This window comes from Lytechinus pictus, chromosome 9 (genome assembly GCF_037042905.1).
Source record: "Lytechinus pictus isolate F3 Inbred chromosome 9, Lp3.0, whole genome shotgun sequence".
Lineage (NCBI taxonomy): Eukaryota > Metazoa > Echinodermata > Echinoidea > Temnopleuroida > Toxopneustidae > Lytechinus > Lytechinus pictus.
The window spans coordinates 11949198-12051252 of NC_087253.1; the positions used below are offsets into that span (position 1 = coordinate 11949198).

The 102055-nt window shown below is 37.2% G+C and overlaps 6 protein-coding genes and 1 long non-coding RNA gene across 8 annotated transcripts; 3 read left to right on the top strand and 4 right to left on the bottom strand.

The window, feature by feature from the left end:
* Positions 1-16380: 16380 nt before the first annotated feature.
* On the bottom strand, positions 16381-26644 carry LOC129268792 (UDP-glucuronosyltransferase 2C1-like). The gene is made up of 5 exons (XM_054906290.2): positions 25538-26644; positions 21594-21650; positions 20490-20655; positions 18732-18951; positions 16381-18107 (listed from the first exon to the last, which is right to left on the bottom strand). Exons 1-5 carry the CDS (start codon positions 26414-26416, stop codon positions 17828-17830), a joined length of 1602 nt encoding a protein of 533 aa, XP_054762265.2. The 5' UTR covers positions 26417-26644; the 3' UTR covers positions 16381-17827.
* A 6565-nt stretch (positions 26645-33209) lies between these two features.
* Positions 33210-40309, bottom strand: LOC135155500 (uncharacterized). The gene is made up of 3 exons (XR_010294643.1): positions 40163-40309; positions 37141-37260; positions 33210-36782 (listed from the first exon to the last, which is right to left on the bottom strand). It is a non-coding gene; the product is annotated as an uncharacterized LOC135155500 (long non-coding RNA).
* A 4133-nt stretch (positions 40310-44442) lies between these two features.
* Positions 44443-57349, top strand: LOC129268279 (NEDD8-conjugating enzyme Ubc12-like). Its single transcript, XM_064104700.1, has 6 exons — positions 44443-44749; positions 46553-46647; positions 49501-49539; positions 50258-50361; positions 51712-51775; positions 52615-57349. Exons 1-6 carry the CDS (start codon positions 44647-44649, stop codon positions 52753-52755), a joined length of 546 nt encoding a protein of 181 aa, XP_063960770.1. The 5' UTR covers positions 44443-44646; the 3' UTR covers positions 52756-57349.
* Positions 57350-65166: 7817 nt separating this feature from the next.
* Positions 65167-73883, bottom strand: LOC129268277 (delta-like protein C). 2 transcript variants are annotated; one of them, XM_054905850.2, is made up of 6 exons: positions 73736-73883; positions 71151-71255; positions 70293-70412; positions 68375-68512; positions 67149-67277; positions 65167-66062 (listed from the first exon to the last, which is right to left on the bottom strand). In XM_054905850.2, exons 1-6 carry the CDS (start codon positions 73881-73883, stop codon positions 65542-65544), a joined length of 1161 nt encoding a protein of 386 aa, XP_054761825.2. In that variant the 3' UTR covers positions 65167-65541. The 2 variants fall into 2 exon arrangements, with proteins under 2 accessions (XP_054761825.2, XP_054761824.2); XM_054905849.2 differs by having other exon boundaries at positions 71151-71258; positions 73736-73882.
* Positions 73884-74897: 1014 nt separating this feature from the next.
* Positions 74898-77360, bottom strand: LOC129268791 (uncharacterized). The gene is made up of 2 exons (XM_054906289.2): positions 76751-77360; positions 74898-75758 (listed from the first exon to the last, which is right to left on the bottom strand). Exons 1-2 carry the CDS (start codon positions 77029-77031, stop codon positions 75134-75136), a joined length of 906 nt encoding a protein of 301 aa, XP_054762264.2. The 5' UTR covers positions 77032-77360; the 3' UTR covers positions 74898-75133.
* A 766-nt stretch (positions 77361-78126) lies between these two features.
* Positions 78127-94658, top strand: LOC129267756 (serine--tRNA ligase, mitochondrial-like). Its single transcript, XM_064104702.1, has 16 exons — positions 78127-78586; positions 79693-79794; positions 80425-80499; positions 81230-81304; positions 81955-82046; positions 82588-82735; positions 83454-83489; positions 84338-84404; positions 86416-86461; positions 87925-87962; positions 89151-89197; positions 89735-89844; positions 91473-91566; positions 92936-93049; positions 93440-93876; positions 94296-94658. Exons 1-15 carry the CDS (start codon positions 78227-78229, stop codon positions 93524-93526), a joined length of 1491 nt encoding a protein of 496 aa, XP_063960772.1. The 5' UTR covers positions 78127-78226; the 3' UTR covers positions 93527-93876; positions 94296-94658.
* A 2492-nt stretch (positions 94659-97150) lies between these two features.
* LOC135155575 (putative proline-rich protein 21) lies at positions 97151-99145 on the top strand. The gene is made up of 2 exons (XM_064105070.1): positions 97151-97178; positions 98613-99145. The coding sequence occupies exons 1-2, from the start codon at positions 97151-97153 to the stop codon at positions 99143-99145; spliced, it is 561 nt and encodes a 186-aa protein (XP_063961140.1).
* The last annotated feature ends 2910 nt before the right edge of the window (positions 99146-102055 follow it).

The window sequence follows — 102055 nt, forward strand, 5'->3', positions numbered from 1 at the left end:
ATTTCAGGTGGTGTGCAATTATCGCACCACGGGCAAGCTATAAGTATATATAGTGTAAATGTGGATATTATACATCTTTCAGTTAAAGGCCTATCAATCGTATACCATCTTTCAGTTAAAGGCCTATCAATCATATACTACCATCTTTCTGTTAAATGCCTTTCAATCATATACCATCTTTCTGTTAAGGGCCTATCAATGGCTTTATTGCAATGGATTTGTTGGGATAGAAAGTAGTGAATTACAGTTAGTATCAATATGCGATCGAGCGAGCAAATTTTTAATAGTTTGAAGGTAGAATGATGACTCATCTTTCAAGGCATGCAAGGGGTGTGTAATTGTGGGAGAAATGCAGCGTGTGGTAGGCTAGCTAAGAAAAGTTGAATCAGTCGTTTAAAATGATGTGCATATCATTACAGAGGATGATGAAGGTAAATTATCAATAAATTAAACTTTAGAAGAAAATGAGAAAGAAATATAAAGAGCAAATAAGTACTAAGCAGTTCATATTTTGTAAAATGAAAACTTTGCTCACTGGTTAAATGTGAGATGGGAATGAAGGGAACGGATCATGAATCGGGAATAAGGTTGTTTTATGAAATGACTATAATAATTATAATAATAATATTCTGCATTTATATAGCGCTTAACACATCGGAACGACGTCTCTAAGCGCTTTACAGATATATTATTACCCCGGTCATCGGATCCTTGCATGCCCGCATATACATATACTATAGGCATCACAGGCCATGATATAAACTTCCAAAAAGATGGAAATAGCACAATGATGCAAATAAAAAAAATATTGCAGAAAGGAAATATTCGAAAAGTATTAAATTGGGAGATGATGCAACATTCAAAATTTGGAACAAAATTGATATTTGACATATTTATTAAAGATTGTTATGGAATGAATGTAATCTTAAGTCTCCTACAAACGGATGAAAATAAAAAGTGTGAGAAATATTGCTGTCCTAACTATATGGCACTGATTTGGTCAGTCAATCAGTAATTCATCTTACACTTAACTTGAAGTGTAGAATATGCCTATATTTTTTGGTAGAAATTTCCCCCGCTTCCATAAAGATGCTAGGATACTATGACCCCCCATGCATTCACGCCAGTGTTATGTTTGATTGGTTTATAATCAAAATTATAACCATATTTAAAAGTCATTTGTATCATACAATTCATACAGGGACATATTATAACTCTCATGATACAGTGGATATAATATTTGCAATATGATTAACGCAGGGATTTGTCATCATGATGGCCAAAATCTTGAAATATTAGATTGAGCGAGGGAACGGAGCGACCGCGCGAGAAATTGTTAGAATGCAAATTGTGCAAATTTAAGTACTTAAAGATAAATTCAGCATTAACAGTAGTATTGATAATTTGATTATTTAAAAAAAAACTCGTTTCTGTCTTGAAAAGTGAGGGGATGATTATAAATGCCATCCCCTCTCTCCGGAAAGTGGAAGGATATATTCCCCAACCCCTCCCCAGGATTTACGCCCAAGCAGTTATCTATTTTTATTTATAACCGTCTACCTATATATTATCTTCTTATTTTTATAGTTTCCCAATAGTTCACTTTTCACTGATCTGGAAATGGCGCATGCCTGTATTTAGATAAAACAGCAATGTCACAAATGGTAACGGTTTTCTATATCATTTACCTCCCTTACTTGAAAAGACTGCGAAAAATTAACGCATATCAATTTTCTTCGTCCTTGCTTTCCTTCATGACCGTCACTGTTAAATGTAAAAAGGGGATTTTCGCAGAGACTGCCTTGATATTAGAATGCTGTGAAAGTAAAAAGCATAGAGGAACCCGTCGAGGACATATTCGATTTAGAAAGTGACCGCTTTCTGTGTCCCGAACGACGCGAAACATTTTCACCTTTTCATTTCATTTTTCATTTCATTTATTTCATTTTCAACAAAATATAAATAAAATAAATACAATCAATAAATGAATAAATACAATCAACCTTTAATTCACCCATGGACAAGATATTTTTGTAGGTAGTCATTTTTTTTCACAAAATATCCATTGGTTCTTTATTATTCCCACAAAAGAAAAAAATGAAGCTCCTCGTTTGTTTGGACAGCAGGTTTAAAATTGTTATGAAATTGGTTGATTTCCTAGCATGGGATCGCCCTCAAGGTATTCGCTGATACAAACCAACAATGATTATGCATGGTTGGTTTTAACTTTCACGCATGCGTAGTATCATCACGACTTGCCTATTTGATTTAGCGATTCGAGCAATTGATCTCCTGAGGACAGACAGTACATCTCGTCGTGTATATTCAAACGTGATTTACTTTCTCGCATCGTCGCACTTTCGATTCGAGATACATTTGCTCTGCACTTGACCTTGCTACTTGTGTTTTCAATTTCTCAAACTGAATACATAAATATAAAACTTTCTCAAAAAATTGGATTGCCTTGCATCTGCTTTTTCTGTTATAAAGAATCTGGAACTGTATGATAAACGGTATGAGAATGATGACGGCATTTGTCCACTAAAGTCTCATCGATGAGGTATACCTGCACCTCGTTATATTTGATGTCATAAGACTGTTCCTTCCTATTCCAGAATTTATTTGTTTTCTGTCGTTTGCAAATTTTTCATCATGGAAAATACAACATTATTGTTCACTCTACAAACAGACCTGTCGCCAGTGAACACGCAAAGAGGACACGATGTCGCATTAGTATCTGCATTCATTCTCAATATTGTTTTATCGTTATTGTTCAATCCGATTGTTTTGGTGATTCTTAGAAGTCAGCAAGATATCAACGATACTTCTCGATTGCTTCTTTCTGTTTTAACTTGGCTCGATATTGCGATGGGCCTATGCTGGAATAGTTGGTCGATCGTGTGGTTTATGTTCAATGACCCACAGACTTGTAACATCATTAACAGATTCTTACCGTACCTCCACCGCGTCATCGCGCTTTGCATTCTCGGTAACGTGGTATTCATCAGCGGTGACCGCTACGTACTGATCACGCGACCGCTTCGTTACCCGATGGTGGTCACGCGTTACCGCGTTATAACCGCTCTCGTGGTTTCCTCCTGCGTTTTCTCAATCGCGTGTATCTTCTACATCCCTTTTCCAGGATTGGAGCGTTTTGCCAACATCCTCATCTCGAATTGCATCCACCACACCTGGCCCTTCACAACGCGGTCATGGGAGGACATGTTCCTGTCTCTCTTCCTGGTCATACCCATATGTATCACACTAGTGTTTATAACGTTTACGAACCTCGCTCTGCTCCGCGTTGCTTACCGCCAGTCACGCGCGATCGCTGCGGTTGCAAAGTCGTCAAACCTAGGAAACAATGACCACGTGCCAACCGCTCGCCGGTCATACAATAAAGGCGTATCAACCGTCGTTCTTTTGACGCTACCTTTCTACGTCTGCTGGTTACCATGGATTCTATTCCTCACATTTCAAGACGTTTTCGGTTCGCTCGATTTTCTTGACGCTTTTGGTCCCGCAGCAAGTTGGATTCGTCCGGTCATTTACATTGTCACAACGAAGGAGGCTAGAATGATAATTCACAGGAAGTTAAATAAGCGCGCAAATTCTCGCGAGCAGTTTACCTAATGCACTTGACTTTATAAACAGATGAACGAAGAACAATCAGGAACAATATGCCTACATTTTGCAGATCATTTTAGTTCGCATAAATTGCCTGTGCAATATTAGAGCGTATTTCACGACCAAATCTTATGAATTTTCTATTGGCTTATGTCGAAAATTGATGTCCAATATTGTGCTGTAATGCACAGTCTAAAGAATAATGGGCATTAAAGAAATAGGTGATTATATTGGATAGATTTCCAAAATTTTATTCCATGAACATTCCACTCATAAGGACCGAAATTGCACTCATATTCGATTCGTGAAATAATGCTCCTAACTCATATGGAATATTTCTTTTATTAAGTATCGCATTCTAAACCATGCAGTAGATATACATGATGTAAATTATGTTTAATTTAAGAAAGTGCAATATCTAATGTTTACCATGTTAAGTGTAAGATCTGAATCTAAGCCTATAGTTGTTTTTTACGCATGTATATAGGAATATATCAGAACTTCAAGGCCTATATTTGTCTATGATATTTCTATTCATAAACCATAATCTTTGGAAACGAATATTTAAGTTTATATCGCTCGCATTTATCTTACTTTCGAAATGGGGAATGTCTGCAAGCAAGTTGGAAAAATACAATATTACATTTTGTACAGTTTGAGGAAACCCGTTAGCAACGTAAAATCGGACATCATGATTTTATTAATCTACCCGGTGAAATTAACCAAAAGGTTGATAAGTTCGGAATTTGTGTGTTACTTTCATTTTCTCTTTATATCTTTATATACCAGAAAAGCTTTGAAGAAAAGCTCATATCTTGAAAGGACAAGTCCACCCCAGCATAAAGTTGATTTGAATTAAAACAGGAACTTCCAACAAGCATAACACTGAAAATTTCATCTAAATCGGTTGTAAAATAAGAAAGTCAGGACATGTTTTAAATTTTACTTAATTTAAAAAAACCCAGTTAATATGCATATTTTGGTGGGTATGCAAATGAGGGGACTGATGATGTCACCCACTCACTATTTCTTTTGTATTTTGTTATATATAAAAAATACTTGAATATGCTAATTTTCTCTTCATTGTTCCCCCTGAACATGTGGTATAACCATTGTTTTAACATTATGGTTTAGTAATGTTGGTCCTTAATGTCAAATCTGTAAAAGTTGAAAAACGATAAAAACAAAAGGAATAGTGAGTGGGTGACAGTCAGACCGCAGGTCCCTAGGCTAATGAGCAAAAAGGCCAGATTCATCCAAATCATCTCGTGGCTGAATCCTCCTCCTTGCAAAATCTCGTGATTCGTGAGATTTTCTTTCACTAAGAATTTACCTGTTTTAACCTCAAGGTAAATGAAACATTATTGCACCATCAGATAGGGTAAATGGTACTCTTTTATATTGGTCATTTATTTTGTATACAATATTTTGTTAAATAAGTAAATTTCTGGCCTGAAAATGTGCCTCAAAACTGAATTTTCTTCCTCTGTTTTCTTTTGCAAATTGTGCAAAACTTTTTATTTTGAGCCTCAATGATACCTATATCACCATAAAGCTGAACTTCTGTACTTTCTCACAATGCCACTCTTGATATGCGGCACCTTTTAATCGGGTCAAGATCACACTTTTCCCACCGAGGTACAAGACGAGATTTCTGAAATTTTGTACTTGCATGAAATCCAGAGTTCTGATTGGCTGGATAAGGTTCACAGAACAACAGGCGCGGGGTATTTGAGGAGATTACCACATGGGAAGTGTGACCTTCCCATGAACCCAGGCACTGGAACCGTTGGAATTTGCCAGTGTGTGGTCTCTTTGACCAATCAGAGTGCAGTATTCTTGTTTTCAAGCTGCTTTATGTACTTGGCAAATGAAAAGTGTGATCTTGACCCGATTAAACCAATTCTTATTTGAAACCTATATCATTTTAAAGCATACATATTAAGCTTTATCATGATATAAAAATCATTTGGGCTCAAACAAACGTAAAGTGTGAAAATAGCAGCTTTTGTCAGGTGATAATAATTATTTTGTAGCATATTTTAGATCAAAATTTTGACCTATATTACAAAATCTTTGAATAAATTCAAACACATGACCTAAAAGAATTATTCCTCTTCTTTACAATGATACCAAATTCATGAAATTCGATGCACAATTAGAGCAGCAATGACCGAATGAAAAGAGGTGTTTTGGTCCGCATCAAGCTCATTAAATATGCAAAACATCTCAAGTCATGAATATCACTTGGATGAAAGAAGCCACTTTCTTGGGACCTGCCGTCTGACTAGTGACATCATCGACTCTTTCGAAAGTCACTGATTTGTGCATATATAACTGTTTTCTGACAAATAAGCGACATTTTGAAATGTCACAACTTTGTTATTCTTCATCCGATTTGATGAAATTTTCAGCGTAATGCTTGATTGATTTTTCTCTATTCATTCAAAATTAGCATTTTTTTGGTGCGGACTTGACCTTTAATTTCTGCCTGCATTTTTAACAAATTATTATCATTATTTCGTTTTGACGAAATTTTTGCGTTACGATACCAGCATTTGAGTGGAATCAGGTTCACAAATACTGTAAAAAAAAAGTTGAGTCTCGGAAAAGTTATGATCCGATCATGTGTCTTCATTGAATTCTATACACTCTAAAATCACTGAGTAAAATTTTACCCAATATTGGGTAAAAAGGGAACATGCATGTTTACTGGGTATTTTTTTTACCCCATTTTGGGATATTTTAACGCAACATTGCGTAATTTTTTTTTAATCTGTTTACCCAACCAACATGCATGTTCATATTTTACCAAATATTGGGTAAACCTTTTTTAGAGTATATATATAGTCACTGGTATGTTGTGAGTTTTGCAGTGTGTGTATAATATGCATCACGTCACGGAAAGAAAATTTAACACAATGAGCTGATTGAAATTCACAAGACAGTAATGTCGAAGAAGGTTCAATTATTTCACTATATGACGAGGTTTACTTCTTCCGATTGTGAATAAAATGATGCACAACAAAATCATACAAAACTTACAGCCTGGGCCATATTTGCTGCTCACTAGATTCGATGCGTTGAAACAGAATCATTATGTTATCATCATTACCATGATTACGGCATTTTTATTTGATTATTATTAACATATTTATACTTCTTAAAGAAGAAAAGAGTAATTTTCAATTCACTTTGTAATGAAATAGGGAATTCATGTTAAGGTCTAATTCAACTCTGGCAGAAATATGTCAAAGAAAAGTTTTTTTCTCTATTTAAAGTTCGATTTCATTTTCTGATTTTGTTAAATGTTACATGAAATTCTTGACTTATTCCTTTCGCACACATTTATATTTCGCACGTTTTTAAATATAAGCCTACATGCTTACGTACACATCAGAATTCTGACCGTATAAATGGTTACTTGTAGCATAAACATGAGTTAGCTGCCTTTTCATCGAATCAACAGAATCGGTATATACATGTAGGCCCGTACACTATGATATGACGAAATGCATGTGTGTTTTTTAAAGCGGTAAAATACACTCTAAAAACACTGAGTAGAATTTTACCCAATACTGGGTAGAAATTAGGGAACATGCATGTTTGCTGGGTATTTTTTTCAAACCCCATATTGGCCTATTCCAGCGCAACAATAAGTAAAATTTACACTATTCTTTTTACCCAACCAACTTACATGTTCACATTTTACCCAATATTGGGTAAATTGGATTACACCTGAGTGAATAATTTCAGGATATTTACCGCGCAGTTTGCCATGCAGGTCCCTGGGAACGCAATCTCTCCTCAAAGGTGGGGGCACAATTGAGTTTTCCAATGTAATATATATACGTATTTATATATATATATATGACAGTCACTCCTTATAAAGGAATATAGATATATTATTAGATAAGGGCGAGCGCGAAGCGAGAGCTTAATTTTTTGAAATTTCATGTATTTTGTTTTGAGAATTGAGCATTTAAAGCAATATTTGTTGTTCTGAACAATATGCGTATGTAACAATTAATTACTGCGTTGCATTATTTCGGTGGAAGAGTTTTAGACATGTCTATTCAATGAGCAAACTTATGATGACATATCCCCACTTTTTCTTTTCTATTTTATTATATCAAATAAGGTTCATTCAATATTTTCCCTTCAAGAACCAAAAACATTGAATCGACAACGTATTTAGTGCATTAGGTATTCTTTGCTGCAACTTATTTCATTACAAGGGAGACATATCATTCACACTTACATGAAAAAAAATTAAACAATTTCGATTCCATGTAATAGCACAAGAAAAAGGATAGTGGGGACGTGATATCATCAACCCACCTATTAAATATTCATGACGACGTGCATATCCCTGATTTCACAAAATATTGCTTAACTTTCAAATGAAATAACTAAACTATTTGTTATCAGATATTGATAAAATTTGTTTATTTTGATAAAATTTATTTTGATATAGATATTTTCAGTCCGGAGTTCCCCTTTAAATAAAATTTTAAAAAACAAGCTCCATGCGTATCAGAATAAACATGCGTGTGCGTGTTTAGATTTAGATCTAAATACATTTTTATTTTGAAAATCAATAATGCGAGCGCGAAGTACGAGCAGAAAATATGTGATATTCCGATCTGAAAAAGGGAGAATTTAAACACTATTTCGTAGGAAAATTCTGAAGTGGGGGGGGGGGGGGGTTCTACAAAACAAATACCAGATTTCCAAGGGGTGCTGCCTATGGAAAATAACACACGCAGCAAAATTTTAGGGGTGCTTCAGCACCCTGAACACCCCCGCTTCCCAGGGCTATGTTGCCATGCTTGATTAAATGTATGATATCATAGAAAAATCATCGCTTCAGCCCATCGCTAATTCTCCATCAAATACCAACCATATTCAAGCGGAAACGAAAAGCCGACACACCATTGACTTAAAACGACTAACAAGAAAAATAAATATGACCATCGATCTTACTGGCATTACGCAGTCTGCACCCGTCCGAGACTATACAAACACACCTACATATTTTATGAACACATAGTTCAGGTACATAGAGTGTGATATCTAAGTCTGTAAGGCTTTAGAAGCAAGGCAGATTGAATCCATTTTTGTCGATCTTAGATATCTGCGAATGATTTTCTTTTTGTTGTTGTTCTTGCATTTTTGCAATAATAAACATTAAAATAAATAATTTACGTATGTGGTATGAGACAGTGTAAAAATGAATTATTTGATACAATGTTTGATCGAATGAAGGCGACGCTGTCCATATTTTATTACCCTAGCTTCATCCGGACTTTTTGCATTTACTACGGGTAAACTCTCTACAACGCGCCAATTCCTTCAAATTGCAAGTCAAATCACAATGGAGAGCTGAGAGGCTTTTGTCGTAAGTAAGTGGACAGGGACAGCATCGGAATCTCTTGACTCTATACATGTAATAGGTCCATGCTCTGGACAACGATATATTTGCAATTTTCGGATGATCTGCTGTCCAAGTCCACCAGCTTTCGATAAAAGCCTCTCAGCTCTCCATTGTGATCTTAATTGCATTTTCAAAGGAATCGATGCGTTGAAGAGAGTTTCCCCGTAGTAAATGCGAAAACTACATATTTGAGGACAGGGCTGCGCCACTAAGGAGGAGGAGGGAGGGGGGCCACCCCTATGATCTCCTGGCTTCATCACTCCCACCTTTATTTCTACTTCCATGCTCAGAGCAAGGCATTACCATGATTAACTCTGGCGTCTTTCGGGTAGTAACGACATATAGGTCGATCTCGGACATAAATAGCCAAGAGTGATTGATACGCGTCTTTAATCACAAACACACTCTGCAGTTAGGCTTACCATCTCTATTTTTAGTGACAATTGACATCGTCGCTTTTAGAGTGTAAATACATCATCGGTTATGGTCATTCATCCGTTCTGTGACTCGAATGGCATTATGGTAGTGGCATTTTCGGGATAGCCATGTAGTATGTAAATTTATATATAAGAAAAAATATACGAAATAATCCATTTTAGCTCTAATGAAAAACATGTTTGCGTTTAATTTTCGTTGGAGCTAAAATGCAATACTTCGTCTACTTTTTTATCATATGTTCTTTGTATTTGTAAAATCGATAAACAGTATGATTTAATTAAGAAGGACTTTGGCAAATTGCATGAAAAAAAAATCATTACTTGAAATTTTTCCAAAAATTCTGAGCTGTTTTGTGAATAAACTGTTTCAAATATTGACAGTTGTCTCAGATCTATGGAACATTTCATGACGAGTTTTTTCAGTGAGTTCTCCCAGACAATCAGATTCAAGGATTTCTAGTAGCTTGTAACAACTGTCGGTGATCTCTGACAAAGCTATCCATGAAACACTGCTCCCATGATAATGTAGCACCAACTATGCTTGTATATACTTCCTCATCCGTCACGGTGTAATGTGAATATAAACTCGAGAGCTGTAAAAACGCCATCATTTGTCACATTTACTCCCATTAACGATGTTTGCAGCAGTTATGAAAATGGTTGGAAAAACAGGACTTGTCTTTTTTTTTTTGTCTCGTTCAACATTCTAATCTGTTATGTAGTGTCCAACGTAGAGCTTCTAAATTGATCCCAGGTATTAAGCACCTATCATACTCTGAACGTCTTCGCCTCCTGAAATTGCCATCGCTCAGTCACAGACGTAAAAGAGGTGACATGATCGATGCATACAAATATCTGCATGGTTACTATGATACAAGTTCTGAGCTTTTCTGTCTGAGAAATGGTGGTAAAACACGTGGTCATTCCTTAAAGCTAGAGAAAAGATATTCGCGTCTTGTGCGTGAGTTTTTCTTTGCTAACCGAGTGATAGATGTGTGGAACAGTCTCCCAGAAGATGTAGTAACTGCTTGTTCAGTGATTGCATTTAAGAATAGACTGGATAAGCATTGATAGATTAATTGTCTATGATTTTAAGTAATTTTCCATTCTCGTGTGTTTTCATGGAATTTTTTGCTGTCTACGATACCCCTGCCACCCCTCCCTGCCAACATAAGTAGCGCATCTACTTTTGTCTGAAGGAGAACAGCAATAGACATTCTACTTTGATCGATGAACAGGCTTAGTCCTACAACATCGTTGGAGTAAACTAAGAGCTTAGCGACCCGGCTCAGGATTTAGGGGCAGGAGGTTTACCTGTTCATCTTAAGGACTATAAACCAATGGCAGTGCCACCCCCTCCACACACACACACACACACACACACACACACACACACACACACACACCCTATCAGGGGCTCGTCTTACAAAGAGTTGCGATTGATACGATCAATCGCAACTATGGACGGCCAGCAACATCAGCATCTATTATGCATGCTTGTTCAAAATAATTTCTACATATGATTTGTGTTCATGCATTCCATGTTTTCTTGAAAATTCACTGTGCTTCTTTTTGTTTACCAAGGACATTGTGCAAATTTCCTGTAGAAAAAAATTATGACACTGATGGATTTCCATAGAGTTATGATTGATTGGATCAATCGTAACTCTTTGTAAGACGGGGCCCAGAAGTTATGAAGACTGAAAACAATGTATAATGAATAGTTAGATTTTCATATTATATTCCCATATACCGCAAAAAACCTTACAAAATGCTTAAAGGTAGGTTTGGTTGACGATAAGGTACCATTTCCTATATATCAACGAAATTTCCGAAAATATATCTAAAAATAATCAAGAGAATTTTCGAGATTCATCCACATTTTTAACATGTTTAAAGAGTTCTACTTAAACCATTCTATTTATAAGTATTGGAAAGATTTTTGGGGAAAAAGGCATTCATAAATGGACCTAGGTCCATGATTTAAGTGTCAAGCGTCCATTAGGCCTACTGTATATTTGACGAGTTCGCATGATTCCTGGGTGGTGTTTCATAAAGCTGTTCGTAAAGTTACGCACAACTTTACGAACGACTGGAACATGTTCTTATACATGAGTCAGCTACATAGGGATATATCATATAGCACAAGAAAGGGTCACCAGTCGTGCGTAAAGTCATTCGTAACTTACGAGCAGCTTTATAAAACGGGCCCCTGGTTCACAAAACTAGGGTACCTTAGCAATCACTTCGTAGACGCTTTCTATAACGCTGACAACGCCTTTGTCAAAAAACATTCATAACAAAGCAGCCTTTGTCGAAAATCGGTAAAACAAAATAGCAGTGTCGTCCTTGATTCTGGACAACGACATATTTGCAATATTTTGTCTGGTCCGAATCATAAAACGATGTGCTTTCCCGGTCCACCATTTTTCGACAATAACCTCTAATCTGTCCATTGTGATTTGAAGGGCATTTTCAATATATTGTCAACGTTCCAAAAAGCGTCTGCGTTGTTCATGCTAAAATTCGAGTAATTGCTATTAATTTGATGAAGAAAAATCAATTCAACCTAAACCAAATAAGCAAATCTTTCACTACATATTTTATTTCTGCAAAGATGAATTGTAGACCTAATCTTTCATTAATTTGTGTTTATTTATATACAGTTGTACAGAAATGTGTGATTTAGTATGAATACTGATTAATTAACAAAAATAAAATATGATTTTTATATCTGATGAATTGTATATTATTCTGCTGCTGTTGTACAATATTGGCTTTCACTCAGAGTTAATCTATAAACTTTAAATTGTTAGCTAATATAGATATTATAGAGTGTGTAACATCAGCATTTTAACTTGGGAAAACCTTTACATGACAAAGCATATAAGCAATATAATTTCGAGTTTTAGCTGTACGCATACAAGGATATGGATCTTTATTACAAGGGCTGGACTAGTTTCATTCCAATTTAACACTATAAAGTTCAATTTATCATTCATACAGATGTCTTTAATACAATCGTTGTGGAGTGATCGATATGGGAATTTTACATCATTATAGTGTATGTATGCCACAGTCACAAGGCGAAACCAACTTCAAAACGACCAAATTTTATTTATTATTTCCAATGACTACACATCGGTAGATTTGGAATCGTTTTCGTTGGTGTAACTATAGCCATAAACCTGTTTACTAAAGTTCTTTTCAAATAATATCATGATCGGATTATGTGGAGAGATGCGACCTTTTCAAAAATTACACAAAGCACCTGAATAAATAATGGATGGGTTTATATATATGTCGTTTTAAAGTGAAACCGATTGCCCCAAAAGCCCATGTATTAGAAGTCTATTATTGTCCGATTTAGACGTTTCCGATCGAAATGGGGTTGTTATATTATAGTGTTTAAATGACAATGGCTAAATATAAAAAAGTTGGCTAAGTTTGATCAGCTTGGCGTTGTTGTGTGCGCCTGTAAGTAAAGCTACATGCGGAGGGTACGAATTGATGCAGAGGTTCGAGGTTCGGGTCCCGGGCACGTCTTTCAGATGGTGACAGGTTGGTCTCAGACGTACCTGATAGATATAACTGTCTGTTAAAACCCATTTACACCAACACGCATCCAAACACTCCCATCACGCACACCTAACACACCCACCACGCACACACAGCTAACACACCCACCACGCGCAAACAGCTAACACACCCACCACGCACACACAGCTAACACACCCACCACACACACACAGCTAACACGCACTCACAGCTAACACTCCCACCACGCACACACAGCTAACACGCCCACCACGCACACACAGCTAACACACCCACCACGCACACACAGCTAACACACCCACCACGCACACACAGCTAACACACCCACATTCGCACACACAGCTAACACACCCACCATGCACACACAGCTAACACACACACACAGCCAACACACCCTCTCACACACAGCTAACACACCCACCACGCACAAACATTATTTTTGTATGTTGTTGTTATTACCAATTTGCAAGTACTTTTTATGATTGATTTTTATTGATTTTGTATTTATGTTTTTTTTTCTGATTTGTATGTTGGAAATATGGATATAGAAATTGAATAAATGAAATAAATTCAAATTCAAATTCAATTATTCTATTATAAGTTCAACAACTTATTGAATATTCACGTCGAATGATTGAATTTTTGATGGTTTTACTGATCGTTGCGGTGGCAGAGTGACCCTTGAACGAATTTATGATAGTATATTTAATAAACTCATCGATAAATATAAAGATGAATAAAATATAGGTGTTATATGATTTAGACGCAGATTCTAAAATAATGACTGAAAATGATTTTTAACAGTCAAAGTAGTAAAATATTGACATTGGCAACCAACTGAAATCATGTTTATGAATATTCCACTTCAAGTTGTAACAGCTGTATAAAAATCAATATCGCTTGCTCCATCCACAGATAATATTTGATTATCCGTATGCACTTTGTATTACACTCACAGTCAGATCGGTGGAACCGAATCCGAACCGATCAATTCTATTACGCTATTACCAATGACATATCATCGATCGGTTTGAGTCGGTTTCGTAGGTGTGACTGTTACATTATTAGGTCTAGGTTGCGGTGATGACATGGGGCCCGTAACACAAAACTTAGCAATGATCGTAGAACATTTTTCTACGATTGATTCCATTGACTACGATGTACAATCAATCGTATAAATCAAGCCGATCAATCGCTAACCTTTGTGTTACGGGACCCTGGTGTATAGGTGATTGCTATTGATAGCTATTCTGAGATGCCAATAGAATGATATACCCCATTTTTTTCTCTCCTTTTCTGTCCAGGGGCCTGTTGCAGAAAGAGTTTCGTTTAAACGCAAGTAAAAAAATCAATCGCAAGTCAAAAATGCGCGCTGTTGATTGGTTGAAAATCAAGATGCGTGTGATTTTTAGAGTTGCAATTGATTGCAACTCTTTCTGCAACGGGCCCCTGCTCTCTTTTATGCCTCAATTTACCAGTAATCACCCTTTTCCCCTGCTTCGCCTTCTTCTTCTTCCCCTTTCTCTTCTTCCTTTTCTCCTTAAGTTCTTTCTCTTCATCATCATAACCTCCCTCTACATTTCGTTTTCTCCTTCTTCTTCATCATCGTCTTCTCTCTCTCTCGCTTTCTCTCTCCCTCCCACTTCCTCTATAGTCCACTCATTCTCTACAATTCATAACTTTAAGAAGTATGCTTGGTGTTTGATGTGGATGATAAAGGCGTTCTCATCACAATTATAGCTAGTTTCAGAGGCAGTTGTGGATGCTCTCCATTCAAAGTTTCCTCTTTAGAAGAAGGGTAATATTATCTTTGTTTTGTTTGTTTTATTTTCATTTCTGCGTTCACAATACATTATCACAAATATTTACATTGTTTGTAATAAACAAAGTAATTCATAATGCATACAATATAAACATAATACATAATTTGAAGGAAAAAAATGGTGTGGGCATATACTTCACATTTTGATAATAAAAAAGGAACATTAACAAAATTTAATGAACGCAGGAGACCGCCATCGTGATTTTTCGTGACTATGATTGGTAATTACTGAACAATCTATGAGTAGTGAAATACATTAGCACACTAGGGGGCGGTTGAGTGTACTTCTTAAAGCATGTCACCTGAAAATAATCTATTGCGAGAGTACGCACATTTTTCCCAACTTGTTGTTTTAAAACATCTATATAAATAACATTTCAACAAGGGACGAAATAAGGTTCACTTTACTTTATTCGTATAGAATAAACCATACACATTCATGCATTCCAACTTGGACAAATATAAATGTATAATATGCCAATATAGAATGTGCAGTTTGAAAAAGTGAATTAATATCAAGATATTTTCATTTTCTATTTAGGACAAACGGATAATTGATATTCTTTTTATGAAATGTGCATGTATTAATGACGTCATTATATTCCGGACATAAGAGGAACAATCAATGTAACAGTATGCCTATCTTCACAATAGTTGCAGGCAAATTTCGGTTTATAACAATGTTATACATGTATATGATTCATTTATAACCTTTTAACGACATGACAAGATATCTAATTAAGCGACATCCGAAATGATATGTTTAAGGAAAATATCAGCCACTGGCACACGGCGTATATATGGGGGGAACACTGGACCCCACCCCTCCTCAAAGTTATATTAACAAGAAAAAAAAAGGAGAAAATGAAACTGAAGGAGATAAAATATTGTACTTTTGATCACAAAACCGGAATTTCATTTTAAAAAGGTCAACAATCTATTTTCGTTAGCAAGTGACTTTAACGAAAAGTTTTCGCCATACTGTATGTTGTGCCCCTTCTATACACATTTCGCTCAATACATCATTAGTGATTAGCAATTTTCGCAAAGGTTACAATGCTAGTTACATTTCGTTATCCCGAAAATTCAATATTCCGAAAGTTCGATTTCAGAATCAATTAATCCCAAATTTTGCTAATCCGAATATTTGTTATTCGGAAATAAGGTGCAACATTCCGAATGCCAGTTAATTCGAAACCGAAATAAAGTAAGTTATTCTGAAGGATCGTTTAAAAAATATTTGTAATTACTCCAAGAGGCTCTACTGTGCAAAAATGAAATAACGTTTTCGTGCAAACAAGGGTCGTCACGAATAAGTTACGATAATACACTGAAGTTAGTGCGAAGAATTTTGCAATAATTACGAACCCAATGGCTTTCTTTAAGAATTTCAATTCCATTTTCGGAATAACGGTACTGTGGAATACATTTTCGAACTAACGACAATCTTATATGCGACATTCGGAAAATCGAAACCTTCAGCATTTTTGTTTTGTTTTACTGTCTAATAGCTGTCCTTCGGATTAATTTTGAAATATCGAAACTTCGGAATAGCTGTCTGTGAATATCCTTAAATGTAATGATATTGTTTGTCTCGTGTAGGCCTATGTTTTTAAAGGCTTAGCTGTTGAGTGTAGATGTATCCTTATTATACCCGGGTAGTTTTTGTGATTTTCGAAGTCGATGTATCGAAAAGATTCTTAAAACCACACGACGACTCAAAGCTACAGCCAACAGTTTTATGGCCGTGTTTGTGTGGGAGTGTTTGAGGGTGTTTTGTATGGGCGTGTGGGTGTGTGTGTAGTATATAAGGCATGTGTGTACCCGCGCACTGTGTGTGTTTATGATTTTCGATGAAATGAAGTGTTTTTATCTTTGAATCTTAAAGTCAGAATAAGCGTTATCCACATCTCGAGACTTTCCTCTGCATCTAAACATCTTGGATAAAGGTTTCTTGTGCTGTGTACTTTCTTCGACAAAAGTGTATCAAATTTAAGTAATTGGATCTAGTGGGTGCATCATAAAGCTGTTCGTAAGTTAAGAGCGACTTTAAGAACGACTGGTGAACCTTTCTTACGCGCGTAACCATCGCCAATGAATATGCCATTTACCACAATAAAGGATCACCAGTCGTTCTTAAAGTCACTCTTAACTTACGAACAGCTTTATGAAACGGCCCCCTGGGTAATATACGTTGAGCATGATGAAAGCAGGTCTATTGCCTCGAAATGAGCAGTTGGACTTTTATGTAATTGGTATAATACTTGGGGCCCGTAACACAAAATTTATCAATGATTGTAGAACATTTTTCTACGGTTGATTCCATTGACTACAATGCACAATCCATCGTGAAAATCAAGCTTATGATCAATCGCTAACCTTTGTGTTACGGGACCCTGGTGGTCTAATTGCCACTTGGTCTAATTTAGTCTGCTGTACAGATGGTCGAATTTCCATTTCGTCTACTTACCTTCTCACACTTTCTCACTTGATCTGGTTCATGCACAGTTCCTCTCATCACACACTGGTCACATGATTAGACCAGGGCTCCGTAACACAAAGGCTTGCAATCAATCACTTAATACCAATGACCAATCAAGATCGTCGTTGCACGCGCACTCTGTTTAAAATACCGACCGAGAACAAATCGGTGCGGTTCTTTCATACTTGAAATTCATCGCAAACCTTTGTGTTACGGAGCCCAGGTGAATATTAGATGTAATATAGCCTAATTGCACCTAATACAAAATGGTGAATAGACCAAATAGTTAGTAGACGAACTGTTCGAACTAGGATCAAACCACTAGGCCTGAAACCAAAGGGACGTGAAGTAAAGTGTACCAAGTACCAATTTACCCATATACAGTTGCTCGTATAGATATTGCCTTCGATCATTAAGATAATTTAGGAAGTAAAACTGTGTTCATAGGTCTACATCCTGAATTCTTAGTCTTTCTTCGATTTTGTGTTTCTTCTTGCGCACAACCGGCAACAGCAGCTGCACACGACCCACCTCACGGTGAAGATCACTGTCAAGAACACCAACAATAAAAAGACTACAACGTCGATAGATTCTCGCTGGAGAAAGTTAAGTTCTAAAGCTCTGGATCGGAGATGGCCACCGCCGAATTTCAAGACGTGTTCGACCCAGTAGACTACCGTCTCTTGAGGCGCGGCAAGTTGATCTTTCATGATTGCGGATGCACGTGCTGCGTTGGTCCGATATCTGAAAAGAAAATAAGATGAGGCTGAAAGTGATTATAGGAGTTTTCGAGTTAGGCGATTCAAACATCCTAGCTCACTCATGGTCTGCTCTTGCTGATGTGTAAACTGCGCTGAATGGTTTCGGTTCTGGATTTAAAAAAATATATAATGGAGATGACCCAATCACAAAAATGCGTATATATGCAGCTTAAGATATAATCGAAGATATGCAAACACAATCCCAACACCTAGACATTTTTGTTCCTGTGCCAACTACCCTCATTCCCAACCCTAGCGGCCAATATGCCGTCGACGTTTAGGCTTCGGCCCATTTATATTTCCTTTCTCATTTTTATCATAGCCTCTGAAAAGAACTTTTTAAACATATGCTGAATGCTGCATGTGGACTGCCAATTGAGATTGCCAAGTGTCTATTCACGCGCGAAGCGCGCCGTGAAAAAATCCATCCTCTACCAAAATCTACTTACTATTTATTGGGGCGAAGATGCGTTTGACCATCCAAAAGGGAGCTGTCCCCTGCCCCCGGTCTTTTATGGCACCCTCAGCTGTTATTGCTAAATGCCACAGTCATTGAACTTGCGTCGGAAGAAACAAATAGGCTCTAATTAAAGGAATTCATAATTACTTAGGGTTGGTGAGGATATCGTTGACAGCCTCCCTGAATTCCTCTTCGGTTAAAGTATTCTTATCAACGGCCCGTCCGAATCCCTTGGTTTCTACTCTGGCTGCATTTCCCATCTGGTCAGCTGCCAGCGGCATGAGGAGGAGAGGGACGCCGTGGGTTGTGGCTTCATAAACACCCGCCGCTCCGCCGTGGTAGATCATCATCCTCGCTTTAGGGTGCCCTGTTTTATAAGTTTAATTGTTCGGAGTTGTTATTTCCCCGGCTTGAGAAGTTATAGTACGCACAGTCTATAACAGTCAAAGCTATCTAAAGAAGATGTTGACGTAGGTCTATAAAAAGGTCTGTAACTCTTTAAGACAAAGCTAATGTGCCCTACCATGAGGTTTATTTTATTATTTTTCAAATTATCATTATTATTTATACACCACAGGCCCAACGCATATTTTTTTCTTGGGGGCGAGAGGGGTAAACATCTTTTAAAAAAATGAAAGTGAAGAAGCGAAGCGAGTACCAACTTGTCATGGGAGCGTTTTGCATTTTCTAAACTGAAATTGAAAGATTTTGTGAACACTTTTAGTGAATCGTTTATTTTGGTGAATCTTTTGAAAATTTTCAGTAAAGATGATGTAATTTTTTTCACAATTTCGGGGGATCTACCCCCCCCCCCCCGCTGCGTAGGCCTACGGCCATGCCACAGTAGTGAAACAGTATAATCATTTAAATTAGGGAGAATGAGGATGACAAAATATATTGGAATCAGCTATGTCTTTTGTCCGATTCCATTCAATTACAAAGTAAAAAAAAAAAAAAAAGTATAATGAATAGTCAACTTTGTCAATCTAATAGCCGATTTTTCCCCCTTCAAGAAATAATATCTATTTCCAATATATCTTTAATATAATCAATGATTTATGACGGTGTTAATTTAACACCAGCCTGGTATCTATATCGGTCCACACCAGAGAGGTGCTGAAGCAACTCCAGTTAAGAATCAAACTGATAATGGTTTAACACTAATTGATGTTGCTTAAAGGTCAAGTCCACCCCAGAAAAAAGTTGATTTAAATAAATAGAGAAAAATCAAACATGAATAACGCTGAAAACTTCATCAAAATCGGATGTAAAATAAGAAAGTTATGACATTTTAAAGTTCCGCTTATTTTTCACAAAATAGTTATATGCTCAACTCAGTGAATGCAAATGAGAGAGTCGATGATGTCACTCACTCACTATTTTTTTTTTTTTTTTATTGTTTGAATTATACAATATTTCAATTTTTACAAATTTGACAATTAGGACCCCCTTGCTTGAACCACAAAATGTTAAAATAATGGAATTCCATGTGTTCAGGGAGGAATTAAACTTTGTTTCACATGACAGTGACGAGAAAATCAAAATATTTCATATTTCATATAATAAAATACAAAAGAAATAGTGAGTGGGTGATGTCATCAGTTCCCTCATTTGCATACTGAACAGGGTGTGCATATAACTGTTTTGTGAAATTAAGCGAAACTTTAAAATGTCATAACTTTCTTATTTTACATCCGATTTTGATGAAATTTTCAGTGTTATGCTTGTTTGATTTTTCTCTTTCTATTCAAATCAGTTTTTTGTTGGGGTGGACTTGTCCTTTAATGCCATATTGGTGTTAGCCTAACGCCAAACCGCTGGGTTTTTTTTTCAATACCTCTCTGTTGTGGACCGATACAGATTTCAAGCTGGTGTTAATTTAACACCGGCGTTTTTGCAGTGTACCTAGCAAATCATTCTGTGGTAGCCAATCAGATATGAGTGTATTATTTCCCACGTTGTCAGGTCTTCTTCCTTTATATCGCCACAGCACCCTCTGCGGTAGCTCGCTGAAAACCTTCGCGATCGATTCGGCCAACCCCTCGTTCTGGAGTGACGTCACAGCCGAACCCTGTAAGGAAGTCAAGTTGAAATTGAACTATTCAAATGGCAAAAAAAATTATTTGATATCAATAACAATTTCTTTATATATTGGAGTAAAAAAAAAGAAGAAAACAAAACGATTTGATTTACTTACGTGTTATGGTTTGGGCCTATACTGTCAACTGATCGGGTATGCCACGTCCACCGACAAAAGTTTCTTGGTAAATGAGGCAAATGTGTCGTTTTTACGGTGGAAATATATAAAGCTATGCTTTTGAAACGACTATAAATCAGGGGCTTGAGAGCTATGTGACTCCATTCCATTAGCATCATGTAGAGCATGCAGAAAACATCCCAAATCAAGAAAAATATCAATTTTATTTGTTTATTTTATTTATTTATTTATTCATTGATTTACTTATATGTTTGTTTATTTATTTACCCAGGGTGGGCTCCTTAGAACAAGTGCTTTTGAAAATAATTAGTGTTGATTCCTTTTGTCGGTGAATTGCAGAATTGTTTATTATTATTTTAAACATAATTAAAAAAAAAAGTATACAACAATATCTAATGTCTATTAGGAACATGCCTCTCTCATACTAACCATGCTAATCATTAGATACTTAGCGATAGTGTCTATAGAGTACCGAATCGATGACGTCAGTTGTCATGGTGTCATGGCGGCCTGATTCTAAACAAATGAACCCGCCGAATGAAAGCGTGTGTTTCTCATAGGAAAAAATGGCTGATATCGGAATTTGATCGCTTGCAACCTATTTCACGGACGAACAAAAGTCATTTGCAAATACAAATGTGTATAGACGATCGTCAGATGCGACTCTGTTTAGAACCCGCCCGTCATGACACCATGGCAACTGACGTAACACTTCAGTACTCTATTCTACATTCTGAAGAGTTTGATTAATTTAGAATTATGTAGTGTGTATCAAAACAAGCATTACTAACCAGCGTGAAAATAATGAATCCATGTTCTCCAGAACCTTCCACGAATTCTTCCAAATTCTGAAACATTAAACAAAACCAGAAGAATCCCTTAGATGTGTTGCCAGATGATTGTAATAATTCGATTATTGATGATTTTTTTTAAAGGTCCTATCATTAATAAAAAAAATTAAGAAGGCATTCACAGTACGACAATTTGCACAATCGCACTGGAAGCTATTCTGGTAGGGTCGTAAACAACCCATTACATGGGTTCATCGTTTGGGAAGTGGGTGCTCATGTCATACATTTTCAACTGCGCGAAGCGCCTTTTTTATGTTAGAATTTCTGGGATACTCGAAAGCGAGGAACAAAGAGATCGAGTTTATCATGATAGCACTTTTGATATTTTCAATTATGAAAATTAAGTCATAGGTACAAAATTTAGGTAATTTGGTATAATTTTTTACCAAAAAGTGTAGATCCCAAAGCATCACCACCTTCCCCTCTGCCCACTGCCGGCTCTAGTTTCATACGAAGTGTAACTTTTGTAGGGGAGGGGCGCGATCGAACGAAATTCTGGGCGATGTGCAATATTCCATCGGAGATGGTGCTATTTCGTGCATCAACAAAATGTAAAATTTAGTGAAATACATGACGTTGCCCTGAAGACACGGAAAGGCGAATAGACGGGATTTAATTCACATTAATTACAAATATGTATTACTTCAATGTCAAAGTTATACAGCAATCATTATGAAGTTCAACGTACGTGGCAATTGAAAAAAAAATACCTTGGATAATCCGGGCTATGCTGGTTTTGCGGTTATACCCGGCCCAATACGTATCCAGTTTGGAGCAGTGGGTTGGGCGAAATCCAGTACGAAATTCGAGTAAATTAATGAGAGCTAATTCTACTTGGCCACACACTTGGCATAAAGGCAAATCTGGACGTATATTAAGCTTTTTAATTTTGATCGATTTTATATGGCGGGTTATGGCGTATTCAAGGAGGCTGTTCACACCGCAAGGGGGGACCGTGGGCGGACCGTGGATCGCGCTATCGTAGCGCGATCCACGGTCCGCCCATTGGCATTCGCCGGATTCACACCGCAGTGAGATAGCGCGGTCTATCGTAGCACCCCCTTTTTTGAGAGGTCCTGTTGCCATGACGCATTACTTACTATATTTCTATTTTCACGATGTTCCGACGCGTTTTACCCCATAAAATTAGGAGTGTTGAGTTGTACCGATTCAGATTCAGATCGCACCAAAATAGAATGAGTATAAAATTCCCCGCGTGTAGATGACTTCCGGCGTGCTATCGTAGCTCGGGTTCACACCGGCAGAGATAGCGCGATCTAGCGCGCGCTAGACCGCGCTATCTCTCGTGGACCACCCCCAAGAGGTGCTCCAGTGGCACGCCGTTTTGGCTCGCCGTGGCTCGCTGTTGGGCGGACCGAAACGACGTTGTACCTTCCACACCGCAGAGATCTCTGCCGGTCTGAACAGGCTCAAGAAGAGAATGTGATGAAACGTAGGAAATTGTTTTGAAGTTAGTCTTTCCGGAAATGACATCATGTCAGTGGAGGTTGTAAACAGACTGAAGAGAACTTACGAGGACGGGATGGGTATTCCAAAGTGATCTTCTGTTACGACGAAAGACCTACGGGATGGGCTGACAACATTGAACGGAACGCCAAATTATTCTGCAAGAAGACAGTCACAACCCATAACAGGCAATGTCAAGATCAAGTCAAAGTTTTCCCTCTTTAAGTAATCCAATCATGGGCGGAAATCCCAGGGGGGACAGGGGGGACGTGTCCCCCCTACTCAAAATAGTAGGGGGGACACAATATCAAATGTCCCCCCTACTATTTCTGGTCTTTTATGATGGTAAGAAATTCATCATTCAAAATCGAAATAAAACATGTATTTTAGGACGAGATGACCTTAATTTTTGGATGATAATTAACCTCCTTTTTTTTTTTTTTTTTTTTTGCTTGTCAAATTTATTTTCGTCGAAATGACCTGAAATTTGGGGTGATAACCTTTTCTTTTTTTTTTGCTTGTCAAATTTTCCAGCCCCTTGTCCCCCCTACCTTTTGGGAGAGATTTCCGCCCATGAATCCAATGTTTCCTGGTCTTTAAACCGTGAGGTAATACAGCCTTCGGATCAAAACTGTAGCCTTTCAGATACCTTATGGACTTTCTCAAGGACTGTTAGTCTTTTGTCATTCATGAGAAGGGTAACGACTCCGTTTTCGACTTCTAGATCCTCTCTGGGACGTGAGCTCTGGAAGAAGATGCGATACGTTACTGCTTCTGATGATATCCCTTTGATGATCTTGTTCTCAGGTGCAAGGAGGACGACCTGGGGAGCGTTTCATGAAAGGACTTGTCGGACGTTTTATCCGACAAGTCCCACTTTATCCGACAGTTACCAAAGTAACAGTGCTTCTTAGCCAATCAGAATCAAGGAAAGATGTCAGATCTGACAACTTGTCGGACGGAAATGTTGATGAAACACTCCCCTGGTGTCGTTTTGCTACGAGAGGTTCAGCCACAGAAGACATCATCACATGTCTGTTCGTAGGGGTGTAGAATGTGGTCATGGCGAGCAAGATCTTTGCTCCACCGACTTGCCATCAGAGGGAACACCAAAACTACAAGCACGACAAGCGGTGTTAATGATTTTCCCAACCGGGCCATCACTCCGATATGGCAGCAATGTAGTCGCGTTATTTTAACCAAAACATAGGCCTACTGTATGGGATTTCGCCGGGCCATATAAATATAAGATATTTATACATGACTCTGATTAGGATTATCAGGGACGATAAATAAATAGATATACTTAGACCAATTATTATTATTGGAGCGTTGTGGCACAATGGATTAGTCTTCTGACTTTGAAACAGGGGGCCGTGGGTTCGAATCCCAGCCAAGGCGTAATTTCATTCAGCCAGAATTTGTCCACATTGTGCTGCACTCAATCCAGGTTAGGTGAATGGGTACCCGGCAGGATTAATTCCTTGAAGGTACTGAGCGCTGAAAGGCAGCTCGAGCTAAAGCCGGGGTAATAAGATAATGATAAACAATGCGCCTCGGAATAGATTATTTCTAGATAGATGGCGCTATATAAATGCCTATTATCATTATATCATTATTATTATTATGTAAACACACAAGTAATGATTGTTGACCCACAACATTTAAAGAGAGCAATGAGCACAAACGGGCGCGCTACAGCGAGTGGTGGGGGGTCAGGGGTGACTGCCCACGAGTCTGTATCAAGAAGTGGGAAAAAAAGAATTAGAATAGATGAAGCAAAAGAGGAAGAAAATTGAAGAAAGAAATAGGAAGAGCATTTAATAAGAGAGGTATAATTTGTGTTAACTCTATCCTGTTATCGAAATTAGAAAAAAAAAAACAGATCGCCCCTACCCCTTCCATGAAAATACACTGGCATGAGAGCAATGGAAAGATTTCAAAGTTCATTTCCCGTGTTAATGGTCTTACGGAAGGCGGATTTGGATCGTTGCTAATGCTGATCTAAGTTACGAACGACTTTACATACGCCATGTACGTGACTGGCTCTTTGGTGCCACCTGAGAATCTCAGTCATCATTTAAATTCCCTACAGTTAATTTTAATTTCGATCTTTGCCTATTAAAAGTAGTGTTTTAAAATTTGACGAGGGCAATAATGGTAATATAAGTAGCTACTTCGTCATACCACTACATTAAAACAAGAAAGTTTTGCGCATATCAAACATAGCATTTCCCAGTCGTTAGTATGCGTTAGGTTGTGCTTAATGATCCCCATCCTGATTGTGAAACTATTAAGTATATCGTTACTTTCGAAAATAAGAAAGAAAGGGAAGATTAATCAAACTTAATACTCTCATTATGGCATTGCCACATAACTCCCCTACCAAGATGCATGACACGCCCCACGTTGCTTACATTAGTGAGTGGCTGAGAAGGCTTAGCCGTGATGCCACCAATGGGTATCCAGTTGGGTGCCAGGGGCTGAGGGTAGTCCAAGGCGAAACTTAAATAAACGAACGCCAACTCTGCCCGACCCATAAGCTGACGCAGGGTAAGATCTGGACGGATGTTCATTTGTTTCTTGATTTCCCTTAATCGGTAAGTAGTGATGAACTCTATCAGGGGCTGGGCGACGAAGCGGATGAGAATGTTCTGAAGGCGGTCTTTGAAGGGCATTCTATCGGATTGTGTGAAGGAGGAGATGATGCTGAATGGAACGTAGGACGAAGGGACTGGAATTCCAAAGTGATCTTCAGTGACGACCAACGATCTTCTTGCTGGGCTAATCAAAATGAAAGGGATTTTAAGGTATTCCGCCAGAAGGGCATCACAACCCACAATAGGCATGGTGAGAATCAGATCAAAGTTCGCCTTCTTGAGGCTGTCCAAGGTTGCATGGTCTTCGAAGAGGTTGGAACATCCTTCTCCAAGCAGATGTAAATGCTGCCTGAAGAGCTGGAAGACTGCGATGGGATTGCTCTGGCTGAGTCGATGTTGCACTCCTGTGAGATTGTTCATGAACTCCTCGTGTTCTGCCTTGGTCCTGGAGCTTTCGAAGAAGATCTTGTCGGTAACAGCTCCAGAGGACAAGCCTTTTGTTATTTTGTTTTTAGGGGCGAGCAGAACTACCTGGTGACCTGCTTCAACCAGAGGTTCTGTGACAGCGGACATGACGATGTGTTGACTTGGAGTATTGATAACAGAAGACATTGCACATAGAATTTTTGCTCCCAAAGAAGGTGACATGGAAGCAACCAAGCTAACCATCAACATTAAACCTCGTTGGATATTCATGGTTTCACGTGTATATGTTTTCAGCAGTTATCATAAGCATTCCATCTTCACCCGATCATTGGGTTCCCGATATAGGATTAATAGGCGAGATAGAGGACCCTAAAGGGCAGACTCCTGATGTAGACTTAATAAACCCTCATTTTTTTTCTGAACACGAGAAATAGCACGTAGCCTATTTAGTTTCCAGGCGGAGATGGTGATGATGTACAAATCACAGAAAGAATATACGATTAAAAAATGTATAAGTACAAAGTTCAAGTCGGTGTAAACGTCAACATTTTGCTTAGCACGAGGGCAAATCTGTTCGATATCATGTTTCCGTAGCCGTAGGCCTATGATCTGATATGGCAAGGTCCGATCTGTTTTTTTTTAGCGAACTTTGACTCGAATCAATATAAGGATGTGTGTTTACACTATACAGTTTCCTGTAAGCGATGCAGATGACCTAAATCTGAACAGCGAGTTTCAATCTGATGATAAACACAATAGCAGATCAAGGGCAGTGGCGTACCGTGGGTCACGGCATTGGGGGCACCAACAAAAAGTTTGAATCACTTAGTGAGCGCGCGAAGTGCGCTCAGTTGCCATGTATACTGACCTAATAGAGACATTTTAAGGACAGTGCCATTAAACCATGTAAACGGATAGGTATCTTACTGAGCAAATAATGCGAGCGCGAAGTGCGGGCTGAAATTTTTGTATATACTAACCCCAAACAGGGACATTTTAAGGACTATAATTTAGGAATCCATTAAGAGTATACATATCTTACCATAGTCATCTAATGCAAGTGCCAAGCGCTTGCTGATTTTGTTAAAATTACATCTAAACACAAGAAGCACTTTTTGCAGTCATTGTAATCATGATTATCATACGCATCTCACTAAATAAATATTGCGAGCGCGAAGCGCGAGCTGAAAATTTTAAGGCTTGTTTGTAGGAATTATTTTAAGACCATACGTATTTCACTAACCAAATGATGCGAGCGCGAAGCGCGAGCTGAAAATTTTTGATATTCAGATCAGAAAAAGGGAAATTTTAAGGACTGATTTTAGGAATTCATGAAGAGCAGATTATCTCACCAATTGCGAACGTAAGCACGGACAGGAAATATTTTATTTTAAGACCTTAAAATGGGGCAATCTCTTTAAGTAGTCAAGAGGTTTTAAGAGGTTTTTAAGAGGTTTTAATACAACAGGATTATATATCTTGTTTAACAGACAATGCGAGCACTCGAATGAAGACATAGGCCCTGAGCAAATTATGTTTCAGAAAGTTATGAAAAAATGTTTATGTAATTTAACATACATCATTATAATATAATATAACATTATAATGAACAATAATTTTTCCTTTCCCACTACGTTTCTCTTCCTTTCTCCATCTTTTTCTCCTTTGCCCCGTTTATTTTTGCCAGCCGATTGGGGGCACGTGCCCCCATGACCCCCCCCCCCCCCGTAGTTACGCCACTTATCAAGGGAGTGGGTGCACATCCGGACCAAGCCCCCCCCCCCCCTCCCCTTGAGCTTGAGGGTCATGTCATGAATAGGTAAGTGAAGACCTCTTTCTTTTGTCTTTTTCTGTTTTAATTGTCAAATTTTTCGTGACAAAGTCACCTCTATATTCGGGAGTGATCGAAACCTTTTTTTATTTTCATTTGTCTTTATTTATTTATCTATTTTTTTTTGCTGGTCAGATTTTTCTGAAATAATTGCTCCCCTTTTGAAAAATCCTATATCCCCCCCCCCCCTCTCGGGTAAACCTATAAATTTACTCATTTCGTGTTATTTTGGGTTCAAATACATTAATGGTTCGTGATGACTAAACATTTTATTCTCTCAGGAATGGGTGTGAAATTACTTGTATATTGTTTATAAACTAAAGGTACAATATAACCCATCTTCAAATTTTCGAGAAAATGACTATTCATTGATTTCTTTCATTCTTGATACATGTGAAGCTGCTCGGATGTGACGTCACAAATAAAAAAGAATGAAATTCTAACTTATAAAATCTTTGATGGATTTTCCTCAAACCTTCACCAATATTTTTTGTATTTTTCTGCTATTTTTACCATAAACTTTTTGTCAGGGTGAACTTCCCCTTCAAGCGCCTACGGATTATTGTGCCTGGTGGGAGGTGGATGGATGCAAAACTCATGTTATACCGAGGTATAACTCGGAGGGGGAGGGCTCATAGCCACATGTGTCCCAATAATTGAAATTCTTATTTATTTAATTAGCGACCGAGATAAGTATTCCGTTCTATAAACTGATAAGAATTAATGGTCAAGAACACTTAAGCATCAAGTTAAGAGTGTCCTACTTACAATCTACACTACAATTTTAGTTTTCCTAATTTCTGGGGGCAATTGCAGTTTGGGAGGGGGCAAATGATCTCATCTGCAAGCACTAGCGTACCTACGGGGGCAGTATGCCCCCCCTGACGAGCCACAACCCATGCAAAGGACGTATCCCTGCCCCCCTGACGAGCTTGAAAGACCTTTTTTGCCCCCCCCCCCCTGACGAGCTTGAAGACCTTATTGCCCCCCCCCCCCCCCTGACGAGCTTGAAGCTCTTTTTTTTTTTTTTTTTTTTTTTGCTTGTTAATTTTTTTCGGGTACGAAAACCTTAATTTGTGATTGAAGACCTTTTTTTTTTTTTTTGCTTGTCAAATTTTTTGGCGGACGGTTTTTCCCCCCCTGTGAAAAATCCTAGGTACGCCACTGTCTGCAGGGGCATCCCCCGGCCATGCCCCATTGGTCATTTTGGTGCCACGATTGGTTGGTTGGTGTTGGAGTTAAGTTGGCGCTCTTCAATCTGGTAGATTATCTGCGCCAGGTCGTTTCCGAGTTAGTTGCTTAATTCCCGCATCAATGTCCTCGACGTTAGACTAGTCTGACCTGTTATATAGCGAGGTGCAATATAATTATGATTAGTTACCACCACCATTAAATTGTGCGTTTTTGTACTTCATAGTATGCAAACTTATATAAGAAGCTAGGTCGAAGCTCGATCAATTTTAGTAGTCTAAGAATTATCACTAATCATCAGAACAAAAGGAAGAGAGAGAGAGAAAGAGATGGAGAGAGATCAGTGGAATATTCTTATTCGAATCTCTTTGTTTTTTCACATAATTCAGGATGACTTTATAATCTGCATTTCTTCCCAATAATGTTGCTAGATCTGATATTGGCTTGTTTAATTTCAGGCTTCTTTGCATAATTCTTCTTTCTCTTTCATATTTCTTACATTGTAGTAAAAAATGTTCTATTGTCTCAGGAACCTGACAATGGGAACATAGACCATTTTCATGTTGATTACATTTATACAGATAATAATTCAATTTACATTTTCCGAGTCTTAAACGGTGTATCATAGTCTCTTCAAACCGAATGAGACCTTGATAACTAATTGTATCTGCCACGTTGGGTTGGATGCTAAATAAATGTCTTCCTTTAGATGAGGTTACCCATTGAGCCTGCCAGATTTCTTTATAAATCAAAGACATGTGGGTTTTCCATTCCTCTTTGATATATGGAATGTTTAATTCAACTTGTTCTTTTGATGCTCCTTTTTTTTGCTAAAAGGTCTGCCACATCGTTCCCGTGAATACCACAATGGGATGGTATCCATTCAAAATTGACATAAATATCTGATGATTGTAAAACTTTGATTTTATACAAGATATCGACAATAAGATTGTTTTGTATACGATTGCTTTCAAGTGCTTGAAGAGCAGACAACGAATCTGTAAAAATTACAACGGACATACCTCTGTTATCTCCTAGCCAATCAAGTGCCATTATATTACCATTGCTGTTAATTCGGCTCTCATTATACTTACAGAATTTAATTGGGCCAAAGCATATTAACCTTAATTGTTTTCCCCCTTATATTATGACGAGGGCCTACCAAGGAAACTCCGAGGGGGTACCCCGATAAAGCTGTTCGTTAATTAGACATTATTCAATTTATGCACGACTGCATGATTACCCTATCACCCTATCCTGCACTATAGATGATAATCACATGCGTGATGAGCCAAATATTTTGAATTATGTTTGAAAATTATGCAAGTGAACAAAACCTAGGCCTTTTAAAATCCACAAGTGTAATTTTGCGATAGATTTTGACATAATATTCAGAAAATAGTATCATATTTCACTAATTTACCTTTCCTTTTCGGCTTCGTTCCCCCCCCCCCCCCTTTCCCCCATCTATTATACTCCAGTGATGAAAATCCCTATGTAGCTGACATAGCACCTTAAAGTAAAATGCTACAGTCGTTCGAAAATTCATGCTTAAAGAAAAGTCCACCCTAATAAAAAATTTACTTAAAAGAGAGAATTCCAACAAGCATGACACTGAAAATTTCAACAAAATCGGATGTAAGATAAGAAAGTTATGCTTTTAAAGTTTTGCTTAATCTAAGAAAAAATCCTGTTCTCCTGTTCGGTATGCGAAAGGGGGAACTGATGACATCATCAACTCACTGTTTCAATTTTCTCCTCCTTGACAGGGGCGGATCCAGGATTTTCCAAAAGGGGGGCCAATTTTTCGGAGGAAAATTTTGACAAGCAAAAAAAAAAAATTTTAAACCACAAATTAAGGATATTTCCTACCCGAAGATTTTAGACAAGCAAAAAAAATAAGAAAAAAGGCTTCAATTTCAAAAGACGGGGCACACCTCTGTTTTAATGGCATTTTTACATTACAAATGTTAATTTTGCTTCTCAAAAGGAGGGGGCATGTGCCCGCTGTGCCCCCCCCCCCCCTGGATCCGCCAGTGTTCTTTGAACATGTGGTATTACCATTGTTTCGGGCATTGTTTTGATGTTTGGTGGTTCAGCAAAGTTGGTCATTAATTCTTGTCCAAGTAAAAATTTAAATATTGTATATTTCAAACAATAAAAAAAAAAAAAGAAACAGCTAGTGAGTGAGGCACGTCATCGACTCTCTCATTTGCAGAACATAAGTTGTGCATAATCGTACTTGTTTTGTGGATAAGTGAATTAAAAAAAAAAGTCATAACTTTGTTATTTTACATCCGATTTTGATGAATTTGTTAGTGTTATGCTTGTTTGATCTTTCTCTATTGATTCAAATCAGCATTTTTCTGGACTGGACTTGACCTTTAACTTTACGAACAAAACACGCACCATTCGGTATAGTTTCACAGAAGAATTAGGAGTTTATAAATGTGTCAAAATGTGTTTGGTTCTTGTCTAAAGATAATCATAGTAAAATATCTTAAACGATTTCATATTTTGGGGTATGCCTAATGGCTATATACTGTTATCTAACCCGAGTTTGTACAACCCAGAGTATGCTATTTTATCATAAATCATATATATATATATATATATGTATATACATACATATATACAGACATTATGCTTGTATAGTGATTTGCTTGCCATATTTGCTTACCATACCTAAAATTCGTACAAAAACAGGTGATCGCACATTTAGTGTTACTGCTTCTAAAGAATGGAACAACATCCCCACTTTCATTAAATCATCAAATTCTTCAGATCAATTAAAGAAACTTCTAAAAACATATCTCTTTTCCGATTTATTTCTTTTGCGTGTATTTGTATTGTAATTATTATGTACTATTGTTTTAAATCGTTTGTAAACGCTGTGATATAGTTAACTATGGATAGCGTACTAAATGCTAGTTATTATTATTATTATTATTATAGTGATCGGAAAACAAGTGATCGAATTAAGCTAGCCCTTACAAAAAATTCCTGTAGTACTCTGTGATATGTACTGCAGGAAGTATCGCAGGAAAGTACTGCAGGAATTACGTGCACGTAATTTGGGACGGTACTACAGAAATGTACAACAGGAGTACAACAGGTCCGTGTCCTGTGATACTTCCTGTGGTAATAACCGCATAAGTATGGCAGGAAGTATGACAGGACACGATCACCACAACCGCTACAACCGCTACAACCACTACCACACTACTATTAGTACTACAGGACAGTATCACAGGATAGTATCACAGGATAGTATCACATGATAGTATGACAGGACAGTATGACAGGATAGTATGACAGGACAGTATGACAGGACAGTACTACAGGAATACCGCAGACCAGTATCACAGGGAAGTACTACAGAACAGTATCGCAGGACAGTACTACAGGAGTACCGCAGGCTTCTGGTACTGTGTCCTGTAGTACTGTCCTGTGATACTGGTCTGGTATTCCTGTAGTACTGTCCTGTGATACTGGTCTGGTATTCCTGTAGTACTGTCCTGTGATACTGGTCTGGTATTCCTGTAGTACTGTCCTGTGATACTGGTCTGGTATTCCTGTAGTACTGTCCTGTGATACTATCCTGTGGTGATAAATAGTATCACAGGACAGTATGACAGGACAGTACTTTAGGAATTCCGCAGACCAGTATCACAGGAAAGTACTACAGAACAGTACTGCAGGAATACCAAGAGACCTTACCGCAGGACAATTCCTGCAGTACTGTCCTGTGGTATTCCTGTGATACTGATCTTTGATATCTTCTGTGGCATTATTGGTCTCATCCTGCAGCCTTCTTGTGATACTTTACTGTGGTAATCCTGCAGGGGTATTCTTGTTGATTTCCTGTGACAATCCTATGGTATTGTCCTGTAGTAGTCTGTGCGATTTTCTCACGACACCGTCCTGCACTGGTTTGTTAGGCGTAGTAGTTTGTAAGAATTTCCTGTGATCCAGCACAACAACTTTGACATCTTGACTAATGAAAAGAGGCATGAAAAAACCCACAAATTTGCAAAGACGTTAAAAGCATATTCACATACCTTTATTATGTATGAGCTGTACTATGCACAGTATAGAACATCTTTGATATCATAAATGACTGCTAGAATAATGCAGTAACATTTCATCTTTAGGATAAGACATGTACAAAGATTTATATCCATGAACATTGAGATGCCACATGAACTACTTTCACTATTCATACATTGCTGCCATTTTGAGATCACATAAAGAAAGCTAGATTCGACCCAGAATCCTTCCCTCTAACACAACAATAAGCGATTATTATTAATACCTTGGTCACATTCCTTGACCGGTTGCCTTACGGCGAGACAAAATCAGCAGTTTTAGGTATTCCTGTACAAACCACCCACGTGTAGCTGGTAGTAGCTGGTACAAGGATGATTAAGACTGTTAATTTTGACTCGACGTAAGGCCACGAGCCGGCGAATGTAACCAAGGCTTAACCAGTATTATGGTTGCAAAAAAAACTGTAATAGCTGAGCAATTGCATTTTCCCCTTCTTGTCAACACCCGATTGGCTTAATACTAAAAGCAGAACATCCTTTACTCAACCATGTTATGAAACAATGGATAACCACTTCTGCATGTACAGATAATGCATGGTGCACATACAGTAAGGGATGAAATTATGATGTGTTGATCACCAGTATAAACTTAAAGTACATGAACGTAATCATAATCACTTCATTTTGCTCAGAATTCACTTAAGTCCATAAATACTGAAAGATATTTTTGAATGAATTTCACATGATTTAGAACGTTCACCATAGGTTAGAAAAAATATGAACATAAGATTACTTTGCCAAAACGTAGATCAAATCTATTGAGACATTAACCTTTTTGACATTGAATAGGCATATCATTTTACACAGTCCTCTTGTCTAAGAATTGCTCCAACTACGTATTGAAGGGTTATATATGAATGTAAGCATGAGCCCATCATAAACACGAAATTGCGGCATGTAATTTGATTTGCTACATGTCATAATTGATAACTAAATGACGTTCAATACTTGATGTTGCTACATAAAATAATTAAGGTCATGTGGCAATGTGAATTCATACCTACTCGAGTCATTTAGTAATTTCAATTAGTATATGACCTAATTAATTATGACATATAGCTCAAAATTGACTTGAATAATTATGACCAATTTGATTGACCTCAATTATTTGAAGTAGCAACATCAATTATTTAACATAAGCACTCTCAATCGAGGTGGAGTAACTCTTCTTTAGGTCATGTTACTATTCGAATTGGAACATGTCATTGTTTAGGTCATGCAGCAATTCAAATTACTTGCTCAAGTAAACAATTACAATTGTAATATCACGCAAAATGAATTAGCTGTACATGACATAATTCTGTTCTTTGATGGGCTTATGCTTCCATATATTAAGTAAATGGCTTTAATTCTTAATGATTATCCAAAAATTCATATACATAAAATAAACCAATATGAAGAGCATCATATCCAAAGTGATCACCAGTTCACCCAATGTTACAGTACAAAAATAAAAAGCTGATTTTCTTATGTACTTTCACACATGTTATACATGTGCACTGTATGTCACTTGACCCTGGCAGACAATAGAATTGACAAGCAGTGAGTCCTACATGTACATGTAGCTGCCTGGTTTGCATACTTTAATGTTATATGAATTTCAATCATGGCCATGTGCTGTTTATACACTAAATGGAGGGATCTTGTCATAATGTTATGTCAATTAAAAACTGAATAAAATCCCAATTATCCTGAATAGCTAGACTAGCCCCCTTGCAATGGACATTGTAATCTTGTTTTCTTTTACCTTTCATTATTTTTGAAAATTTTCATACAACTAGGGCTGGGACTAAAACCCGGGTACCCGAGTAGAAAAATCAATACCCGATACCCGAAAATTGCTCACCAGTATAATGTACATGTATTTGATTTGTATTGCGTAGTGTAAGACATGATTGTAACTCATTACAAAAGTACACAAGCCTCATTTTGAATTTCACCAATTACCCTCTAAATATCCATAAATATACAAGTTTTCAAGTGATGATGATGTGACCGAGATCGTTCAATCATCGCCATGTTTCTTTTGCAGCGCAGTGACGTCATCCAGCCACTGCGACGCAAACCAATTTATGAATGAAAATATAGTAAGCATGCGCATTGCAAGCCTCAGCCCCACGCAGTATTACGTCAAAACAAGTCTGCAATACTCTGTCACCTCATACCAAAATCGACCTACGAAGCACCAGCCAATCACGTTCTTGTTACCATTTTTAGTTCATCATAAACCGAAAATGGGAACACGATCGTGATTGGCTGGCGCATTTGACGCTCCGAAACCCGGAAATCAATTGACTTTGTTCACGTAGCGATACAAACTCACGAACACGATGTAATATCGATGCTACTTCGTAAGATTTTGACGGAAAAGCAAGAATAACAATTTGCTTACCTGTGCAGTATCGGTGAGAAAACCTTTTATAATTCATATGATATATAGGAAAGTGGAATTCTAGGTCGATTTTGGTACGAGGTGACAGAGTATTGAAACTTGTTTCGATGGAATACTGCGTGGGGCACGGGAGGCTTGCAATGCGCATGCTTACTATATTTTCATTCATAAATTGGCTTGCATCGCATTGGCTTGATGACGTCACCTATGGGGTTTTTCCACCAGTCATATTTCAAGTGACATGATTTTCAGGTACCCACCCGAAAATTACCACGGGTACCCGAAGAGAAAAAACCCGAAAGTCCCAGGCCTACATACAACTCTTTGTTTTTTTTTATACTTTATCAAAGCTTTTATGATTGTAAATGTAATTAAATAATTTGACTTGATAAATGTATATTACTGGTATACTAATTGTGAATTTTTAGCAAGAAACAGTATTTGTGTTGGATTAATACATAAAAATGTTGCGAAATTTCGGAACAGCGTACCCAGGCATCACAAATTTGGTCTCAAAAGATGTGCAAGACTTGAAAGTAAAAAGGCAGCTAACAGCCTCCCAGTTATTAACCCTTAGTTAAATTGGACCAATTTGACCCCCCCCCTTCCAAAAATTTGGCGACCATGCTGTCGCACAATTTTTTTAAAACATGCCTCTTTCTAGTCTTGTGCATCTTTTGAGACCAATCTTGTGTCACCCGGTACGTGGTTCTGTAATAACGTGACATTATGTAAGTACATGTCATACCAAAAATTGCTCAAAAACGTGATTTTGTGTACAAAGTCAATGCAATAGAGGAAAAAGTATGATTTTGTATTCTAATTACGCATAAATTAGTATTATCACTTACTAACAATTTGCGTGAAATAATTTACAATTTAATTTTGTAAATTATGCCCTAGACAACCCATGTGCCAATGTTAGACGCGATTGTGCGGTCAAGATCTCAAGGAAGGGGGGGGGGCCCTGGAAACCCCCCCTCCCCCCTTCCCCGGCCATATCAACTCCCAAAATACCCTGGCTTTAGTTGACTTTCTGGCTCCTCTTGAGTAGTCACCATTCATTGGACAGCTTGTTTTTATCCAAGTCTGTATAGCACGAGGCAGCTTAATCTGTAGAAAAAAAAACACATACCATTACGATAACATGAACAACATAAAAATACAAGAAATAAGGTGTTTTGCCCCCATCTAGATCTCTTTTCACAAGTACATATCTATCGGATAATGAGGTCCTTGCGGCTATCTCTCTTAGCATATTCTTGCTTATAAAAGCAAACTAAGCCGAAGAGTGACAAACAATTTATAATGCAAACAAATTGTCATAAGCACATATTGAAACTCTTTAATAAAACAATGAAGAATAAATCTACATCTTCTAACAAGGATTACACTGTATGCCACTGCATGAATACAATCTGCTTAATTTTGTAATTATAATATCTACTGAAGTGAATGCCTATATAATCACCTTTTATGAACTCCAACCGTGTCTTGTACAAGAACATGGCCTTTTCTGTGTACACCTGTAGTATCTTTCCCACATAATGCTGGACTTGCTGCTCGATCATCCAGAGATCCCTCTTTGAATCTTTAATGAAATGAAATGAATTTGAGTGACATAGTAAAATTTTATTTGCAGGTTAATACAAATACATGATGTAATAAAAATACATGATAAAACTTCTTCATTTCCATATTTCAGTGTTACAATTCAGGTGCAAAGAGTCATATTCTTTAATAATATTCAACATAAAATCAATGAAAACTAGTGCTGTTGTCGATAGGCCTCATATCGACATTGATGTCGACATACGAAGGATTTTCAAAATTCCGACATGTCGACATGCACGCACCCACATCGACATGTAAACATAAAATAAAAAGGGGTCTAGCCTACAATCACGAGTGTAAAGATTAGCTGAAAAGTTAGAAGCATTTATCCACAGTAATTGGCGCGATTAAAAGGTTTATTCAGCTTAGCAGCGCATTAAATGAAAAAAGAATATCTGCGAGCTGTGCGGCAGTAGAAATACGTCAGTGCAGGGCCGGCCTGCCCGATCGAGCCGCCCTCGATATCCCGTTATAGCGAGAGTAGCATTCACCGTACCCATCCACGGAAATATGTACCCATCGCGCGCTATTCACCGTGCTTGATAATACGTTGCTCCTCAATGCATTACTTTTCACATAAACGTGAGCAGCAGCGAACACGTGTTTTTGTCAAAGTTGTGACTGCCGCAATTGAGCGCTTACTTCATATCACGAAGTCACAGAAAACTTCCCTTCATTCGTTTGGAGATCGCCGCGGAAGTGATACTGAAATTATCGGTCGATTTTCATTACTTTTCATTGTCAAATTGAGGAGCTTGCGTTTGCAGCAATGATCACTGTTGTAATTGGTGATTCTCAAATTGGCTACGAGTGTTATTGAGCAATGCTTTCGAAACCGGATCCTGGTACAAAAACTTGATTCTCCAGAAAAAAAATGTGGATTAAATCGGTGATTTTGGAAGCTCAATTCCCGAACTGAGCCTGTATTATATAGATCTAGTGTGGGGATATCACTCGTGTCAAGGTGAATATATTTGATTGAGAGTGTTGTTCCACGATCGAATGCTTTTTTTTTATGTTAGGGAGCCCAGGCTAAATTACGGTCCCTTTTTCATGTCGACATTGTCGATGTCGGGATTAATTTTTAAGCGACATGTCGACATGGATTTTTGTTCCCGACAACAGCACTAATGAAAACATTAAAAGTAGAGGAGCATTTTAACCTTACTCACAGTCTGTTATTGTCGCTAAAGTCTTTACAATAAGAAGATTGGGCACTTTGCCGACATCGCGTAATGCTTTGCATCGATTTACATGTATAATAGTCTTTGTGCCTAGTCTTTTCTATGTAGTGTCTTTAATATGTAGATAAAACATGCGTCCTTTAGCTAGTTAGACGAACAATTTTGGAAATTAAAGACGGATCCATATTTTATCAACCGGAAGAGAAATTAGTGCTTAAATGAAGCTATTTGAGGGATATTGATGATATTTAGGGTGAATTGACTTCACATCTTTTCGTAAGTTTGTCATGTTCATAGAAGGCCGGACTTGATTTTATAGAAACCTCTTTTAAATTTGTGGGATTGCCTACCTCGAGTGAAGTTTGTGCAGGCTCCACTCCACTTCACTATTGCTACACTACGCTCCACCTACCCAAACTTTGAGACCGTGAACTGGATCTGTCGATCTGATATTCCGAGTGACAAAAAGTGGGATCTTATGGGGGGGGGGATATCAAATTCATGCAACATCACGCTCTTTAAAAAAATTAAAACTAATATTCTTCCTGCACACAAAGTTTCAGTTCTTCTCCATGCCTCTATCCGTCTCAAAATTGATGATTTAGAGCCAACATGAAGTTTCTCACACGTATCAATATTCAATACATCGCATGCGTGTGAGGTCGGTCGGGTCAGACCAGGCCCGGTATCTCGCGAATATTGCATCCGCATGCAATGTTTTGAAATCGGCAGCGAATTATAAATATGTGTGAGGAACTTCATGTTGGCTCTAAATCACCAATTTTGAGACTGATAAAAGCGTGGAACTAAATGAAACTTTGTGTAAAGTAAGAATATTAGTTTTAATTCTTTTTAAAAATCAAGATGTTGCATGAATTTTATATTCCCCACCCCCATAAAATCCCACCTCTGTCACTCGGAATATCAGATCGAGTTCATGGTCTCGAAGTTCGCGTCTGTAACGTTGGCGAAGAACAATAGAAAACAAGATGGCGGCGTAAACATCGGGCAAGTCTCTTCCGTCTAATCATGATATTTTTCGCATTTTTTGGAATGAATTTCTTCTTCAAAAATAACGACGAGAGCGTAGAAATGTTGGAAATTAAGTTTTATCCCATGTACATGATTTAGGTCTAACGTTAGGCTAGATCTTTTAGAAGGAAAGTAGAAATCTCGGGGCCGGGGGTGAAAGTTTCAAGTTTTGGCTTCCTCTGTGTGGGTATATGAGAAAGGATCCCTGGCTTCATATGAGAGTGACCTTACGAAGTTACGTTAGTAAATGATTTTCACTCTCTAGAAGCCGCCTGGCTAGGCCTACAGCCATTCCCGATCACGATATTTTGAAAAGTGGTGGATATATTGACTTCAAATGTGACTGAGAGACTTGTCATGACATTTGGGAACAAATATTGGTGATGAGGTATGCTGGTATTAATCGGCCGGTGCGAAACTGCATTAGCGCCCACCCCTGACCTTGCTACAATCATGACAATACAAACATCCTCACCGCCGCCATCAATATACTACTAACTTAGCCAGCCGTTGGCCGTCCCCGGCCGCGCACACCGCAGATCAGCCCCCACCCGATAAGCGATCGGGAACAACGGCAGTGCAGTGGCCGTACGGTAATGATTAAAAAGTCGAAGAAATTTAAGTGCATGCCGCGCCAAACTACGAAAAATGGATCTAACTTACTGTTTAGCCTGTTGTGTGAATGTCTTAAGAAGTCGTTGTCCGAATCTGATCCATATTCTGTTAGTTTTTGTTGAAATATTGACGGCCTTCTTCATCAAGCTTCGGGTTCAGCTGAGCAGTTACGAACGTTTTTTTTCAAATGGCGGAACCGGAAACACGTATACGGTACAGTCCGTGCGCGCGTTTGTACGGGGAGCTCGGAGGGGGGGGGGGGGGGGGGGTCTTACTTTTTACTTGGCAACCAGACAATTTGACTATTTTCGCCATCATTTATATATCATATTATTAACGTAAAGGAATTGAATAAAGTAAAATTCAAATATTTATTTCTTCTTCCTTTCTTTTTCTTTTCTATGTCTTTTAATTTTTTTCTTTCTCTTTATTCTTTTTTTTAATATGGATAGGATTTAAAAACATGTCTCACAATTTTACTGAAAATATGTTATATAGGCCTACTAGTATGCAAGTAGGATGACAAAGAAAGCAATGAGGAAAATCACAGCTCCAATCCTATGTATTTTTAATTTTATTTCTTTTCAAAAACACACATTTTATCCTTTCTTGCGATCGAAGGAAAGATCCCTTTATAAGGTTCAAGTAGTAAAAGAAAATAATCTTAGATCAAGTGCCGGCAGGGTATTTTGATAAGGGGTGGAGGAGCAAGACAAGCAAATATAAAGATACCATTTTGAAGCGAAACATAAGAAAAGATAATAACTTTGCCAACGAGGTAAAAAATAATATGATATCGGTTGTGACACTTTAAGGATGGAAAATAGTTTGAAAATATATAGATACAAACTTCATACAAATTAGAAAAAAAGAAGCAAAATAAACTGCCATCATATGTGAACAGAGATACAAGATTGTTCTTGCAATTAAAAAACATATTTACAAACTATATATAGCTTCGCATCATAAAAATAGATTGAAAATATCCAAATTTATTTGATTTAAAAAGAAATAGATATAAACCAGCCTGGCTAACATATTGCAAGGTGGCAAAGATATAAACCGGGGATATAAAGCAAAAAATGGGCCTTAAAATGGAAATTAAATATCCTATTTTTAGTTTATCCTATTCCACCTGTAAAAAATATTGTGAATAGGAGAACAAATATTGAAGTAATTTTATTTATAATAATATATTTGTAAGAAAATAGGTCCTTTTTACAAAAAAAATAAAATAAAAAAATAGATGGGAAACTTGGAAAAATGTATTTTCTCGCAATAAAAACTTTAAGGGGCCAGAATCGCATTAAAACTTGGTTATGAAACGTGTAAAACAAAATCTTAGATAGCATTTTAACTGAGATTTATTTTTTAATCAACATTCAACGCTGAACTTTCTTATGTTAATTGTTTATCAATATTTTGTGAAAACAGATAGTGTGCACATCGTCATGAATATTCATTTGGTGGGCTGATGATGTGACATTCCCATTTTTCTTTTTTAATGTTAGATATGAAATTATGATTATCTATTTTTTCAATACATGTGTAAATAATGTGTCCCCATTGTAAAGTTGCTGCATTAAATAACTAATGCGGTTAATTAGTCGTCATTCCAATTGTTTAAGTTCTTGGTAGAAATATGTTGAATAAATCTAATTTCATATATTGTACAAAAGAACATGGGATATGACATCATCAGCCCACCTAATGAATATTCATGAGACATGCCTAAATAAAACTGTTTCATGGGAATATTGCAAATCCTTAAAATTCAACTTAACTTCGTTATTTGTCATCCGATTTTGAATAAATTTTAAGCATTTTGTTTTGTGAATTTTACTCTATTTATTGATTATCTCTAGCGTTGACCTCCCCTTCAATTATTTTCTTGTATTGTTAGAAAGAGATGGATGAAGTAGAATAATACGTTCATGCTTATATTTTTATTCATTACAATATCTCTTTGAAATTCAACCCGGCTTCCTCACAACCATTAAGCTCTAAGAGTGTTAGGTGTGTCCTGTATATTTCAACACGTACCCTTTTAAATATAGTCATTTTTTTATTATTCATCCTGTTTTTTATGAAAAATAAGTGGCGAACAAACAAAACAAAAATGATAATTGAAATTTAAAAGAGCGCATGAAAAAGAAATAACCCTGAAAACGAACAATAGTCCTCAAAATATAAGTTGCCCATTTTGGGGTCAATAATTTTTCGCATTTTTCAGTTCGCGCTTTGCTCCTAGTTTTGATCTAGTACGTATAGTACCCTTTCTCGTAGAAATAGAAGCTATCAAACTTAAAACCTCTGAGTCTCAGTAGGCATAACCCCCCCCCCCCTCGCTGATATAGACCTACACAATGGGACAGGGTGAAATATAATTTTGAAATAGGGCCTATATGTCACAATCTAGCTATCACAAAATTAAATTTTCATATAAAAAATTGTACTTTTTAAAATGAATGGTGCCCTTTTAAGCCATATGGCCTTCTAAAAATATAAGACTCAATACGCTACTGACCTCTCCCGAAACTGAAAAAAAAGATAAATCCCTCACTGGAAATAAAAAAATTAGTCTGTGGTACAAACAGGGCTTCCATACAAGTACTGAAGGAAACTAATTTTTTCATGTACTGTACCACAGAAAATACACCAGTATAGCGTCTGTGATACACTTTCAGTCATATTTCTGGGGTGGCTGCATGAGAAGTACCGCAGGAAATTTTGAAAGTATAGCACTGGGGTTGCCATAGAATTTTAGAAGTGCCTATATTGAGTCCTGCAGGAAATTTCAAAATTTTCATTTACCACAGAAGTATCACAGGGTTTTCATAGAAGTGTCTTTAATAGGATCGAGTACTGCAGGAAATTTCAAAATGTTCATGTACCACAGAAGTATCACAGGGTTTCCATAGAAGTGCTTAGTAATAGGAGTACTGCAGGAAATTTAAAAAATGTTCATATACAACAGAAGTATCGCAGGGTTGTCATAGAAGTACTGCAGGATATTTTAGAATTTTCATGTACAACAGAAGTACGACATAACTATCACAGAGTGATATTGTATACAGTTATGTACAACAGAAGTATTACACAGGTACGACAGAGTACCATTAAGGTATTGCATGAAATTTTCATATTTTTACGTACAGAAGTAGAACTATCACAGAGTGATACCACAGGAGTCCTGTAGTAATTCCTTATACAGTTTTGTACAACAGAAGTATCACACAGGTACGACAGAGTACCATTAAGGTATTGCATGAAATTTTCATATTTTTATGTACCACAGAAGTATGACAGAACTATCACAGAGTGATACCACAGAAGTCCTGTTGTAATTCTATATACAGTTTTGTACAACAGCAGTATCACACAGGTACGACAGAGTACCATTAAGGTATTGCATGAAATTTTCATATTTTCCTGTACCACAGAAGTATGACAGAACTATCACAGAGTGATACCACAGAAGTCCTGTTGTAATTCTATATACAGTTTTGTACAACAGAAGTATCACACAGGTACGACAGAGTACCATTAAGGTATTGCAGGAAATTTTCATATTTTCCTGTACCACAGAAGTATGACAGAACTATCACAGAGTGATACCACAGAAGTCCTGTGGTAATTCTGAGGTACCGTCGTGTATGACAGAAGTATCACACAGGTACAACAGAGTACCACTAAAGTACTGCAGGAATTTTTTGTAAGGGAGGGGCAGCGACAATTAATAAGATTATGAGTTTTATGCCCGGTCCCCCATGCACCACCCCCCCCCCCCCCAACTTCGGCTCAGCCACCATCCTCAATCTCAAAATCGGAGAGGCCTATTAAAAAATTCGGCTTGGTTTTTTTTTGTATGGTAATTTCTAACTGGGGGGCAACAATTAAGTATCCTAACAAAATTGACAAAAACGGATCTGGCTCATTACCCCACTAAACAGAAGTCAGTCGCAGTGATATACGTTTCATTAAAGGACTTGTCTGATGTTTTATCCGACAAGTCCTGTTCTCAGCCAATCAAAATCAAGGAATTTGTCAGATCTGACAATTATCATGATTATATTGTCAGACAAAAATTAATGTTAAACGCTGCATGCATTGGCCATGCATGCAGCTCGGACGTCGGATTAATCTTCTTCTTCTTCTGGAAACAGTGCAGTCCACCGTCTGGTGTATTGTCGTACTAATCGAGAGCTATAGGACTGCCACAGTCAGCTATAAAAGGTAAAAAGAGAATAACCCAAATATTCGGCAACCCCGCCCTGAGGTCATCTAAGGTCATCCCGATGCGGGTTGTATTTGCGCGCACTGTGCTTATAGTGAACTTTGACCTTTGTAAACGCACACACATTTTCTTCCGTGCAGCTTGCACAATACATGATACACAATAGGCGGAACTAAGGTGATGACTGCGAAATCGGACAATGTTTTTTCACGAATAGCAGATTGGAGCAGATAGAGACCTTGAATTTTTAAAAGAAGGAGTTGATGCCAACGAGAAAGTGTTACTGGAATGCACGATGATTAAATTGTTTTCCTTGAAAAAGCAGGCCGAAGCTGCCGCAGATCGGTCGGACGGAGACGGGAAGAGAGCGTCCGCTGCACAGCTGCGACTGCAGAAAGGTGATGTCGAATTGAATGAATGAAATGAAATGAGTGCGTGATCAGCTGAATTGAATGTCCATCGCTTTGCTGTTCTGTCTTCGCTTGAATGTTTTTATGACATACTGAACCGTCAAAAAGAAATACCTTCTGAAATTGAAATAAAGTAAATCTAAATTGATGATTATGAATATGATATAACATTGGAATGCCATGTCAATCAATGATTCAGAATTTCACAAACCTGTTCATTATTATTGATTAGGGGTCTACTCTAGTATAAAGTATAATAAATTGTCAAATTTCTCAAAATAATGAGGAAATATTTAACTAAAATTAAAAGTAAAAAGAATAAAAATCCAGCCCAAGGCCAGGTGAGAGTTTCTTAAAGCTGTTTGTAAAATGTAAGTTAAGAGCAACTTTAAGTTTAAGAATAGACAGCAGGCAGCCGTCTGTTTCGAGGAGTTTTTTAACATTTTTTTATTTTTTAAATTTCTCCTCATACACAGACGGCTCGCTATCGTGCAGCCACCATCAGGGGACTTACAATGCAAAATCCCCCCGTCGGGGCTCTTCAATTTTTGTCTTTAATGAATCAATTTTTTGAAAATTAACGCTACCGAAATGCAAATTAATATTCCCTCTTGGCATTAATTGCCAAAAAAGGGGGAAAATCAAGTTAAAAGGAACAAAAACAGTGACTTACCTCGGCTGTCGCGCAACTTCACTGCCCTGTTTTATCCGAACTTTATACACATAAACATATGGTCATTGAGTCCCCTGTACAGATCGCGCTAGAACTTCGGTCTCTGTATTTGGTGAGTGAAGCCAACGGAGTTCAGCTGAACAACCAACATAACAGAGACCGAAGCTTTTGGTCTACTTTAAGAACAATTGAATTGGTGAACCTTTCTTACCTGCAAAATTATTAATCACAGTTAGAGGGTGAGATCGGTTTGTATTGTCGAATTGTATTTATCTATGAACCTTCAGGCGCCTAATGCATATAAAGTGATAAAAATTATTTCACTATAAATGGTAAAAATGAGACGTTTCTTACCAGACCCGATCTCCCGTAGATCCCTCGATCCATTTGTCGACAAAGCAAAGACAATAGACCTGACCCTTGAATCGCTTCGTGATGACGTACTTCCGACTAGCGATGCCGTTTTGAAGAACAATGTATAGATAAAAATTATTATTTCACAAATACTAAAATTTATTACGTGATTATAAATAATAACAATACTGCTAATTAAAAATAAATCATGTGTTAAATTGTAGTATTTGTGAAATGATAATTTTTATCTATAAATTGTTCTTCAAAATGGCTTCGCTAATCGGAAGTACGTCATACATAAGCGGTTCAAGGGTCGACGCTATTGTATTTGCATTGTGTACATGTGGATCGAGGGATCTACACGACATCAGTCTGGTAAGAAACCTTCATTTTTTTTACATTTTTAGGGACCATTTTTTAAAACCTTCCTTCGCATTAGGCGTAGGAAGGTGTAGAAATGAATAAAATCAACATATTTTACGTGATTCTTTTATGAAAAGATGGATTTCCTAGGGAAATCCATCTTTGTTTACCTGGGTCTCATATACATATATGGGCGGGGGTTCAAGACTCCAATGATGAAGAAGTATATGTCAAAGGATTTTAAAAAGACATCATCATGGAGTCCTCAAGACTAGATTAAACTACCTTTTTAAATTCGGGCCACTATTTTCATTAAGCTTGAACATAATCTTGTTTTAAAAACAGAATGTGAAGTTGGTGTAATATTTCTTATTTGTTTTTTTTTTCTCTGTCATGCTCAGATCTTGGGGAGCTGAATCTACCAAAGACATGTCAGATAGATTTCCCTGATCCTGATGATTTACTTGTTTTCAAACTAGCCATACAGCCAGATGAAGTAAGTGTTTATATTCAATTCTTATATCGGAAACCTTCCTCACATTTGAAAAAATCAAAACTGGTCACATCTGCATTGATCTTCACTTGTTAATTTGTTACATTCAGGTGGAATTACCCATAGGCCTGTATTCTGAACCTGGACAAAATGCCCATATTGCCCCCCCCAAAAAAAAAAAAATTGTTATAGTCTCGCACAATATTTTTAGTATGCAAGTCCAACATTCCATGCAACTTCTTTTTCTAGCTAAAATATATGATCGTTTCTTTGACTGCATAGAAACAAGTTTATCAACTATAAATATCAGACATATTTTTTTATGTTAAGGCCACCGCACACCTTGCGATTGGTCTGCGACTCAATTTTGGAATAAAACGTAGTAGAATTTGATGCTTATATTGAGACTTGGAATATCTTACTGCGTAATGTTTGAAATCATCGTACGAATCCCTATGTTCAAATCTGTGACTATGCTAACATCCTTCTTAGAATAAAAGCAAATTTTATATCTAGTCGTAGTGACGTCATAGCAGTCGTACGATTGGCTACGATTTGAAACTAATTTGGCATTTACTCTAAAATAAAGGCTTACAATCTTACAAAATGGTTAGGCTATATTAGTATTCTTTCAATTAATTTTAACCTCAAATAAAATGATATGTTCTATTCACATTTTCAGAAAATTAGCAATATGCGATATGTTCCGAAATCGGATCGTGTTCGGTGGCCTTTACATGTACATCCCCCTTGGCAGTATGTTGCACAACAATTTTGTTCCTTCACACGAGGGGGTAATTTTGAAAGGGGGGGATTTCAAGTCCAGAGTTGGTGTTGAAAGCACACTTTGGATTGCGTTTACTAGCCCCCAAAACCTATTCTGAGTTTACACAATTAATGCCGAATTGCCGATCACAATATTGACTGCTCAACACCTAGTGAGTGACTTTTCAGGACCATCTTCATTTTATGTTTGGAGCAACAACAACAAAAATACACGGTGGCGACGGGCGATTCGCCCCCAAAATCTCTGAAATTGCAAAGGTATAAACCAAAGACGAGGGTGAAAAAACCCACATATACTGAAAAATCACCCCATCATAAATTGATGTTTCCTAAACTGTCTAAGTGAAATCTCTTTTTTAGCAACAACCTCCAAAACTATAAACTTCCATCAACATTCCAAAAGAAAAGAAAGTTTCTTTGACTCAAATTGCAAGCCAGTTTGTTTGCGCTATTTTCTTTGATTGACACACAGACACACACAAAGTCAGTAGCAAACTGCAAGGTTATACTAGCAGCCCAGCCAGCTCAGTTAGCTACACATGTAGCAAGGTTAAGGCCACGTGCGCACAGCTAATGGTTCTACACTAATACCAGTAGTACTGCTAAGCTTAGGGCGCTTTTCAAAAGTCTGGCTCTGTGAACCTCCACAAAACTGTCAAAATTCACATTTCACACCTATGAAATGCTCTTCTAATGTCCAAATTTCCTTAAAAATTTGGTGTAACTCACTTGCAAGCAGTATAGGGAAATATTATCAACTTCTGTTATAGCTTAAAAAGATGGAGTTACGATGATATCGTCTGTATCAACACACATTGGTGAGAGTATGTTACAGTCCCATGTATGCATTTGTGTGTGTGTTGATAAGTTACTTGTCTTTTCTTTATTTTCTCTCTTCATTCTATCCTTTCTTTTTTTTTCCCTCATCTTTTTCCCATACTTTTCTTCATTTTTCTATTCATTCTTTCTACTCTAGTTTCTTTCCTTTTTTCTTTTACCTTTTTCTTTCCTACTTTCATTCTATTCTCTTTTTCTTTCCTTTCTTTTCCCCCCTATTTTCTCCCCTACATTATTCTGTTTGTTCCTTTTTTCTTTCCTGCATTCCTTCATTCTATTCATTCATTCTTTTATTTTTTTTATTTTCTTCCTTTCTTTCCTTCGTTTTATTTCTTTATTTTCTCTCTTCTTTCTTTCCTTACTTCCCCCCCCCCTCACCTTTCTTCCATACTTTCCTTCATTTTTTCTTTAGTTTCTTTCTATCCTCACTTTTCTTTTCCTTTTTTCTTTCCTACTTTCATTCATTCTTCTATTTTTTTTCTTTCAGACTCCATCCTTTTATTCCTCCTTTCTTTCTTTCATCATTTTATTTTTATTTTAGAAAACTCACTTTTCATGCCTGCATTTAATAAGTATTACATAAATAAGTGATCATGGGTGTCTGAAACTCTAAATGTCTGCAATGATCTACATGTAGACTATTATGTTTGACTTTGCTTGAAATTTAAAATTCTACACCCTTTAAAAAAGAACCCCCATGAGCTCCAAAATAGCCACTACAAATATATTAACGGTGGGTATTTTTTCAGGGGGGGGTAGTCTACAAATGTAGACCCACATCTGCAGTGTGTGTACCACAGCTGATTCAATGAGTCTGCATAGCAGACTAGGTCGACTCTACTGTGAATTGGCTCGCTTCGCTCGCCCTTTCAGGCTGGTTTGCTTTGCAAACCAGCAGCAGCACGCGCTGAGATCGCACCTCACGAGCCATTCAGAGTCGACTAGGGGGGATCTAAAAATAGCCCTCGTAAAAAGAAAAGTTATTTTTTGGTTGGTTTGGAGTTATACTCCTGCCAAAATTGACCAAACACCAAAGCCAAAGTATCAACACATTTGAAATCACCAATGGTCATAGATATTTCAGACAGCATTTCCAGTGTGCATATGCGTAATGTTAACCTTTATGAATGACATTTTTTTTTCTCACAGTCCTGAATAAATATTTTGTTGTTGTTGTTAATGGTCTGTTTCTGAAACTGTTATTCTTTTTTTCCTTTCCCCTTTTCTATTCAGGGCTTTTACAGAAATGGTAGATTTGTTTTTGGTTTTAAGGTAAGTGTGATTTCAGAAATTATGCATTAAAGAATCTAGCATAAACTCTGATCAGAGAATTCAGAACCACAAGGTTTAAAAATATTAAGTCTTATGATACAGGAACTATTTTATGAACCAAACATTTTGTTGAAAATAATAAGTGGAAATTAAACATTCAGGTCAACTGACAAAGTGACATGACAAAATGACAGGCAAAGTAATGATTCTACCAAATGGTTATTAGACAAAATTGATATTAGACTAAGTGGGTTTAGCCATTATGGTGTTAGACAATCTGAGAATTATGGGTTTAGCCATGATGGTGTCTAGCAGTCTGAGCAAATAGAACATCTACATACAACTATTAGACCAAGTTGGTTTAACCATTGAGGTGTTAAATGATCTGAGAAGTATATTACAATTTGCTAGTAGACCAAGTGGGTTTAGCCATGATGGTGTTAGGTGGTCTGAGCATTAGACCAGCTACTATTAGACCAAGTGGATCTGGCCATGATTGTGTTACTAAGATATGAGAATTAGACCTGGGGCCTGTTGCTGAAAGAGTTGCGATTAAATACAACACCAAAATCAAATCTTATGTAATCAAAATACTTGTTAAATTGTTATGCGACTAACCGCGGAATCGCCCAAGCAAATGTTTATTACACTTTAAATGGAAATGAATGTATGCTTATGTATGCCATTAACAATTTGTCTTTTATATTTTCTCTGTTAGGTATCACCGAACTACCCCCATGAACCTCCTAAAGTCAAATGTGAAACAATGGTATACCATCCGAACATCGACTTAGAAGGAAATGTGTGTCTCAATATACTTAGGTAAGAACGAAGTGAAAGAGAGAGGAAAACATAGAGAAAGGAGGGAGGGGTAGTACATGTATGCATGTAGGGAACTGGGTGGGTCAGGCCCCCCCAAAAATGTTTGCCATAACAGGAAGGAGCAGGCAAAAAAAAAACCCAAATTTTTGGAGGCTACTTTTTACAACCTACTGCCTAAATCTGAAACATTGGATACAGTGCAGTGAGTGAATATTATTCTGAGTAACAGAAAAATAAGCTCCTACATGTAGATCACCACCACTTCCAAACAAACTTTAGTTGCTTCTGAGGAATACTCTGGGCTGAAAATAACAAACTTCTAAATTAATAAATTTCACCAATCAATATGCTGCAAATGTCATCAGAATCTGATAACGAATAATGGAGTTATTTGTTTTCAAATTACTGGTAAAAATATTTTGTAAAAATTGTTATGATTTATGAACGCCATCGTGAAGTGGGGAACATCATTAGCTAATCTGTTGCATATTCATGATAATGTTGTTATAGCTTTATTCACAAAATTATGCTAAACCTGACAAAACATACATTATGCATACACCTGGACAAGCCTGTCTAAGGCTTAAGTCACAACTCAGAGCGGCGACCGACCGATTAGTAGCCTGCTCAGGCGCCGCTGGAATTTAGACATCGCCGAACAATTTTTGTAGACGTCGAGCAGGCTTTAAAAATACTTAGCGGTGGCCGAGTAGTGCCCTGTCGATTACCCATTACCCAAGGCCAAAGCTGGGTCAAATCGGGGAACTTATCTCTTTGGCGTACGAGCAGTAATCCCGGGCGGTCCCCCACCGGCCTATATTTAGGTAATCGCCCGTCCGATCTTGAATTCGCCGCGAGATCATCGACCGATCTCTGACCGGCCGATAACCTCTCAACAGCTGTTGATCCAACAAGTTCAATTTTCGACCTAAATCGTTCGACGGTGACTTCTTGATTACGTTGGCGCCCGGAGGGCGACCGACTGGACGCCGAGTGTATTTCGGGCGGCGAGTGAAAAGTGAGCAGGCGCCGCCAGAATTTTAGTTTTGCGCTAGATCTTGAGCGGCAACTGAGCGATGCCCCAAAACCATTGGCTAAAAACTCACCACCCGGTCGCCGAGCAGGCTAAAGTTTGGAGTTGTGACCTTAACCTAAAGTACTGTGTATTTTATTTTTTGCAGTACATGTGCTCTGCTATATCTTTCCCTGTTCTCAATTTGTGTGTCAAGCATATTAAAAAGATTTTAGTATGTCTTTTTTCTACCCTGTTTTCAAGATTGTATCAGCTTAATAAGTGAAACCTTTATTATCCTTGGTATAATTCTTTATTTTTCTCTCTCTCTTTCACAGGGAAGACTGGAAACCAGTTTTAACGATAAATGCAATCGTCTATGGATTACAATTTCTTTTCTTGGTAAGTATATGTTTATGTACAACATCATGATTGCAATATCGGCAGGTGTTTACAAGATGGCCATTTGTTAGCCTTTGCGGTTTCGATGTTTTTTTGTTTTTTTCCATTCCATAGGGCACTAATGATAACGCCATATCAATAAATTCAGTAAATGGAACTGAGATTGGCATGTCCTGCCTCTCCATTTTAGAAGTGTCTCTGGGGAGCATTTCATGAAAGGATTTAGGGGATTTTTTTTCTGCAAAACGGACAGATATCCTAGGAACAGTACTTCCCAGTCAATCAGAATCAAAGAAAGTCTTCAGACCCGATGATTTGGAATACAAATAAAGTTTATGAAATTCTCAAGTCTCGCTTGTGCACCCAAGTAATGCACGTTTTTTGTTTTGTTTAGGGTTTTTTTTTTGGGGGGGGGGGCAAGGCGTTTTGAGGAATCTCTGTGCTGGCTCAGGTTATTACCATCATCCAGTTTTCAGTTTTTATACTTACAGGTTCCCAGCCAAGCCGGGGAAATCAGGAAAAATTATTTTACTTTTTTTTCCAGTCAGGGATAAGTCAGGAAATTTTGAATGCCCCCCCCCAAAAAAAAAAAAAATCAGACTTTGTTACTGTTTTGTTGCATATCGCATTTTACATTACAGTGTTTCATACTGCAAATAGTTCACTGCAACAACATTGAAAACATATGACACTGGAAATGAGTTGAAATAATTATTATGGTATTTGAGACTTCATGGGAGGAAAATCGGGTAATTTTGTCTTCTTGAAATGCTGTGAACCTTGTACTCTCTCAGGTGTGATTCAGCTTTTTTTTTCTCTCCCTTTCACGCAACCAACAGGAACCTAATCCAGATGACCCCCTCAACAAAGAAGCGGCCGAAGCGCTCCAGCAGAACAGAAGACTCTTTGAACAGAACGTGCAGAGGACGATGCGAGGCGGCTACGTCGGCAGCACCTATTTTGAACGATGCCTTAGATGAACTTAGACTTGTAGTATTTTAATCTATATTCCCCTTTCCAACTCGCCCCCTTATCTCTATCTTTTTATCCTCCTCTTTCTCTCTTCCTCCTCCTTTTCTCTCTCTCTCTCCTATACAAATTTTATCATATTCTGCTTGGATATCACATTGACATCACCATGTTTTTTATTGTCCTATGTATGTTCCTTCTTGCTCTTGCTGAAAGATTCAGCAAACATTCTTAGAACGTTCAAGAAACGGCCAAACGTCAAAAGGTTTTGGAAACCCACTAAGAATGCTCAACTGTTTCCGAAATCTCTGAAGGCTTTTGAAACGTCACTTAGAACACATTAAAGAAACAGTCTCAAAATGTGTATAGCTTTTGAATATTGTTCTTTGATTGTTCTGGAAACACTCTGAGAAAGCTGGATGAACTCATTGGTGGTGGCGTACCGTGGACTTGCCATGCCATACTGATACAGAGAGAATCTCATCACCGTATATGTGCATATCTTGTGTGCGTTTTATTTTCATGAAATCACAGAAGTTTCACCGTATTATATGCCAATATGATAATACGGTAGTTCAAAACTTAAGCTGCTGGCTACTGAATTCTGTCATTGTACAGGGCCCACTCAGTTCCAGTGGTAACTGATTAAGAATCACAATCCTTAAAATTCAGCTATCATAATTTCCTCAACCAGCCTCAGATTTTGACACATCTCTATACCCATATGTATATGATTTACGAAATACATTCATGGGGGCCGTTTCATATAGCTGTTCGTAAGTTACGAGCGACTGGTGATCCTTTCTTGTGGTAAATGGTATACACATAGCAAAGGTTAAGCGCGTAAGAAAGGTTCACCAGTCGTTTTTAAAGTCACTTCTAACTTGCTTGCGAACAACTAGAAACCCACCAGCTCTCAAGGTAATGCTTTGAATGCTCCCCAGCGAGTGGAGATTGTGGCCAACAGTGTGCTTCAAAGCTACCAAAATTATTAATTAAGGCAATAGCAATATAATGCCTTTGGACAGTGTTAGCATGGCTATGTAGAGAAGCCACAATCCTCCCCAGGGAGTGGAATGCGCTGTTTATCTACTGAAATCGCAGACTAGGCCATAGGCAATGCTGTGGGACAAAACTGGATGAAGGGGGCAGTTTAAGAATGACTAAGAAAACATGTTAGCCACAATCCTCGAACAGGAGTGGACACTGGTTGACTGACAAGGTTTTGCTCCTGAAGTAAGGGTAGTAAAGCGGCTGTATTAATGCCATGGGATAGAAACCAGATGAAGGTGTCAGTATAAGCATAAGAAGAAAATCCGCATCCTCCCCAGGAAGTGGAGACTGCGGGTTGGCAGACTAGTATTGCTACTGATACATGTATATGGGTAATGACACTATTAATGCCTTTGGATAGAAACCTGATGAAGGTGTCAGTGCAAGCATGAGAAGAAAAGCCACAATCCTCCCCAGGGAGTGGAGACTGTTGCTACAGTGTGCAGCAGTGCTGATATAGTAGACTAGAATGATATTAAAACTAATGCATTTGGACAGAAACCAGATATTGTGAAGATGTTTGCATGAACAGGATGAAATTATATTATAGTTTGCTATTTTTATTATCACTATTTATGGGATGATGAAGATGGGATCTTTCAAAGGTGAAATCAAGCAAGAGAAAGTGAATTGGCAATACAATGGATAGTTATGGGTAATTTTCACTCGGTCATTACGCCTCGTGTCCAATATATTTTCTTCTTTTAACTGACATTGATTAAGTGCAAAGCTCAAATAATGATCTTTATGGATTAAATGTGAGTATTTTCATAAACATATTGATCCAAGAATGATTGTGAATGGCTATTATTATTTTCTGATTTCGAGAAGGAAAGAAACAATTTCAAGTCGATTATTTTCAACTCCATAGAATGGGAGTAAGTTGAATCTTTCCTATGAACTAAGTCAGGTGATATAAATACTCCTCTCCATCTTTTCCTGCTGTCATGTTTGCCTATTTCTGCACACTCCCAAAGTATATAGTACTTCTGTTTACCTCATTTTAATATTGATCTTTTGTTCTCAGCTATGAAAGTTCAGGTTTTAGGCCCCAAACAGTTTTAGTCAAATACTGGCTGAAAATTTTGTGTTATACAAATCAAACATGCAAGATTTTACTTTTGTGCAGTCATGTTCCATTGCTGTACATGTGTCATTAATGCAGCTACTATTTATTAAAGGTAACTCACATGAACAGTGGTTTTGTTTATACTGTAACCCTAGTAACACGTGTTGATTTTAGTTTCCTGTGACAAAAGTACCCTTTCATTGTTTGACTCGTTCTCAATTTGTGCTCTTGGTATTTTATGCACAAAATATGCCAAACCCATCGCTTCGGACTCCATATGCACCCTTTGTGAATTTGTTTGGGCCATAGCATTGAGCATATGGGTTCAATACCTGCTCTTGTGCACAATACCAAGTCCTTTGGAGAGGAAGGAAAAAACAGCAGTCCCTCGGTTGCTAACTTGCTTTGTGCCTACATGCATCGCATATGGTTTTTATAGCAGCCTTGGGGCAATATACTACAAGCTAAATTTTAATTTACTAGTAAATGAAAAACAAAATTTTATGAGATTTCATCTGTCTAGCTTCTCAAAGTTGGCACTAGACGTTCATGAATATTTTAAAGAGTGATGAATTTCATTATAATTATCTTGGTGCCACTACCACTTATAAAGACAAAGTCTAATGATTCTGTTATACGGCATCTAGTTAGTGTCTATTGAGTTTCAGGGCCCCGTCTTCCAAAGAGTTGCAATTGATCCAATCAACCACAACTGAAAAGCCAGCAACACCAACATCTGAAATGCATGTTCAAAATGTTTTCTAGGTATGGTGTATGTAATACTCATTCTTCCATCGCTATCTTGACAATTCAGTGTACTCTATGTTGACAAAAGAATTGTGCAAGTTTCTAATAGTAAAATTTATGACAATAATAATAATATAGGTATATTTACCCAGGGAAGCCACTTCAGTTCTGAAAACTGTTCTCCCAGCGGGCCCTGCAATTAATATTACCCCGGCTTCAGCTGGGCTGCCTAGGCGCTCAAGCATTCAAGGAATTTCTTCCTACCGGGTACCCATTCACCCCACCTGGGTTGAGTGCAGCACAATGTGGATAAATTTCTTGCTGAAGGAAATTACGCCATGGCTGGGATTCGAACCAACGACCCTCTGTTTCAAAGTCAGAAGACTAATCCACTGAGCCCTAACGCTCAACAATGATGGACTTCCATACAGTTGAGGACTTGAGGTTGATCAGATCAATAACTCTTTGTAAGACAAGAGCCCAGATGTGCAAGCTCCTTCCAACACCCTATTAACATAAAATGAGGAACTCGACAACATCAAAGAATATCAGCACGAAATGATGATATTCCTCTGTGCTTTATACATCAGTGATGTCCCCAAGCCATTGCATATATCTAGTGGGAGTTTGAGAGAAAATCCTTTTTTGTTTTATTATTATTTTGTGTGTTAATGGCACTATTAAGGCCTGTTAGGATATGACTTGATGAGCTCTGTCTGCTGGGCTAATAAGATGAGTCGGGGTGATAATATCCAAGTACCTTTGAAGTGCATCTAGGGACATTACTGTACATGTATATCAGAATGTGATATGCGCTATATAAGAACTGAGTATTATATTTGTGATTGTATTAACAAGTGTGAACGTAGAGACTTCCTATTTTATTAAGGCAGTCATGAACGTATGCACATCAAAGGCATCTTGGGGCCAGTTTCAGAAAAGGTTGTGATCAAAGGCAACTTGATTTACAACCAATCGTGAATGTGCAGGGCTTGATGGGTATATTTCAAGTTGCATTGAAATGCAAGCCTGTCTACACCAGGACTCCATAACACAAAGATTAGCGATGAATAGCAAATATGAGAGACCACTTCTGATTGGTTCCTGGTCAGTATTTTGTGTCAAATGCGCATGTAATGTTGATCTTGATTGGTCAGTTCATTTAGCAATTGATCGCTAATCTTTGTGTTGCGAAGCCCTGGAGGAGAATACGCCTGCAGTTAGCAATATCACTGTTCATGCCCCTTTGAAAATTACAGGTTTAAGTATTTGGCAGCGAGACAAAACCAGAATGTAAAATTATATAAGTAGCTTTGGTATATTTCATTGATTTGCCATAAATTTCAATTCAACTTTTAGTTTTTAACAAAGAAATTACAAAAGAATGCAGTTACTGAGGGATATATGAATAATTTGTTAACATGTCCCTTTTTAACCTTACATGTACACACTCATCTGTTTTTATTTTTATTTTTTTTGTTTAATTGGGTTTATCACGTCATATCCAACAGGTGTGAGCTGTACTTCAATTCTCATCGTGTGTATAAGATGAATGAGGTCCAGTCTTGTGGTTATATATTTGTGGAAAGCATGTATTTAGCTTCTCTGTATGTAATGATACTAGTCAAGATTTTTGTAATATTAACTTAAAAATGTGAAAAGAAAATGAGAGAAAAAAAAATTGTACATTTTATGAAGGGATGTTAACAGATGCTAATAAAGGTACAGTATTCAAATTGTTTGTATGAAATTATTTTTTTATGGCATGTGCTGTGTACTGTACATGAACATACTGATACAAGGAACATTCCAACTCTTGACTAGAATATTGATGATGAGGTTCTGGGTAGCGATACTAGTTATGGTGTTGGTGGTGGTGATGATGATGATGGTAAATGTGGTTGGAGTGATCATGATGGTGGTGATATGATGCTGCTGCTATTAACAATTGTGGTCGTGATGGAGGTGATATTTAAAGAAAAACAATTTTTTTTTAATGGCATGTGCTGTGTACTATCCATGAATATACTAATAAAAGGAACATTCCAACTCTTGACTAGAATATTGATGAGGTTCTGGGTAGCGATACTAGTAGTTATGGTGGTGGTGATGATGATAATGATAAATGTGGTTGGAGTTATCATGATGGTGATATGATGCTGCTATTAACGACTGTGGTCGTGATGGAGGTGATATTTAAAGAAAAACAATTTTTCTTTTTTTAATGTCATGTGCTGTGTACTATACATAAATATACTAATACAAGGAACATTCCAACTCTTAATTGATGAGGCTCTGGGAAGCGGTACTAGTAGATAAGGTTTTGGTGATGATGATAATGATGGTGGTGATAATGATGGTGATGATAATGATGGTGATGATAATGATGGTGATGATAATGATAATGATGATGATGATAATGGTGATGATGGTGATGACAATGGTGATAGTGATGACGATGATGGTGGTGATGATGGTGATAATGATAGTGATGATGATGATAATGATGATGGTGATAATGATGGTGATGATAATGATGATGATGATAATGATGGTGATGATGGTGATAATGATAGTGATGATGATAATGATGATGATGATGGTGATAATGATGATGATAATGATGGTGATGATAATGATGGTGATGATAATGATGATAATGATGGTGATGATGGTGATAATGATAGTGATGATGATGATAATGATGATGATGATGGTGATAATGATGATGATAATGATGGTGATGATAATGATGGTGATAATGATGATGATAGTGATGGTGGTAGTGATGGTGGTAAATGTAAATGTGGTTAGAGTGATCATGATGGTGGTGATATGATGCTGCTGCTATTAACGATTGTGGTAGTGATGGAGGTGATATTTAAAGAAAAACAATTTTTTTTTAAATGGCATGTGCTGTGTACTATACATGAATATACTAATACAAGGAACATTCCAACTCTTGACTAGAATATTGATGATGAGGTTCTGGGTAGCGATACTAGTAGTTATGGCGTTGGTGGTGGTAATGATGATGATGGTGATGATGATGATGATGGTGGTAAATGTGGTTGGAGTGATCATGATGGTCATGATATGATGCTGCTGCTATTAACGATTGTGGTCGTGATGGAGGTGATATTTAAAGAAAAACAATTTTTTTTTTTTAATGGCATGTGCTGTGTACTATACATAAATATACTAATACAAGGAACATTCCAACTCTTAATTGATGAGGCTCTGGGTAGCGGTACTAGTAGATAAGGTTTTGGTGATGATGATGGTGATGATGGTGATGATGATGATAATGATGATGGTGATGATGATGGTGATGATGGTGATGATGATGGTGATGATGATGATGGTGGTGATGATGATGGTGATGATGATGACAATGGTGATGGTGATGACGATGATGGTGGTGATGATGGTGGTGATGATGATGGTGATGATGATGGTGATGATGGTGATGATGATGGTGATGATGATGGTGATGATGGTGGTGATGGTGATGATGATGGTGATGATGATGGTGATGATGATGGTGATGATGATGGTGATGGTGGTGATGATGGTGATGATGATGCTGATGGTGATGATGGTGATGATGGTGATGATGATGGTGATGATGATGCTGATGATAATGATGGTGATGGTGGTGATGATGGTGATGATAATGGTGATGATGATGGTGATGACGATGATGGTGATGATAGTGATGGTGGTATTGATGGTGGTAAATGTGGTTGGAGTGATCATGAATTCATGATGGTGGTGATATGATGCTGCTGCTGCTGCTGCTATTAACGATTGTGGTCGTGATGAAGGTGATATTTAAAGAAAAACGATTATAGAATAGACACAATTTGGCCAAAGTAAACGAATAGAATTTTACAGAATAGTTCTCTTTTTATTGCAAAATCAGGTCAGCAACAAATAAAATGGCAAAACAACAGTTTTCTTTTCATTATTTACTATAGCAATAAAGAACAAGGTGTAATAGAAGAACATGAATAAGTTGGTTATTTCAAGTTCAGTGTTAGTGTTAGAAGCAATATTCAGCATTGAATCGTTAAAAAATTATCTAAATCAAATTACTGATATCATTCAACATGTAAAGATATTAAACACAAAACATTGGAAGGTCAACACCAAACATGAAATTGCCCATTTTCCACTTAGAAAATACAACCATACAAATGTAACTTTATCGAACATAATTATCAGCATTTTAGTAAAAGTAGTAAATATAATCACAACATATCTAAAACAGAAGATTTCATTGCATTTTGTCAACAGTAACTTTCGTCAGAAAGATATTCATTGCATTTTGTCAACAATAACTGCCATTCAACATTATATAACATATAAAATCGCTAGATAAACTCATGCTAAGGACACGCACTACTGCTTATTAATCAATAATATTGCATGTTACGTATCTTGTGCACGTCAGCATTTAAGCAAGACTCCAAGTCACACATAGCTTTTTGTGAAACAGCCCCCTGGGGCCCGTAACATAAAGCTTAGCAATGATCGTACAATTTTCTACAATTGATTGCATTGACTCCAATGTACAATCAATCGCTGATTGGAGTGTTATAGACACAGTGGATAGAAGAAGAAAAGAAATGGATAGGCGAGAAAGTGGAAATTTGAGAGGAGTGTAATCTTTCTTGAATTTCTTTTCTTCTATCCACTGTTTCTATAACACTCCACATGGTGTACCGTAAACCACATCAGCTATTGTACATGCCACCACGCAAACCTTCAAACAACAATGTACAATCTATCGTGAAAATCAAGCAAATGATTAATCCCTAACCTTTGTGTTATGGGACACTTGTGGGTGATTCATAAAGCTGTTCTCAAAGTGATGCAGATTTTAAAGATAAACACATTTCATTCTACTCCCCCTTATTAAAGGTCAAGTCAACCCCAGCAAAATGTTGATGTGAATAAATAGAGAAAAATCAAACTAGCAAAACACTGAAAATTTCATAAAAATCGGATGTAAAATAAGAAAGTTATGGCATTTTAAAGTTTCGCTTATTTTTCACAAAACAGTGATATGAACAACTCGGTGACATGCAAATGAGTCAGTCGATGATGTCCATCACTCACTATTTCTTTTGTTTTTTATTGTTCGAATTATACGATATTTCATTTTTTACAGATATGACCATAGGGACCGAGTTGACTGAATCATTTAGTATTAAGCAATGCTAATATCCCATGTTCAGGGAGGAATTGATCACTGTTTTACTTGACAATGAGGAGAAAATTTGAATATTTCATATTTCATATAATAAAATACAAAGGAAGTAGTGAGTGAATGACATCATCAGTCTCCTCATTTGCATGCCAACCAGGATGTGCATATAACTGTTTAGTGAAATAAAGCGAAACTTTAAAATGTCATAACTTTTTTATTTTACATCCGATTGTGATGAAATTTTCAGTGTTATGCTTGTTGGATTTTTTCTTTTTAATCAAATCAATTTTTTGTTGGGGTGGACTTGTCCTTTAAAAGAAGATACACAGTTGTGGTAATGATCTCAAAATGAGTTCAAACAAAATCCAATAAAATGACCACCCAAGTGTTTGTACATATAAATAAAAAAAAATATGTGCCAAATGGCTCTGGAGAAAAAAGTGTAATTGATGAGAAATTAGCAAAATAAGCACAGAATTTAATATAATGTCAGGTATTTCTTCCAAACAATATCAATACACTGTCCCACATATGCTTTTATGTGTTAGCGATCATCAGAATTATCGGTTTTTCAGCTAAGATTTCGTTATTTCACAAAGATAAGTTTATATCAACGTACCAGAACTAGATATGATATTTTGGCATTTAACCTTGATTTTAAAGACTTTCTCATAAATAATGTTTTGCTGCAACTACTTTCTTTTACCTTTAACGAATGACTGAAACATGTTCTAAGGTGCAATGTCAGCTACATAGGGGTACATCATTTAGCGCAAGAAAGAATCACCAGTCTTGAATAAAGTTATTCATAACTTATCAACAGGTTCATGATACAGCCTCCAGGGATCTGTTTCATAAACCTTCTTACACTAACAAATTTACAATAACAGTTAAAAGCTACTGAAATCCTCTAATCTGATTGGCTGATAGTGAATGTGTTATTATAACAAGTCTTTATGAAACGGGACCCAGGATTTCATTCATCACTGATACTAGGAATATTTCATTTTTTGCTTTAATTGGAAAAAAAGCTGAATCATGATCAAATGAATATAAAATATTCTATCCATAAATTCCATTAAATTCAAATCATAAAATATAATTTCAGATTCAGAACTACTATAAATGCTAATATTCATTTTCAAGTTGCAGTGTAGCACACAAACTTCATAGAGATAGCACCAACAGATTACATGTACATTTAAAAGAATACAATACTTATATATACATCTAGCACTTCCCGGAAATGCCAATATTCATATTCAAATGCTGCAAAATGTTTTATTAGGTCTAGCCTATCTTACAAAAAAAATCCAAGTCCAACCTAGCAACAAGTTGATTCAATTTTTACAGCGGAGCGACATGTACAATATGCTTATTTTTCTACTTTGCTTTAATAGTTATACTTGCTTATGTAGCACTTAACGCTTACTTTATATCTCGGTCACATTTGCTCTACGGCGGCCGTATGGCGAGTCGAAAACAGCCGTTTTGACATTTTTTGTACCAGCTAAATATAGGTGGTTTGAAAAAAAATGAATAAAACGGCCGTTTTCGACTCGCCGTACGGCCGCTATAAAGCAAATGTGACCGAGGTATTACTAGAAGTTTCTAAGCGCGCTACAGTAATGCAGCACAATTACCCAGGCTTTAGCAGAGCAGCTGGTGCACACACTGTATTCACGGAATAAATTCCTGCCAAGTATCCATTCACATTGCTGATAGAAACATGACATGGGATTTGAACCCACGACCCTCTGTTTGAAAGAAGGGAGGCAGATCAACTTCAAGAAACAAAACAAACAGTGTTTAGATTATCATATTCTTATTTCAATCAACTTACTGTTGGATTGGACGTGACCTTTTTCTATCTATAAAGACAGATTATGCCCCCAAAAATCAAATTCAAATTGGAATTGGTTAGTTTGCAATCGCAAGCCCACGGCCTGTTAACACACATTACTTTAATATAATTGTATGTACCGGTGTACAGAACATTGAGTCTAGCAAATTTTGAGACCTAATTGTTGAATAAATTGTCGATAGAAAGGGTCTGTCTCCGCAGACTATTGTCAGTATATTAAGTTTTGTCGTGTGTGGTAATACTCTCTGCAAATACACATGTATATACATACTTTCTAAACTTTACTTTCCGATCCAAAGGGGTATGTCTTACTTAGGCCTGTACATCATCTGCATTTATAAAAATATGTAAATTAAAGTATTGTTAATACATCCCTACCCCCCCCCCCTCCTCTCTCTTCCCCCAGTCTGCGGGCACACACCTTTAGTTTTCACTATTCGCATAGTGCATAATGCAGAGTCTGAAGTAGTGAGACTAGAATCACTATGTACTGTGGCTGCCTCTACCAAAGACAGACAGATACTTTGGAGCCTAGACTTCATTCTAGACATAATTGGTTTAAGTGTCAAATATGGTCTTTACTTACAGATTCCCCCCCCCCCCCACCTTACCCCAGCTTTCTTGGTAGCTACATGTACATCCTTCTACCCCACTGACATTTTCTTTTCTAAAGCTTAAAACCAGCACACAACGATAGCAACATACTCCAGTTTAAATATCATACAATATATCAAACTATAAACGCCATCTCTCTAATAGTCATTGAATATGCTGCCGATATACCATGTACATATATGAAAATATAAACTTGTCATATATTTCAATAATTTGGTCCCTTTCGCTGTAACATGTACAATGTCTATTAAGTAGACAATAATAGCACACATTTCAAAATTCTATCTTGACTTTCTTTATTAGTCTTTGATTGAATACATGTACTTCATTATCTATTTCCCTACTTAGCTGAATACGATATAGGTACTATTTTATATATGGTCAATGGGTTGTTTTAAAGTATGGTTCTAGCACTAATGAAGAGTTTTCAGAATGGTAAAAACGTTTTCAAAATGTTTAAAAACATTTTTTTTTTACATTCTCCAAACCACTCATCTCAAACAAGTAAATGTTGATATTACAGGGGAATCTATCCTGGGTCATAAAATAATCAAATCAGAATGGTGAACGTTTGAAAGAAATCGGACAAGCAATGAGAAAGTCACAGTTGTTTTCAAATTGAGAAGTTTGACCACAGCTTAATTAGGACCAGAGTTTAACGGGAGTTCAGAGGCCCATAACAAAAAACTTAGCAAATGATCGTAGAACAATTTTTTACGATTGATTGCATTGACTAAAAATGTACGATCAATCGTGAAAATCAAGCGTACGATCAATCGCTAACCTTTGTGTTACGGGACCCAGAATACAGGTCTTGGCATGAAATACTGACATTGCTTGAATACCATTCTGAGTTGAAACAAAGTTATAGTGCTGAGATGATGTTGACGATTAAAATATCAGATGCAGCAATGGGGGGGGGCAATACTTTCTCCTCAACCAAAATTCCTAAATTCTAATCTGAGATGGATAATTTTTAATTGAAATTTGGAATAAAAAAAGAGATGATATTGTCGATTTTGAGTTGATAATTACTGAGGAGGGGCGATAGTGCAGCGAATGGGGGGATCAATACTTCCACTTTCATATCAATTTCTAATTTGAGATGGAAAAATTTGAATTGAAAGCTGGAATAAATAAGAGATGATTAAGTTGATTTCGAGTTGACGAAAGAACATAATTATAATAGCACCTTTGCATCATGGCTCTCCTGGCCTTAGAGTACAGTATGTAGGCATTCAGGTGGCACCGGATTGCTCCCAGGGAATGGGGAATGTACACATTGTGCATGTGTGTGTGTGTGTGTGCAGGCAAGTGTGTGATTACTTTGTTTTTTCTTCACTTGATCAGACTATTACTCTCGAGTACTACAATCTTAAAACAAATGATAGAAAGGGTATAGTTGAGTTGACTTTGGAATGAGAACGAGTTTAGGAGATGAATAAACTATGCTGCTTTAAATCAATTTCAGCTTTTAAGAGTATTTTTTTAGTTGTTTCATAAAGATGCCTACAAACACGGCAAGTTTAATCCCATTTCATTATTAGAAACTTTTCAGTAAACCAAATTTGGCCTCTATTTATATTTTTTTTAACTTTTAAATGTAAAGTTTCAAACAATTGTAAATTGGAAAAAATAAATTTCTCTTATTAAGAAACGAAAAGGCAGTTTTCTCAAAAGTTCCACATGTACCATGTTACAAAACCATGGACTATACAGATTCCTCATATCATCATGCTTCACTTCGAATGCCAAAAAGATGCATTTAACTGAAAATTTCTTTAGTGTATGCAATAAAATAAGCCTAATTACATACGCCTAATGTACAACTGAAACCTCTTTTGAGAATATGGGCCAAAGAGTTAAGGGACTTGGTATAAACTATAAAGGGTATACAAACATAAACTCTACAAAAACAACAGAAATTAAATGTACATTATTTCAAACCCTGACGATATCAAAATAGTCAATGTGCATTCAATGCACATTATGATCAGATAAGTACTGAATTTTGGTACATACGTAATACCTTAAACCTTTAAAATATGAACATCCTATGTCATCTTCGGTCTTTTCGTCCGATCGCAAGGTGGACATCACCGGGTAAACCAACACAGCCTGACTGATATCAACAGTCAGATGACGAAGGGGAATCCCCAAAAGGAATTCTGAATCGGTATCTCTTGAAATGAAAGCAGGGCCCGCAAAAGGAACCACCTCCATGGGATAGCCAATCAAAGATCTTCATACGATGGGGGAGGAGTCTCGTCACCCGCTCTCCGGCGGGAATCCGCATCCGACTTGATGACCTCCGAATATGTCGGCGGGATGTCGTTCTCGTCGCCATCGCGATCCTTCGACCTGTCCCTGTTGGAGAGACGCCCCGGCCCACCCGTCATTTCGAGCGTGGCGAGCAAAACGTCCGGTTCCCCCGTCACCTGGTCCCCGCTGCTCAACGGGTATCCGACCAACCCGTTGACCCTCGGGCACCGGTGCGGCGGTAGGTGATGACAGAAATTTGCATGCTGGGAGACGTGATACGGCATACTGATGGCGTCGCCGTGGGCATTGAGCGTCCAGCTGACAGGTGAGTAGAACCGGCGCTGCGAGCTACGGACACGACGGAAGTAGATGAGGAGGGTTACTATGACGACGGTCATGAGGACGGTGCATGTGATGATAAGAAGGTTGGAGCCCCCAGATGGAGATTGAGCTGGTTTAGGATCCTGTTCTGGAACATCCTGTAACTGTGTTTCTATTGCAAAACAAGAAAAAAGAACAACACATACATGTATTATTACAGGGATCAACCATGTAATGTAATGTAATGTAATGTAATGTGTGTGGAAGGTTTGTTTTAATTTTGTACAGTGCTAAAACAAGTGCTTCTTAATAAGGTACATTTTTATAACAGATTTGAATCTGTTAAGTTTGTGATTGATCTGATATCACGAGGTAGGATGTTCCACAATGTTGGTGCTATTTTCCCAGAGGCTCTACCACCAAAGGTCTTGGATTTTACATGCATTTCAGAGAGAAGATCCTTTGATCTTCACTAAGTCACAAACCATGGGGAAATCATATCTATGGTGTCTTACGGAATTTGAAATAGGTAAAGAGACTTGCACATTATTCTCCGTACGTCATGCAAGCCTGTAAGACCAATGTGGCAAAAATTGGGTAAGTATGATTTCAAAAGAACTCAGGATAGCAATTTACTTTGGGTTTTCAAAGTTTGCAAGACCCCATGTCCTAAACTTTTATTATCCTCGACTCTCACCTGGTTATATACAATATGTGAAATGACTGATATAATTGTTTGATAAAAAGAAGGGTGTTATTGCATTTTTTTTTTAGTAAGGGGGTACAGAATCAGAGAGAAAACTCTTGACGATTATTTCTTTCTTATAAATGTTATTGACTGTAATATGAATACCTTAATTCTCTCCTAATCATAATTTGAATTATGATCACTCCCTGTACATATGTCACTCTATAAACCAACTTTATATAACTGTTATCATCGTGACCTATTGTAATTTGTTGAAGAGTTTCCTTCACGTGTAATATGCAAAAAAAATTGAATAGTGTGTTATTCAAGCTACAATATACAGAAGAAATAGTGAGTGAGTGATATCATAGATTCCCTCATTTGCATATCACTGTGTTGTGCATGTCACTGTTTTTGTGAAAAGTAACCGAAAAATTTTTAAATGTCATATTTTTTTTATCTTTACATCAGATTTTGTTGAAATTTATGTTGTGCATGTTTGATTTTTAAAATTTGAATTCAAATAAAGCTTTTGTTGGAGTGAGCTTCCCCTTTAATCTTGGAACTTACTGCAGTTAATTTCATCTTCTCCTTTTTGGCAGTCTCTGAATCTATCGCAGCATTTGTAACGTGGAATGCATGTCATGTCCTCACATTCAAACTCCCAGATTGCACACTGTGAATTAGGCTTCATCGATGCTGCAAGAGGAAGGTAGCATATTAAATCAAATAATGAAAAAAAAAATACATGTATCAATCATACCAATACAGGGGAGTCTGTGGAAAACTGGGGACTCTAATATACAGCATGTATTGCACAACCTGGGCCCCGTAACACAAAGGTTTGCAATCAATCGCTAAATACCAATGACCAATCAAGATCATCGTTGCACGTGCAATCTGTTTAAAATACTGTCCGGGAACCAATCGGTGCGGTTCTTTCATACTTGCAATTCATCGCAAACCTTTGTGTTTCGGAGCCCTGGTCTGAGAAACTTATTCTTTCAATGGACTTGGAGACTCACTAAACCCTAGCATAAAACTATGTTAAAAAAGAGTTCTCTTTCTTGTTACCATTTGCGCCTCTACAGTTACTTTAGCTTCATGAAAAGTAAAATCCATCAATTGACATTTCACATTGCCATCAGCTATATATAAAAAGACAAGTCATGTATATAATTATATGTACATCATACATGTAACTAGTGGCCAATATATCACATCAGTGTATTCCTTAAAACATGAATCAGACACAGGATTGCTTCTGTGCTGGGGGTGGGGAGGGGGGGGGGTGTTAAGGGACTTGGACCATTGTATGAGCACAACTTGTTGATCCCTGTACAATATGCATAAAGGCCACCGCACACCTTATGACCCGACTGGTCTACGACTGGCTTGCGACTGAGTAAGGGGAGATGTGACGTCAGAGCTCTTGTCAGCTTGAGAGTCGCAGACCGGTCAGAGACAAGTCGCAAGGAAAATTGTAAGGATTTGACATGTCGAATCCTTATGACTGACTCGCAAGCTCAATCTAACTTCCAGCCAATCAGACAGCAGAGTTGCACGACGCGTATATGATATACAACGCACATAAGCTGTAGTAAGTCCCATTTTCTCAGTTGCTATGGCAAAAAGCAAAAAGCACACACATGAGCCGCAGACAGCATGGTAGTAGGATCGCAAGGTGTGCGGTGGCCTTTAGAAATACAGAATTCAGTAAGCATAAAGAAACTAAGGAACCATTGTAATGAGTATGCATGTACTTCCTTAAAGAATATGAAGGAGATACTACTTACAACACGCTATTTCATCACTACCATCAGAACAGTCTGGGATCCCATCACATAGGGACTGTCCAACAACGCAGGAGCCATCTCTGCACTGGTAATCACTGGAGCTACAAGACGTCGAGATCGGAGGGGAATCTGGCAAACCTATAGAATAAAAAGAAAATTAAATAAGGGTTGTAAATATCAGTGCTTACATGTACAAGGAGAACATGACATAGAGCCTTCTACAGGCAAATGCATTTCCGTGCTTATTCTTGAACATTTAGACTCTTGCATTTGGAACATGATGAATATCATCAATATTATTCATCATACTACCACTGTCAGGTATTTATATATTTACATATATATTATTCTGGGGGGGGGGGGCAGGGGGGTCAAATATGAAAAGAAAAATAATAGTGGGTACTAGGTTTAGGGACAGTGATTTTCCGTTTCTAAAAATTGCCTTTTCCGTTTCAGAAAATCTCGAATTCCGGTTCAGCATGTCTGAAAACGGAAATTCTGTTTCCCCATAGACTCTGTGTACGTATGAAAAAGTGACAATTCCGTTTACATAGAAAACCAATACGCAATGAGTAGCGCGATGTCAAAATGCTAGCGTTGGTCAAAATTTGCATCTACCAATGTGCTAACATCGCTTTAAAATCCATTTTAATCGAAGAGTTTCGAGCTCAAAAACTATTTAGAGAAACATAATCAACATTAATACATCCTCACCTTTCATATTATTAGCATTATTTTATGGTTACATGGGATTTTATTGCTGATTTGGGGACTTTTCGGACATCGTTTTGAGCAGTCAACAACTTCTGCCTATCCGCCATTTTGGATTTGTTGAATCACCGTGATGTATTATGACCGAACACAGAGGGCAGCAACACACGGCCGTATTCTGTCTTACATGCGGACGTCAGTGTAAACTAATTTAGATACGATCGAGTGATGGTGGGGCTCGAGTGTAGTTACGATGTGTTGATTGTTGTTGCAAAGTGAGATCGTGTTTTTTTCAGTTGATATTCGTATTTTGTTGAGGATTTGGGATTAATTTCTGTTGATATTTTGTGCATTTTGAGAAAAAACAAGTTTTCCTTGATTTTCCGTTTGAAAAGCCACTTTCCGTTTCAAAAGGCCGATTCCGTGAATTCCGTCCGTTTTCCGCGATCGCGGAAAATCACTGTCCGTATAGGTTTCACTAGGGCCTGTAAGATTAACCAATGAAAGTTTGTTTCTTATAACAGAAAGGAGAGGGTTGGTTGATATGAAAGCTCTTTGAGTTTTCGATCTGTTTTTCTTGTCAAAACAAAACTCCTCACACATACGTGTGGGGTGGTATATGTACATGCCCACAATAATCGAAGGGAGTTCGAAGGTTTCTCAGAAATGAGTGTCCTCTGCTTACAGTATGGACAATGTTCCATTATCCAGTCTTCAAGAAGCTCTGGGGAGTATTTTATAAACATTTCTGTCCAACGAGCTGTCAGATCTGGCAACTTTCCTTGCTTTTGATTGGCTGAGAAGCACTGTTACTATGGTAACTGTCGGATAAAATGTCCGACAAGTCCTTTCATGAAATGCTCCCCTGGGGAGCGTTTCATCAACATTTTCGTCCGACAAGTTGTCAGATCTGACAACTTTCCTTGATACTGATTGGCTGTGAGGCACTGTTACTATGGTAACTGTCGGATAAAACAGGTCTAGTCGGATAAAATTTCTGACAAGTCCAGTCATGAAACGCTCCCCTGGTCTTTAAAAACTTTTTTGTTTGAAAAGAGCATGATAAAAATCAGTGTAGATCGGTATATTTCCTTCTTACCTTTTATTTATTTATTCTTTTTTTTTGGGGGGGGGGTCACATCTGAATAAACAGGTTTCAGTCAAGTCCGGTCAGATTACGGCAAACGGACCATATTCTTGGACTTACCTTTGAAATTCTCACAGAATGTTCCAGTCCAGTAGAGATCACAATGGCACACATAACTGCTTCCTAGCCTCTGAAAGGTACCTCCATTTTTACAAAGCACACTCTTGCAGGAAATATGGGCTGCAAGATAACAATGGGTACAAGTGCATATTTTAACATACCTTGAACATACCTTGAAGTGCTACACTTCCATCTTCAGGTAGATAGATATTAGTGTGGCATGGTTTGAGGGGGCTTTGTAGCCCATTAATAACCCAATTTTTAATATATAATGTAGAGGGAATTTTTTAAGTTATGATAACATTAAAACAATTTCACCTTGCTGAAAATTTCAATGTTGATATCACAACATGGTCAAAGCTCATTGACCCTAAATGACCTTTCACCTTGATCATGTGACCTGAAACTTGCCCAAAATGATCAGTGATACGTGATTGCCCTTTTGCCCAAGTTCCATAAAATAGATCCATTTATTTTCAGTTATCATAACATTTCAAAAACTTAACCCTGGTTAAGATTTCAATGTCGATACCCCCAACATGGTAAAGTTCATTGCCCATAAATGACCTTTGACATGGGCCATTTACATTAGGATCAGTGGTACTTGATTGCCATTATGTCCAAGTTTCATAGGTCTGTATACTTTCTAAGTTATGAAAACATTTCAAAAACTTAACCTTGGTCAAGATAATGATGACAATGCTGCCGCTGTCAGAAAAGCGGCACTGACTATTGTCTCGCTCTGCTATGCGGGTGAAACAGATAATGCTTGTTTGGGGGATGGAAGGGTAGTGGAAGGGGTGACCTAGGCAGGGGCCTGCTTGGTCCCTTGGATATACCCCCAAATATCAAACTCACCTTGAGTGCAGCGGCATGATGCCTCTCTTGTTTGTTTATCCCTGATGCATGCTTCAAAGCTAAAACAATCACCATCGATCGTGCAGTTAGATCCAACAGGTAAAGCTGCTAAAATGTTAAAAGAGAAAATTATTTCATTAGTTTTATTTTCTTCATTTCATCAAAATTCAAATGATGTTTTGTTTAAAATCCATGTATACACACTCTTGGTAAACATGTATATGCACTTGTTTCTTTTAAAAAAATAAGTTTTCAAAATCATAATTTTTCAAATCCATTTGATAACAAATCCAAAGTTTTTTTACCTCAAATAGCCTTTGGCCTTGACTTGAACTGAACACGACTTAAAAATGCAAAAAAATATTCATGTAATTTCTTATCACAGTGAATTGATTTTAAATGACCTCTGACCTTGACCAAGTAACATTTCACTGTAAGAATATACTAGGCTTGGGCATCAGAGTCGAGTAATCGAGTCTACCCGATTCTTGTCACCAGAGTCGAGGAGTCGACCCCCATTCTTTCAAGGCCCATTACTCGAGCCTGAGGGATCTACTCTACCAGAGAACCGTTTCTGTTTTATAACAACACATAATAGCCCTGTTGAGGGGAATTCCAGACTTAGTTTATAATTGCAGGCTTAAATCATTGTATGAAAATCTAATACACAAGTTAGTTTAATGTGTAGTTGTGCCAGACCATGGCTCTCTAGACCTATTAGTGTCATGTAGGGGCTGTGTAAGTAGACTTATCCAAACAGAACATGTCTGGCTTCTTATCTACTGACCGCATAATTGCCCCCTTCAAGATACGCACTTTCAAGGTTTCAATAACAAACAAGAAACCCAAAAGGTTGGTTTTAAAAAGAGAAAGAGAGAGGAGTATAAAAAGAGGGAGTGAGAGGGATATCTTGCTAGTGTACACAGTAGCTCCATTCACTTTATGGACATGAAAAGAGCTTGGTATGTATCTCATAATTCACTAGTGTGTTAAGTGATGGTGGAGTCGACTCCTCTCGGAACCGAAGCCTTAGGTCAGAGCCGGAGTCGGTTCTGGGAAAGGTGGGAATCGCCCAAGCCTACAATATACCCATGTAATTGGGGACACAAACCGTTTCATAAATCAAAGTCTAAACAAAATAGAGACTTCTGATTTAAAAGTTAAATGGAAAATTCAAAATCCTAACAAAATGGTCAACTTTTTGCCTCTGTTTCATTAAAACAGTTGATCCTGATTGCTTTTAATTGAATATTCAGTATTATGTAAAAGAGTAAATTCTGGACTTCTTTTTTTTACAAACCTGCACATAATTTATAGGAAAACTTAAAAAAGCTTATTCATTGTTCATTTTCATTAGGAACCTAAAATCATGATTTGTTTGTTTACAATACATGTACATGTACATGTATGTACTTTCGAAAACTGACAGTTAATCCTGGTTTTGAATTACCGGTACTCTATTTTGTGATATAGGCTACCGTAATCTGACAGATAATTATATATTCATAGCTATGTTATCATATAAAAGTCTAAACCTAGAAAATTTACAATTTTATACTAAGCCAAATACAGACAATTTTTGTCAGGGGCCATGTCATTTCCTAAAAAATGGGGGGAAATAGGGGTGAAATTGTCATAACTTTGACAGGATCTATTTAGTATGTCTAAGTTTGGTTAGTATCATTCTCACTATAGCAAATACGTCCTACATCATATATGTATGTATTAATTGTAAAACTACAACAAGATGTCCACTTTATAATTTAAAAGAAACACGTAGAACTTGTTTTAAATTAATCTGCAAAAGTGCAAGTCACAATAACTGATACACCACGCAATGTTCACCTTTCAAATACGTATGATGTAAATATTTTGAAAACAGAGCAAAAAGCCAAAAAGGGACCTTGCCAAACATGTCAAACCTTATTCAAATGCTCCCATCTACAGTAATTTGACATATTAATTATTTCTATCAAAGTTATGAATGAAAAGAAATGGTGATTATGACGACATGTCATCGGTCATATGATGTGGTCTGCAGCTACATGTACGCAATGCCAATGCCAATGTCACCAATGACGGATCTCCAACTCCAATTCGCTGTCGTGATTTTCGCTGCAATTAATTAGCTATCCGATGAACAGTAACTTAAGTCTTAATCAACCAGATCTGTTATGTCTGTGTTGACTGTTAATTGTTCAGACCTATGTTTAGTTGTCCTAAGTTACTAGTCCTAAAACTCCTATCCTGAAAAAATAAATTTATGGAAATCCATCCATCTATTTGCCAATGCAATGCACAGGACTACTACTAGTACTAGTATTACTACACACAATGAACGTGTATTACCCAGAAATGTAGGGTATGTACAATTCTAACTGCTGTATCACAGAAGTATGATGATCCCTATTGGACACGTGTGCATAAGAATTACACGCGCCGGCACATGCGAATGACCTACTGCCTGACTGCACTGTGTGTACAGTGTGGTCCCGTTCCGTTCGTTAACGTTACGTGTTGGACGTTGGCTGATAAATCATGATATATGACTAATTTTTTTCGAAAAAATGATAAAAATTCATTACCAGAAATATTTGGAATCATATGATGGCAAATCCAATAGCAGCACGAAACAAACAGCTGTGTACGATTGAAAAGCCGCCAAAAATTAGCCATCTTCCATCGACAAATAAATATCTGAAGGCGAGGGTACATCAACAATAAAAACATCATGCAACGTCAACCTGTAACCCGGAAGTGCGCAGCGCTCTCTCAGTCCGTCTCTCTCTTTCTCTATCTCTCTCTCTTCGGGGAAACCCCATGGTGTAGGTGTGAAAAGCGTAATTATAAAGGGGCGGGGCAGTTAATTGTAAACGCACTTGTCATGAATTTAAGATCATGATTGTCATTTGGGATATTGATGACGTTATCAGGAATGAATATGATAAAGATATTTATTCCATTAATGTGTTGTTCATTTAATTTCATGATATAATAAAACAAAGATATTTGTTATTAATATTCCATATAATTACACAGCATTTAACATTATCAGTATCACTACTCGTGATCTACACCCATGAACACAACCAACACCCATGAACACAACCAACACCATCATCTCCATCATTATAACTACAATTATTATTTGAATTATAATCATTTTTTATTGTCACCATTAGCCTGGCATAAATTTATAAAATGTCAGTATCGTACATATACTGTTATTATCTTCATCATCCTCACTACCATCATCATCAACATCATCTGTATCATCATCATCACCACTACCTCATCATCTCTACCATTATATTTCCACCATCATAATCACCATTATAATCAGCATCAAAATCAGCCATCACCATTTTTATCATCATCATCATCATTGTGGTCATCATCATCTTCACTATCATCATTTATTAGCAGCAGCACCATTATCAACATCATTATCATCTCCAACATCTTCAACACCATAGCCATTATCGTCATCACAATCATCATCTTCACCACCATCACCATAACAATTATCGTCATCATCACAATCATCATGATCTTAATCGTCATCATAATCACCATCATCATCATCATCTTCATGCATTATCATACCATCATCATCATCCTCTTCTATCATAACCATCATTCTCAACGAAGCCACTTTTGACATCATTCTCACTCTTCGATGCAATATTGTGCACAAAAACATTTTGTACAAAAGTAACAAAAACAAAACACTGACAAATGGCAATCTGAGTGTTTTCCTAGAATTATTTCAGTTTTATTACAAGATACTAGCTAGTACAAGAGTGCAGCATAAATACATTTTTTAATGAATCTTCTGGCATCGCAGTAATCATCAATCATTATTGATATCAGCTGTATACATTAAGTAAAGAATAACTATACTTTTAACATCAACAACAAAGTCAAAATTGGCCCAACACCAACAAAAAAATGTGAACACTGAACTTGAAATCAATCAATGTTCAAACTTTATATTCATTCATCTCCTGATAAAGTGGTAAGGCAGCATCCACCAGTCTAAGGACATCTTCCGTGAGTTCTTCCCGGGTAACAGGTTTACTTGCTGAAGCCACAAACTCACTTGACGTCGCAGCATCGAGGAAAAATATTGGTACATCATGGAGTAGCGTTTCCCGGCAAGCCTTCCAGGTTTTTACAACCTTGGTTGAAGCATCCCAGCGTAGCAACGAATCACTGTAAGGAAGTCCCGTCTTTGCGCAAAACTTCTTGAGAACGGCTCCAGGGTCGGTCTTCAGGTCATCTGCGTTGATGACCATTGGGTTCGGGTCAATGTTATGCCGGACGTACTTCCACAAGCTGTGAAGGCTAGGAAAGAATTCATCAGCAGTCAGATAGGCATCGTCTCTCACGACATCGTACAACTCTTCATCTTTCGGTTTATCGCGGATGATGCAAGCTTTGCGATAGGAATGGAAAGCAGACATTGGTTCTCGAATGAGAAACACGTGCTGATATCCGGAAGGTATGTACTTGCGTAGAGTCTCGTCCCGCAATGCAACAGCCATGTCTTTGACAAGGACGAATTTACTCTGCGTTGAATCCAGGCGTTGTTTCACACTACCATATCTGCAAAGTAAAAGGAAAAAGATTTTATAAGGTTTTTTTTTTACATTTTTTAATTGTATACCATGCATTTTCAAATTAAGGATTTCTAAAAGTATACGAGTTTGAAAGAATTAAAAATAAATAATACAATAATAACCACAAAAAAATCATAACAAATTGATTTCCTGAGTTACAATCCAACGGGAAGAAAAAATCCATAATAGTAAGTCAGAAAACAAATTATTTAAATGTGCTAATTATCTTCAGTGAATTTAAAGGAGAATGAAACTCTTGGAGCAAGTTAGCTTTTGTGAAAGCAGAAAAATCAAAGAATAAGATCAACAAAACTTTGAGTAAAATAGGACTAGCAATAAAAGAGTTATGAGCATTTGAATGTCGAGATCACTAATGCTATGGAGATCCTCCCATTGGCAATGCGACCAAGATCTGTGATGTCACACGCGTACAACTCTCCCATTTGGACACTGAAAATATACCCCAAAACATCTCTTTTTGCTCATTCTAATCATATGACAAACGATTCATCAATGATATAATGTTGTGAAACCTCTGTACTTGTCATCTCATAAAGAGAACACCTCACCTTGTGATAGACTCTATAAAAGTGAGAATATAAGTTAAATAAGTACTAAAGTAATGAGGGAGTTGTACGTGTGTGATATCACAGATCTTGGTCGCATTGCCGATGGGAGGATCTACATGGCACTAGTGATCTCAATATTCAAATGCTCATAACTTTCTTATTATTCATTCAATCTTCCTCAAACTTTCAACAATATGTTTCTTTGATTTTTCTCTTTGATATGGATTCAGCTGGTTTCAAGGGTTTCATTCTCCTTTAATTATTCACACGTGACAGGGAACTTATACTATATCTCTATGCTTATAGATTATACATTTTAAATATTTTTACTTTTATTTTGCATTATCAGAGCATTTACTTTGGAGGTTGGTTGAGTGATTCTGCAAATCACATCTTAAATTTTACTCACGCAATGCGCTCAGGTTCAATGCTTGACGGCGAAACACCCAGCTGCTCCACAAACAATCTGACAGCAGCCGCAAACTCGCCTGCATTCTCAGCCGTGTACTCCGGGGGAAGGTCCTTGCCAGTGTCCGCTCGGTAGAGATTGTTAGGAATATCGCAGTAAGTGAAAGGTTCAAACCAAACTTCAATGTCCTTGATAAAACTCAAACATTTCGTAAATACGGTTGAGAGAGTACGGGGATAACACCATAATATGACGCAAACTTGTCTACTTTCTTGCTCCATGATTATAATGAAAAATGCTACAATAATGGCAGAACTCACCGCCCACCGATCGTCGACACCGTTTACGTCCCCGATCTCATATGGGCGCGCCTCGACATAGTACGGTACATCCGTCCCGATCCCCCAGCTAGGGCAGGGCCCCAGGGCAATCACCCAATCAGGAATAATACAGTACCCCAAGATAATCTCCCCCTGGGATAACTACACCCAGGAGAACTACTAGCCCCCGGGCCAGCCCCAAGGACAATAACATTAAACCCATATCAACACCCCTATAGCTAGCTCCCCATATATTTCCACTCCCTATAACTGCATGTAGCTTCTCTCATGCAGGGATTACACCCCGGTCCCTATCTTGCGGCATCATCATGCGCAACGCCCCCTCCCAAGGTCAAGGATACCCGTTACCTCCTCCCAGGATTGTGCAGTTAGGGATACTTACACTTCGATTCTCACAAGCCCCCCCCCCCCTAAAAAATACCTCCGAGGAAAATTACTCCGGCCATAATTATATATAGGCCGGATCATCAGTCCGCTCCTCCCAATTTAACATATCCGCCACCCCCCCCCCCCCCCCCAAAAAAAAAAAAAAAAAAAAAAAAACACCGGACATCCATGCATATAGGGCACTCTTCAGAAAGCATTTTAATTCCAGCTATGCAGTGCGTATTAAAAAAACGGGACGATTTTGAAGTCTATTAAAAAAATTGTTTCAAATTATGATATCTATATTTTGATGTTAAGTGCTGTGGAAATATTTTCTACATCTTCCGATCGCGAATTTAACAACCCGCGAAAATGTCGGGACCCCCGCGATTCGCGAAAAATTCTGTACGCGAAAATAACAGCTTCTACAGTAGTTTAAACCCTTTACTCTTTTGTCTTTTACTAACACTGAGAATAAATAAACGAGTAAGACTTTAAAGTTTAAAATCGGTGCACCCTGAAGAAAAGTTTATTGTCGTTGTTGTTGTAAGATCAGACAAGGTAAAATTTATGACTTTATCAAACTCTACCAATATCATCATTCTCCAATAGGGACATTGAGTATTATAACAGGAATTCACTCATAAAAATGATGACGAAAAAAATGTTGTTAACGCCCTCTATGTTATAGTTGGAACGTGAATTTTCTTGTCGTGTGATAACCAAACGAAATTCTACTAGTTTTCAGCAAAAAGTCACCTTTTTCATCATGAACATGTTCGCGAAACTTCTATATTATGATACAGCTCGACAAATAAACACATTTGTGTGGAGATCATGCAGTAATTGCAAGATGCACTCTTGCACCGCGCCCATCAATAATTCCGCAGCTTTTGAACGGAACGGCGAGAGACTGTCACGCCCGGAGATTCGGCGTCATCTTGGAACCGTATCCCGCTTGGGAAAGAGGTTTTCATCCACGTCTTTGTACACTCCGTCATCCGAAGGAGAACATGTCCCATTTGTATTGAAACCTGAATTAGACTTTAACACTATAATGCTAGAGGAAGAGAAGTTCAAGAAAAGCGTTGATGCAAGGGAAATGAAGGGAATCAATATTTCAGAGATGGTTTGTTTCGAAACAATGATTTTTTTCTATTCAATAAGGTTTATCGCTAATCAAAACCGCAATGCATCATGGGATTGAAAAGGGAGCAATCAAGCTAGCTCCGCACATGCATTAGGACAGTGCGCAGAGCTAGCTAACGGCCCCCTTTTCGATCCCATGAAGCATTGTGGTTCTGATTAGCGATAAACCTAATTGATTGATGCATGGAATAACTTAATAAATAATAATAATATTGACACAATTCTGTCGAGCTGTCTTAACTGAAGTTCATAATCATACAATAATGATAACTGTTGTAGCTGTATGGGTGATGAGCTATGCGGGGGTGATGATGGTAGTGTTGAAAAGCTAGGTAAATTATGATGGGGATTGAAAGAGAACTAAATGAGGAAGGAACTGGGGCTGGGCAGGGAATCAAAACAGATGCATGCAGAGTTGAGAAATATTGGTCCTTGGGAAAACAATAATTGTGATTACATTTTTCTATATTTATGCAGACTCTATGCTAAATTCAATTAGAGCTGTTTGGATAGCATCAATCTTCTTACAGTGTGAGTTTCACTTTGAACATTGATATATTTAGCGCAGCTCAGCAAATAAACATTGATAATAATGTTCAATTTTGATTATCATCATCACTAAAATAGAATAATTTGCATCATTATCACTGATTCATGACACCATCATTGTCCTCAGATCATTACTAATACTATCATCATCAGCATCATCAGACTTACCAGCATTTCCATCATCATTAGCATTATTGTCAATTTGTCATCATCATCACCATCATCATCATCATTAATTACCATCATCATTACCGTCATCTTCACCATCATCATCATTACTATTATCTTCTTCACCAATATTATTATTATTATTATGATTAATTATTATTTGTTTGCCGTCACCTGTGCCTGGGAGGCGAAAAGTGAACTGAATCACTATGACCCGTAGGTCTCTCCTCCCGATATAACTGATTGGGGGAATGCAGGTGGACCACTACACCGGGGTTTCCCCCTACTCTTATACGAATAGTGCAGTGGGTTCTTGATGTGCAAAGTATTATTATTGCATCATCACTATATTTTATCCCAACATCACAGATCTCTATTTGGAACGAGGTATGTAATCTCGAGGAGCAGAAGAATGAGAAGGAAAGAAAGAGAAAAGCCCTCAACACAAGAGCTAAACAACTCAGTAAACAGGTATCGTCTGATTGTTTGAAAATATTGGAGAGTTTGTGTTATACAACCTTTATACTAAATTACAAATTTGTTGTAAGACTGTTTCTGAGTGAACATTACATGCATTTGAACACTTGATTAATGCCGCATCAAATTGCCATGGCATGTTTATCCTGGATCTAATCCCTCTTCCCCAAAAATATGCCTCTTTCATAACACGTCATGACCTCACGTCCAAGAGCATATAAAAAAGTGCAAAGATTATTTGCTGACCTCACAAACTGATTTAATGTGATGTCAATGCAATGTTGTTGCTAATAGACTTTCATACTTTTTTGGTAACTTTATTTATCACTTCTCATAAGTTTTTAAGGCAAATTTTGACTATTTTGAAGTGATATTGATACCCATTTTTTTATATTCAAAACTATTGGCAACAAAATTGTGCAACTCTCTGTTCCCTCATTTTAAGTCCTGGTCCTCCCACTTCTTTAGTTTGGCACATTCACAGTGTTTTTATTTCCTACTCTAGGCAAGACTGAAAAAAAGTCTTGAATATGAAAGAAAAAGGACATGGTTGTTGAACTCCATCTTTCCTTTTGTGTAAGAATTTGAAATTGAGAGTTGGTTTCTGTTGTGTTTCTATTTCAGAAAGGAGAAGCTGGGACCAAAGAGAAAATCCAACATGAAGGCAGGAAAATTAGAGAGGAGTTGAAAAGAGTAAATGTAAGTTAAAAAAGTTTAAATGTCAGTTAAAAGTTTACTGGTATGGTATCAATTGGTAAATGCAGCTTTGTGTAACTCATCAGATTGTCTGTCCATTTATCTGCAGAGTGATTATACAGCATTCGTAATATTTGTTAATATTTTTCATCTGATGTTGAGGGTCTTATTCTCCATTTAAAGCACACAAAGCAAAAGGCTGTCCATTGGCTAGAATGGCTCACCTGTCATTGTCCTTGAACCCATCTCATTTTCGGGTATTGTTGTGACATGGTGGTAGTGAATCTTTCTTGCCCGTGCCTGATGTTACTTTATAGGCCATTGAATTATGTAGTCATTCTGATTGTCATCGTAATAACAGGAAACATGTGTGACATTGTGCAGTATAAATTTTTTTATCTTTATACATTATTAATACAACATTGTGCAATATGAAAATCTTTATCTTTATAATTATTATATGTTATTAATATGACATTGTGCTCTGAAACCTGATTAATTTTCCCACCATTTGTTGACCACTACTATGAAACATTTATATACATGTACCCCCTCTCCTGCTCTCTCTCGCCCCTCTCTTTCTCTCTTCATTTGTCTTTTTTCCTCCCTGTCCTCCTCTTCTCACTCTGTCTGTCTATCCACCCACCCATCCATCCATTCATTTATTTTTCTTTCTGTGTGTAAATAGATTTATCTTTTATCTTTCTTTGTTAACCCTCGATTCTGTCCACAGAGCACTTTGAATGACTTGATGAATAGGTTATATCCTCTGGCCTTGGCTTTACCAAATCACCTACACAATGCTGTGGTGAGTAAATCAGACCTTATGCATATGACATCATAGTCTCATAGCGCCCTCCCTCAGAGGATATAGGAATATGCGTAAATGGAGTTGTCAGAGACACGCCAGCTGCAGATCACCAATTCATGCAGGGCAATGGCGCTGATTTCTAAGATGGCACCGCGATGATGTCAATGCATTAAGGTGTATTTTGACGATTCCATGGTGGTGTGTGATATTGATGAAGTGATTGGGGGATGCATTCAAATTAAATAAACATAAAACCATTCACAAATAAGGGATAGAAGGGAAGTTCACCCTGCCATAAAGTAATTTTTACATATTAACAGAAAATCAAATTGAATAGTTGGGGTTGGGTGGTAAGTTCTGATGAAATGAATTCTTATGATAAACATAAGAGAGTATCAATGGAAAGAGAGTAAAAGTAGAAGAAAATTAAACATGCAATGGTAAAATGGAAGGGGGAGTTTGAAAGTAGAAAACATGGATTCCTGATTGGAATTTTCTCTGTTTTTCAGAAAACTGGAATGTTTGATTTTCTTTGTTTTCGAAGACTTAATGGATTGCAATCTTCACTATTTCAAGCAATGTATATTTCAGAGATGTTTATCATCAATTTTTCTCAAGTAGTAAAATTTCTATATCTTTCCTTACAGCCCATTGGGGAAGAGAACATTGAGAAAGAAAGCTTTGGAGGTAAACTCACATCACCAGCATCTCAAGAAGAACATCCTTGTCTCTCAGTTCAGTGAGTATCCCGTTTAGGGTTTATTAATCATATCTATTCTAGGGTAAAATTAAGGTCTCTACCCCCCCAAAAAAAAATGTTTAGGGTACTTTTTGCAGATGCTAAGATGTTTTGATTAAGCCATTTTGAATTACATAGGGACTTAATCTGCTATGTTTAATGCATTATAGTAAAAGAAACAAGTATTATTGTTATTTATAGGAGAGGTCTCATCTCTTAGCTCATTGACTATCTGATTTCAATTGATTGATTTGATATGATTTAATCCAAATTATTTATTAATTTGATAATATTTCTAATACTAATATTGATGATAATGATAAGAAAGCTTTGATGATTTACAATGTAAGTAACATAGTGCAAGATATCAACGATATTCAGACTTTTACAAATTATCTTCGGCCATAGAAAACCTCTTTCATGTAGGAAAGGAATTATTCTAGATGTTTTTCAGACTTTTTAATCAATTCTAAGTGGCACAATGTGAAATAAAGCAAGAAGCATTGAAATAGTATTGATTTTAATCCATTGTATCATTTAGCAACCCAATGGTCCACCCTGGCTATCGGTACACCGAAGGAGACTTAGTGCTCAAGGAATATGATCTCATTTCATCTGTTTCATCTCATCTGACATCCAATGGCTTTACCAGGTTCTCAATGCCTGATATGTATAAACCAATTGCACTGGTAAGCATTATAATCATTTTGCTATAATATAATATCGAACCCTAATAGTCCTGGCATATTTGTTATCATCAGGTGGGGTTGGGGGGGGGGGGATACAAAATATGGCCCTCAGATTTTGGCTGTAGATTTTGGTATTCATTATGATAAAAAAATTATTGGGTGAGGACAGAACATGGCAAAACTTCAATCTCATTTATGGGTTCACAACTCTGGAATAGCCTTCCTGATAAAGTAAAACGGCATAAATCTTTAGATTCCTTCCGCAGAGCACTTAAAAACATTTTCATACAAGAATATTCATGAGTTCCTCAATCATTTGTAAATATTGTATTTATGTTTAAATTCATTTGTATGCAATTCTTGCTTTTACCCTATTGTGCTAGATCTATTCATTTGTTTTATACACTAGATATGTTATTTGCCGAAGAGCATGATTTGTAAACTTACTATTTAAACGTTATTTCATGCTATCAATTATGATTATGTATATTGTAGGATAGGGGCTCCACGTCCCACTAGCAGTACTTGCTATTTCTGTGGAGTTCTTTTACCAATTAAGTTTATATGACAATATACCCTGTATCAATGTATTTGACATTATTTGGTAATAAATTCAGTTCAGTTCATATTAATGTACATTGCAGTGCCTACCAGAGAATGGTAGTTAGTATTATAGTGCACTGTTGATTTCTGATTTTTCCTTTATTATTGTTGACAGGAAGCATTAGGCCTGAATCCTGAAACCTCCGATAAAGTAAGTAGAAAAAAATGAACTTTAAGAAATCTGATTTAAAAATTCATGTAAAGTATCAATAGAAAAAACGTGATTGAAATGGAACTGATTGAATTATATTATCAAATTATCTGCTTTTGTTAACATGATACTGCAAAGTCACCTGACATATCAGTCATGAATTCCTATGAATCATGTTTATTTTTTCAAAGGCATGCCATTTCCAAACATCACTTAAGAAGAAAATAATAATTGGATTATTAATAAATGTTAAGTTAAAAGTAAACAATTATCTGTGTGTTATGTTAAAGATCTGTATGTTCTCTTTATGAATAGCAGTATAAAGCTGTTTAAAATACATATCACCTTTGTGCCATCTCCAAGGCATACTTGTGCTGATTACATAACATGCTCCAGGCCTGGGGGGGTGTTTCACAGTGAGACTTAAAGTCATGCTTAGTGCTGATGGTGCACTTGATTATTTAACACGCATTCTCATTGGTGAATACACAGAAGCATGGATCCTCCTAGCATGATTTGACCAATGCGGTGATGCCTTTTATTCGGCATGAAACTAAGTCACACTTAACTCTTTGTGAACCCCCCCCCCCCCCCCCCCGGGTCTGGTAGCTTTCGTTGTAATTGCATCAATTTCTTGATTAGTGAAATTTGAAACATTGGGCAATCCTAGCACTTACAATAGATTATCTTTGTATCGAAACTAAGCCAGGCAGGTCCTCTCTGTTTCTGAAATACTATAGGCCTAGACATACAGGTACTTTTCCCTATAATTCTCCAGTTTAATCTCTCTTTAATAATTATAATAATAATTAATATCTCTTTAAAACTTCTTACTTTATTCCCCTAAGACATATGTCATTCAGACGAGTGAGAATATCATGCACTTAGCTGGGACATCACCAATGGGATTTCTAGGTATGTTTTAAGTTCTTCAAATCATTAGTCAAAGTTTCAATATTCTTCAAAAAGATATACATGCAGGCCATAAATCCGATTATCAATTCAATACTGAAAGAAATTATGTGTACCAAAGTTGTGTAGAGGAATATATTCTTGGAGGGTATGAAATATATCATATATTCCTCCCATTTTTGTCTCGCCTGCATAGCAGAGCGAGACTATAGGCGCCGCTTTTCCGACGGCGGCGGCGGCGTCAACATCAAATCTTAACCTAAGGTTAAGTTTTTGAAATGACATCATAACTTAGAAAGTATATGGACCTAGTTCATGAAACTTGGCCATAAGGATAATCAAGTATTACTGAACATCCTACCTGAGTTTCAGGTCACATGACCAAGGTCAAAAGTCATTTAGGGTCAATGAACTTAGACCATGTTGGGAGAATTATTTTCAAAATCTTAACCGAAGGTTAAGTTTTTGAAATGACATCATAACTTAGAAAGTATATGGACCTAGTTCATGAAACTTAGGCATAAGGTTAATCAAGTATTAGTGAACATCCTGCTCGAGTTTAAGGTCATGTGACCAAGGTCAAAGGTCATTTAGGGTCAATGAACTTTGGTCAAGTAGGGGGTATTTGTTGAATTACTATCATAACTTTGAAAAGTTATGGATCTAGTTCATGAAACTTGGACATAAGGTTAATCAAGTATGAGTGAACATCCTGCCTGAGTTTGAGGTCACATGACCAAGGTCAAAGGTCATTTAGGGTCAATGAACTTTGGCCAAGTTGGGAGTATTTGTTGAATTACCATCATAACTTTGAAAATTTATGGATCTAGTTCATGAAACTTGGACATTATGTTAAGCAAGTACCACTGAATATCCTGTGCGAGTTTCAGGTCACATGACCATGGTCAAAGGTCATTAAAGGTCAATGAACTTTGGCCATGTTGGGGGTATTTGTTGAATTACCATCCTAACTCTGAAAGTTTATAGATCTAGTTCATAAAACTTGGGATATAAGAGTAATCAAGTATCACTGAACATCCCCTGTGAGTTTCAGGTCACAAAACCAAGGTCAAAGGTCAGTTAAGGTCAATAAACTTAGGCCATGTTGGGATAATTGTTGAATTGCCATCATAACTTTGAAATTTTATGGATAGAGTGAATGAAATGTGGACATGGGTGTAGTTGACAAGTCTTAAGTCACTGTTCAAATGTCATTTATGGTCAATGAACGTGGTATTATGTCATTATATGAATGGTGTTTTTGTGAATGATTATTTTATTGTAGTTTTCAAAGTTAGCACTGCTGCTATATTAAATCGCGTAATGCAGGCGAGACTGCCAGAGGCGTTCCACTTGTTGAAAAGTTAGACTCCGGGTGTGTGTATGGGAGTCAGGATGGGTTGATGGCAGAAAGGACTCGCCTCTCACAAACCGGAAGGCTAATTCCTGCGCAGACTTATTCTCATACCCTACTTAATACACATTTCCAACTGCCCCCCCCCCCCATTGGAATCATATTAATGTTATTAGGCAGCAATTTGATTTCAAATGTATAATTGTTTAGATGTGCATTAATCCATTCTATTGCATAAAGAATGAAAATTATTAAAATTTACATATGCTTAATAATAGTTACTGGATCATTTGTCTACAGAGCCAGTGAAACCTATTTTCACAGTCCTGGGGCCTGTTGCAGAAAGAGTTGCGTTTAAACGCAAGTCAAAAAATCAATGGCAAGTCCAAAATGCGCGCTGTTGATTGGTTGAAAATCAAGTTGCGCATGATTTTAGAGTTGCGATTGATTGCAACTCTTTGGCTTGTGTTTAAATGCTAGCCAAAAATCAATCGCAAGTCCCAAATGCGCGCTTTTGATTGGTTGAAAATCAAGTTGCACCTGATTTTTAGAGTTGCGATTGATTGCAACTCTGTCTGCAACGGGCCCCTGTTCATGTTTATGTTTCCTTATACATGTATGACAACAATCATATGTTTTTTCCTCTTATTGCACTTTCAGCTTACTACATGATGTCAGTATTAGAATCCAGTGACCTCCCTCAAAGGTTTGTAGAAAATAGAATTCTAACAAACAAACAAATCTCTCCTTGTAGTTCCCAAAATTAACACTCAATTCTACGGCACTCGTTCATTCAAAATGTCCTCTGCTGAACTTTGGAATAAATTACCTGATATTGTTAAACAAGCTAATAATGTAGAATCCTTTAAGTCCCTTTTGAAGACATTCCTTTTTGTAAAATAAGATATACATGTACCTACTAATTGATTATATATGTGCTCCTCTGTGAACAGGCTTTTCTTTCTTCTCCATTCTTTCTATTCTTCTTTCTAAAGCGCATAGAGACATAGTTATATGCGCTATATAAGCAATGTTTTATTATTATTTATTTCATTATTATTAACAATTACCCATAAAGAGAGGATGTAGTGCTATAGGGCAGAAATTTCATGTTTCGAATGCTGCAGTCGCATTTCCCTTAGGGCAGCTGTACGGCGAGTTGAAAACAGCCGTTTTATACATTTTCATTCAACTCACCTACATGTATATGTAGCTGGTACAAAAAAATGTTAAAACGGCTGTTTTTGACTGGCCGTACGACCGCCTTAAGGGAAACGTGACTGTGCCATTAAGGACACATTACAATATTACAGATTGTATGTGCATGCTTTTTCTGCTTAACTGAGTAACAACTAAAAATCATGAATTCATTCAATTGATTTCTGAATTTTGTAAATCACATAGGCTTTGTTCTGGGACCATCTTGATGTTCAAGTAGGAAACTTGTTTGTTTTCCAATTGTCAAAGTTTGATATACCTGAATATTATTCAGTAATTCAATTCAATTCAAACACACTCGTAATCGATCTCCAGCCCATTCTTGCCTCTGTCCATCCCAGCTTGTTATGCACTTCAAAGTCGGTTTTTAATGTGTTCTTTCTTATTATGTAATTACTTTTAACGTATGAATACAGCTGTGTATCTTCTCGCTGCAATTTTGTAATGCCTAATTATCATTCCGTTTAAGCTTTTATCTCTCCCTCTCTATCTCTCTCTGTCTCTCTCTGTCTCTCTCTGCTATGATTTCCCTCTATCTTCTTCGCTCACTTTCCTTCTCCACTGTGTCCACTTTTGTTTCTATCCAACTAATTCTTTCTCTTCTTGCTTGCATGGTCTCTTCCATCTATCTCTTAGTTAACTCTCAGCCGTTTCTCACTCTTTGTCTGTAATGGGTAAATTATTTGACATCTCCCTTCTATGTTGTATTGCAATACATGTTTGAATTGATTATGTATATTTTCTTTCAATATATTCGCCCAATGTATATGTTTGTGTTTGTATATATACTTTATATCATTTGTATGTACAGCCAGTGGAGGCCAAATTTCTATGTATTTTATCATGGATCAACAATAAATGAATCTGAATCTGAATATGAAATGATAAGAATAGAGGAATGAGTACATACATTGTATGTTACTATTCAATGTTTTTTGTTGTTATTTTCAGGTCTTTTGCAGTTGGGAGACATTACAATGCATCTAAAGGTGAGGGGGGATGATTTTTTTATTTCATGAATGGCAGATGTGAGCTTTATAAAGCAGTTTCCTCATGCCTTGGGTCAATGGGCTCACTCCTAAATGCCCTACCCATTGTTAATATTGTGGTCTGATTTTACACATGTAGATGCATCATTACTGTAACTTATAGGCCCGTATTCTGAAGTCGGGATTAACTTAGACCGTGGTCTAACTCTGTGCTAAAATTATGGGAAGCCAATGTTTCTTATGTTTACTGTGCTCTTTCCTGATTCATCGATGGTGAAGACAATCATCTTTTCATACTTCCTACACAATTATGAATGATTTAAGAGCCAAATGAGGTGAAATATTATATCTCTACTGTTAGCGATTTATGTAACAATTTACTATCCATACTTAAACCACAACTTTAAACCTGAGTTTAAGTTAAACCCGACTTCAGAATACGGGCCATAGACTTTAAGGCCCGTATTCTGAATTTGGGTTTAAATTAAACCCTTGTTTAACTATGGAAAGCCAATTGGACCACAAATCCACACTATTAACTCATTTGGCACTCAAAATGTTGAGAATTGTCTTGAAATGATAACTGAAGTATTTTTCTTCATTATGAAAGCAACAGGAAACGAAAGAGTAAACCTAAGAAACATACAATATAAACAGAACTTTTGAAATATTGACTCCCATAATTTTAGCACAGAGTTAGACTGTGGTCTTGGTTAAACCTGACTTTAGAATACGGGCCATTGTAATCATTTTCTGTATATGAAATAGATTTACCCTTTACCTTATTTTTTTTATTTTGAAGACTACTTTTTGAGATCACCAGCCAAAATTTCTGACATTATATTATAAATTACATAATACCCTAGTTTTCTGGGGCCTTTGGGGGCAGTTCAGGGGCAAAGGTAGAATGTAGAAGTATTACACATCCCACTTTAATAACAGCAATATGAAAAACCAAATAGGTTGCTCAAGTTATGAAATTAGTTATATCTTGAAATTATGTAACATTTATCTTATAAAAAAAAAATTGAGTTTAAAAATTTGGTTACTATCAAATGAATGGTGAATGACTTTATCATGAAGATACACTTTTGGCAGATCATTTCTCGCTACACTCTATATTTCAGTAATTTGTTAGAGATTCTTTGCTACAGGAATTGAGATCATTACTTCATTACTCTTTTCCAGAATCTTCAAACTTTGAGGGTCTTCATAACCAATTTCAGGATTCCAGGGTAAGTCCATGGAACATACATCTAATTTGTATCAATATACCCACCAATCTTCTAATTGGCAAGACCTAAGATACCCCCCCCCAAAAAAAAAATATTCGAAATATCTCTTCTCTCTACCTCTTAAAAAAACACCTTAAAACACACCTGTATCACTATAAACCTTAACTTGTCTTATGCCATTAACAGCGTTTTTTTATCCTTTGGAAAAAGCGCTGTACAAATCCAATTATTATTTTTTTAAAGCCTGTAGAATGCTCGATTCTGGCATCAAATGGTCATACCAGAGTGGCCTAAGATGCCTGTTAAAGCTGTAGGCTGCTGTCTTATAATAACATTATTTGGTTCGAATCTTGTTTGTCAGTTGTAAATTGATAATAGTGTTAATTCAGTTGACATTAGACCAGAAAATAATGAATTTCAAAAAAAAAAAGAAGAAGAAACTTGGTCGGGCCGATTTAATGGCGGCTGGGCATAATAACTGATTTGGTTCATATTCTCCCAAAGATGACTTGATATCTATTATCTAATTCTCAACAGGTTGAGATCTTTGGAGTCAGTGAAGGGACAGAGGATGCAAGCAATGCTCTCTTATTTCAGTATCTCGACACGCTGGTTGACCTCATCTTGACCTTTGACATTCCATTCAGGTCAGTAGATTTATTGACCGATCCAGGACAAAGTGACTAATCTTATTTTGTGGTTTGACTGACTAAAAAATGTTTATTGAATGTACATGGGATTGATTTTATTGACCAATCTCATTTTCCGGTATGACTCAATAAACATGTTTATAGAAAGTATGAAATTCTATTTTATTTTATTGATTTAATTTGGTCATTATCTTGTACATTATATAGGAATCTACAATTTGGCGTAATGGTTGCAAATGATATCCTATTTGGATGTTTGAAGGTTTGCATGGTGGCATGTACAATCGCTGATGTGGTTTACGGTACATCATGTGGAGTATTATAGAAACAGTGGCTGGAAGAAGAAAAAATAAATAGATAGGCGAGAAAGTGGAAATTTGAGAGTAGAGTATTTTTTCTTGCATGTAGTCCTGAAAAGGACTGTAAACCAGAAGAGATTGATGAGTTGAAACAGCTTGAGTAGTAGGATGGATGAGGAGGTGCTGGCTTGAGTCGGCGAGTAGAGATGAAGACGGACAGTTAACCTGCCCGAAACGTCGAGTCTCTCTACTGCTTCTGCTCATCATCTCTACTTGCCGACTCAAGCCAGCATCTCCTCATCCATCCTACTACTCAAGCTGTTTCAACTCATCAATCTCTTCTGGTTTACAGTCCTTTTCAGGACTACATTTTAAAAAAATACTCTACTCTCAAATTTTCACTTTCTAGCCTATCCATTTATTTTTCTTCTTCTATCCACTGTTTCTATAATACTCCACATGGTGTACCGTAAACCACATCAGGGATATCCTATTTGTTAATGCACTGTTTTATATATATCAATAAATCTTGATCCTGACCTGTAAAAATCATACAAAATATATGAGAAGGAAGAAAGAGAAAGTAAAAAATGTCCTTCATGGAATGGTGTTTCCATTTTAAAGCATCAGAATGTTTTGTTGAATTCTAAAGAAAAATTTGAATGAGAATGAACACTAATATTCCTAAACAGGTAACATAAGGGAAGCATCAAAATCTTTTGTTTTTTAATGGAAATATTTAATTTATTAACTTTGAAAGACATTTATTCATCACTTTTGATATCATACTTAGTACATTGATTTTAATAGGAAAAATGAAATTAATAATATTTAGTATTTTTTTTATTACAACATTTTGTCCTTCAAAATTTATTTTACCAAATCAAAAGAAGTTGATGATAGAGTTTGCCTTGGTTTGCATTATAATGCGTTTGTAAAATTTGAAAATACTGGTTTTCTTTTTTATACAAACACTTGGGTGGTCATGTCATTATATTGGCCCGAATTCACAAAGGTGGTTTAAAAACCCACGGTTGAATCCATGGTTTATGCAGATTTCCTGTATAAATTACGCTTAATTGAGCGCATGTATAAACAATGTCCAATGCTGATGCGCGCTTTTGTCACAGTGCGCCAAATTGACGCCTGTTACCATGGTTAGATATGATATTTTATTCATGAGTCCACTGTTTGAAGAGTGGACTCATTAAATAAAAAAAGTGGACTCATGAATAAAAACCACCTTTGTGAATTCGGGCCATTATGTTGGAACTAATTTTTAGATTATTTTCACAACTGAAATTAATATGTTGTTCATTTTTGAAGGATTGTTGAGGTATCCAGTAGAAATCTTCTACCTTGTATGCATAGAATGATGTCTGTTGAACTTTGGCTGCCAAGTGAGGAGAATTACGTAGAGGTATGATAAATATTTAAAGCAGATACAAACCATTAGCGCCATCTCGAGTCCTCAATTACTCATACCTAGCCAGTTTCCTGATCCATAATGCTAGTGTAGTCTAGTAATATAGACCAACTTATGTGATAACATGCTAATTAACTACTCAATAAATTTATACAGCAAATAATTATGTTACCAAGTAGCAAAACAATGACTTTTCTCTCAAATCATTTTAGTTTCTCTATACAAAATCAATTATAGGTCAATTTATTCTCTGTAGTATTAGTAGATATCTAAAAACAGTCATATTTAGAAATTTACATCATTGGTGCCAATAGGGAATCCTATCACTTGTTATTTTTGTTATTATTTAAATATTTAAGTTAAAATCTGTAATTCCTGTAAATATAGCGGTGGCCTAAATTATCAAAACACCTGTCATATTAAAATTGTTTCAGTAGTTGTTTTCATTCGGTTGACCATTGAGATACCTAATAAATGGTTGGAATGTCTACAAAAGTTATCAATATGCTTTAAAAACAATGGAATATATAGTCACTCTTTCTTGACTTACTCTGTTCTGTTTGGCCCCCAACTTGAAAATTTATACAATCTTGCACTTATGAAAAAAGTGTCATAATGCAAAAAATATTGAATGTCTCCCCCATAAAAGTATATAGTTTGTGAAAGGATGTTTTCTGATGATTTCATTTTGTCCACCACTGTATAACAGTGAGTCTATCAGACAAATTTCACTCTTTTTAAATGATTAAGCAGTTCAACTCAGGACGAGGCAAGACATGCCTAATGTGAAGTCTGCGTAAGTCGACCTACCATAAGTCGAATAATCACCAACTCGAAGCATTATTTCAGGCCTAGGGCGTGTTTCACAAAGAGTTCAGTGTGACTGAGACTTATGCTTTAGATGCTGATGTGCATATGATTTGTAACGCCCAATCTTATTGAATATTATGCAGTAGCGTGCAACCTACAGTACCATAAGTCGAAAAATCACCAACTCGAAGCATTATTTCAGGCCTTGGGCGTGTTTCACAAAGAGTTAAGTTTGACCGAAGACTCATGCGTAAATGCTGATGTGCACATGATTTGTAACACCCAATCTTATTGAATATTATGCAGTAGCGTGCGTCCCCTCAGCATGACTTGACGTGGCGATGCCTTTCATATCACACACAACTGCATATATAAATGCAACTCTAAGTCAGACTTAAATCTTTGTGAAACTCCCCCCTAGAATATGCTTAACATTTCTTTAAAACATCTTACGTCGAATTTCTCCTAAGTAAGATTTCTGTGGGCCCAACAAATTTGACTGAGGCAGAGTTCATTTATAACTATAATTTGTGTGATTTTGTTGTAATTCTAGGTAGCTAACGTGTGTAACTGCACAGATTTCATCAGCCGTCGTCTGAAGATACGCTATCCCACCAATCCTAGAGAGAGCGCTGTTCAGAGCAGAAAACGCAGCTTTGTACACACAGTGAGTATTAAACTCAGTGATAACTTCAGTTTTTATCTTCATATAAATATATTGTTATTGATTCAACTTGGATCCGCTCTAGTATATAATGTACTACTACATGTAGATACTTGTTCTTCTTTGATGTATGATTTTTTTCTTTCACTTTTGTTTCTCGGAGTGTGTAGGCTTTTTAGAAAAAGGGTCATATTCTGAATTCCAGTTTGTGGGGGAGGGGGGACATGCTCATCCTCTTGGTGAGTGAGAATTTTTTTTTTCTTGCTTAACAGAAAATTCAAAGTATATCAGCCTGCATTAGGGAATCCCGAATCAACCCATGAAATAAATTTCAAACAAAAATTTAGAATCATGCCTCCGCTCATCATCCTTTTTTGTTATATTCCCTCTCAGATTCACGGGGCAGCTTTGAAATCATCGGTCCTCCTGTCAGCCATGTTGGATCATGGAGCATTGGATGTGAAAGAAGCAAGGTCATGACACAAATCTTAACTGATCTGAAGCTACCACCCTCTGATAAAAAAATATAACAAAATTCTTGCTTTGAGTGTAAGGTCAAGTCTTGTTCACACATGTTGGATCATGGAGCATGGATGTGAAAGAAGCAAGATCATGATTAATAGTTACTCGAATCAGAAGAAACGCCTACCCTCTGATAAAAATCAAGAAATTCTTCCTTTCAGTGTAATGTTAGCCTGGTTCATACATGGATATGACAATGCTCTTCAACATTTTGTCTAAAAAGTCAGGAGATACAGATGTATAAGCCATAAAAAACAATTCTTCTGGCTGGGAAACAAATAGGCATACAATAGAATTTGTCAAAAGTTGTACAGCATTTGCGTTTGACATTATCGAAAATACTCATGACATCTTAAGGCCACCGCACACCTTAAGACCCGACTGGTCTATGACTGGCTTGCGACTGAGTGAGGGGAGATGAATCGCAAGGTAGTCATAAGCCTCGACACTGCACACCTTGTGATCCGATCTGCGACTCACGCAGGCGCTTTTTGCTTTTTGGCATAGCAACTGAGAAAGCACGCTTACTACTGCGTATGTGCGTTGTTTATCATATACGCGTCGTGCAACTCTGCTGTCTGATTGGCTGGAAGCTGGATTGAGCTTGCGATCAAGTCATAAGGATTCGACATGTCAAATCCTTCCGATTTTCCTTGCGACTTGTCTCTGACCGGTCTGCGACTCTCAAGCTGACAAGAGCTGTGACGTCACATCTCCCCTCACTCAGTCGCAAGCCAGTCGCCGACCAGTCGGGTCGTAAGGTGTGCGGTGGCCTTTACAGATCTCATTATGACCACACAAACATGGGTCATGCCATCATGAAAGCATTATGTCATATGTTCGTCTCCGCAACAGTAATCAATTTAGGGACTATTCAAAAGCCAAGGCAATGTCTGAATCATGACTGAACACTATTGCCGACATTGGACTGACTTCCTGTAGCCATAATTGAATTTTGGCAAATAATATACATTCCATTCAGATTCTTGTTGAAAATTAGAATATTGAGCTTCGAAGGTCTAATTTCAACTTTAGGTTTCAATGAAAATGGAAATGATAGCAAACAAATACGTGTTTCAGTTGTAAATTTGACTGTCTGTCCACATATTGATGTTTTTTCATGTCCAGGGGGCTGCGACTGGTGATCCTTTCTTGTGGTAAATGATATTCACCATTAATGTTCATTGGTGATTATTAAGCACATAAGAAAGGTTCGCCTGTCGTTCTTAAAGTCGAACAGCTTTATCAAACACTCACCTGTTCCCATCGACTTCTTGCACAAGATATTCAGGTTTGTGTGCTATGTCTGACTATAAAAATCTTTACCAGTAGGAGTGGGCTATAAATGGGTGATTTTGGGTTTTACTGTGCCAACAGTTTTTTTGTATTCCTTTTACTTTATCTCAACATGACATGATATTTTTTGTCTCCTGTCCGAGAAAAGTGTGCCGGGCCAAAATCCAAAATGGCCGCCAAAACCCCCCAAAATTACTGTTTTGGCTACAACTTCTTTATTTGGTGGTCTCTCTTTCTGGTTTTGGTGTCTATCCATATGTCTTTTGGGGTAGGTAATTTGTTTTTCCTAAAATTAGTACCATTATTTGTAGAGCTATAAGGTGATTTTACTTAAATTTACTAATTTTTAGACCCTTTTTCCAGCCTATAATTATGTTTCATTGTCTCATGGTTCTTGGATATTAGACGATACCAGTTGACCAGTAGTAAGCAGCTTCATGTAGATATAGAGCTTCTATATCGTTAAAATGGGGCTGACGGATATTTGCGAAATATATCTTATCAAATAAAAGAAAATGTAATTTGTCCATAGGGGCTGTGTGGTATACAATATACTGTACATACTACACTGCATATATCCATGCATTGACCACCATGACATAGTAAGTCCTGTATATAAACTATAGTGTCATAGAAGTGAGCTCCTGAGGTTTAGAATTAGATTGTGACTTGTGAATTTGATTGCTTGTTAGCTGATATACATGATGGAAATATGTAACCCGATGAGAAACATAAATTGCACATACAGTGTAAACATCATGTACATGTACATGTACGCACATTACATTTTTAGCCATATCCTCTTCATTTGGAGGCTTGTTTTTACCTGGTTGTGTCTTTGTTAATGTTGTCAGTTAACTACCATGGTAACGCTTATCAACGGCCAATCAGAATCAAGGATTCCATGCAAGTTACAATTGAATGGAAAAGTTACCAAAATGGTAACAGAATAGCCACAGTGTAAATGCCATAATGTGGGGTTGACTATAATCCATTCCCCTTCCCCCCCTGAATGAGCATATTTGACAAAACATGTCTTCAATTTCTGAGACAAAACATACAGTATCTTCAATTTCTGAAGCATCTAATTCAAGAGGTAATTTCTATGACACTATAGTACCTGTAGACCTTGCCATGGTGGTCAATGCATGGACATACATGTTGACATGTTGACATGCTTGAACTACCTTCCATTTCTAATGTTAATTAATGCACATGCCTTACCTGTTGCTCTGCTAGACAAAATCACTCAAGCTCTTTATACATGTACCAATGTTACGTAATTGCGACCAGTTTACTCTGTTATTCAAATGAACTTATCTTCTAATGCCTACATTTCTTCTCCCTCTTCTCCATCTGCGTTTCTTTTTCTACTCTTAACTTTCTTATTTATATGCAATTACATATGATGTCATTACAGTACGTAACTTGTTATTTATTTGTATCTGGCGACCCCAACTCAAGCTCTGCTTTCCGGGTTTTCGCCTCCTTCAAAATTGTGTCGAAATATATACTGTATTCGTTACTATGTCAAATATTATTTTGTATCTGTTTGAAGGAAATAAATGTGATTTTCAATCAATCAATCAATACATGTATGCAGTGCATACATGTACTGTACATGCATTGTATACTGTACGGCCCCTATGGATAAATAACCTTTTTTTATTTAATAAGATATATTTCGTAAATATCCGTAGAACCCAAAATAGAGGAATAAGAGCGATATAGCATATGGAACTACTTGCTATTGTGGAACTCGTATCGTCCAATATCCAAGAACCACAAGACGATGAAACCTAATTTTGGGCTGAAAAATGGGTCTAAAAATGTGTAAATTTAGGTAAAATAACCATTTAACTCTACAAATAATAGTTTTTAAGTACTAATTTCAGGTAAAACAGATTGCCTGCCCCCCCCCCCCCCGAAAACATGAATAGACACCAAAACCAGAGAAAAAGACCACCAAATAAAGAGGTTGTGGCCTAAACTGATTTTGGGGGTTTTGGCGGCCATTTTAGATTTTGGCCCGGCACACTTTTTTCTCGGACCCTAGAAAAAAATATTGTCATTTCATGTTGAGATACATTACAAAGAATAGATAAAAACTGTTGCCGTATTAAATTGACAAAAAAAGTATTTTCGACCCATGTATAGCCCACTCCTATTACCAGTTATTTTCATGTAAAGCTTGGTTTGTTCAGAGCTATTACCATGTTTATTAGTGATAACTCTTCAATTTGCAAGAGGGCCCAGTTGCATAGAGGTTTGTGATGAATTGCAAATATGAAAGGCCCACTCTCATTGGTTCTTGGTCAGTGTTTTGAACAAAATGCGCATGTTACGATGATATTGATTGGTTGTCATTTTGGGATTGATTGCAACCCATTATGTCAATGATTATATCACTGAACTATTGGCCTTTTCAGTGTGGCCAAACCATTTTTGTTGTAATGCATATGGACTGTATATTGGTATTCTTTTGTAGACTTTGCAATAAATTGAATACAATTTTTTTTTCCTTAGATATTGGATTGTGGTGTTTACCAGGGATATTATAGGAGGAAGAGAGCAAGAGAGAAATGGGAAGATGGAAAGAGAGACTGGGAAGGGGGGGGGGTGAGGAAGAGAACAGAATATTGGGGGAGGAAAGAAAGTGTTGGGCAAGCAGAAAAAAAACAAAGAAATGAAACCGGAATATAATTTCATCAAGAAGAGAAGAAAAGAAAGAGAAGGTGAAAGTTGAAGGACAGACTGAGGGCAAATAGCGAATATTCAATCTTGGGCCATGTGCCCCCCCCCCCCCAAAAAAAAAAAAAAAAAAAAAAAAAAAAAACAGAAATATGAAAAAGAAGAGATGAAACAAATTCAAAAAGAGAGAGAAATGAGGGAGAGTTGAAGAGTATTTAATGGGGGCCCCAAGCAGAGAAAAGGGAAGGAAAAGAAAACAGGAGATGGGAGGGAGAGAGGTTAGAAGAAATAACATAGAAATAAAAAGGAAAAGAGATTTTATTAAGACAGAAGTGAAGGTGAAAAATGAGAAGCAGAGAAGTAATATTTGGACAACCATCTATCTTTAGAAGGTGAAAGATGAATGACAGATTGAGAGCAAATAAATAATATTCAATCTTGGGTCATGTGCCCCCCCCAAAAAAAAAAAACCAAAGTGATGCAACTTCAAACAGAAAGGGAGGAGAAGAGAGTAGAATAGAGTATTTCAAACATGTACCAATTGGGGAAAAGATAAATGGGAGGAAGCTGTTGAAAAGAAATGGGAGATGAAAGATATAGTGAAATGGAGATAAAAACAGGGATTGAAGGAAGACGAATAATGAAACGATACAGGTCGAGATTGAACTAAATTAGTAGCAATAATATACTAAGCATAATGTTTGTACAGCTCATAAGAAGACAAATCAGACACTGGGAGAATAATTTCAATTACAAAATATCCTTTTCTGTTTTATTTGAGAAATGACCAAAGATGATAATTTACAGAGCAATTACAAACATTTACATTTTACAATACACCTTTACATAAAATGACAGGATGGCAAAACAGTTTAAACATTAGTAAAGGGGAATATGTGACCAGAATAATACACTTTTTTTAAAAACTTTATACAAATGCTTAACACATTTTTTGGGGAGAAATCAAGAATATAAACAAGAAATTAATGGTCAACATCAAAATAATCTCAAGGTGTCTTCAGTATACATACAAAAAATGTTCTCTTTACAATGTGAGGAGCTTTGAAACAGCCCAATGGATTCCTGAGACAGCCCAAGAGATTCCTGAGACAGCCCAAGGGATTCCTGATACAGCCCAAGAGGTTCCTGAGACAGCCCAAGGGATTCCTGAGACACCCCAAGAGATTCATGAGACAGTACAATGGATTCCTGATACAGCCCAAGAGATTCCTGAGACAGCCCAAGGGATTCCTGAGACAGCCCAAGGGATTCCTGATACAGCCCAAGAGATTCCTGAGACAGCCCAAGAGATTCCTGAGACAGCCAAAGAGATTCCTGATACAGCACAAGAGATTCTTGAGACAGCCCAAGATATTCCTGAGACAGCCCAAGGGATTCCTGATACAGCCCAAGAGATTCCTGAGACAGCCCAAGGGATTCCTGAGACACCCCAAGAGATTCCTGAGACACCCCAAGAGATTCCTGAGACAGCCCAAGGGATTCCTGAGACACCCCAAGGGATTCCTGAGACACCCCAAGAGATTCCTGAGACAGCCCAGGAAATTCATGACACAGCCCAAGGGATTCTGAGACCACCCAAGGGATTCCTGAGACTTATTATTATTTTCTTCTCTCTCCATCTCTATTTTTCTCTTTCTTTCTCCTCTCTCTTCCCTATTCTTTCTCTAACTCTTCTTTAAATGTACAAAGGAATACACCGGTACATGTGGACAGCATTTGACTTTTATAAAATCGTATAAAATATTGATACTGGTGTTGTAGTACAAAATACATTTCATTTCAGGTCCATGACTATTTTTTTCACACCCAAGTTACACAAGAGAGTGGAAGAGTAGAGTCAAACATTGTCAGCTCCATTTATTACCTGAATTCCATCTAAATGCATTAACTCTTTGCGCGCCAGCCGCCACAGACAGAATCACTCTAACGCTACATTAATTTCAAGGTGCAACCTTAAGAGGGGATTTGCATGGACTATGCTAGTATATTTCTAGACGATTTCAGTTGAATTCTATTCTCTGATGTATTGTACTATCCTGCGCGCAAAACCGAGAACCTGTCCACCCCAAAAAAATTGTCAAGAACAGTTCCTCCACGCTGACGTCATTCCGTCAGATTTCAGTAATAGGAATAACGACAATTTTCTGTGAGGACAATATATCTTCTCAAGTGTACATGTACCTACTGGATATGGAATGAGCGTGGTGTTTCAAGTTGCCTCAACCTGCGTTGACTTTATGAACAACGTTCAGGAAGAAACAGATTCCGGAAAGAATTTTGAGATTGTCATTATGCCCCTTAAAGCATTGATTAAGGACCAGCTTGATGGGGCTGCACAGTTGGAAGTTGCTGCAGCAGACATCAGTGGGGACTAACCGATGAGCTTCGCCAGCAGTTGTCACGTGGTAAGCAGCTGTCTCTGCTGACAACATCTCCTGAGTCTTTGACAGGAGAGAAAAATCAGAATTTCTAAAGTTGGACTGTGTTCAGCAGCATCTCTGTGGAGTTTTCGTAACCATGGTAAACTAGTAATGAAATCAATCGGTTTCTTTAAATCTGCACACCAGCTGACATCATTAGATTTAAAGTTGTAAAAAAAGAAAATGATATGGTCAACTTGGAGAGCTGCAATCAATTCTTCCAAGGTCTCTCATCTCTTTGTCCAAATTTACCATACAAACACCGAGCAGGGCATCCAAGATGCAATTGCAACAGACATGGGCAACAACCCAGAAGGAAACATCCGGATATTAATAGCAACTATTGCATTTGGCATGGGGGTGAATGTCAAAGAAACAGAAGCTGCAATCATGGCCGGACGGCTGTCTGAGCTTGATGACTATCTGCAGATGGCAGGAAGGATTAGGACAGATGGGAAGCAGAGTGTATGCCTGACATTGAGCGACCCTGGACACATTGTCGGTAGAGGAATTTTGAAAGCAATGGAAAGGCTTCTGCTAAGAATCGAATGCATGAAAAAGCACAATTTTTTCGGGCGGACAGGTTCTCGGTATTGCGCGCTCACTCGGCTTGGGCGTACGTATGGGATAGTGCAATGTGTTGGAGAATATAATTCGATTGAAATCGTCTTCAACTCACAATAGCTTTTGATTTATTTAATTATTCTACAGAAAAGCTTTTCTGTGGACACAGTACAATGCGATGCTCACATCACTATTGTGTACTGTATGTGTGTATGAACAATACACTTAATGCACTCTGTGTACTGAGAATAGAATGCGACTCGAGTCGAACATGGCTGTCTGCTGCATTTGACTCGAGTCAAATAAAGCAGGCAAAGAGTTAATGTATTTAAGATTCATGAGTACCATTATCAATAACATAGAATATGAACAGTGACTTGATTTGTTAGGAAAGACACTTTTATATTTATTTGGCAGAAATATTTAAGTAGCAAACTGAAGCAATAAACTCAAAACTTTAAAAAGTGATCTCTCGTTAATCTTTGACATCTTTTCATCAAACTTCACCAATAATTTAATCTATTTCTTCTGCTTTTATTGAAAAAAAAATCAACTAAGAGCGAATTTCTACTTTAAACAAAGCATAGGGATTCAAATCCCACAATAAGCTAACCCCCACTGGCAAGGCACTAATCTGAATTTGCCACTCTCCAACCAGAATTTAAATGGGTACCCAGAATTGATGATGGATGCAAAGGGAAAGAGGAAAAAAAATCATACCAGTAAGTGGCGCCTATAGTTTCACTCTGCTATGCAGGCGAGACAAAAACAGGGGCATGTCTTAATTTTCTCCCACTTCTACCTTTTGCTTTTAATATCCTACTTTTGTCCTAAATTCAGCTCCACCTGAATTTAGCTCTTGTTTTTCTCCTTTTTCACTATAGTACTTACAATTAAATGCCTATTGACCACATCAAAGCTGGAAATCAGAGCCCGTACATATTTTAGAATTGATTTTCTATCAACTTCAACATATTTTTTTGTAGGTGCCGTCAGAAAGATCTCAAATGGAGAATACATGGCCACAAATATATTATATGAAACGGGGGAGGTGCTGCGCAATGCACCGTATAGGCCCGGTGGGGCAAACTATTTTAAGGTTAGTAGATATATCTGTATGTTTTCATTTTACATTTCCGTCATATGAACTCTGGTGAAGACATTATCATGGTTATTTGGTTTCTAAATAAAAATAAAAACATGGCGAAACATCCTAAGGTTTTAAATGATACATATATGATGGAAAATGTCAAACATGTATGTTTTAGAATTTATTTTCTATCAACTTCAACATATTTTTTTTAGTGCTGTCAGAAAGATCTCAAATGGAGAATACAAGGCAACAGATATATTATATTAAATGGGGGAGGTGCTGCGTAATGCAAGACATCAGCCCGGTGAAGCCAACTATGTTAAGGTTAGTACATATATCTGTATGTTTTCATTTTACATTTCCTTCATATGAAACTCTGGTGAAGACGTCATCATGGTTATT

Excerpts from the sequence above, each read along its gene's own strand:
- LOC135155575 (XM_064105070.1), top strand. The coding sequence starts at position 97,151 with ATGAAAGGCCCACTCTCATTGGTTCTTG. Across the intron at positions 97,179-98,612 it reads CCCACTCTCATTGGTTCTTG|GAGCTTTGAAACAGCCCAAT; the intron begins GTCAGTGTTTTG and ends TTACAATGTGAG.
- LOC129268277 (XM_054905850.2), bottom strand. The coding sequence starts at position 73,883 with ATGATGTTTTTATTGTTGATGTACCCTCGCCTTCAGATATTTATTTGT. Across the intron at positions 70,413-71,150 it reads ATCATGCCGCTGCACTCAAG|CCCATATTTCCTGCAAGAGT; the intron begins GTGAGTTTGATA and ends GTTATCTTGCAG. Across the intron at positions 66,063-67,148 it reads AGAAGATGAAATTAACTGCA|AAACACAGTTACAGGATGTT; the intron begins GTAAGTTCCAAG and ends GTTTTGCAATAG.
- LOC129267756 (XM_064104702.1), top strand. The coding sequence starts at position 78,227 with ATGAACATGTTCGCGAAACTTCTATATTATGATACAGCTCGACAAATA. Across the intron at positions 82,047-82,587 it reads CATCCTTGTCTCTCAGTTCA|CAACCCAATGGTCCACCCTG; the intron begins GTGAGTATCCCG and ends TGTATCATTTAG. Across the intron at positions 84,405-86,415 it reads ATCACCAATGGGATTTCTAG|CTTACTACATGATGTCAGTA; the intron begins GTATGTTTTAAG and ends TTGCACTTTCAG.
- LOC129268791 (XM_054906289.2), bottom strand. The coding sequence starts at position 77,031 with ATGGAGCAAGAAAGTAGACAAGTTTGCGTCATATTATGGTGTTATCCC. Across the intron at positions 75,759-76,750 it reads ATTGAACCTGAGCGCATTGC|ATATGGTAGTGTGAAACAAC; the intron begins GTGAGTAAAATT and ends TTTACTTTGCAG.
- LOC129268279 (XM_064104700.1), top strand. The coding sequence starts at position 44,647 with ATGATTAAATTGTTTTCCTTGAAAAAGCAGGCCGAAGCTGCCGCAGAT. Across the intron at positions 49,540-50,257 it reads GATTTGTTTTTGGTTTTAAG|GTATCACCGAACTACCCCCA; the intron begins GTAAGTGTGATT and ends TTTCTCTGTTAG. Across the intron at positions 50,362-51,711 it reads GTGTGTCTCAATATACTTAG|GGAAGACTGGAAACCAGTTT; the intron begins GTAAGAACGAAG and ends TCTCTTTCACAG.
- LOC129268792 (XM_054906290.2), bottom strand. The coding sequence starts at position 26,416 with ATGAATATCCAACGAGGTTTAATGTTGATGGTTAGCTTGGTTGCTTCC. Across the intron at positions 20,656-21,593 it reads GATTCATTATTTTCACGCTG|GGTTCGGCTGTGACGTCACT; the intron begins GTTAGTAATGCT and ends ACTTCCTTACAG. Across the intron at positions 18,108-18,731 it reads GATATCCTCACCAACCCTAA|ATATCGGACCAACGCAGCAC; the intron begins GTAATTATGAAT and ends TTTTCTTTTCAG.